General features: G+C 42.3%; 2 protein-coding genes across 2 annotated transcripts; both read left to right on the top strand.

Annotated features, from left to right (window-relative positions):
• The first annotated feature begins 34,226 nt into the window (after positions 1-34,226).
• On the top strand, positions 34,227-101,567 carry Pex7 (peroxisomal biogenesis factor 7). The gene is made up of 10 exons (XM_038340027.1): positions 34,227-34,460; positions 36,051-36,108; positions 37,519-37,669; positions 53,652-53,729; positions 54,118-54,226; positions 65,321-65,427; positions 66,731-66,844; positions 70,519-70,574; positions 86,008-86,107; positions 101,104-101,567. The coding sequence occupies exons 1-10, from the start codon at positions 34,346-34,348 to the stop codon at positions 101,170-101,172; spliced, it is 957 nt and encodes a 318-aa protein (XP_038195955.1). The 5' UTR covers positions 34,227-34,345; the 3' UTR covers positions 101,173-101,567.
• A 10,200-nt stretch (positions 101,568-111,767) lies between these two features.
• On the top strand, positions 111,768-113,998 carry Slc35d3 (solute carrier family 35 member D3). The gene is made up of 2 exons (XM_038338339.1): positions 111,768-112,206; positions 113,163-113,998. Exons 1-2 carry the CDS (start codon positions 111,768-111,770, stop codon positions 113,996-113,998), a joined length of 1,275 nt encoding a protein of 424 aa, XP_038194267.1.
• The last annotated feature ends 27,901 nt before the right edge of the window (positions 113,999-141,899 follow it).

Raw genomic sequence — 141,899 nt, 5'->3', positions numbered from 1 at the left:
GGAATCACACAGCTAAGCATGTGGTTCATGTTTATGCCCAAAGGAATCGGGCACAAGAGCCCAGCTAGGAATCCTCCTAGTAGAGTCTATCAGGGTACTATTTCCTCAGCAGTACGTGGTAGCAATTAGTGCATGTGAAGTGTTACCTACCAGAGAAGCTCAGAGACTGGGTAGCCAGGAGTTCACAAAGGACTCCAGACTCCACAAGGAAAGCAGGTGCCCAGCATGAACCATGCTCTTTGTACGATTTGGGCACAGCTATTTTTAGCAAGAGATAAAGGAAATGCTCAGAAACCCAGCGTTGAACACTGCCCTTTCTGAGAATAGCAGTCTCAAGTCTGCTATGTTCCCTCTTCCCCCAATGTTTCCAAGCTCTACACTGTGAAAGTGTGTAGCTTACTGGAGCAACTTACAATTTAATAACGCTGTTTGCTTTATAAAAATTGCATGAATAAAAGTAAAAGCAATAACTGGGTAATCAAAACTTCATGCTGGACAAAGATAAAGATAACAAAAATGCACACGTCAGTAGTATGGGAAAACTAATACAGCTCACAGTGACAGAAAGCGGGTCAGTAGTTCTCCAGAGAGGGCAGCTGGGCCCCAGAATGTGGACAATGGATGTGGAGACTGGGTAATTAATGTACAGAATTGTTGGATGACATCTTTGACATAGTTACATGGGCGTAGACATTTTTCCTATTCACCGGAAGACACAGTTAGTTGGGCACAATGATGTAGGTCTGTAACTCCAGCATTCAAGAAGAAGTAGTGGTGTAGAATCACAGGTTTGAGGCCAGTCCATGATACACAGTGAGTGCTGGGCAATGGCGAGAGCTTGTCTAAAAATTAACTAATTAAAGCTTGTATATTTCTTAGTATGGAAAGATTTTTTTAAAAAAAAATTGGAAAGGGAAGAAATAGGTAGAGAAGACATGAATAAAACATTTCTTATTTTTTGTAGACTTTGACTTTGGAATTACGATACTGTTATACACAGTTATAATAATATAATGATAAAGGTTAGAAGTGCAAACTCTAAAAATAAAAAATAGAGCAATATCACACTTCCTGCTCTTCCTGCAGGGGTTATTCTCCCCGGATACTGCCTCTCTCTCCCTGTCCCTTCCCAGCTTGCACCCAGAATCCTCCCCCCCTCCCCCTTCCTCATCCTCCCGTCTTTGGGGCCACAAAATCCCACAGCTCAGCCTGTTTGGGCTCTGGGGACCTGGAATTGAGTGCACCCAGGCCGGTGGGAGGTCCCCTCCTTCATTTGACTGCCCGGAGCAAGGTAGGCCTTTGTCTGAGAGCTGCTTGGCCTGCAAGGGGACCTGAAAATCTGCAGGAGGATCCATCGTTCTTTGGGGTGAGTGAGGAGTGAGTGCCCGAACCGCGGCAGCTGCCCGGTGAGGGACCACCGACTCTCCACAACTCCCCCTGCCACCAGCACACTTCCTGCTCTTCCTGCAGGGGTTATTCTCCCCGGATACTGCCTCTCTCTTCCTGTCCCTTCCCAGCTCGCACCCAGAATCCTCCCCCCCTCCCCCTGCCTCATCCTCCCGTCTTTGGGGCCACAAAATCCCACAGCTCAGCCTGTTTGGGCTCTGGGGACCTGGAATTGAGTGCACCCAGGCCGGTGGGAGGTCCCCTCCTTCATTTGACTGCCCGGAGCAAGGTAGGCCTTTGTCCGAGAGCTGCTTGGCCTGCAAGGGGACCTGAAAATCTGCAGGAGGATCCATCGTTCTTTGGGGTGAGTGAGGAGTGAGTGCCCGAACCGCGGCAGCTGCCCGGAGAGGGACCACCGACTCTCCACAACCCCCCCTGCCACCAGCACACTTCCTGCTCTTCCTGCAGGGGTTATTCTCCCCGGATACTGCCTCTCTCTCCCTGTCCCTTCCCAGCTTGCACCCAGAATCCTCCCCCCCTCCCCCTTCCTCATCCTCCCGTCTTTGGGGCCACAAAATCCCACAGCTCAGCCTGTTTGGGCTCTGGGGACCTGGAATTGAGTGCTCCCAGGCCGGTGGGAGGTCCCCTCCTTCATTTGGCTGCCCGGAGCAAGGTAGGCCTTTGTCTGAGAGCTGCTTGGCCTGCAAGGGGACCTCACAGTCTGCAGAAGGATCCATCATTCTTTGGGGAAGAGATGGGCAGGCGCCAATGCAGGAGCTCCTCCAACAACATGAAAGGCAACATGACATCACCACAAGCCAGACATCCCGAAACAACAAGAATTGAACACCCTACCCCAGAAGATATAGAAGAAACCGACATTAAACAATACTTTATAAAAATAATAGAGGACCTTAAACAGGAGGTAAAAAACTGCCATAAAGAAATGGAGATGACAAACAAAAAGGTAGACGAAATAAATAAATCTCTCAAAGATACCCAAGAAAAACAAGAAAAACAAGAAAAAGCAATCAAACAGGTAAGGGAAACAGTACAAGACCTGATAAATGAAATGGAGGTATTGAAGAAAACACAATCTGAGGGACGACTGGAAATGGAAACTCTGAGTAAACGAACAGAAACTTCAGAGACAAGTATTTCCAACCGAATACAAGAGATGGAAGAAAGAATCTCAGACTCTGAAGATACTATAGAAGAAATAAACTCACAGATTAAAGAACTAAACAAATCTAACAAATTCTTAACACAAAACATTCAGGAAATCTGGGACACCATGAAAAGACCAAACCTAAGAATAATTGGGGTAGAAGAAGGAGAAGAATTACAACTCAAAGGCCCAGAAAACATATTCAACAAAATTATAGAAGAAAACTTCCCCAACCTAAAGAAGGATGTTCCTATGAAGGTACAAGAAGCCTACAGAACACCAAATAGACTGGATCAAAAGAAAGCATCCCCACGCCATATAATAATCAAAACACAAAACATACAGAATAAAGAACAGATATTAAGAGCTGCAAAGGAAAAGGTCAAGTAACATATAAAGGGAAACCTATCAGAATTACACCTGATTTCTCAATGGAAACCATGAAAGCCAGAAGAGCTTGGATAGATGTGCTACAGACACTTAGGGAACATGGATGCAAGCCTAGACTATTATACCCAGCAAAGCTTGCATTCACCATTGATGGAGAAAACAAGATATTCCAGGACAAAAACAGATTTAAACAATACGCAGCCACAAATCCAGCCTTGCAGAAAGTAATAGAAGGAAAATCACAAACCAAGGAGTCCAACAACGCCGACAATAACTCAGGCATCTAGTGACCCTTCACCAGCACAACTAGAAGAAGGGAAACACACAAACTCTACTACTAAAAATGACTGAAGTTAACAACCACTGGTCATTAATATCACTTAATATCAATGGACTCAATTCACCTATAAAAAGGCACAGGCTAAGAGACTGGATACGAAAACAGAATCCAACATTTTGCTGTTTACAAGAAACACACCTCAACCACAAAGACAGGCACCTACTCAGAGTAAAGGGTTGGGAAAAGGTTTATCAAGCAAATGGCCCTAAGAAACAAGCGGGTGTGGCCATACTAATTTCCAACAAAGTTGACTTCAAACTAAAATCAATCAGAAGAGATGGAAAGGGACACTTTATACTCATAACAGGAAAAATCCTTCAGAATGAAGTCTCAATCCTGAATATCTATGCCCCTAATATAAAAGCTCCCACTTATGTAAAAGAAACACTTCTAGAACTCAAGGCAGCCATCAAACCACACACACTAATAGTTGGAGACTTCAACACTCCTCTCTCACCAATGGACAGGTCAATCAGACAGAAACCTAACAGAGAATTGAAAGACTTAATGGAGGTAATGAACCAAATGGACTTAACAGACATCTATAGAACATTCCACCCAAATAGGAAAGAATATACCTTCTTCTCTGCGGCTCATGGAACCTTTTCGAAAATTGACCATATACTTGGTAACAAAGCAAACTTCCACAGTTACAAAAAAATATTAGTAACCACCTGTGTCTTATCGGATCACCATGGATTAAAATTAGAATTCAACAACAATGCTACCCCCAGAAGGCCCACAAACTCATGGAAACTGAACAGTCAACTACTGACCCACACCTGGGTCAAGGAAGAAATAAAGAAAGAAATTAAAGTCTTTCTTGAATTTAATGAAAACAAAGACACAACATACTCAAACCTATGGGACACAATGAAAGCAGTGCTAAGAGGAAAGTTCATAGCACTAAGTGCCCACTTAAAGAAAACGGAGAAAGCACTCATTGGTGACTTAACAGCACACCTGAAAGCTCTGGAAAAAAAAGAAGCAGACTCACCTAGGAGAAGTAGAAGACTGGAAATAATCAAACTGAGGGCAGAAATCAACAAAATAGAAACACAGAAAACAATCCAAAGAATCAGTGAAACAAGAAGCTGGTTCTTGGAGAAAATCAACAAGATTGACAAACCCTTAGCCAATCTAATCAAACGGCAGAGGGAGAACACGCAAATTAACAAGATCAGAAATGAAAAGGGGGACATAACCACAGACACAGAGGAAATTCAGAAAATCATTAGATCTTACTACAAAAGCCTGTATGCCACAAAATTGGAAAATGTAAAAGAAATGGACAGTTTTTTAGATAAATACCATATACCAAAGTTAAACCAGGACCAGGTAAATGCTCTAAATCGTCCTGTTAGTCGCGAAGAATTAGAAACTGTTATCAGAAACCTCCCTACCAAAAAGAGCCCAGGACCAGATGGTTTCAATGCGGAATTCTACCAGAACTTCCAAGAAGACCTAATACCTATACTCCTTAAGGTATTTCATAATATAGAAACACAAGAGTCACTGCCAAATTCCTTCTATGAAGCTACAGTTACCCTGATACCTAAACCACACAAAGACTCAACCAAGAAAGAGAATTACAGGCCAATCTCACTCATGAACATGGACGCAAAAATTCTCAATAAAATACTGGCAAACCGAATCCAAGAACACATTAGAAAAATTATCCATTACGATCAAGTAGGCTTCATCCCAGAGATGCAGGGCTGGTTCAACATACGAAAATCTATTAATGTAATCCATCATATAAACAAACTGAAGGAAAAAAATCATATGGTCATCTCATTAGATGCTGAAAAAGCATTTGACAAAATTCAGCACCCTTTTATGATAAAGGTCTTGGAGAGATTAGGGATACAAGGGTCATTCCTAAATATAATAAAAGCTATTTACAGCAAACCGACAGCTAACATCAAATTAAACGGAGAGAAACTCAAGGCTATCCCACTAAATTCAGGAACACGACAAGGCTGTCCACTCTCTCCTTATCTCTTCAATATAGTGCTTGAAGTTCTAGCAATAGCAATAAGACAACATAAGGGAATCAAGGGGATCCAATTTGGAAAGGAAGAAGTTAAACTTTCATTATTTGCAGATGATATGATAGTATACATAAGCGACCCCAAAAACTCCACCAAAGAACTCCTACAGCTGATAAACTCCTTCAGTAAAGTGGCAGGATACAAGATCAACTCCAAAAAATCAGTCGCCCTCCTATACACAAAGGATAAGGAAGCAGAGAGGGAAATCAGAGAAGTATCACCTTTCACAATAGCCACAAATAGCATAAGATATCTGGGAGTATCGCTAACCAAGGAAGTGAAGGTTTTATATGACAAGAACTTTAAGTCTTTGAAGAAAGAAATTGAAGAGGATACCAGAAAATGGAAGGATCTCCCCTGCTCGTGGATTGGGAGGATCAACATAGTAAAAATGGCAATTCTACCAAAAGCAATCTATAGATTCAATGCAATCCCAATCAAGGTCCCATTAAAATTCTTCACAGAGATTGAGAAGACAATAATCAACTTTATATGGAAAAACAAGAAACCCAGGATAGCCAAAAAAATCTTATACAATAAAGGTACTTCTGGAGGCATTACCATCCCTGACTTCAAACTCTATTACAGAGCTACAGTATTGAAAACGGCTTGGTATTGGCATAAGAACAGAGAAGTTGACCAATGGAATCGTATAGAAGACCCGGATCTTAAACCACAAACCTATGAACACCTGATTTTTGATAAAGGAGCCAAAAGTACACAATGGAAAAAAGAGGGCATCTTCAACAAATGGTGCTGGCATAACTGGATGTCAACCTGTAGAAGAATGAAAGTAGATCCATATCTATCACCATGCACAAAACTCAAGTCCAAATGGATTAAAGACCTCAATATTAATTTGAACACATTGAGATTGATAGAGGAGAAAGTGGGAAGTACTCTACAACAAATGGGCACAGGGAACCGTTTCCTATGCATAACCCCAGCTGCACAGACTTTAAGGGCAACATTGAATAAATGGGACCTCCTGAAGTTGAGCAGCTTCTGTAAAGCAAAGGACATTGTCACTAAGACACAAAGGCAGCCTACTGACTGGGAAAAGATCTTCACCAACCCTGCAACTGACAAAGGTCTGATCTCTAAAATATATAAGGAACTCAAGAGACTAGACGGTAAAATGCCAATTAACCCAATTAAAAAATGGGGCGATGAACTGAACAGAGAATTCTCAACAGAGGAAGTTCGAATGGCCAAAAGACACTTAAGGTCATGCTCAACCTCCCTAGCTATCAGGGAAATGCAAATCAAAACAACTTTGAGATATCATCTCACACCTGTCAGATTGGCTAAAATCCAAAACACCAATAATAACCTTTGCTGGAGAGGTTGTGGGGTAAGGGGCACACTCATCCATTGCTGGTGGGAATGCAAACTTGTGCAACCACTTTGGAAAGCAGTGTGGCGGTTTCTCAGGAAATTCGGGATCAACCTACCCCAGGACCCAGCAATTCCACTATTGGGAATCTACCCAAGAGATGCCCAATCATACAACAAAAGCATATGCTCATCTATGTTCATAGCAGCATTATTTGTAATAGCCAGATCCTGGAGACAGCCTAGATGCCCTTCAGTGGAAGAATGGATGAAGAAACTGTGGAATATATACATGCTAGAATACTACTCAGCGGTAAAAAACAATGACATCTTGAATTTTGCAGGCAAATGGATGGAAATAGAAAACACTATTCTGAGTGAGGTAACCCAGACCCATAAAGATGAACATGGGATGTACTCACTCATATTCGGTTTCTAGCCATGATTATAGGACATCGAGCCTATAAGTTTGGGATCCTTGAGAAGATAATAAGAAGGTGAACTCCCAAAAAAGATATAGTAATCCTCCTGGATATTGGAAGTAGACACGATCGCCAGGCAAAATTGGGAACTTGAGGGTTGGGCAAGACTGGGCCAAGGGAAGATGGGGAGAGAAAAGTGTGAAGGGGAGAGCGGGGGGAGCTCGGAGGAATGGGGTGCTTGGGATATAGGAAGGGTGGATATGAGAGCAGTGAAGCATATATCTAAATTTAAGGAGCTACCTGAGGGTTGTCAAGAGACTTGACCCTAGAGGGGTTCCCAGGTTTCCAGGGAGACGCCCCCAGTTAGTTCCTTGGGCAGCTGAGGAGAGGGAGCCTGAAAAGGCCAGTTCCTATAGCCATACTGATGAATTTCTTGCATATCACCATAGAACCTCCACCTGACGATAGATGAAGAAAATGACAGAGCCCCACCTTGGAGCACCGGACTGAGCTCCCAAGGTCCTGATGAGGAGCAGAAGGAGAGAGAACATGAGAAAGAAAGTCAGGACCGTGAGGGAACCTCCAGCTGGCGACAGATGGGGAAGGTGACTGAGCCCCACATTGGAGCACTGGACTGAGCTCCCAAGGTCCCGATGAGGAGCAGAAGGAGCGAGAACATGAGGGAGAAAGTCAGGAACGAGAGGGGTGCGTTCACTCATGGAGACGGTGGGACAGAACTAATGGGAGATCACCAACTCCAGTTGGAATGGGACTGATGGATCATGCGACCAAACCCGTCTCTCTGAGTGTGGCCAACAGCGGGGGCTGACTGAGAAGCAAAGGACAATGGCTCTGGGCTCTGTTTCTTCTTCATGGACGGGCTCTGTGGGAGCCTTCTCAGCTTGGTCGATCACCTTCCTGGACCTGGGGGGAGTTGGGAGGACCTTGGTCTTAGCATAGAGTGGGGAACCCTGATGGCTCCTTGGCCTTGAGAGGGAGGGAGGGGAGGTATGGGTGGAGGGGAGGGGAGGGAAGGGGGAGAAGGAGGGGACAGAAAAGGGAGAAGGAGGGGAGGGAGGGGGGAGGAGGAGGGAAGGAGATGGAAATTTTTAAATATAAAAAAAAATAAACCATGAGGAAAAAAAAAATAGAGCAATATTAATTAACATAGGATGTGTTATTGACCACATTGATAGGTCAAACATGGGAGAATTTGAATAGAGGTAAGGACAATAAGTCCAACTAATTTAAACACACTGTGCACATTTAAATTTCTGAATTAGAGGCTGGAGAGATGGCTCAGAGATTAAGAGATCTGGCTGTTCTTCCAGAGGTCCTGAGTTCAATTCCCAGCAACTACATGGTGACTCCCAACCATCTACAATGAGTTCTGGTGCCCTCTTCTGGTCTGCAGGCATACATGCAGACAGAACACTGTATACATAATAAATAAATAAATCTAAAAAAATCTTGAATTAATAATGAAGCTACAAAAACTAATTAGTTAAACATGGATAAAGTGGGTGAACTGGCAAGAAGAAGGGATTAAATGAATTAAATGTTTATAGCACTTCCCATAATCCAGTGTGAACTGGACGCATGGGTGCTGTTATCATTTTGCTGACCTTCCCTGTCACCTGTGTACCCTGTCCCTTTAAGAGAAAAGCCCTGCCCACCCCAAATATCCCCCTCCCATTCCCTAAGACAAGCTGATCTCGCCCCTCTCTCCATCTTCAAGCTCTTTTTCTGTCCTTCCCTCTTCTGAAAAGGTAACTACTGCCTCTCTCTCTTCCCCCTTCTTCTCTCTTCCTTCTCTTTCCTCTTTCTCTGCCCCCCCCCCCCGGCTTCTCTCTCCTCCATAACCCCTAACTCTTATACCATCCCCAATACCCACTAAATAAACTCTATACCCCAGCTCTCTCCACATGGCATATCTGTCTGTCTCCCACCTGACACCATCTCCCGCCCGCCAGGGGACCTGCCAGGGTTGCCACAGAATACCCTTCAGGTGCACTCTTATAATGCCAGAACTCAGAAAGCTGACCCGGTAGAATCATGAGTTCAAGGCCTTCCAAGACTACTTAGTAAGATGCTGTCTCAAAAGGAAAAAGAAGAAACATGCATATCCCAGGTATTTCTGAGAGTACCCACATAAGTGAAAGAGGAAAAGTTCCTCTCTACAAAAGTAGCCTACCAATAAATAAAGAACAAATAATGGAATTAAAATATGAGCATGTGCTACATTTAATGAATACCAATAACTACCAATGTAGAAAAAGAGAGAAAACCAGATATTCTAAGTCTCTTGATAGAAGGTCATACCACTACTGGCCTATGAAATAATCTGACCTGGAATGAAATAAGAAAACAGCCGGGCGGCGGTGGCGCACACCTTTAATCCCAGCACCCGGGAGACAGAGGCAAGCGGATCTCTGTGAGTTCGAGGCCAGCCTGGTCTATAAGAGCTAGTTCCAGGACAGGCTCTAGAAACTACAGGAAAACCCTGTCTCGAAAAAACCAAAAAAAAAAAAAAAAAAAAAGAAAAAAAACATCTTGAACCTGAATGAACATGTATCTAAATCAAAATTATTTTAACAGAGGACAATGGACTGTGTGAGAGTAAGTATTCCAGCAACCAGCAAGATTCAACGTCAGCAAAAAGACACATGGCTTGCTTTATTCAGGCTGCTGTTCCAAATACTAGAGTTGGGTCATTACGAATTATAAAAATGTATTTATATGCACATACACTCTGCACACACACACATTAAAGTAAATAATTAATTAAAATTAAAAAATGCAAACAAGACTAGAAGTGAAGTAAAATTGTGTAGAGTATAAACGAAACAAGGTAGCAGGACATAGAGAAATCAATCTCAGACTGGCCAGGAAATGTCTTCTTGGGTGGCTTGCTTTCTTGGTCCTGGGAGGTTGTTGGGGGAGGAAAAACACATCAATAGTCTTACTCAACCCTGGCTTCTGCCTACAGCAATAGTGACTTGCCCGGCAAGATGTGTCTACTGGTACAATAATAATGGCATAACAGCTACGGAGCAACTAAGCACTCTGCTTGGATTTGAGTCTTACTCCATAGGCAAGAATTTCAATGCTGGTAACTGCAATCCCAGCCAACAGTCCATCACTGGGGTGCTCATAGGCCTGAGACTAGAAACAGTTATTGTTATTTTTTTTAAATGATCATGCTATCCACTTGCCTTCTAAATATTTCTGTGTATAACCATAGACAAGGGTTGGTTGAAGAAGCATCTTTCTGGAGGGGGCAGTAGCCAATGGGGAGATCCATAACTGGTCAACGGCTGGGAGTAAGAGAGACTCAGTGTTCAGTCCCAAGTGGGACATCTGTGTATAATCCTACCATCACCAGAAAGGATGTAAGAGCTGGAGGATGGGAAGGCATGCTGTGAAATTCAGTCTTCTGGATATAATCCAGGTATTGCTATCGTGAACTCACAGCAACATCAGTTACCTGCATGAGACAGGTACAAAATCAAGTCAGCTGAAATCCCAGCACAGATGGGTGGAGGACCTCCAGGCCCCACCCCTTACTGAGGAGCCATTGGCAATGGGTCCTTGCTGGGATGGGGAGTCACTTTGTTGAAGATGTGGCCACTAATAATAGATTTTCCACTTTGCAGTGGATAGCTCCTCACTCAGACACATGTGGGCATCACTGACTGGTCTTAGTGCGTTGTTAGAAACAAAAGCAAAATCACCAAGTTGAAAGAAGGGTATTTTGAGGCAGTTGGAGGGGGGCTGGGGTAGATATGATTTATAACATATTTCTTTGTATACATGTAAGACATTCTTAAAAATAAAGAAAAAGTTAAAGAAAAGATGGCCATGCCTTTATGTTTAAATTACTCCACTCTAAGAAACAAAAATAATCTGGAAAGATTTTTTTTTTAAAGAAAACATTTAACTAATAGAGAGTTTTATCATAAACATGCATGGGGAAACTGAATGCCTAGAACAGATTAACAAACAGATCCTAACTTTTACATTAAAGTTAATAATAAAACTAACCAGTATAATTTTAAAGAAAAGTGAAAAAGTGCAGACTTATTCTACCTGAAACCAGAACTCTGTGTGTGTGCATTTCAAAAACATATAAATATATACATGTATGCATATATACATAGAGAGAAAACATCTTTAAACAGATGTCAAAAATAGTAAGTTGCAAAAGGACAGTGTATATTTTAAAAACAGTATTATTTGGGTAGAAATCAACACTGCTAACACAAGAAAAATGGAGAAAAAAATCAGAATGGTTAGAAAATATATTTTCTTCCAGAAAGAAATAGGTTATTAACTTTTCTCCTTCTGGCGTGCTCTTATGTGGAGCGTTGTCACCTACCAGACATAGCTAATGTCTACTATGTTCTACATTCTTAACAACATAACTTAGCATTAACATTACTACATTTTCCTTTATTTTCTCACCTTGAGAATTTTACCTTCTCTCCAAGCCATGTGTGGTTTTCATAGATTTTTTTTAGCTCATGTAAGTAACCATAGGCCTTGCTCTCTATTTTTAAGTAGTAGTTTTAGTTATTCTTTGAAAATTTCATACCTGCATGTGATGTATCATGAGCACATCTACCCTACTCTCCACCTTCAAACATCGCCCTCCCAACTTCATGTCCTTTGTTTTTATAACCTACTAAATCGAATTAGTGCTTCCCATGTGGTCAGCAGTGCACTATCCGCTGGAGAATGGACATACTGCCAATAAAATAACAATCCTACTCCTAGTAGCTATCAACTGCCAAGAGCTCCCGAGCTGGGGGTGAGGCCTCAGAAGCTCTTCCCCTATCCATGCTGGATTTTTAAATGGTTTGATGTTATGCAGGTCTCATACATCTAACCATGGCTCCTGTGAATTCATGTGTGCTACAGCCAGTGTCAAGTCCAGAAGACAGCATCTCACTGCACACCTACCGATGCTTTGGGTCTTACTTTCTTTCCATACCCTCTTCCATGAATCCCCCTGCTCCGATCTTTGGGGAGGAGAGTTTGATGTGAATGACTCATCCTAAGACTGAACACTCATCACCATTTGTTCTCAGCACTTTCATTGGCTCAGACTCTCTGTATTAGGCACGGTTCTCTTTTTCAATGCCCAATGTCATAACACAGATAAAGGCACTTGCTACCAACCCTGATACCCTAAGTTCAGTCCCTGAAATCTACATGGTAAAAGAGAACCAATTCCCACAAGTTGCCCTCTGACCTGCACAGATAAGCCATGACACATGCCCTTTCTCCACAAAATAAATAATGATAAATAAATGTAACTTTAAAAATTCAGGTGGTGGTAGTATAGATCTTTAATCCCAACACTCAGGAGGCAGAGACAGGCCTATCTCTATGAGTTTGAGGCCAGCCTGGTCTACAGAGCCAGGACAGCCAGGGCTACAACAGAGAAACCCTGTCTCAAGAAACAAGACAAATAAATCAACAACAAATCCTTTTTTAAAAAAGAATGAAGAGCAAGTATGAGGGAGGGAGGGAGGGAGGGAGGGAGGGAGGGAGGGAGGGAGGGAGGGAGGGAGGGAGGGAGGGAGGAACAGAGGGAAGAAAGAAGGAAATACTGGGGTAAAAATCAAATCTCTCAGATTGCTAAATCACTCTTCTGCCAGTGACAGGGCAGCGTTGAGCAACAAGGTCAATCTGTGTCTTTGTAAAATCAGAGACCACACTATTAGAAGAGATTCAGAATTGTAACCCCCTCTTTCTTTGAAATTCCTTGCTTATTTTTCCTGCCTTTGAAGTCCCTATCTCCTCCCACACACAGTTAAATTTCCCTCTGTTTCTTTGAGCTTCACCTTCTAGTTGCATACCAATACATTCCCAGTCACCCTTTCGGAATGCCAAGGGTTTCCAGTGAGACAATCACGCGCCCCACCCACCAAAGTCGCCTGTGAAAGTGTGTGAGTCTTAGAGAATCACCACACGTGAGCCCTGTTGTCTCCAATTCAATAGACTTACACAACTTAGCAGGATTCACAGCATTCCTTGCTCTTCTTGGAAAGGTCTGGAAAGTTTACCTGTAAAACAAATGACCTTGCACTATAAAACCCAAGCTTTAACATTTATAAATATCTAAAATCGCTTGTCAACTCTCTGCCTGCTGCTTTGCTAGGATTCTTCTTTTCAGATACAGGCAGTTCTGTTATCCTTAATGTTCTGGGCTTATTCTGACTTCTAATTTTAAGATACCCAGGCTATTCAGAAATCGACTTCAGGAAATCTCCAGACAAGGTGTTTTCTACTCATTCAAGGTCAGGGCAAGGTGGGTGTGGTGGCACGTGCCTTGAATTCTAGCACTTGAGAGAGTGCTTAACTATGTAGTGCTTATCTACGTAGTGAGTTCCAGGACAGTCAAGGCTACGCAAAGAAACTCTGCCTCAAAACAAAACAAAACAAAACAAAACAAAACAAAACAAAACAAAACAAAACAAAACAAAAGAAAGAAAGAAAAAAAGAAAGGAAGGAAGGAAGGAAGGAAGGAAGGAAGGAAGGAAGGAAGGAAAGAAAAAGCAGAAACAAAAAGGACAAGATAACCTCAATGTAGTACAAAATTTTTATAAGGCACACACCTTGTTCATTCTAAGCCCTCTATTTCAGGAACATTCCTCTTCAAAGTGGAAAACAAAAAGACTTCCCTACCGCGCTGCAAAGGGATGACTTAACAACCAATGCTACATGGGCCACGCATGGACCGGGAACCACATACACTACATGAAGTCTTAGCCCAGGCTTGTTTAGTTATGGGCCCATAGTGTAGATGGCAGCCCCCAAGAGAAAAGTCAGAGGTGTGAGCAGAAGAGATTGATGGTCACTGAAAGTTCGTGGCTACTCCTTGTAGCTTGGAGGAAATTGCTGGCCCTAACAGCTTTGAGATGAATTCCCGTAGTATTATTCCCACCAACTTTTCCTCTAGCCTTTGTGACACTATCAACATTTCCTAAGTACACAAGTAGTAAATCACACAAGAGATACTATCTTAATATCCAGTCCTACTACCCAGCATGAACGGGATTGAGTGTCAGTGGAACAATTGAACAACAAAAGTCCTTCATGTTTATCCTGCAAATAACTTTTTAAAAGATTTACGTTTTATTTTCTAATCATGTGTACATGCCTGTCTGTGCCTGGGTATGTGACAGTATGTGCAGGTGCCTGTGGAGGCCAGAAGAGGGCATCAGAACCCATGGAGCTCAAGTTACAGGCAGTGGTGAGTTGCCCAATATGGGTGCTGGGCACCTACCTAGGTCCTCTACAAAAGAAGTAGAAGCTGAGCTATTATCTTGAATTCCCACCAATGAGTTTTGACAGTCTTATTAAACCATTATGTCTATTTGTAACCAAATCTAGTAATTATATTTTTGTCAGGAGCATGAATACGATTCTGCCTGCCCCGTCTCTGAGTGTTTGAGCATCTCAATCAATTGGAGTCAGTCCCTCCTACCTTGAGCCAGCCCATGCAGTACTACAGAAGGGCCCTGAAAATAATGTTGTTCCTGTAGTCCTGGTCATTCCCATGCTTCCTGGCAATGAGAAATTTTTTGATTTTTTTAAAAAAATTATTTATTTATTATGTAGTTCCATCTGTATGTATGCCTGCACATCAGAAGAGGGCACTAGATGTCTTACAGGTGCTTGTGAGCCACCGTGTGGTTGCTGGGATTTGAACTCAGCACCTCTGGAAGAGCAATCCGGGTTCTTAACCTCTGAGCCATCTCTCCATCTTGCAATTAAAGATTTTTGAGACAGAACTCTGGGATGTTTGTCTCATTGCCAGGCTTCTCATTTGTGCTCTGCACACTGCTGCTAGCATGGAAGGAAGGCTTTAAACATTCTTTAAGGGGCTAAGTCAGTGTCTCCTATTTCAATGAATAGTTATTCAGACTTTGCAAAGGGGATATTTTCATTACTTTCCGCCAGATGTCTATTGAATCCTCTAAATCCGCATTAATTTTCAGTTGGGTTCTTTGTCATTCATCAACCTCTGCTCAGCTTGTTTATTATTCCTTCACATGCTTTTTTAAGTTAGGATTGGCTTGACGGGAATATGATGTGCCTTCCCTTGAAAACAAGACACTTAACAATTGGTAATAGTAAACTCTTCATTTTCTGTTTATAACTTGTGGTCTTGACTCATTCTAAATTATAATCAAGAAAGTATAATGAGAAAAGCAAGCAGCCTTGTTGTTTAAGTGAAATGGCACGATGCTTTTTGATAATAATTATTTATTGAATTTTATTTAATTTCTGTGTAGACTTGACCAATATAATGCTATATGTTCATAATATAATTACTTTCTATTAATGTTAATAATAAATAAATGATAATTAAATTTAGAAAATATAAAATGGATGGATCAAAGAAAATGTTTTAAGTGAAATTTTAGTTTACATATATAATATAGTATGATGATATAACATAAGGAAGATAGTAAAATAGTGTTGACTATAGCTATAGAAAAGTATAAGCATTAGCAAAAAATCTGAAGAGAATAAAAGAATGGAATATGAGTCTAAAGAGAAGAAGAAAGGCTATTATTTTCTAAAAGTTAAATTCAGATACTTTTACAAACTGGTAAGTAAGTATTTCTAACTCTTTGGTGTGTAGATGCTCAGAGACGGAGCCAATGATCTCTACTTCCAGTATTTGCATAAACCCCATTACCCCCATGAAGAGTATGGGCTGGACTGACATAATATTGCTTATAGAGGATACAGCAAAGAATGGACAAGTATTCTAAGATGAGATTATAGAAACCGTCTTATGGCCTCTCTCTCTCTCTCTCTCTCTCTCTCTCTCTCTCTTCCTCACTCCCTCCCTCTCTCTCTCTCTCTTCCTCACTCCCTCCCTCTCTCTCTCTTTTCCTCCCTCTCCCTCTCTCTCCCTCCATCCTTTCCTCCCGTCCTCTGAGAAAAGCCATTTGCCATGTTGAACCACCATGTGGAAAGCCTTTTGTGGTGAGCAACCGAGGGATGTCTCTGGCCATTAGCCAGCAAGGAACTGAATCCAGCCAACATTGATGTGTGTGAGCTGAGATGATCTTATCAACCCTGCCTCACCCCTTGATGGCAGCCTTGTGATAGGATGAGCCTTAATCCACAGACACAGTAATATAATTAATGATTGTTTACAACTGTTAAGATTTGGGAAAATTTGTTATATGGCAAGAATTAACTAATATAATAATAGTATCCAGTAGCTATTACTTTTAGAATCCGCTGGGTACCTTTCAGAACAATACACAGGTTTTAAAATTTTTAAATGACATTACTTTTCAATAAACTTGAACTTATACCATTTTACAGCTATTGAAATTCCTGAGGAAATATTTTAAGGGGCAATGGTATGTATTGGAGTAATAATTTTCTTATTGTCAGTAGAGCAAAGAGGAAGCCTCATTTCTGAGTGATTGTGAAGAAGAGTAAGAGAGAATGGGACCTAGACGTTTCCCTTTTCTTTGTGAACTAAGGATAGTTTTCTAGGTTCGGCCAACCTAGAAAACACACAGCTAAAATAGCCTCTACCGACTGAGAACTCACAGTTAATGATACCTACCATGTATGCAACCCACACAGCCCTTCAAGGTGGGATTATCACGATGGAGCTGTAGCAGAGCCAGCCGATGTGACCCTGCCAAGGAGGTACAGAGTTGAGCCTGCAGAGGAGGTGTCTATCCCGCATCTCTCCAGTCACTTAGACAAGGCAGGGTCCATCATTACATATGACCAAGAGCTGAAAGTAGACCTGGAGATGCCAGATTCTCTCCATCACACAGACACTGGACCTAGGGTCAATCTCAGGTCTCCGACTTAAGCCTTTGTTCTCTTAATTGTTGCCTTTCCATAAAGCAAAGGGGGTATGTATATTCTGCTACATTTACATTATATCAGCTACCCAAAGTTTTAGTTTGGGTAGGTTTTTTTTTGTACCTATGAAAGAAATATATATATATATATATATATATTTCCTACACCAACAATCTTATTAAGGTCCTAATTTCTTACTGTGATAAAATGCACACTCTGTAAAATTTGCCATTTTAACCTCTTTTAAGTGTGCAGTTTTGTGACGCATACATTTGCATTGTTGTGCAACCACCACCAATCACTTCCACTACTTTTGTATCAAACAGAAACTTCATACCCGCCAAGCAATAGAACTGCCCGTTCCCTCCTTCTCCCAGTTTTTCCAGTTTCTGTGACCCTAGGTGCTTGATATAAGTGAACACACACAGCAATTTATTTAACTTAGTATGACGTCCTCAAAGTTCATCCGTATGAGAATATCCTTCACGTCTGACGAGTATCCCACTTTTACATACATTTCATCATCTGGCCACTTCCTGTCACAGTCTGCCCTAGCAATAACTTTATAACAGGGTAGTTTATGAACAGCAGTGTTACGTCTCATTCTTCGGGAGTCCATGGACAAGATCCAGCAGATCAGGCAGGGGGCAGAGGCTCACACTTAACAGGTAGAATCTTCTTACTGGATTCTCATATGATAGAATGAGGAAAGGCTCTCTTTCTCTCTTTCTCCCTCCCTCTCAATTCATGTATATTATGTTGGGAGCAGGGCACATGCCACAGAACACATGGAGATGGTAGTGAAGAGCTGCGGGCAGGCCTGCTTTTCGTCCTGCCCGGCTCTCGGCCACCGGCTAGCTTTACCCGAAAAAACAACACACCAATTGTATTCTTTTAAACACTGCCTGGCCCATTATTTTCAGCCTCTTATTCACTTCTTGACTAACCCATACCAAATAATGTATGTAACACCACAAGCGGTGTCTTACCAGGAAAGTTTCAGCACGTCTGGCCTGGCAGCTGGCTTCATCGCATCTCGCATCTCTCTGAGGAGAAGCATGGCGGTCTGACTAACTTAGGAGAGGCGTGGCATCTGACTGAGCCATCTACCTCACTTCCTTCTTCCTGTTCTGTCTACTCCACCCACCTAAGGGCTGGCCAAGACAGTTTCTTATTAATTAACCAATGAAATCATCAGATAGATAGAAGACACACCTACATCAGGAGATCACGGGACAATCTTGGCTCTCTCCTTTGACCTTTATATGAGCTCAGAGGATGGAATTCACGTCATGCTTGCATGCCAAGTTTCTCTCTCTCTCTCTCTCTCTCTCTCTCTCTCTCTCTCTCTCTCTCTCTCTCTCTCTCTCTCTCTCTCCTCTCTCTTCTCTCTCTCTCCATCTTACCCTCTTTCTTGTTTTCAAAGTCACTAATCTTACAATGGTCCTACCTCCTAGTATCCTCCATCATATTGGTGGCTAGATCCAGTATATAAATTTGGGGTATAACAAAATCATTCAGATCATATCATCTGCCAGTAGTCACTTCTACCTCTCTACTATTGTGATGAACTTGAAAGTCTCTGAGTTCCTACTTCCAATTGCGAATATACACACAAAAGTGGACTTTTAGGATTATTTGGTAATTCTACGTTTATTTTTTTTCTTTTAAAGACAGTGCCTCCCTGGGCATCCCAGGCTGGTCCCCAGCTTGTAATCCTTCTGCCTCAATCTCTAGGTGCTGAAATGACAGAAGAATCCTCCAATGTCCAAATCTATATTTAAATTTTTTGAAGAGATGCTATACCATATTTTACACTGGCTGTCCCATCTTCCTTTCCAAAATCTTCAAACAAGGAAGCACAATTGAGAAACAAGTGGTGGACAATATAAAAATGAGTACATTTAGCTCCTAATTATGGACTCTTAGATCTTGAAGGGCCACTAAAGGCCTTCATCAGTTTAAGTGTCCATTGTGCATTTGAAGATAATGCTTGATAGTTTAAGATGATGAGTGGAATCCCCTCTATCAAACATCCATTAAAGGTCTATTTCATACCCGAGGACAATGTTGTCAAGGGCTCAGAGGAAGAAGGACATCATACATTCTTTATTTTTCTGTGTTTTTTAACCCATAACTACCACATGTAGCTTTAAACCTAACAATCTGTCAATTTATTCAAGATCATGTAAACATGGCAGGAAACACAATGTATTTCTATTTTACTTCCAGTTAATCTTTATAGGAAGGATAAACCAGCCATATAAAACCAGGTGTCTTGGGAAATGTTTGCAAGTAGAATATTTATGAGAGCACCATAGTAGTTATAAAAACAGAACAACTTAAATATAATTGTATATCTTTTATGGAAATCTGACATGTAGCCATGCTCACCTACATGGTTAGTTAGTTGTTTTCCATGGTGTTGGCCAGTTTGGGAAGTTACTCTCTAAGGGGCAATGAATGTTTATACAAAAATGGCTTCTGTTTCAGGTCAACAATGCCAAGAACCCATAAATGGTAATGAGGATAGATAATAAATATATGGGCATATTCTAACCACAAAAGGAACTTTCTCTAAGTGAAGCTGAGATGTTTGGTTGGAGGCTAGGTTATAATGGATGGAGGAAGAATCTCTCTGATGGGCATAAGTACCTTGGTGCCTCCCCTCTTCATTATGGCTTCTAGTGAGAGTCCCAGTAAGGTAGGTGTGCAGGACAGACAGCAGGCCCACATGTTAGTCCTCTGGGCTCTGCACATCCTTACACACTAAGACAAATAATGCTGAAAAACCTTTTTGGATAGTTAGGGCTTGAGTCTGAGATCTCTCTTGTGGACTTGTGTACTGGAATACTTGGTCCCCTGCTAGGATTGCTATTTGGGCAGACCATGGAACCTTTGGCCCATGGGGTATAGTTAAGAAAATGGTCACGGGACGCTCACCTTTCAAAATTATATAGAATTCTGGTTCTGTCTGGCCCAAGCACTCTGCTTTGGGGTCAGGCTGCCCACAAAAGACCTCACACATTCCAGCCCCTCAGACCTTCTCTTCCTTGCCATGAGGGGCAGTGCTTTCTAAAGCCACGAGTTAGAGCAAACTTTCTGCTTCCTTGAGGTATTTGGTTGCTGGGGTAGGAATAAGTAACCCAACTGTCCTGTTCCCCAGGGCCCCACAGTCAGAAGTTACCCGGCCACCAGAAGCCACTTTTTCTAGAAACAAAAATAAATAAGGACATTTTAGACTGACCCACACTGCAGCATCGGGAATGTGTGATTTCTATTAGGTTTTAGAAATACTTAGCATAGTTTGTTTAAACTCTGTGTAAACTCCAAAACTCCTTAGCTGGAAATGATTGCTCTGGCCTGCTCTTTCTGTAGATGGAGTGGTGGGGCTGTGTCCCGCCACCCGGCTAGCTTTACACCCGAAATAATTACACGGAAACTGTATTCATTTAAACACTGTCTGGCCCATTAGTTTCAGCTTCTTACTGGCTAACTCTCACATTTTGATTAACCCATATTTGGTAATCTATATAGCACCACGAGGTGGTCGCTTACCAGGAGAGACCTTAACCTGCGTCCATCTCAGAGAGGAGAGACATGGCGACTGTCTATGGTGACTGCCTGAAGCATCTGCCTCACTGCCTTCTACCCAGCATTCTGTTCTGTTTACCCTGCCTACCTAATTTTCTGTCCTATTAAAGGGCCGAGGCAGTTTCTTTATTAACCAATGAAATTAACACATAGACACTCCTCCATCATCTTTCCATTTTACAAACGAAGAAACCAAAACCTAAAACTTTGCAAGCAAAGATAGGATTGAGAAGTGTGAAGCATATTGAGACTAAGCCTCTGTATCTTTTGTCCTGTAGCCCATTCCAACGCTGGCAACAGTCTTGATCAAAGTAATCTTAATCTTCACGATTATGTGTGAGCATTTGTATGCCTCTACAGATAGATAAATAGGCAGACAGATAGGTAGTAGATAGGTAGGTAGGTAGGTAGATAAGTAGATAGATAGATGATAGATAGACAGATAGATAGATGTACTATACAGGGAGATAGTTAAGATAATACTAGAAAATCATTTCACAGATCTGATTTTCAGATATTATTATAAGTGGAGTAAGGATTGTCAGTCCATCTGTCCTTCCTTCTTCCTTCCTTCCTTCCTTCCTTCCTTCCTTCCTTCCTTTCTTCCTTTATTATTTACTTTAGTCTTTTGATGCAAGGTTTCTCTGTGTGGTCCTGGCTGTCCAGGGACTTGCTTTGTAGACCAGGCTGGCCCCAAACTCAGAGACCTACTTGCCTCTGCCTCCTGAGCATCAGGAACAAAGGTGTGCACCACCACACATGGCTCCCTCATTTACTTATTCACTTACTTATTTGAAACAGGATATCATTATGTAGCTCAGGCTATCCTCTAACATACTACGTAGGCTAAGCTGGCTCCCAGATCCCAACGCCTAACATCCAGCCTGAGATTTCTAAGTGGTAAGATTACGAACATGCATAATAAGAGCGAGCCTCTGGTGATCCATTTATAAATACACAGGGAACATATTTCTAGTGATGGATTTCAAGGAGTCCTTTGCTTGTGCAGAAACCCTTAGCATCCCAGAACTCCTCTCAGGAGGTACGGATGGAGGAAAGGGTGTGAAGCAAGAGAAGGGGAGAGGCTGAAGCAAACATGAACTTCATTTCTTAATATTCTAGTTCAAGTCCAGCTGTCTAACATTTATGGTATGTTTACTAAATGGTGACTATCTCCAAGGTGTCAGAAACCCAAACAAATTAGAAACACAGAACTTTGCTTCAAGGTGCCTGATGTGGGAAGAGGCTTTTATTAGCTATATGTTTAACTGTTTATAATATACTTCAGGAAATCTCTCAGGGGAGATGGCCTATTTCACAATATATATTCATGTATCTCACAGCAAGGGGCAGGCAATATGTTGGAGCCCCAGCCCCACCCCACCCAACCCGACTACTTTATGGCCAGAATTAGCGTCAACAGTTTACCCCAGCTGGCCCAGCCTCTGTCCTTCCCAGGCGGGCCGCACTATTTTTAGCTTAGACTGGATAAATCTTCCCATACCACTCTTTGCCAATGTTCCAGCTGTTTGATGGCTGCTTACTTCAGTATTTTATTAACCCCTATATAGCAAATACAAAAAGTTCTAGCATTTTCCCAGCCCATTCTATAAAAGTACAGCAAAATCTGAGGGCATGGTAACAGGCTGTCTTTCCACAGCAGCACTGCCTGAATGCACAAACCAAACCTTTCACATATCAGTGTGTGGTAAAGCTAGCTACATTCAAGAAGAGTGTGTTCCATCCACCAACTACACGCAACAGAAATCCAAATATAATAAAGGCTCGGAAAATATGTGCATTTTCTTCTCATGAAAAACAGGTCAAGATTTGGTTAGTCCTGGCCTCCATTGATCTTCCCAGCTCTCCGAGGCTCTCGAATCCTTTTCTGTTCCTCTTTTCTCAGCCTTGTTGTATAGTTTACATACATCGTTACCTCATGGTTGGAAATGACAAGTGTGTCTAGTCATTGGGTGCACATTCTGGATGCTTCCTGTCTTCTCTCATAGGTATGACCTGATCGGAAGGAAGTGCTTATTTTTATATTGGTTCACAATTCCAGGGGATCATTTTCTTGTGGCGGGAAGATATAATAGCTGCCGGGGAAAGCATGGCAGTGGGAACAGGGGCCCAGCTGCGAACCTTGTGTCTGAACTAAGAAACAGGAAGTCGGGCTGGGCTACAAAACCTCAAGCCCTGACCTCGGTGATCTACTTACTCCAGCGGACCTCCTGAAGCTTCTACAACCTTCCCAAACAGCACCAACAGGTGGAGAAGAAGTGTTTAAACACATGGGCTCGTGGAGGACAGGTTACATTCCAGCAGCATCACCAGGTACTGGTTAGTGAGGCAGAAGAAAAAGATGAAAATTTTGGGGGACATGAGGAAGAAAATGAACCCATTCACTCTGGAATCTAATTAACCCCTCTGTCAGAAGCCAAGCAAGGATTCCAGCACAATGAACAACTTGGGGGCCTTTTTTCCTTCCTAGCCATAAATCCAGTTTTCTAGGAATCTCACCAGAAACCCCTTTCCGGGGAAAGGACATGTACTCAACTTCTTATGCAACTAGTGGCTTCTGGTTTTGCCTTATTCATGGAATCTCTGAACACCCTCCCACGATGTGTCAAAAATAAAGAGGAGTTTACCACTTAGTTTTCTTAGCAACGTCCTGAGACACAACCTGAGTCATTGAAGGCCAATGTTAGGATGATTGGTTACTCTATACTCACACTGGGTGCACTGGCTGGTTTTGTTTCGTGTCAACTTGACACAAGCCAGAGTCATCAGAGAGGAAGAAGCCTCCGCTGGGGAAATGACACCAGGAGATCCAGCTGTAAGGCATTTTCTCAACTGGTGATAAATGGGGGAGGGCTCAGCCCACAGTGGGTAGTGCCATCCCTGGGCTGGTGGTCCTGGATGCTGGGAGAGAGCTGACTGAGCAGTCCAGGGGAACCTAGCCAGAGCAGCACTCCTCCACGGCCTCAGCATCAGCCCCTACCTCCAGACTCCTGCTTAAATTTCTGTCCTGACTTCCTTCAGTGATGAATAGCACAGCGGAAGTGGAAGTCAAATAAACCCTTTCCTCCCCAGCTTGCTTTTTGGCCATGGTGTTTTGTTGCAGCAGGAGAAATCCTAGCTGAGATACTTGGGTAGTTAGTTAAATCCTAAGATAATTGGGTAGGTGGTCTTCTCATAGTCCCCCTTGGGAAGCACACACTCCTACTTGAATATGTCTTACATTTTCCTAAGTGCCCTATTCTCTTAACTCTTAACTTAGGCTTAATATACGTAAAAATGTTAGAATACTACTCAGTGGTAAAAAACAATGACATCTTGAATTTTGCATGCAAATGGATGGAAATAGAAAACACTATTCTGAGTGAGGTAACCCAGACCCAAAAAGATGAACATGGAATGTACTCACTCAATCAGTTTCTAGCCATAATTAAAGGACATCGAGCCTATAATTCAGGATCCTTGAGAAGATAATAAGAAGAACCTTCACCTGGCGATGGATGGAGAAAATGACAGAGCCCCACATTGGAGAACCGGACTGAGCTCCCAAGGTCCTGATGAGGAGCAGAAGGAGGGAGAACATGAGAAAGAAAGTCAGGACCGTGAGGGATGCATTCACCCATGGAGACGGGTGGGACAGAACTAACAGGAGATCACCAACTCCAGTTGGAATGGGACTGATGGAACATGTGACTAAACTGTGACAACTGGACTCTCTGAATGTGGCCGACGGTGGAGGCTGACTGAGAAGCCAAGGACAATGGCAATGGGCTTGGATTCTACGGCATGGACGGGCTCTGTGTGGGCCTTGTCAGCTTGGTTGCTCACCTTCCTGGACCTGAAGGGGGAGTTGGGAGGACCTTGGACTTAACATAGAGTAGGGAACCCTGATGGCTCTTTGGCCTGGAGAGGGAGGGAGTGGGGGTATGGGTGGAGGGGAGGGGAGGGAAGGGAAGTGGAGGAGGAGGGGAGAAGATGGAAATTTTTAATAAAAAAAATGAGAAAAAATATATTTCTTAAAACTACCAGTTGTGCTTCACTCACTGGCTAGTCCTGAAATTCTTTTCAGCACTGAAATTACAAACCTTGGACAGCCTGAGTGGATGTCCCTCAAAGTCTAGGCTAACTCTTCAGGCTGCTGAAGGTGGCAGCATGGCGCTGTGTCTCTGTCCCCTTGACAGGAGGGAGCATCAACTAGGGGCATCTCTGCATACTGAGCCAGCTCCTTAATGGCAGGCATCCCAGGAACCTCATCCAAACCCTGTCTTCTTACAAAAGGGAAGCTTGTTAGCTGGTCTGGGAACCAGAGGTGTAAACCCCGGGCACATGTATGAAACGATCAGTTTAGGGGATTCCATATTAGAATTGGGTGGTAGAGCGCATACTGCAGCCAGTAATCTTTGGTCCTGTGATGGCCTTTTCCGTGGACCCTCACAGGCCTTTCCACGTCAAGGAAGGTAAGAACAAATTTGTGGCAGTCTCTTCTGATACAGACACCAGTCCACTGCATATGGACCACAGTCTCATGCTGTCTCCTAACTTTATTTAGTGCCATGTAGGCCCTGTCTCTAAATACGGCCATATGGAGAAGCTGGAGCTTCAATGCATGAGTCTGATGTAGGGAAGGGGGCGGAGTCTCGTCCTAACAAGTAATGATGGTCACTGCCACAAGGCAGAAGAGAAGCTCTACGTGGGTGTGTGTGTGTGTGTGTGTAAATTTAATTTCTTGAAGAGCCCCATTTTTAACCTAAACTATTCGAGTCGGGCAGTTTAATTATAGTAAAACCAGATTAATTGCTCCATGCCTTCTCGTTTTAATTATGTCTCTTATTGCTTCTCACTTTCCTGTTTTTACACATCTGGCTAGTAGGGTTAGGTGTCTTTGGGGGGAAAGTTTTCCTTTCAAAAGGTATATGATCTTAGACTCATATGACTTAATACCCACCATTCAGTGTTTTTAAGGGGAAAAAAGCAACTACAAACAACTGTAGCTGCAGTAATAACAGCAGTAACAGTATCTTCTCTGGTGTTTTAAAAGATCTCTAAAGTTGTGTATGTCTGGAGAAGAGAGGAGAGAGAGAGAGAGAGAGAGAGAGAGAGAGAGAGAGAGAGAGAGAGAGAGAGAGAGAGACAGAGAGAGACAGACAGAGACAGAGAGACAGAGAGAGACAGAGGGAGAGAGAGAAAAAACAATGCCATGTACATGTGGGTACGAAGGCCAGAAGAGGGTATAGAGCCCCATAGAGTTGGAGTTTCAGGTTGTTATAAGTAGCCTAAAGTGGGTGCTGGAAATGGAACTTGGATCCTCTTGGATCTTAACACTGAGCCATCTTTCCAGCCTCTTCCTTTTTTTTTTTAAAGATAATTAACTTCTTCAATTGCTAAAACTTCAAGAGAAAGCGATCTCAACCTCACTGGGCACCTGACCTGGAGTAGCTGACCACTTCGTCCTGATGGTTAGAGGTAGAGGCCACTTTTCATATCTGCTTACTTCCAAAGCCTGTTCTTAGCAATATTATTTGGAGTAAAAACAGTCAAAAATCATTTCAAGTAAATTTGGAAACTTCTGTGTTGCTAAAAATATATATGATAAAAATATGTGTTGATATGGAATACTATCTAAGATATACTATAGGAGTTTTTATTGATATTTGCTTGTGGTATACAATTAAAAAGTAAAAGAATATAGGGATTAGTCAGTAAATCTTGTTCAATTTTGACTTTCAGTGTCTCCATTCTTTTTTTTCCAAGAAAGGGTTTCTCTGTGTAGCCATGGCTGTCCTGGAACTCACTTTGTAGACCAGGCTGGTTTTGAATTCAGAAATCTGACTGCCTCTGCCTTCCGAGAGCTGGGATTAAAGGTGTAGCCACTACTGCCTGGCATCCATTCTTCTTCCTGGAGAAACTGTGACATGTTTGCCTGTTTTCTTTTCAGAAATATTCTATGAATATACAAGAAGATCATGCACACACACTCACGAACACACACACACACACAACCTTTCTCCCTTGGAAAGCAATTTTTAAAAGAAGTTTAGACTAAGTCTTATGTAGCCTAGACTGGCCTCGAACTCCCTATATAGTGGATTAAATAGTCACCTAAATGGACTACAGTCAAGAGGAGGTTCTCTTCTATACATTTTATGTGTTAAAGAAATCTTAGCATAGACAGACAGCAGTGCCACACTCCTTTAATCTCAACACTCTGGAGACAGAGGCAGGCAGATATCTGTGAGTTCGAGGCTAGCCTGGTCTACAGAATGAGTTTAAGGATAGCCAGAGCTACACAGAGAAACCCTGTCTAAAGAAAAAAAAAGAAAAAAGAAAAGAAAAATAATTCTTAGCTTTAGGGTTGGTGGAGATTACAAATCTCTCTGCTTACCTCTACTAAGAGTTTTATCTGGTAGTCAAGCTGCTATTAAGTCAGATACAGAGGCTGATAGTAAAGCATTATCTAAAGGAATGAAAGTTAGCCAAAAAATGTCTTTGGCTCTTGACCTAGACTATTCCATCACTCTGCAAATGATGATGTTCTAGACAGCTAATGTCAGCCTGGAGGCTCTGCATGATTCATAAGACTTCTTCAGAAAACTTCATTGCACAAATTGCATTGTCTAAGAACAGATGACTAGAAGGAAAACGTCGCTACATGGTTGGTATTGACATAATTTTGTTCGTCAAATGTTTTCCATAGACTGGTTAAATCTTCAGGTTCAGAACAACATGGATATAGGAAACTAGATACATTTCCTTTTTTGAAAATTAAGACTCAAAATTAAAGGATCCGGAGTGAGAAAATTCACTTCTCATTGCTTACTTTCCAAATATTTATTAACTGTATGCATACATCATTTTCTTAAAATAAACTTCTGTACATCTTTGATACTTGGATGAATATCTCAAAAACAAATACTAAGATTTTAAAGAAAATGATTTTAGGTTTACATCATTTCTTTTAATTTTTGTGACAGTGTTTTGTAGTCCTTAAGGAGAGTAATTTTGATAATTATTGACTTCATTAATTAAGTTTGAGATTGGGGAGGTTTCCCAGTATCACTTCCCCAATAAGAGGAAACATTACCCAGTTATCATTCAAGCACAGAATAAAGCTTGGCTACCCTCTGGTGGGCTTAGTTTGAAGTAAATATACTTTTAGGATGGGGAATTTTCTTTTGAGCAGGCCTTAATGCTATAATAAAAATGCTTTTAAAAAGATCAAATCCACCATTCTTATTTTGTAAATAGGAAAATACAACTCCCAAATGGCAAAGGGTCTTCTGTCAAGATGCAAGTTCTGCTGTCATTCAGTAATGCTTTCTTCACTCTCAGGCAGTCTTAACATAACAGTTGTCCCTCAAACATTCCTATTCACCCAATTTGGTACAAAGAGGAGTTGCTCTATGACTTGAGAATAAAAGGAAAAAGAAGAAAAGCAATTGCAATTCTCTTAGACTTGTGATGAAAGCTTTTGCTGTTGTTGTTCTTTCAAATTTAGAAATTCAGTTTTAGAGTTGGTTGGAATTTCTGAAAGTATTCAGCCTTGATGGAGAAGCTAAAGAGGACGGAGTTTTCTTGTGGGAGAGGAAGGCAAGACTGTGCCTGCAGAGGTGGCGCCTTAAAAACAAACCGACAACAGAAACGCCGTGGGTGCAAAGAACAGAAAAAATCTTTCAGAAGAAATCCGTGGGCAAATCGTGTGAGGGAGGTGGAGAAAGGCGAGTTAATTTTGTTTTGAAGCTTCTTGAATAGTTTCCCTCTGGAAGGTAATAGAGAGGAACAGTTAATCTCAGGAGAAGTTGGTAAACAGTAGGTACTTGAATAATTCTCAAACTTTTCAGTTGACTTAACATTGCCATGGGAGTTTCTTCTTAATGCATCAGACTTTTTAAAAGACCCATCTTCATCTTAAATACCTGCAGACAGAGAAACTGCAGAAGAAAAGTGTAGGGAAGTTCCACATTTCCTTTTGCACAAGTTTACAAATGTTAATATTTTATTGCATTTGTTCTAACTTTCTCTTTGCTCTTGTATTGTCTACCTGTCATTTTGAATGTTTAAGATTAAGTTGCAAGACATATATGTGTTCATGTGTGTGTACATATGTATGCATGTATACACACATATATTTACTGAATCACGTGCCTACAAAAACAAACTCAATGAACACAGACAGGAAATTAACATAGATGTGAAACTACACCAAATTCAGTTGTCGCTTGTGCCTGTGATGGAAGAAGGGCACCTTCTTGGTTCAGGACCCAACTGAGAAGCTTGTCTGGCATGAGTTACACTATCTATGCAGAGGGTGTTAATCAAAAACAGTTCTTTACTTGTTGTGTGTCTGTTTTTAAAGATTTTATTTTTACTTATATACATGTGTATACATGTGTATCTGTGTGGGGGGTGTGGATGTGAGTCCTACCCACTAATTCCCAGAAGAGTGTGTCAGATCCCATGGATCCACAGTTACAGGTGGCTGTCAACTGCCCTATATGGGCACTGGGTACTGAACTAGGGTCCTCTGCAGTTGCAGTAAGTATCCTTAACCTCTAAGCCATCTCTCCAGCCCGTTCTTTTTGTTTTCGAATCAGGATATAACTTTTTAGACCAAGCTGGTCCTGAACTTGCTCTGTAGGCGAGGCAGGCCTCTTTTCCCACTCCGCGACATGCTGGTATTACATGTGTGTGCCACTGAGTCCAGCTAAACTCTTAAGTTTACACGTCATTATTTTTGAAAAGTACGGGCCGGTTACTTTGCTCTTTTACCTGTGAGTTCAGAGAGCCTTTTATGTAATCAGAATAACAGTTTCACTTGGGATTGAATTTGCCAGTGTCTGCAACCACGAGTGGCAGCAGTCTTCATGGTGACACCGATTCAGGATTGTGTAAGCCATCTTGTATCATCCTCAAAAGCAGCACATAGGGAATGCAAGTGAAGTCACACCACATGTGCTGGACCTGAGCGCAAAAGTCCTGGGTCAAACAGACATACAAACGCCTCTGTTGAGTGCAAGCTTCCACCATGACGCAAGCCTTACATGGCGTGTACTCATTGTCTAATGAATTTCTGGGCTGTGGGTACAGCTGGTTGTATGTTAGAGCGTGTGCCTTGCTTGAGAAGGTCTTGGCTGGTCCCCAGCACCAAACAAACAAACAAACCCTGTGTCTGATTTCGTCCCGAGAGTTTGAATGAGTATACCCCTGGAGTGTCCTAAGAATCTGCTTTATGAAAGTCACCCCCACAAGATTCTGAGGTAATAGAGAGTAAGGTTTTGGGGCTTGTCTCATTTGGAAGTGAGGGGTGGCATAGTTCCCAGCTGGTCAGCCTCTACGTATTTATTATCCTGATGTTATGGATTAAATAATTGATCAATATACTTTCACATACATTAACAGAGCTACAGGACAATTAGGATATTGTGTTTTCCTATAGGTTCATTATTATTTTTCCTTCATTCGATTAGGTGACCAGTGCCTATGTGGCCCCTACCTCCAGCTACTTGGAGGACTGGCATAGAAAATGGCCAGACCTTTGGTGAAGGCATGTGCTCACTGAACAAGAGTTCTGAGGTGTCCTTGGGGAGGGGCAGCTTAAGAGGTGACTCTGTGATGTCAGTAATGAAGAAGAGGTTGAGAGGAGGTAGCCCGCAGTAGGAGAAGTACCACAATGTAATTTATGGAGATCTCAGGTGTCTTCTTAATGGCCAGCATGACACTCAAGTGCACATTCACATGCCCACTCAGACTCAACTGGGGGAGCTGTCTGAAGACAAAACGCTTCACCATTTGCCAGGTTCTGTTTAATTACTGGCGAGTGAACAACATCCTGATCCTGTCTTTATGAGCTTTATAACCTAGGTCAGATGCTAACACGCCCCTTTTTGAATGCCAAAAGCCTTAAACAAGTTAAGATTGGATTTTCTAACAGGTAAGGGGGAGATGCTGCCTCCAGCATGACTTGGTCCCGGAAACCTGACTGGGGTAGTGAGGGAATGACACACAGAAAGAAAAGACACACAGACACATGTCCCAGAAAGCTGACAGCAACAGTCAGGATGTCAGCATGTTTATTATGTACAGCACAGGAGGAGTTAGCTGGTCTCTGTAGGAAGGGAGGACACGGCTTTCACAGGACAGCGGTCTCGGGCTGTAACTATCTGGGAGGCTGAAGCCGCAGTTGCTAGGTTTCACAAGCACTGCTCAATCATTTGTACACACTTGTACTTACACACACTGTCAAGGTTCACACGCAGACCAGAGGAAGTCTGTACCATCTGTCCCTCTTGGCCTCACTCTGGAAAGGATCTCGCAGTTCCCATGGGTATGAGGCATTGGTGTTCCTGACATGGCTGTGCCCATGTCAAACAGCACACGTTCACTCAGGACTTCATCTGCTCTCTCTACACATTCATGCTGAGTGACGTTTTGTTCTTTTGGCTTTTTGAGGGCCCACCACCAAGCTCCCAGATAAATCACACACAGAGTCTTATTCTTAGTTATGAAGGCCTAGCCTTAGCTTGGCTTGTTTCTTGCCAGCTTTTCTTAAATTATCCCAATGACCTTTAGCCTCTGGACTTTATCTTTCTCTATTTCTGTATACCTTACTCCTTTCTCCATGGCTTGCTGTGTAGCTGGGTGGCTGACTCATGGTTCTCTTCTCCTCTCCTCCTTCTCTTGCTTCTTATTCTCTCTCCTCCCAGATTTCTCCTTTTATTTATACTCTGCTTGTTGTCCTTGCTCCTGCCTTGCTATTGGCCATTCAGCTCTTTATTAGGACCATCAGGTGTTTTAGACAGGCAAAGAATCACAGCTTCACAGTTAATAAAATGCTGCATAAACAAAAGTAACACACCTGAAAATAACATTCCTCAACACACTCACTCCAGCCTTCCTTGGCTTCCCACAGGGATGTATATGTAAATTCCTCGGGGGAAAAATAAAGAAATGCTCCATTTCTTAAACATCTGAGCTCCTGGTAGCAAATCCCTATCTGCTATGATCATAATAATGCCACGGTTTTTGGTCTGCTCTGCTCTCAGTACTGCTGTGGAACCAGGAACTCACTAGCTGTTTACATAGCATTAAGAACCCTGGTGTGTCATTGTCTAATCTACTCATTAAGCATCTAAATCTACATAAGAAGATAGCATGCAAATCCTCTCATCTTGAGTTGTGGGGGGGCGTGGTTTCGACATATGACTTCTCTCTATAGCTTTTGCTGTCCTGGAACTCACTCTGTAGACCAGGCTGGTCTCAAATACTCAGAGCTTCACCCAACTCTGTCTCCCAAGTGCTTGGCTTAAAAGCATGCACCACCATGTCTGGCTTGTGCAGTATTCTTAAACCAAGCAATAAATGAGCTGACAGTATCCATCTTGTGGATCTCTTTAACCTTCTATAGCTTTTTCCACTGCCAAGGTTTTCATGTGGCAGTGTGTCCCCACCTTCTGTCTTTAGCCTTCTTCTCTTTTTATACCATTCGCTTCCTAAGGGAAAACAATCATTCCCATTGCTTAAATATTATCTACATGCATTGTCAGGGCTCCATTCTGCTGCATCAAGCACTACACACAATCTGCATTCAACATGCTAAACTGGAGTTCATTGTCCCAAACTTGCTCCTTTACCTGTAACATGAATTCTGAATGGTCTTAATAAATAAAACCCAGAGTAAGATATTAGGAGGTGAAAGCTGAAGGATCAGAGAAGCAGTATGGCCAACCACCGAAGAGACGGTTTACCTCTCCTGAATCCTCAGACTGAAGGGGCGATCCTGTCTCTACTAATTCCCAGACTACACCCTCTGACTTTTTCAGACTGCATCTGAGCTCCTGTCTTCTTCCGCATTATAATCCCCTCTCTGCCCAGCCGTGTCACTTCCCATCTCTACCTCCCTGGTGCTGAGACTAAAGGTGTGGGCCACCATTGCCTGACCCTGTTTCTCTTTGAGACTGGACCGAGCTAACATAGCCCAGGGTGGCCTTGAACTCAGATCCGTCTGCCTCTGTCTCCCGAGTCCTGGGATTAAAGGTGTGTGCCACCACTGTGTGGCCTCTCGTGTCTTAGCTGTGTACTCTGTCCTTCAGGCGAGCTTTATTTGTTAAAACACAAACAAAATATCACCACATGCTCCCATTTACATATTTCAACCAACAATTCCTGTGTTGATATAGGCACTAAGTAAGAAAGTCGGGAAAAATTTAAACTTTTCGTCTTTATTTGACCCGTAAGCTCACCCTCTACCATAGTTCTCAACAAAACACCACTACTTCATCATCTTTGCTTACCATCTATTGCTTGAATTATTGCTGAAGTATCTAAATGGCACTCCCATCACCAATCTCTAGTCTCCAGTTAGCGCTGCTAGTGAATGAAAACTCACTTAAAGACCCACACTTGAAAACCTGAATAGTGGTAGTTAAACTGCAGCCAAAGTCTCGTTCCTTGGGCACAGTGTACAAGACTTCACGTTTGAGTGCAGAACCAGCGGTTGACTGTCTTGTCTACATAAAGTACCCTTCACCACCATTACCCCCTCTCTCAATCTCTCTCTCTCTCTCTCTCTCTCTCTCTCTCTCTCTCTCTCTCTCTCTCTCTCTTTTTGGTTTTTCGAGACAGGGTTTCTCTGAAGCTTTGGAACTAGCTCTTGTAGATCAGGCTGTCCTTGAACACAGATCCACCTGCCTCTGCCTCCCAAGTGCTGGGATTAAAGGCGTGTGCCACCACCACCCAGTGAGCTTCTACCTCTTATGGATTTAGAACTCCTGAGTTTTCACCTTTCTCCTGATCCCACAATGGTTTCCAGCTTTTTCCTTAAAGGAAAACCCACTTCGCCACATGCATTCACCCCAGATGACCTCCTTCTTAAAGCTTTTCCTGCCCTCCTCCCCTTCCAAAACACTTGTATATATTTATCTTAATATCAACAGCATTTTGAGTGCAGTTAACAGCCTTCCTATCTTGCGATCTCCTGAGTTCAACCACGGACCCCAGCAGCGCTTTTTGAGTTTCATGAAAAGCCCAGCGCTGTGCTTGCTGTATGACTTGGTCTGTGCAGGTTGAGTGGTTTAATGGTAACAATAATCTCTTTCACTTGTCAGTGTTTGGTTTGGCAAATTACATATTCATCTTCCACTCTGTACATGCTTGGCAAATGTTTGAATGAACGAACTAATGAGTCCAAGTTTTCCTTAATTACCCAGAGATATGAGCACAGGGCAACCATATAACATCTATAGACACTTAATTGCATATGATAACAGTTCTTTCCCTTAGCTCCATTGTTGTCTGGCTTCAAATTACCTTGGGCAACACAGTACTCTATTTGTTATCTTTGGTCTCAGCTGCTTTCAGAGTTTGCTGTGGTTTTTATTTTGTAATCATCAGAAAAATAGCAGAATAGCCATGTTTTTGAAAGTTCAAGAAATTAATAAAAACACAAGTCGACCCGCCATAGAGGCTGCGATGGAACATGAACAGCTGTCGGAAGTGTCCCCTAACTCGAACCTTCTTCTCCCTTAGTTCTAGAACAAAGTTTAGAAGGCCACCTGATTTCAGCCAGAGCAAATAGGGGTGATTGCCCAAAAGAAAAATGGTCTCCATGGCGTCAGATTTCTTTTTACGTGGCCCAATCAAAATCTAGGATTCCGGGCGTCGGCGTCCTCACTTCCGCCCGGCCTTCCTGGACTCTTCAAGTTCTCCGAGTCTCCGCGGTGTGCTTTTTCCTCGCGACAGTTTCCGCAGCCTGGGCGGGGAGGCCGAGTGGCTGCGGGCGGGCAGGATGAGCGCGGTGCGGACGCTGCGGGTGCCTGGCCGTCACGGCTACGCCGCCGAGTTCTCCCCGTACCTGCCAGGCCGCCTGGCCTGCGCCGCCGCGCAGAACTACGGCATCGCGGGTGAGCCCGGGCCGCGCCGCCGCCGCCGCCGCCGCCTCGGGGGCGGGCGCGGGAACGCGCTTCTGAGCGCGCGCGGTGCCGCCCGCCACCGCCAGGGGGAGACCGAGGGCCGGGTTGCCCTCCTAGGTCCCCTTTCCCTGCCACAGTTGGCTTTTGAGTACCGGGGAAATCTACAGCTTGTCTTTCCTTCCTCAAGAAGGATGCATTTGTTAGCGCTTGGAAGGGGGAGGCAACAGAGTCACGAGTTCAAAGCCACCCTCAACTAGGGAGCCTGACGCTATCCTTAAAACAGACTAAGTACCTTTTGTTGTCTCATGGAAAATGGATAAATTTGCAGAGCTGTCTAGACGCCCAAGCCATATATTGAGGCATCTTTTAAGTCGTGCCCCATCTGTTGTTTACACAGTGTGTCAAGCCATTGCATAATCTTAGCAATCCGTAGTATTTGTTTTGTCTAGTGTAGAAAAAAAAATGATTTCTGAAAATCAGTGATAAATAACGAATTTTCTTATAGTTTTGATCATTAGCTCTTAGTGCTTGCATGGTCAGGTTTACCTTCCTTGGCCCCCAGTTAGGATGAGGACTTTAAGTCTTTTAGAAAGGTTACTTATAGGGAGTTGGTATATTTAGGAATTGGTTTTTAGACGGGTGTGTATGTGTGTGTCTGAGTGTTTTGCTTGTATATATGTCTGTGAACCACGGCCGTGCCTGGCGCCTGCTGAGGTCAGAAGAAGAGGTTCAAAGAGGGTGTTGGATCCCCTGGAACTGGAGTTTCTGGTGGTTGGTAATCAGGAAGTGGATGCTGGGACCAGAGACTGGGTCCTCTGCAGGCAGCTGTTGCTCCTAAGGGACGAGCTGTCTCTCCAGACCTAGAATTGGTATTTTGTGATCAGCCGTGTTTAAGTGGAAGAGCTTTAACACCTTGTAAATGAAAATATCATACTGATCACAAGAACTCAAAACATAATTCTCTTAAAGCTCTAGGAACATCTGGGTGTGCGTGTAAGCTTAATAATTAGCTATCCTTATATAGTTCAAGCGCAGATCCACTTTGGTCAGATGTTAGCAGAGAGGGAGGGGTGGCGGGGGAGAGAATGAGACTAGTCTCATAGCAAAAACTGATTAATTGCTGGTAGATAACTGAGGTTTAAACATTTGACCAAAGACTATATGGCATTTCCACAATACTTTGTTTTAAAACGCCATGCTAGATTGTTTCACGTGGATCAGCAAGGCAGAGTCACGGTCTTGGGGGGGCGGTCTATAAGTGTGAGGTTTCTCTTCTGTTAGTAGAGCTGTTAGCACTAACCCGAAAGGTTTGTGCGCCTAGCCGCTGGCTAGGTTTGAGTTGGCACTCGGGCATCTTTCCCCTATGCTGGTGTCTGGGTCCCAGTCAGGCCAGATGGTAGGCTGAATATTTAATGATTGAAGCACACGTGTGGCTTCCAATCCTTTACGTGGTCACAGTTATTTTAAGGGACATTTGTGGTGGTTAAAGCAGGTCCATACTGCTTAATACTTCATCTTGGTGTCCCCTGGAAAGTTCAGCAGCATGGCCTTATTTTCTTTTTTTCTTTTTTTCCTCTTTAGGCTGTGGAACCTTATTAGTATTGGATCAAACTGAATCTGGACTACAGATTTTTAGAAGGTACAGTGGCTGTCTTTCCTATTGTTACAATAAGACACCATGATCAGCTGGGAGGTGGTGGCACACGTCTTTAATCCCAGCACTTGGGAGGCACAGGCAGGCGGATCTTTGTGAGTTAGAGGCCAGCCTGGTCTACAAGAGCTAGTTCCAGGACAGGCTCCAAAGCTACAGAGAAACCCTGTCTTGAAAAACCAAAGAAAACCCCAAAACAAAATAACAACAACAACAACAAAAACCAAAAAACCCACCATGATCAAGACACCTTAAAAAATAAAGTGTTTAATTTGGGTTTGTGGTCTCAGAGAGTTAGAGTCCATGATGGCAGAGCAAGGGCATGGATCTAGGAACAGCCGAGAGCTCACATCTTGATCCTCAGGTAGGAGGCAGAGAGATGCATGCGGGGAATGGGGGCAGGTCTTTTGAATCTCAGAGCCCACCCCCAATGACACACTTCTTCCAACAAATACCACACCTCCTAAACCTTTCTAAACACGTCTGTCAACTCGGGGCTGAACATTCAAACATATGAGAGCTTTTGAGGGCCATTCTCCGTCAAACCACTATGGTGACTCTAATTATTAAGCTTACATAGACTCTCAACCACTGTGAAAACTTAATACAATTCCCTTTGGAGTATTTGGTACTAATAGGTTTTGATTTATAATGTAAGAGAAACGTTTGCATTGACATAATATAGAAATTATTTTTTCTACTTAGGTTTCTCGAGCTTGTTGGTGTCCATTTAGAAACTGCATGTTTTAAACAGTGAGCCCCTTAGTGCACCCCATGACACTACCCATCTTGGCTGCTTTACTGTAATCTAGCTTTATGTAAGCAAGAGCTAATGCCCAGCTTATGGATGACCCAGTGTTTCTCTTCTCTCTGTACCCATCTTCCGTGTTGATTGATGGACTCTTAGTACTCCATCAGGGTTAGTCAAAGGCAGAGGAAAGAGGTTTCGCTAGAAGCTGACTACCTGTTCGTAGCCCAGATGAAAGATCTATGCAGTCAGGCTCGTACCGCTCAGAGGAAAGATTTATGGGAGGATTTAAAATGGTTGGCCTCAGGATTTTGAAGTGCTTGCTGGTGCGTGCTGTGAATCACAGGCTACAGCAAGCCGCAGGTGTGACAGCCTGCCCTCGGTAGATGGCGTCATATTAGTGGCTGCAAACCTTTAGTTTAGCTTTCTAGTGATCTGCCTGCACTCCCTGACCCATTCTTCCTGCCTTTCTGAACCCGTTTCTGTGAAGGACCTGCTTGATTTCTCTCTCACACTTTTTAAGATCGTATGAGATCATGTGTGTTACAACATGTGAAAAAGTGAGGAGGAAAACTAACTATAAACTTAAAGATCGTTAATCTCTTTCTGGCCAGCAGTTCATGGATATATCTTTTTTACCTCTGGTACAGCTTTGACTGGAATGATGGATTGTTTGATGTCACCTGGAGTGAAAACAATGAGCACGTCCTTGTCACCTGTAGTGGTGATGGCTCCCTGCAGCTCTGGGATACTGCCAAAGCCACAGGGCCCCTGCAGGTCTACAAAGAACACACTCAGGAGGTAGGATGGGCATCTCTCTGGGATGGTTACTTTTCTGTCTTAGACTTTGGTTGAAAGCTCTTTGCGAATGAACATGGGGAAATGGTTTCAGGGGACAAGGTTAAGCTTTAATGTTTCTTGTTCATAGTAGTGTCACTTAGTGTTTTATTATTCAAACATAAAGTAGTTCTTGGCCTAACACAAGAAAAGAAAAGGTCAGGCTCCTCACTAGGCCATGCCAGTGCCTCCAGCAGTGTGCTGGGGCATTGTTTCCTCCACAGAGTGCCCTGACGTTCCTTATGCTCTGGGAACACGTCTGCCATGCAGAGCCTTAAGAGAGGGTGGGTGGGCTGTTCACAGGCTCTGTCACACTGCCCTTAGGCTTCGGAGAGACTCAGAATATATCCAAGTAGCAGCATCAAATACCAACTAGGAGGCTGAGTTTACTAAAGGAAATTTAAGATTCACTGTTTTTAATTTGTGTGTGTGTGCACACGTTAGTGTGTGTGTGTGTGTGTGTGTGTGTGTGTGTGTGTGTAAGTCATATGGGGCATAGGAACTAGTTTCGACTCTGGAAGAACCGAAATGCGTGCATAGGTTTTAGGGAATGCGATGAGCGTCATAAGCCACCTTTTGGGGGAGAGGTGATTTGGGGGGGCTCCTAGCTGTGGATTCATATGTTCCAGGGTAGGAGCGTGAGGATTAGAATTCCTAGAAACATAGATATAGAAAAATAAGAAGCAGAAACTTAGGATAGCACTGGAGGGCCATACAGTGAGTACTGAAAGTCGCCTGCGTTTAATTTCCATTTGCTCAAATACCCCGACCCCAAGAGGTAGGAGTAAGATAAAAAACAAAGCAAAACAAAACTGCACTGAGGTGACACAAGGAATGAAGAGATCAGTTGAAGGGTTACAGGCTACATTCTTAGTTAAACATTCTGTTGCCAGAACAAGACAAATAACACTCACACCCTAGACCAAAATCCTCTATAGGCAACCCACTCCCTGGGTGGGATCCATGGTTATCTCCCTAAGGGAGCAGGAGCCTAGCTGGACCCTTAGACTTTGGATTGAGTAGGAACAGATCTACTTCTTAATACCTGAAATACCAGGTCTGGATATTAGCCACACCTGTTGACAATAACCTTGAGAGAGCAGCAGTTCCAACTCTCTGACCTTTATCAAGGTAGGATAGACCCACACTTGTGGGCCCTGTCAGACGAGGACATTCTTTCTTGGCATTTTATATTTTACCTTAAATGTTTTAACCTCAAAGTAGCAATGGAGTCTTCAAAGATTTGCAAATGTGCTTTCAAGTTTTTACCTACGCTTATACTGTCTCATCATAGGCCTTCAACAAGTGTTTACTAATTGGATGGAAGAACATTAGTGCTTTGTATAAAACTTGACTTCTGTGAGCATCCTAGAGAATATTGTGTGCTTACAGCTATTTTTTAAAAAATCAGTATCTCTACAATTAGTTCTAAAAATCACAAACACTTTCTATTACTTTCTTGTGTTGGTATGGCTCCTTGAATGGTGTGGTGGCAAATTACGGTGTTTTTAGAACAATCGCTGGGTAATGGCAACTTTGGTAAAGGAGGAACTCGGGTTTCAGGGTGTTCAATGAAAGAATCCCTTCAGGCAGGCGGATCTCTGTGAGTTCAAAGCCAGCCTGGTCTACAGGACAGGCTCCAAAAGCTACAGAGAAACCCTGTCTCGAAAAACAAAGAAATGGCTGGTGGTGGTGGCGCACGCCTTTAATCCCAGTACTCGGGAGGCAGAGGCAGGCGGATCTCTGTGAGTTCGAGGCCAGCCTGGTCTACAAGAGCTAGTTCCAGGACAGGCTCCAAAGCTACAGAGAAATCCTGTCTCGAGAAAAAACAAAACCAAACAAAACAAAAACGAAAGAATCCCTTCAGAGCAGCAAGTCCAAAGTCCAGACACTTTGAAGTTCCATCATTTTGCTGACAGTTTTGCTGTTATGTCTTTGAGAGAGGGGCTCACAGGGTAACTAGAAAGGACCTTGAGCTGTGGTCTCCCTGCTTCTGTGTCCCAAGGGCTGGGATTACAGGTAAGAACTACCACACCTTGCTTATTTTGCTTGTTCTTATATGATTTGTATTACAAATAACTTAATATTTTTACTTTCTTTCTTTGAAACTATTCTTTCAGGATGCTTTTATAATTTTGTTGCTTCTTATTGATTATTTATGTAAATACTAGGCTGATCGGAGCAGCTCATGAGGTCCGATCTGGTTACAGGAAACAGTACTGCTCTAGTGCTTCCCTTTGTCTTCAATTGCTTTTCTTCTGTTCCAATGTGACAGTCTCGGGCCACTGCATGCACGCCGTGTGCATTTATTCATCTGTGATAGTCTCGGGCCACTGCATGCACGCTGTGTGCATTTATTCATCTGTAATAGTCTCGGGCCACTGCATGCACGCCGTGTGCATTTATTCATCTGTAATAGTCACGATCCACTGCATTCATGTCGTGTGCATTTATTAATCTGTAGTAGTCACTATCCACTGCATGCACGCCGTGTGCATTTATTCATCTGTAATAGTCACGGGCCACTGCATTCACACCGTGTGCATTTATTCATCTGTGATAGTCACAATCCACTGCATTCACGCCATGTGCATTTATTAATCTGTAATAGTCTCGGGCCACTGCATTCATGCCGATGTATAGTCATTTGTTTTTTAACATGTGTTAAATCTATTATAAAGAATGTATAGACCATTTTCATATAACCAGTGATCTCTATATATTCTCAAAGAATTTCTGTGTAGAATGTCCCCATTCTTTATGAATTTTTCTATTTTAGGAGCTAATGCATTTGTCTTTCAGATTGTCCTAGTAATGATCAGAAGAATGGCTTCTCTTGTGCTCAAAAATGCTTTTTTGTTTGTTTGTTTTTTTCAAGATGGGGTTTCTCTGTAGCTTTGGAACCTGTCCTGGAACTAGCTCTCATAGACTAGACTGTCCTTGAACTCACAGAGATCCTCCTGCCTCTGCCTCCCAAGTGCTGGGATTAAAGGCCTGCACTGCCACTGCCCTGCTCAAATCTGCTTTCTGTAGCAGCTAACGCTTGCTTCCCACACCATTCTCTGAAGAGGTGAACCTGAGCCAAACCCTCCTACCCTAGAGAGAAGCTTTGGAGATAGTCATCATGTCCCTTCGGTTGTCCCCTTTAGAACACTTGGCATTTCTTCATCTTGTCCTCAGCGGACTTGACCTCTGCCCTCTAGAGCTCACTTTTGACACTCCTCTCTGCTGTCCTGCATGGAATATGTTCTGAAATGTCACTGTTGGTCTGCCATAGTCCTGAGCCCTCAGTTCTTGTGAGGATAGCCATGCCGTGTCTCAGCGCTGGGTTATTCTGGGTTCACAGGAAAAGCTCCAGATCTTTGGTATTTGAACCGATGTTGAATCTCTTTAGTTTATTCTATGTTTATGAAACCGGGCTTTTGTTTTGTTTTGAGTTGAAGATGTACTTTGTTTTGTGCTATGTGTGTACTATTCTAGATTGTTTTCCTCTCATACAATTTTTAAATATTAAATTTTGTTTAGATATGTATTTTGTGGGGGCATGTGTCTTATATATTTGCATGTGTGTGTTCTAATATGGGGGCATGTGTGTTATATATGTGCACATGTGGGGTGGCATATGTGTTGTGTGTTTTTGTGTGTGTAGGCGACATGTAGTTTGTGTGTCTGAGTGTGTGTGGGGATGGCATATATGTTCTGTGTTTGTGTATGTGTAGGCCACATGTAATTTATGTGTCTGAGTGTGTGTGGGGGCGGCATGTATGTTGTGTGTTTGAGTGTGTGTGTGGGCGGCATGTATGTTGTGTGTTTGAGTGTGTATGGGGCAGCATGTATGTTGTGTGTTTGAGTGTGTATGGGGGCGGCATAAATATTGTGTGTTTGAGTGTGTATGGGGGCGGCATGTATGTTGTGTGTTTGTGTGTGGGGGCGGCATGTATGTTGTGTGTTTGAGTATGTATGGGGGCGGCATGTATGTTGTGTGTTTGAGTGTGTGTACAGAGGCCAGAGGGGGATACTGGTTCATTTTCTATCACTCTCCTTTTTATTTCTTTGAGACGGAGTTTCTCACTGAACTCAGAGCTAGCCTAGCAGCCAGGAGGCTCCAGTGATCTCTTTCCCCGCCCCCCATAATGCTAGGGTTACAGGTGTACAGCCACACCTCGCCTTTCATGGTGTCCTGGGGATTAGAACTCAGGTTCTCATGCTTGTATAGCAAGCACTGTTACTCTCTGAGCCATCTCTCTAGGTCCTTCATCTAGGTACTGCCTACAAAGGACCCACGGCATCACATCAGGTTGGTGGATATGATCTCATCACATGAGTTTGGGAGTAGTGAGGGAAGTAGAGATCCGAGTCCTTTTCCTATTCCGAGTACAAAGGAAACAAAATAGGTTCAGGTCAGAAACTAATGTCTATTTGTTGAATAAATTTGTAACTGAGTAAGTATCGACAGTTCCTTTTTTTTTTTTTTCACCAGTGTTCAGGAAACATACATTAGAAAGTAAAACAAGCAGTGGGTTGTCTCCTGTACAGCTAAGTTGTATGAGGATACCCACCATGGCTGTAGGTACCCTTGGTTTTGAGTAACCTGGATAAATTATTTATTTGTTCTAAGCCCTGCTCCCTTCATCTCTGAATCACAGTGGTGGTTTAGGTCAGGGTCCTATGGATGCTTCAACTCTAGCTAGCACTGATTAGATATGAGCTAGTAGTATGTGCTTTCATAGTGAGGTTAGGAAAATAAAACGCTGAATTTCTTTCTTTTCTTTATTTCTTTTTTCTCTTTTTTTCTTTTTTGAGACAGGGTTTTTCTGTGTAACAGCCCTAGCTTCCTGGAACTCATTTTGTAGACCAGGCTGACTTTAAACTCACAGAGATCCACCTGCCCCTGCCTCCTTAGTGCTGGGATTAAAGGTGTGCACCACCATGCCCGTTTCTAGGTACTTGATTTCTTAGATTTAATTTTAACTTTAAAAATTAGCTTACATGGTAATAGGCTTCCATATGGGGTTTTCATAATATTTCATCTCAATTTGCCACCCCCATTTCTCCACCAACCCCTTTCATCTCCACTATTCTTCTCCTCCATTTTTTTCTATTGTGCTCCTTCTAGGGGAAGAATATCTTGACTGTCGACTTTCAGATGAAGCAAAAAGGGAGAAATCCAAGATTTAGATGAGCTTTAGACCTTGAAGATTGAAGGTCTTGTTGGAGTCAAAGAAAAAAGAAAGCATCTTAACATCAAGGGCTGGCGGAGGAGATGGTTCTGTGGGTCAGGGTGCCGCCAAGCTTAGTATCCAGGCAGAAACCGATTGTTCTCTGTATTGTTTAATTGGTGTCTGCAGTGGCTGTCATATCTTTTATACCCCTAAAATAACTTTGCTGTAGTCAGTGCCAAATATAAAGGGGAGGAATAATAGGAAAGAATTCAAAGTTCAGCAAGCAGAATAAAGAAAAAAGAAGAGGGTGAACGGAGAATTTGATTTCTCTGCTTCATGACTTACAGCAGCACTGTGCTGTTGAAACCGAGATGAAGGTGGGTGCAGAAATACTCACCCCAGGTTCTCACTTTCAGTTTGCAGTACTTCTGAAAACACTGAAAACGTGTTCTCCTTCTAAATAGAGAGGCTTAACAGTTTGCTGGATCAGTCTCCCCCACTTCTCTCTCCCTCTCTCTTTCTTGACAGTTTGGCCCAGGCCAGCCTCCAGTTCCCATCCTTAGCCAAGGATGACCTTGAATTTCCCATCCTCTTGCTTCTTCCTGAATGCTAGGGTTGCAGTCTGTATGGCGCGGCCCCAGGTATGAGACATTGAAGATGGAGCTCATGTCCCAGGGCCTCATGCATGCTAGGCAGATGCTACATCCCTAGCTTTGGACAGGGTATCTCTGTGTAACGGCCCTGGCTATCCTGGAACTGTAGACCTGGTTGGCCTCAATTTACAGAGATCTGCCTGTCTCTGCCTCCCAAGTGCTGGGATTAAAGGTGTGCTCCACTATGGCCTGGCTAAAAGTGTAGTTTTCAAGTGCTTATAAAAACTGACCTTTGAGCTGAGTGTGCCACTGCTGGTGCTCTGTCTCAGAGAAGTTGCAGTTGTGTTATAGTAATGATGTGCCGCATAAATTAAGTCCTTAAATGTGAACTAATGAAGTCTACCCTTTGATAATGACAGAAGCTAAGATATCTATAATGATGGATACCAACAAAATATTAATACAGAACAATAATCAGCCATATATTTGACACTAGTGTGGTCCCTTTAGGCGTATTTTTATGCTTAAAACTGAACAAAAGATTTCTCCACAAAAGGGATTTTCTTCCCCTTTTCATTTGTTTAGATTTTTGGCGATGCTGGTGCTAAAGCTAGTTCCCTGTGAGTGTCAGGCAAGCGCTCACCTGCTGAGCTGTACTCCAGCTTCTTTCTTAAAGGATTGTATAAGTACAGGGAAAAATTAACATGATATGTATTTCTTTTGTAAATTTGGTCACAGTTGGCCATTTATTTCAGAGTAGATTTTAGTAGACTTTAGAATGGCAGTCTAAAACTCAGGAACTTTAGAAAAACTAGCTTCTAGTTATATAGGTGCTAATTAGTCTTCTTTGTTTGGATCTTCCTGCCAGTAGGAGCCAATGTCTGCCATTGGTAGAGGAACACCGTGCAGTATTTTAAAGTCTGTACTTGTACTCAGCACCAGACATGCCTATGTTGGTAGCACATGCTGTATGCATCAGGCATGTATGAGACGTGTATGCTGATCTCCAGTAGTCTGGGGTCTGGCAAGAGAACCAAGTCATTTGGTTTGACTGGAGCAAACAGTGTGTGGTGCATTGGTGGGAGAGGAAGTTGGGCAAGTAGGTACGGGTCATTTCCCCGTGGAGCCCAAGTACAGCATGGTCCTATCTAACAGCTACCATCGAAGAAGCAAATATGATTCCACTTAACCTGCTTCAGAAGCTAGCTGCTAGATAGGACTATACTACAATTCTGACATTTGAAATTTCCAAATTTAATATGAAAAAAAGTATGCAAAATATTTAACTGAGTTGTTCTCAAACATTAAGCATTGAAATGTTTTCATGCTCAGGTTACAGTGTGGGGGTGGGGCAAGGTGTCAGGGTTGTTTAAGGAGTCCCAGATGACTCCAGTGTGTAACATTGTTAGGAAATCACTGCCTTAACTTCATAGGCATTCAGTTCTGATAATCTCGATGTGTGTATGTGTGTGTGCTGTCTAATGCTTTGGAGAGTATAATAGTCTGAATGTTGATGTAAAGAACCTTTAAGGTTGTGCAGGTTAGTTTTCACTAGGAACTCAACACAACCCTGAGCCATCCTGGAAGAGAGTCTTAATGAGCAATTACCTAGATCAGGTTGGCCTGTTGAAGATTGTAGAGAACCCAGCCCCTGGTGGGCAGTGCTGTTCCCCAGGCAAGGGGTGCTGAATAATGTCAGCGAGGAGAGCAATGTGCAAGCATCATTCACTGGTTCTCTTTGCTCCCGACTGTGAATACGATGTGACCAGCTGTTTGAGTTCCTGCCTTGCCTGTCGTGAAATGATGGACTATACACTGGAATCGTAAGCCTAACAAGCCCTCTATATCCCCATGTTGCTTTGCGTCAGGATATTTTTTGCAGCAACAGAAATGAAACCAGAACAGTAGCTTTACCATGCATAGTTTTTATTATTCATATTCCATTTATACAAACTCAAAACTTTCTTTAAAAATTTAAAGATGAGAGAATGGTGGTTTTAGATAGATAGAAGCGGTAATAAAATTTGTTTGGGTAGAGAAGAATTTTCATACACAATCATTGCTACTGTATTTGTCGTCTTTCTCATGTACTCAGTATGGGTGTCAATGGGTGTCAGTACTAGGCCTGTCTCCAGAGCAAGAGCAAGAATCGTAGATAAGAATTAGAATGCCATTTCCTGTTTTAGAACCTATTAGGAGACATATGTGGGAGAATTATTTAGTTTTTAGATCTTTTTTGTTTTGACAGAGTCTTTGTTGACTGTGAAAGACACCATGACCACAGCAGCTCTTTTGAGACAAGGTTTCTCTGTGTAAGAGCTCTGGCTATCCTGAAACTCACTCTGTAGACTATGTTGACCTCAAATTTATAGAGGTCTGCTGATCTCTGCTGCCCTAGTGCTGGGATTAAAGGTGTGCCCACCAGGCCCTGCTCTATCATGGCAATTCTTACAAAGGAGACATTTATTTGGGGTGGCTCATTTACAGTTTAAGAGGGTCAGTCAGTTATCGTCTTGACAGGGAGCACAGCGGTGTGCATGCAGACACATTTTGACAGCCCTACATTTTGCAGGCCACAGGAAGTCAACTGAGATACTGGGCATAGGAAACCTCAGAACCAAGCCCCACAGTGACACACTTCCTCCAACAAGACCTATCCACTCCAACAAAGCCATATCTACTAATAGTGCCACTTCCTATAAGATTATGGGGACCAGTTACATTCAGACTATCACAATGATTGTGTAGTGTTGGCTGGTCTTGAAGTTGCTATGTAGCCAAGGATGGCTTTGAACTCAGGACCCTCCCACCTTAACCTGTCAAATGCTGTAATTATAGGAATATGTCACCAAGACTGACTTTATTTGGTCTTATTTTATAACTTTATGTGTGAAACTGGAAATTATTCTTAGTTTTGTTATAAGCTCATATAAAGTATCTCATGGAAGAATTATTTTAAAACATACAATACATTTTATGTAAGAGGAATATAGTGTAATAGATACAACTATGTAGTTTAAATTATTTATATTTTTTGTTATAAACATATGCTATATATTTATTTCAAAAGAAACAGCAGAAATGTAGTTCTAAAACTAACAACATCAGTTGCGTGTAAAGCAAGTGGAGGGAAGGGCACTGACGCAAAGATGGAAGTGAGGTTTCTCTATAACTCATAATTTTGACCTAGGACCAGTGGAACATTTTACAAAGTTAGAAAATGTTTTACAAAATTAGAAATCATAATTTAAAGCAGGACAATAAAAAGAGATGATCTAGGGCCTGGTAGCTGGCTCCATAATCAGGTATTAGAAATCAATATTTCAAATGACTTTAAAAATATAGTATTGTGTGTGATTGCTGTCTCTGATGTGTATGTCTCATGAATGGAAAGATAATAGAAATAAATTTTAAACTTCGTTCAGAAAAATCAGTGTTGTTGCTCCGAAGGTCTCATCTGTGTTCATAAGATGATGTTTAGCAGCGGTTATGCCATCGAAACCAAACACTTTCCTGTAGAGCTCGGGAATAAAGAAGATACATAGAATGTTCATCTTAAAATTGCGGGTGAACTAGCTGTATAAACGTGGTTTATTTTTTGTCTGTTAAGGATGTGTCTTCCTTGGGTCTGTAGAGAAGCATTCCCTCCTCTTCAGCAGTGAGCATCTTTAGTGCCTAGACAGCAGCTTCTAAGTAGTCTTCTAGCAAACAGTGGGCTTTGGAGAAGTCAGTGATTCTAGGATTGGATAGGAAATAGACACGGTGAATCTAAGACATCTTCTTGTGTCAGAAAGCAAGAAAGCTATGAGAAGACTTTGGGGCCATGCCAAAGGTTGCGAAGAGACAATTTGAAGGAACTCTCAGTGGCCAAAGATCACAGTCTGTGCATCGGAAGGAACAAATGAAAACACGGAATGCATACACACACATCCACACAATCATGTGTGTAATTTTTGCACATGAAATTGTGAAAATCAGAAGAAAGTCAACACTGGTAAAGATTAATTGGATTGCCAACTCCATTTTTCTGACCACTAATGAGGGATCATGGCAGGCCTGGCCGTCTCTGTAGGAATTCATTATGAAGAAAACAAGAAGTTGATTGGAAAATTCCTTACCGTAGAATCTTGTGAGACATACGCAGAAGGATTAATGGCAAATTGGCACTTCGTGGCCACTAATGAAGTAGCGACTCTGGGAAAGACTCATCTGCAGATGCTAAAACCATTAAACAAGATTGAAACAGCCTCTGTGCAGTCTAGGATCACGAAAAGCGGGCCAATCAGAAGTTAGAGCCTCCTGATTCAATAGAAGGCTAGAACAATTGAACTGAATCTGATTAAGCCTCCTGATCTGACTTCCAGTTTCAAGGAAATAGGAAGAGTGATGGAGTGCAGTGAGGAAATGGTCACAGCCAGCATGTGGAGCCTTGTGCAGAGTGAACAGCTTCATTCCTTCAGCAGACAGAGGCCGTGGAAGGTGGGAAGGGGCATGCCGTCCTAGCTTCCAGGCTCAGGAGACATTACTCTGACAGCCAGAGAATTACACATTTATACTGGATGCTGTTAGGGAACCACTGTTAATCTTGTTAGGGGTACATAGGACCTTATGGTAACGTTGAAAGAAAGCCCTTATCTGCTGAAGCACTTAGGAGTGAATTGATCCAATAGTAAACTATTCTAGCCAACAGTCAGTCGGTAGTGGAAGCAGTGGAACAAGATGAACAAAATGACGGACAGAATGTCGACAGCTGTGAAATACTATAGCTTCATACACGCTTTTAAATTTCCACGCTGAAAATGATTCAAAATTTGTCCTATAGCAAAATAAATATATAGCCCCTTTTAATCATTCAGTAATTAAAAGTCACTGTCCCTCCTTTGCGTTCATGCAAAAGTAAGTGAGAATCCTGGGCAGGTTTCTATTTGACTTTTTTAATTAAGTAGGCCAGCTTACAAAAGGGCAGTATGTTAGGGTAGATTAACCCGAGCTCTTTGGGAGTTGGTTTCAGTTATAAAATATATCCTTTCAAACAGGTTTTGATGAGGTACAGCTTTGGTAAAGTGACACAAAATATTGCCAGTGACTTTTTGTTTGTTTTTCTCTCTTCTATTTTTCCAATTAATTTTACTCAGTGCTAAGAGTAATTTCATAAGTTAGGCATTATAGTAAGTACCCTGCTTTTAAAACTTCAAGTCAGGTACTGCACCTCTTCTTCTTTATTTATATTTAATTCGACTGTCTGCTGTGCCCATTCTTCAAGAGGTAGTGGAGGGGGAAACAGAGAACAGAGAATTAACAGACGAACACACAGAGACCAAGATGTGCTTTCATTTGGGGTCATTGTGTATTCCAAGAGTGTCTCTTAGCACTGCTGAGTGTGAGACACCGTGCTTGGCCCAGCTGGGAAAATGAGCAAGTCTGCCATGACCTGGTGTTCTGAGGTTCTTGCTCCGTGAAGTGAGGCCGTGGCAAGGGCTGAGAGTGGGCACAGCACTGCCAGCGGGAAGTGGGCACAGCACTGCCAGCGGGAAGTGGGCACAGCACTGCCAGCGGGAAGGGGCAGGAAGAACATTCTCGAGTCTGAGGAGAATAGGAACGCAGAACTAGGCAGGAAAGGGAGGACAGCAGTGTGAGAGGCAAAGCAGAGGGAACCAGGAAGGCAAGGACAGGAGGAGGCCTGGACTAGGAACAGTTAGCACTCGGCCATTAGTGAAGATAAATGGAAAGGCATTACTGATTTCTTACGTTGTTAGGAAATATTTCACATATATAAAATATATGTAAGATGTAGAAATGGAACATCGAATACTTAAATATTTACCATGTAGTGTAAGAAATAAAGCATTACTTGTGCTCTGGAGTCCCTGATTGCCTCTTTATAATCGTACACTCTCCCTTTTGCCTTTCCTTTTCCCCAGAAAGAGCACTTTCTTCAGTTTTCTGTTTACACTTTCTTTGCTTACATATGTATGCGCTCCAAAGCCATGCATAGTTTTGCATGATTTTGACCTTTGGGCAGTACAAATCATCATGAATGAATCTTACAGAACCCTGAGTGAAACTGAAAAGCTGCAGAGGCCACACAATGTTGAAAGGCTTTGGCCAGGCCAGTGACATTAATCTGTACTTATAAATATGCTTTCACGCCGCCTGGATAAAGGCTACACTGCATAAAATCAGGCAGGAAAGGATGGGGAGGGTAGTCAGAGAGTTGCTGTACTCTTAAGTGGTAGCTCATGGTTGATGACAGTAATGTCGCGGGATTAGCAAATTTAGACATGACCAGTAAGATGTCCCCTCTTAATTCTTAGCTCTCTGTTCCTGAGGGAGGGCAGGCTTGTCTGTTGCTTCAAGTCTTTCCTGCTCTCTCTCCCCAAAGGCTACTATTTTATAATGCTCAAGTCTCTGCTGGGCAGGTCCTTTCCTGCTCATGGTATTGAGAAGGAACTGGCTGCCCTTATTAAGTCTTGGTAGTTTTTACCTTTCCTCGCAGGTTTTAGGAAATGACATAACTTTATGTTTATGCATTTATAGATGCCTGCTCTCACAAGCATGTAAGTGCCCCAGGGCTGCTCTTGTCTAGCGCCCAGCCGTCTCACCTTCATGCCAGTATTACTAGGTATTTAGTGTCTGTTGACGAGTTGAGGGAATTGACTTGAGGGTGATCCAGTGGAGCCCAGGTTTCTCTTTTCAGCGGTATCCCCGAGCATCTCTCATCAGCGGTATCCCCGAGCATCTCTCATCAGCGGTATCCCCAAGCATCTCTCATCAGCAGTATCCCCGAGCATCTCTCATCAGTGGTACCCCCGAGCATCTCTTAGCGGTATCCCCGAGCATCTCTCATCAGCGGTATCCCCGAGCATCTCTCATCAGTGGTACCCCCAAGCATCTTTCATCAGCGGTACCCCCAAGCATCTCTCAGTCTGTGAACTGTTTTTAGAACTCGAGGCAATTACCTATTTGTTCTAGACACCCTGAATGTGTAAAGTTTCATGTTACCCTTCTTCCTCCAGTCTTCTACTTCGTAAATATCCCTCACTCATAGTGGCCTGGAACCTTGGTAGTGTTCTTTAGTGTTAGTCCTAATTGCTGGGTACTGAATCTTCCTATTTAATATTTTTACTCTTTTTGAGTTAGGGTCTTACTATGCAGCCCAGGATGGCTTTAAACTTATGACGCCTCTGCCTCTACCTCTTGAGTCTGGTTTCAAATGCATGTGCTACCATGCCCAGCTCCTTTATGTCTTTGGCAGTGTCTCTGGTCACTGATTCACCTCTGCTTATTAAGCCTGCAAACATTTTAGCCAGCCCTGTGTTCTGCTGGAGCCTGCTTTTCTGAGTATTAAGCCAACTCTTCACCACAGTACTTGTCTTAGGGTTTCTGTTGCTGTGAAGAGACACCATGACCATGGCATCTCTTATAAAAGGACAACATTTAATTGGGATGGCTTACAGTTTCAGAGGTTTAGTTCATTATCATCATGGTGGGAGCATGGTTGCAGACATGGTGCTAGAGAAGGAGCTGCTGATATGTAGGCAACAGGAAGTAGACTGACTCACTGGGCATGGCTTGAGCATATATGAGACCTCAGAGCCCACCTCCACAGTGACACACTTCCTTGAACAATATCACACCTACTCCAGCAAGGCCACCCCCTCCCATTACCATGGCTCCCTTTGGGGTCCACTTTCTTTCAAACCATCATAGTACTCTTTTTGTACTTATGTCTGTTTTAAATTTAATTGAGTTTAATTTTTTGCATATACCGTGTGCATATATGTATGAGTTCATGTCAGAGTGAGTGCACGTGCACTTAGAGGCCAGGTGACAATCTCTGTGTCGCACAAGCACTGCCTACCTTACTTGCACGGACATTGGCAGTGGGAGGGGTGGACTAGGGTGAGAGTGAGGCACTCATGATATTCTGTTAATACAATTTGTTGTTTGAAAACAAAACAAAGCTAAGCAGTGGTGGTGCACGCCTTTAATCCCAGCACTAAGGAGACTGAGGCAGGCAGATCTCTTAAGGACGAGGTCAGTCTGATCTAGAGTGAGTTCTAGGACAGCTGGAGCTACACAGAGAAACCTGTTTGAAAAAAAAACAAGCAAACAAACCAATTTATTTGTTTTGTATTTGGTTTTATTACGTAGCCTCGACTGACCGTGAACTCACTATATCCACCACTTTGGCCTCCTCCTGCCTCCCAATTGCAGGGATTATAGATATGTGCCATCACACTGAGCATAATGCAACATTTTAAGAAATAAAAATGCAAAAAGTCCTTGATATACAAAACATAAAATTTTTACTTATTTAGTTTTTTTCCTGAAACTTTAATAATTTTCCCATACCAATTTTATTGAACTATAGTTAACAAATAAATATAATCTATATTTCATGCATACAGCAGTAAGTATACCTTACCTAAAAACTGAGTGTGCCCGAGTTATTATTCCCATAATAAAGTGAATTAACTTAATCATCACTTAACAGAGTGACCATTTTATGTGTGCATGGAGAGAACATTTAAGATAACTTCCTTAACATCTTTTAGGCATATGTTATTATTAACTATAGTTATTATGCTGTACCTTATTGCTAGAATGTATTGATTTACTGAAAGTTTACCTTTTGGCCAAAGTCACTTCTACCTCACCCTCTCCCTCCCTAGCCTCTAGCTACCACTATTGTGTTCGACGTACTTGGATTCCATGGCCGTCTTAGTCACTGTTCTGCTACTGTGGAGAGACACCATGACCGAGACAATTATTGTAAATGCAAGCTTTTAATTTGAGACATGCTTACAGTTTCAGAGGTTTAGTCCATTGCCATCATGGCAGGGAGCTGGCAGCATGCAGGAAGGCATTGGAGCAAAAGCAGAGAGCAATGTCTTAGTCTGTGGGCAGAGGGAAAGACTGGGCCTGGTGTGGACTTCAGAAACCTCAAAGCCCACTCCCAGGGACACACTGTTTCCAGCAAGGCCACATTCCTAATCCTTCTAATCCTGTCAAACAGTTCCACTCACTGGTAAATATGTGTTCAAATATATGAACCTGTGGGGGGCCATCGTTATTCAAACCACCACAGTGTCTTAAATAACAAGGCATCAAAATTTAGAATAAAGTCCAGGTCATATTACTGATGTTTCCCTGAAGCCTCTTCACAACAAAGCACAAACACTGATATTTCCAACACGTATGTAAGAGGTAGAGTTTTAAGAATCGAAACAGCCTGCTGACTGGTAATAACGACAAGCTCAGGTGTGTGTCTGGACTACTCTCCCAAAGGATAATTATTAGCAGTATGTCATCGGATGCAAGTTAGAGTAGGGATGGTGTATAATTTATTGTATAATGTGATAGAATGAAACCGTGAGTGTTCTGGTTCCTTGTTGAACTGGTGCACTGAGACAAAGGACTGTGTTGGAGCAGCACTGCTGGGTACCCAAAGCTGCCTGCCCGGAGCTCGGGAAGGTCCCCTGGTTCCTGTATGGGTTTGCTCTGCTGAAGACCAACTGAAATTTAATGCTTTTTGATGAATGCTGAGGAAGCAAGCTTTTAAAGATGACTTTCTCTCTTTCCTTCCTTTCTTTTCTCCTCTTTCCCTCCCTCCCTCTTCCCTCCTTCTCTCCCTCCTTCCCTCTCTCTCTCCCTCCTTCTTTTCTTCCTTCCTTATTATTATTATTTGTGTGTGTGTGTGTGTGTGTGTGTGTGTGTGTGTGTGGGCGCGCGAGCGTGTGTTTTGGAGACAGGGTTTCTTTGTGTAACAGCTCCGACTGCCCTGGAACTTGTTTTGTAGACTAGGCTGCTGGCCTGAAACTCGCAGAGGTCTACCTGCCTCTGCCTTTGAGTGCTGGGAATAAAAGTTTGCACTACCACTGCCTGACTTTAAGATAACTTTCCTATCTGTTTTGACATTTCTTTGTGGTGCTGTGAGTAATGATCAGTTGGTGGATTTAAAAGTGTGTATAACTTGTCTTGGTGACAGAGGTTTAGAAACTGCAGACTTCTGTTAAGGCAGTGGGCGAATGGACAGGATCACCTTTCTGTTGTTCAGACATCATGTAGAAATGGGTAGCACTTAAGGTTTAATACAGTGAGTTGCAGGTTGACAATGACATAAAGAGCTGAAATATAATATTTAACTTGATGATGTTTTACTTTCTAAACATTAAATTTTTTTTTTAGGTGTATAGTGTTGATTGGAGCCAAACCAGAGGTGAACAACTTGTGGTGTCTGGCTCATGGGATCATACTGTCAAAGTGGTATGTCAACATTACTGCATTTAAAAACAAATAGTTTCCTTCCAAGCTCCCATTGAAATATTTTATTTTCTAAAATAATTCTTTAGCTTTAAACGTGATCAATTACTTTTCTTTTCCAGAGGTTATATTTAAATGTTTGTCAAAATTTTAAAAATTTAGTCTTGGCTACAACCTAATAATTAGCTTAGTGGTGATTATTTTGGTCCCTTAAAGACAATCTTATTTTATGTAAAAATCAATCTTAAAAATCTTTGAAATATATGTATCTTATGTGTATATATAAATGTATATGTTATTTATGTCATACATATACAGTGATACATAGCATGTATAAAAGTATATTTGTATTTACCTTTGTTGACTAATTGATCTTCTCATTTATTTTCAGTGGGATCCAACTGTTCAGAATTCTCTATATACCTTTAGAGGTCATGAAAGTGTCATTTACAGCACAATCTGGTCTCCCCACATTCCTGGTTGTTTTGCTTCAACCTCAGGTAAATCTGAATTTCCCAGAAGCCATATGGGTTGACTACCTTTTTACCATTAGGTGGCGCTGTGTACTCTCTAAATTCAGAGAAAATGAAAGCGTAGTACCCATTTTGGATTCTTAGGATAGTTAGTTTTGTTTTTTTTTTTTTTTTTTTTTTTTTTAAATGCTGGAGGTTAAACCCAGAGTTTGGACTTGCTGAGCATATACTGAACTACATCCTTTCTTTTCTTTCTTTTTTTCTCTTCTTTCCTTCCTTCCTTCCTTCTTTCCTTCTCTTCTTTGTTTTTTTGTTTTGTTTTGTGTTTTGGGGTTTTTTTTTGTCATATTCTTGGCAAAAATTAACCTAGAGCTGAGTCCCAAGATTGTGTTTCAGTGAATACAGCCCTTTTACAATAAACATTAGGTTTTTTTTTTTTTTTTTGGTACAGACAGATTTGCGGTTTATGTCATAACAGGTTTAAAAATACATTTGAAAGAGGAGGTTTGCTTTTGTTGTTGTCTTGTTTTAGAACACTATTGAACCTGTGAGACAGAAATGGGCTTTTTAACAAGAAGGTTGAGTTTGGTCCAGAGATACATGTCTTCGTGAATAAAATTGTGTCCTTGGCTTATAGTTGGTTAACTAAAGCCGTTTCAGGTAACCAGAGCACCAGGGAAGACAGAAGAGAGACAGATGGAGGCACTACAGCCCTCAGAGCCAAATGACTCACAGGCAGGTTTTGTAAATACAGTTTTATTGGAGCATAGCCACATCAACTCATTTGCATATCAACTGTGGCTGCTTTCTTATAGTCCTAGCAAGTTCAGTAGTTGTTATAAAGACCTGGTAGCTCCCAGAGCCAATACATTTACTTCTGGCCTTTTATAGGAAATCTGCATTGGTCCCTGGAACCTTGGGGAGAGAGGATGCAGTAGCTGGAGAAGGAGGTCCTGATCTTCCAGTGTTGTCTCTGTATTTAACAATCCAGCCAGAGGCAGGCAGCCACTAGGTAGGCCTGGTGTCCCTTCCCTGTCAGTAAACTGCTATCAGTGTCCTGAGCTGCTGAACTATGTGACTTGGCTTTCATAGCAGTAAGATTCACAGAGATCCTTTGCTAGTTTCTTATACTTTAAATCTAAAAATTAAGAAATACCCATATTTTCTAAGTTCTTGAGTTGTTTGATTGAAGACAATTAAAAACCTGTAGGTAGTTTTATCCATTCAGATTATGTAATTTTTGAGATTCTAATAGTAGGAAATGGTAATACCGTTTCATTTGTTTGTTTTTTCAAGACAGGGTTCTGTATAACCCTGACTGTCTTGGAACTCTCTCTGTAGACCAGACTGGCTTAGAAGTCAGAGATTCACCTGCCTCTGCCTCCTGAGTGTGGGTTTAAAGGCATGCGCCATTACCACCCTACTGACATAATATCTATGTATGAAAGTATCATTAATTTAAGAAATGCTTGTTCCATGATAAAAATAACCAGTATTCATTTTTTTTTTAAATGAAGAGCAGTACACTCTGTCAGCTTATAGAATGAGTACTATTACCGCTAATATTTCCAAGTTTAAATCCTAACTTTCTTGAAAATCTGTGATTGGGATGAAATCTTTTCCAAAATATTAAGTCTTTCGGAGTGAGTCTAGTGATACATTTTTTCTAGTTCCATTTTTTTTGAAGATTTAGTATAATCTGAATTTTCTTTGGACCACCAGCTCACAAATAATGATACAGAGACTTATTAAATGAGAGCTCAGCCTTAGCTTAGGCTTGTCCCACTAGCTCTTATTACTTAAATTAAAACATATTTTTATTAATCTACATATGCCACGTGACTTTTACCTCTTTCCCGTTTTGTGTGTCTGGCTCATTCTGCTTCTCAATGGAATCTCCTGCCTCCTTTCTGCCCACAAGTCTTGTCTACCCCTCTGGCTTAGCTATTGGCCATTTACAGCAATATATCTTCACATAGTGTACAAATATCCCACAAAATTTATCCCTTTTTGTCTAAATGAAAAGGAGAGCTTTTAACTCTAACATAGTAAAACTATATATATATATGTATATATATATATATATATATATATGTAAAATGAAAACAATTACCAAGTAAGAAATACCCTCACAGTGTCCAGTCCATTAGTATTTGGCAAGTTCAAAGAAAATGCTCCATTATCTATCCTGTCTTGGTGAATTCAAAGTTTTGTACCTGATTGACTATCATAACTATGGAAAACTTTAACTTTCTAATCTTCAATCCCATTAGAGACCCCAGAAAGATATAACATTATCTGATTGAACAGGAAGTGCAAAGCAAGCAACCTCCAAAACTAAGAAACAACAGAGACATCTAGCTGCCTAGACAGTTACCCCAAGGTTCCTCTGCAACATTGGGGCATCCATCTTCAGCCTACAGGCCTAGAATGTCTTTTCCATGAAACAGTAACTTGAAGGACTATTCTACTTTGTCATGGCGAAGTTTTCCAGTCGCCTTTTGTGTGTGTATGTGTGTGTGTTCTCCTTGTTCAATTTGAATGGCATTCTGTCAGCAGTTGAGGCAAGGGCAGTTTATTTGCCCAGGGGTTAACTTTGTCACAAATGAGGGAAACTCATATGAAGATTGTTCTTCAATGTCAATTGTCCTTATTTATTTATTTATTTATTTATTTTAAGTAAATTGGTCCTGCCAGGAGCAGTTGTGTCTCACTGTCTTTAAAAGCCTTATGTTTTTTTTTTTTTTGTTTTTTTTTTTTTTTTTTTTTTGGTTTTTTCGAGACAGGGTTTCCCTGTAGTTACTAGAGCCTGTCCTGGAACTAGCTCTTGTAGACCAGGCTGGCCTCGAACTCAGAGATCCGCCTGCCTCTGCCTCCCGAGTGCTGGGATTAAAGGCGTGCGCCACCACCGCCCGGCTTAAAAGCCTTATGTTATTAAAACATTTTAAATGCCATATTATATAGGTCTTTGAAGTGTTTGAAGAACAACATCTATCTATTTAAAATATATCTCTGTTTGACCTTGAAAACCTACCTAACACGACTATAAGTTTGATTGTTATAGATGACTGACCACTAACCTGTATTTCTTTATTATCCTAGATATCTTTTAAGGACTAGAAATTTACATTACATTGTTAAATAAGGTGCATAGGTACAACACCTTAAACAAAAGTAGAAATATACTTAAGAGTGTGTATGTGTGTGTGTGTATACATATACATATATATATATATATACATTGTAACAAAATAACCTTAAATTTGTATCCATATGCAAAAATTCATGCCAATATAAAATATTTGAGATTAGTAGTTGTTTTTTAGTTCAAAAGTAAACTCAACAATCTACCATTTCATCCCATCATTTCTATATTAAATCCTCCTTTTTTCCTTCAGAAAGAGATTCCTGAATCTAATTCCTTTTTTCCCATCATGACCAATAACAGCTTGTAACCAACTCCCCCCACCCCAAACAATAACCTACTGAATGACCACTCCACCTCTTGGTAATATGGGCATTGTGCTGTCTAGACTGCTTCCTGTTGTCTGGGGGCAATGACATCTTTAGGGGACCCTGAGAAAATTGGGATAATGGTCAAGTCCTGGAAGAACTAGCTGTGTTATTTTTTGTCTAGTCTCTGTGTGATGGGAAAGTGAAGCGCTTATTGGCTGGAGTAGTCTGTGATGCTGAACCGTCTCTGGTTCTGAAGTTGGTCTAGATGTAGAATCTTGAGGAAACTGCAGCAGAGGCATTCTGAGAGGCTGACTCACCTGGGCTACTTGTCTTAATTGATGTCTGGTCCTTTTTTTCTGAAAACGCATAAGCTTTTAAAGGTAACATACATGTCTGCCTTAACACAAGTATGGAATATGCAGTGTACACAAGTCAGTTGAAGATGACTTTCTGTTTTCTGTATGAGCGGCTAAACTTTCTAAGTTTATTTGGACTTTAATAACCAAACTTCTATCCCTGCCATATGAAAGGATGACAAATAGTATGTAGTATAAGTTATAAGGATTTCATACCCAACAATCTCTTTTTTTCTTTTTTTTTTTCTTTTTTTTTTTCACAGGGTTTCATATAGGCCCAGCTGGACCCTGGACTACTGCTCCTTCTGCTTCCAATGCTAGGTTTTGTGTGGTGCTGAGGATCAAACCCAGGTTTCCTGTGTACCAGACAAGCACTATTTCAGTGGAGCAGTGGATCCAGCTCTTCAGTTTTCTCTTTTTTTCAGTTTTCATCTTTCTTTGGCACAGCTGCTCTTAAGGCTAGGCGTATAGACTAAGTGAATGGTAGCAATAGTAATGCACTTAATTTGAAATTAAAATGTGAAGCCATGTAAATACCTTGATTTCATCATCTTTAATGCTTTTAATTTAATGTAAATGTTATAGGTTTCATGCTTACTGTGAAACAAATCTGTAAGTTGACCACAGTTCATTTTAATGGTTAGGGATTTACCATTTTGTATTTTTACCATTGCTGAGAAGTCAGACCACAGAGGGAGTTAAACTCTTATAAGGATGTATGTTGAGTTGGAATTGGATAGTTCCCTCTAAAGAAGGACCACCCTTGGCCTTCAAATCTCTGGTTTCAAAGGGGCTGTTTCAAACACTGAACGTATTAGTGATATAGACTACACTTACCTCAAAATGAATTGAAGGGTTCCTCCCTTCCACTGAAGCTAGGAGTTCTAATTTCTAATGTTTAAAATATAAATTAAATTTAACAATCATAATTTTTTATATAAAAATGTTAAGTAAAAATTCTGAATTACTGGTAAGCTTTTAAAAATTCCTTTTACCTTACTATTATATTATAAAACTACCTTCATTCTCCCCCTTTCCATATGTGCATGCATGCTCTAGATTTAAACCCACTCTTCCACTGAGTTATACCTTTAGCCCAAAGGAAGTCACTTCCCCTTCCTTCTTGTCATGGTGTTGGGCATTGAACTGACACAGTGCATTTGTTTAAACATCCCTGTCCAGGTCTGTGGATTAGCCCTTTATCTGAGCGGAGTCACCTTTACCTCTTCCTTTTTCAGTGACCAATGTCCTTTGTGTATTCTGGTATATGTAATGCTGATTGTTGTGGGTAGACTAGTCAGTGTTTGATACTGAATAGAAAAAAAAGAAAGAAAAGTAATGTATAATTACAGCTAATCACACCTTGTAAATGAACAGTATATAAAAAGCATTTTTAATCCACAGACTGACCCTTTGACTATCTCTAGAATTACACTACTCTCATCTTTTATGTTAGAAATAGAAGTAGTGATCATACAGGACAAGATTTCTTTACTTAAAAGTTTTTTTTTATATTTTTTAAAGGGTCAAAGTAGCCAGTGACAGTGGCTCACACCTTTAGTCCCAGCACTTGGGAGGCAGAGGCAGGCAGATCTCTGAGTCTGAGACCAACCTGGTCTATAGAGTGAGTTCCAGAATGGCCAGGATTACACAGAGAGACCCTGTCTAGAAAGCCAAAAAGAAAAAAAAAAGGGAGTGTCCAAGCTGACTTAAGGCAGATGATAATGTATTTGCTGCCATGGGCACAATGTCTGGAATTAGATCTGGTTTTGTAGACACAGCTGGATGTAGGGTTCTTTATTCTGTTCTGTTGGCTTCAGCATCAGATGATGGCAAGACAGTAGCTTCAACCCCTGCTTTAATTCTGACTTCTACCCATGAGTAAAAGTGAGATTTCTCTTATACATTTAAGAAGGATTTATTTTCTGTCATGGGTTCCAATGGCTTTGTGTGGATATTCCTAAGTGAATTGCTGTCCCCGGGGAAAGGGGATGTGATGTTTTGACTCCTCCAGAGCCAGCCTTAGTTCTTGTAGTCGAGAGTGGAAATAGGTAGTGATGTCCAGAGTACATGTGAGGGGGTGGAGTGAGTCAGGCTGGGCGATAGTAGGGAGAGCTGTTATGGGAGCCAGCATTCGTTCAGACGACTGTCCACTTGAGGTGTAACATAAGTCAGTGGGATTTGATGGATTAAATTAAGCACTGGACTTATAAGCTATAAAATATGTTCCTTAAAACCTTTCCTGTGAAATCGATTCAGTAAAGCTATCCTAAAACTTATTTGAAAGTTGGTTTACCAAACATGTTTGCCATTTTGTGAAATATTCCTTCATGCTAGTTTTCAGTCAGTAGATTGCTAAATAAATTTGAGAAGACCTAAAATTATCCAAAGGATTGGTGGTATGGAAAGCAGGTATGGTAATAAAACTGATTGTATCTTAGCCAGAGGAGTCAGGCCAACCACTGAGCAGATTTTCTTTGCTCATCTCAAGTGTGTGTGTATGATTGTTGAGTCACGGAAGTTCACTATGTAGACCAGACTCACCTTCAGCTTGTGGTCTGCTCCCTCAGCCTCCTTAGCATTCGGACTATATAGGTGTGCCACCCCGCGACTACTTTTCTTTAGCCATTTCCTGCATCATCTGTGTGCTCTTTTATAACTAAATGCCTTTCGTGGCTGAACACTAAAATTATTGATTATTATTACACAAGAAATGTGAGTCTTATTTTTACTAGAATTTAAAATCATTTGTGGGTTCATTTTGATTTTTGAGACATTGTTAGCTAGTCCACTGAATACCCACTGCTGCTCAGCATTGGAGGGCTGGTGACGAAGAATGGAGCTCTCTTGCCCTCCTTGAGCCCATGTTAGTAAGAAAACAGCTAAGAAGGAAGAAGAAGAAGATGGTGGTGATGGTGGTGTTGATGATGCACCGGATGATAAGTGGTGTGATATTCTTTTGAAAGTAGCTAAGAACGTGGACTCTGGAGGCTGAGTGCTTGGCATCCAGTTCTGCTTCTTCACTTCAAGCATGGCTGTCTTTGGCCCTGCTCTTTAACCTGTATCTCTCCATTACTTCTAAGACAGTGGTGGCGATAGTAAATATATCAGGTCATTATCATAACTAAGCTAATGTGCATCAGGCTTAGACACTGTCTGGGTACAGGGGATGAGCCTGGGAATGAGACCTCATTTGATGGTATGAGTACGAACTCTCCTTCTGGAAATAGAGTGACTCCTGCGGTTTCCCTGAGGAAACAGTGTCTGAGCCCAGACCTCATCAGCAAGCGAGAGTGAGGGGACAAAGGTGTGGACGGTGTGGTGACAGGGTAGCCTGAAGAGCATCCAGCTCATCTGCCAACAGTGCTTAGAGTGGCTGCCTGTAGAAATTTGGATGTATGGTCAGGTAACAACGTACTAGCCTAGTGGTTCCAAACCCGCTGTCACTACAATCATCCGGGAAGCTTAAACAGCTGCAGAGTTCCGAGCCTTTTTAGTTCTGGGAATCAAAATGCCCTCGGGGAGGAGTGAGTTTGGGCTGGTTTTTTAGCTGAATCAAGCAATTAGCCTTATTTGGGAAGTGCTTCCTTGTCTTGGAATAGCTCTGTTGGAACTGCTGAATTAATGGTGTTATTTCTGTTGATGTAATGGGAACTGCCACACTGGTGTTCATAGACACACATCCATCTGCTTTCAGAACCTACGGAGTAGCTTCAGTGCTGGATCAGAGAGAACTGAGAATCCTTTATTTTCCTTTAGGTTTGTGAGTTGTATCACAGTTTTAAACAGTTTGCTTTGTCTTCTGGCTCATAATAAAGCCTTGCTAAAACAAAGCAAGATTTCTCATAAAGATCGTCTCAATCACAAAGCTTATGCTAATGATTCTTTTATTTTTCTTTTTTCTTCTGAGACAAGGTTTCTCTCTGAGGAACCCTGGCTGTCCAGCTGCCCTGGAACTCACTCTGTAGACCAGGCTAGCCTTGAACTCAGAGATCCACTTGCCTTTGTGTCCCGAGTACTGGCATTAAAGGCTTGAGCCACCCGACTTAAAATACTATTTTTTTAGTGGAAGGGCAAATGCTTACATCAGTGGTTCTCACACAGTACTCACACAGCATGTGCATACTATGCGTGCACAACACACACAGCATGCATACCACACACAGCACACATACCACACACATACACACACAGCATGCATGTAGCATACCTACCACATACAGCACGCACATAACACGCATACCACACACACAACACGCACACAGCACACATACCACATACACAGAGCATAATACCACACATGCACACAGCGTGCACACACGTAGCACACATACTACACACACATGCACACAGCACGCACGCAGCACACATACCACACATGCACACAGCACATACACAGCACACATACCACACACACAGCAGGGGTGGAAGGGCTTCGTTACTGTCAGAGTTGTGGAATATTTGGAAAAGTAGAAATTTGCTGTCATTAGCTGTTAATAGGGAGACTCAGGAGAGTGCCACATCTAGGCTTGTCTCCCTAGCAGCGCTCTCTCGGGACATTGTGTCTGTGTGGTTCTGGTAGCTACATCAACAGAATCCATGTTTATAAACTGGGGTCAATAGGAAAATATTTGTGCTATTTCTATAAAGAGGATTCATGTGAAGTAAACTTTCTTTTGAACCACGAAAACTAAATTATTGTTATTACAGACTCCATATAATTGCATAAGTCATAGCCAGGCCTGAGTGTGGGTTCCAGCTGGTTCTTAGATAAGCCTCGTTCTACTTTAAGAAAAAAGTCATATTACATCTGACAGGCATCTGGTGTTTCAATTAAATTCATTTATTTGGGGCCCAAATTGCTTTTTTGGTGCTCAGTTCCCTTCAGACCACACTTTGAGACTCTTTGCAGCCTCTCCCAAGCTCCCCATACTTCCTGCTGTATGGGCTTAGCCTTGGTACATAGCACTTCCTCTTCTGCTGGGTCCACTCTCAGTGCAGGCCTGCACCTTGTAAGACTGGTAATTCAGGTGGGTCTCTGGCAACACCGTAATGTCCTCATAAATGCCTAGATGACAGTAAATGGCCAACAGGCTGGAGATACCATTTTAAAAAGCCAGACAAATCAAAAACCATTATATGTCCTGGGGACTGGAAGAGTTGGGTATATCATTGTCCCATTTGGCTAGAAGGTCCCTTTCTTACCTGGAAACACTGATGAGGACAGAGTGCCAACTATATACAACTATCAAGAAAGTAGGACCATCACATTTACAAGACAGTCTCCTTAACTGCAGAATGGATGGCCTAAAAACCACAGCTTTTAACAGAAAGGCTACCTGAATACCGTGGTGCAGAGCCAGATACTGTGTCAGAGAAACAGAGGAGCCATTTACTCAGTCTTAAGTATGGGCGCTGTGTCACCTTATGTCTGCAATTTGAGTTTTCATAGCACATCTTTGTAAGCAGCGCTGGTACCACGAGAGAGAATTATACCTGAGGACCCTTACTTTCTGAAAGGCATTGGCCCTCCCCTCCCCTGCTGCCCCCAGGACAACCATATTTGCCTGCCTTCCCTCTCTGCCTGCCTCCCTCCTTCCTTTCTTTTTTCCTTCCTTCAAGACACGGTTTCTTTGTGTAGCTTTGGCTGTCCTGGAATTTGCTCTGTAGACCAGGCTGACTTCGAACTCACAGAGATCTGTCTGCTTATGCCTCCTGAGTGCTGGGATTAAAGGCATGTACATGACTGGCCATATTTGTCTTATAATGACAGATATTGCTCAGTGTACACTCTAATGTCTGCTTTCCCTGTGCTAAAGTCAGTCACTTCTTCACTCTACACTCTGTACTCATTGTAATGTTTTGGTGCTTGGAATCCATTCACACCTTCAGATAAGGGAATTACCCAGGGAACACAAGCCCATTGGACGCAGATGGTGTTTATTCATGCTAAAGTGACTTTATGGTTTCCAGCCTAGTGTTAGGAAGTTTGGAGAAGTCAGTTAGCATCACTTGGCATTTCATGGGATGCAGTAGAAGCCTCATGCTGCATCGGATGTTTTCCTTTGGGACTTGATTTTTCTAGAGGCAGAAAACTTAGGGAGGAATCCATTTATTCTCTCCATAGTGCTGTGTCTCTTTGCCGGCAAGTGATCGAACTAGATCTACCCCAGGTCTTTATGAAATGTGTTGAAAGCATAGCTCAGAATGGAAATGATGCTCAGACTGCTCACTTTATGTCTCTTACCTGGACTTGACCCTGTGTCCTGATGACTCCATAGCCCGATTTTCTCCATGTGGTGATAAGCTTGGTTACCAGCAGCTTCCAGATGCCATGCTTGGTAAATTCTGTTTTAAGAGAGGGGGCTTTGAAAAACTTGTAAAATAAAATTGCATGTTTACAGTCAGACCAAAGAGAGGACAGGGTCGGAGGGTGATTTTTCTCTCTCCTATAGTTTTTTTTTAAAAGCAAAACAACTAAACACTCACCTTTGGCTGCCAGCTGAGGTCTGCATCTTCTAGAGTCATGGGTAATTTCAAAGTCCCTTGGTGTGGAGGTCATGTGCTGTTCTTGGAAGAAAGGTATGGCTGCAGACCAGACACTGGGCATCCACGTCACTACTGTAGGCACTGAGGGCTAAAAGAGACCATAAGAGATTGTTTAATCCTGACTGTTTGGAATTCTGAAACAAATTCTACTGGCTGGTGGCTAAACTGGAGCTAGTGATTATTTTTAGGCCCATTGAAGATATTTGAAGCTCTCACATGTACCAGAACTCTTCCCATTCAGACTCATTCTTTCATCCCTGCCATTCTTAGATCCCAAAATATTGCTTACTTTCATCTATCAAAGTGATATGCATTTGAACAGTGCCAACCTTATTTTAATAATGCAAAGTGTAATAATTTTTTAGCTTATTTTCCCAAGGAGGAAATTTTTGCTCTAGCTGCTCCATTAAAATGTAGCATATCTAAAATCCTGAAGGAGCCAGAGGCATGGTGCAGTGGTACAGTGTATGCTTCTCATGCTTGCGGCCTTGAGCTCTTCTCTAGCAGCAACACAGATACTCCTAAGTTAACAGCTTCTCCATTGGTGTCTCATTGTGAGAGTCAGGCTCTCCTCTTTGATGTAAAAGCACTACCATGGTATTGCTCTAAACTGTAGTTCTTATGCCCTGTGATGGTCTGAAATATATCTAGGTGCAGTATCCTGGCAGTGGCATTTCTCACTTGACTTGTGGTGCGCTCGCCCTTGCTCTGAGCACCCAAGTGGGCTGTGAAGGTTGACCAGGTCTTCCCTTTCTATCAGGTGATCAGACTCTGAGAATCTGGGATGTGAAGATCGCAGGAGTCCGAATTGTGATTCCAGCACATCACACAGAGATCCTGAGCTGTGACTGGTGTAAATACAAGGAGGTACAGTAAGGCTCCACGCAGAGCACTCTTCTAAATGGTAACCTGTGCCTTATCTGTCTTGTTGATGTGGACTTCGGTGCTGTTTCTGGACCATTAAGTTAAATTCAGCCCCTGTCACTTGTAAATAAGTGCTTGGCGTGCATGAATTGGACTTAAGTGCTCCTAAAACCTCAAACTAAGGAATGGATATTCTCAAGAGTTCAACAGTGCAGCCTTTCTTGTTTGTTTTGGAAACTGCTTTACACATTATGTAATTTGTATTTGTGTGATTGCTCTTAACCTTGGCACTCCAGAGTTTGCATTCATTTGTTTTTCAGGTGTCTAGTCAGGCTACCAAACTATTTATAACTCAGTTTTCAATTTGACAGTTTATCAGTTTTTAGGATTTTGTTTTATCTTCCTTTTTAAGCCAAACAGTTTCTATGCTTCTGTAAGATGGTGGTACCAATGTGAAACTTTTTAAAGCTTCAGCTAAAATATCTGAGCATGAGAATTAAAAAGTAGGAATATAGGGATGGATATAAATATGTTAATATACCTATCTATATACCTCAAGGGGCTTATTGGCTGAGAACTAAAATTACCTATTTTGTTTTCTTTTCTCTAGGTTTAAATTAACTTAGGAAAGTTGAAAGAATGCCACACTGACAGAATTCTTTAAATAAAAAGAAAATATGCATATTCAATAGAAGTACTTAGGCTTAAAAAAACAAATAAAACAAACACTTTGCTTTTTAAAATAACTTTGTGTCATCTTGGCCCCCCACACACACTGTGTGTGTGTGTGTGTGTGTGTACTGAGGATTGGACTCAGAGATGCATTTATGCTTGTGAGACAAGTATTCTATCACTGAACTACGTTGCCAGCCTAGTGTCTTGCCTTGTAATGCCTGGTAAGACCTCAGAGCATGTTTTAAACCTCTTAAAGATAAAGACGGGCTAAGTTGTCACAATGTTTTAAAGCGTTGTACATCTATTGCTACTTGAGAAAGTAAGTTAAAAATCTACAATGCTGTTTGAGACTTTGCCTCTTTCTCTTGTGTGTGGTGTTCTGTCTTGTACTTGAAACATATTGGGTTTCTTCCCTCTCAAGTTGTATATTTTTGTTTCTGTTATGAAATGACTATTTTGGTTCCTTTCTTTGCTTGTTATACAACTTTAAAAAATAGATCATGGGTATATATTTAACTACAAAAGTGTGTTATTGTTTCTAGTGGGAAAGCCTTAGTACTGTTTAATTGTAAAGATGTCATAGTTTTGTTTCTCTTTATTTATTTATTTATTTTTTTGGAATTGTTTTCAGAACCTGGTGGTGACAGGAGCGGTTGATTGTAGTTTGAGAGGCTGGGACTTACGGAATGTACGACAACCTGTATTTGAACTTGTTGGTCACAAGTATGCTATTAGGAAGGTGAAAGTAAGTCTTTATTTTTTACACATAGAATAAAAACACAAGCATCAGTATAATCAATGAAGCCTGTATAAAAGTATTTAGGAAGCCGGGCGGTGGTGGCGCACGCCTTTAATCCCAGCACTCGGGAGGCAGAGGCAGGCGGATCTCTGTGAGTTCGAGACCAGCCTGGTCTACAAGAGCTAGTTCCAGGACAGGCTCCAAAGCTACAGAGAAACCTTGTCTCGAAAAACAAAAAACAACAACAACAACAACAAAAAAACAAAAACAAAAAAAAAGTATTTAGGGCTTGAAGTTGTGTAGCTCTGGGGATCAAGCCTGGGCATGGAACAGGCTAGGCAATGCTCTACTGCTACCTCCATGGTCTAGGCTAGGGAATGCTCTACTGCTACCTCCATGGTCTAGGCTAGGCAATGCTCTACTGCTACCTCCATGGTCTAGGCTAGGGAATGCTCTACTGCTACCTCCATGGTCTAGGCTAGGGAATGCTCTACTGCTACCTCCATGGTATAGGCTAGGGAATGCTCTACTGCTACCTCCATGGTCTAGGCTAGGGAATGCTCTACTGCTACCTCCATGGTCTAGGCTAGGGAATGTTCAACTCCTTCATCCATGGCACAGGCTAGGCAATGCTCTACTCCTACATCTACTTCCACGGCACAGGCAATGCTCTACTAGTGACCTATGTCTGTGGCTCTTGGTTTTCTGAGACAGGATCTCACTGTGTAGGCCAGGTGACTTCAAAATTATAATTCTCCTGCCTCAGCCTCCCAAGTGCTGGGATCGCTGATTCCTTCTTATATGTGCTTTTGTTAGCCAATTAATGATAATATTTAAAGCTAAAATTAGGTCATACATCTGAGTAAGCTGGGATGATATAAAGATATAGTACTTGATGTTAAATAAAAACCATTTTTCATCTTGTTATTAGTCAATTGATTATTTCTTTTAACATTTTTAGCTGTATATATTTTTAGGGTTTATATTTTTCATAATTGTCTATTTGTTGAGTGTGTGTGTTCAATGATTTGGAGAGATGGTAGTTTTTTTTTCTCTAGCATGATGATGTATATAAAAGCTATTAATGTGCAGGGTGTAGAAACTTTCTAGTCTGAACAGGAGAGAAGCTCACTTTTTGATGCTGCTTCCAGTAGGCTTGCCTCATTGTAAGGGAACTTAATTCAGTTCCTTAGCTTCCTGTCAGGGGATTCTGCTGTTACTGTAAAGACTCCTGATTAAGTGGTGGCTCCCGATTTTCAAGTTTTTACACCAAGAGCTAAAAAATATTTTACTGATCTTTCCAATATGGAAGTCATGCATTAGCCTTATTTTAAATGTTGCAAATCATCATTAAGTTAATGCTTTAAATTATATTAGCCTATGTAATTTTAAATATTATGTAGTACTTAGTAACATTTTACTCTCATTAATTTAATTTTTTAAAAATTTTTTTTAATTTAATTTTTTTTTAATCTAGTCTTTGAGAATCTCATACATGCATACAAAATATTTTGGTCATCTCTACTCTTCCTCTAGCTTTACCAAGACACCTGGCACATCCCCTTCTCAACTTTACGTAACCCTTCCCCCTTTCTTAATAACTTTCTTAATAACCCACTGGGATAACCCAGTTAGACCCGCCTCGTGCACATGGGTGTAGGACCGTCCCCTGGAGCCTGGGCATCCTTCCAGAGAGAACTGGCCCTCTGTTCCCCAGCAGCCATTATTTGATAGCAGCTCTCAGTTAGAAATGGGCCTCATGAGCCCCCTGCTGTTTGAGCTGCCCTGCTCTCTGTCCTGCTCTGGGCAGGTCTTAGTAGGCAGCACAGCTGCATGAGTCCATGAGTACAACAGCTCTCATGTTCAGAGGACACTGTCTGACAGCAGCCCTTCCCTCCTCCAGCTCCGGCTGTCTTCCCACCCCTTCTTCCTGTGTGCTCTGAACTTTGTAGGAGGGGCTAATGTAAGAGGGTCTCCTGTCTGGGACTCAGCAATCCATGGTTACATGTTCTCTAATCCATAGTCACGTGTTCCCTGCACTTGGGTTGTCAGTTTCCCTGACAACCAGCAGCTACTGCAGAAGTAAGAATAAGCTCTTTTATGTTTGTAATAATGATCTTATATGGACAGGTTTTATTAGTAGAAAAATACTTTTTTTTCTGTATTTCAGATTTTTCTGAGACCGAATTAAGGTAAATGTGGTAAAAGTACTTTGAAAACTGTAAAGTAGTATCTGGGTATAGTTAGGGGTTGGATTGTGATCCCCATTACCACACAAAGCTGGGCGTGGTGGCCCATGTCTGCAGTCTCAGCGCTTCAGGGAGGTGGAAGCAGAAGGATCAGGAGTTAAGATGATCTTTAACTTCTGAACAAACTAGAGGCTGGCCTAGGCTGCAGGAGACCCTCCTCCACCAAATGCAGTTATATATCTATGTATAGCTACTAAAATCAGATCAAGCCCATGATTAAGCTCTGTAGCAGAGTGCTTTCTCAGAATGCATGAGGCCCTTCAATCCCTAGGATTCCACACTAAATGTAAATAAGTGAAAGCCCACACACAGCAGTGTTAGTAAAACAGATACTCATCAAATACAATTTGCAATGACAGCCGGGCAGTGGTGGCGCACGTCTTTAATCCCAGCACTCGGGAGGCAGAGGCAGGCAGATCTCTGTGAGTTCAAGGCCAGCCTGGTTCCAGAGCTAGTTCCAGGACAGGCCCCAAAGCTACAGAGAAACCCTGTCTCAAAACCCCACCCCCCCAAACAAAACAAAACAAAAAAACCAAAACCAAAAAACCTCCAAAACCCAACAACACAAAAAAGAAACAAACAAACAAACAAAAAATGCAATGACAGTCAATAGGTTGTTTATCATTTATGTTGATGCTGCCGCCTGATAAACTGGTTACATCTCATGACAGAAGTTACTTAGGGAAAATAGGTGTAATTCAGTTTCATGGTGGCAAGGTAGTTGGCTTGGACTTGGTCTAGGATTATGGGAGCGTGCAGAGCAGCTTACTCATATTGCCTGGATTGGTGACAAGTGAACCCACTCATAGTCCCCACGTCTATGCTTGTAGCTCAAAATTCAACAGCGAGTCCCATGTCCAAAAGATTGTACAACCTCTCAAAACAGTGGCAACACACTTCAAATGAACGAGCTGTCAGGGATATTTCCTATTTAAACTGGGACACTGAGCTTAAAATTTACATTTTTATCCTTGGTATAATTTTTCATGAGCTATGATATATAAATAACATTAAATTATTTAAAAATTTATATTTAGCATTTAAGTGATTATTTTGCCGAGAGTACATGAATATCAAATGTATTAATATAATGGGCAAATTCTATAGTTATTGTCTGTCTATATACTGCCACACACTGCAGTCCCTTATATTTGTAGAGTTATGTTTAGGTAGCTCCTAAGAATTTATATTTATTTTTTTTTCCAAATAGCAACATTTAGGAGTACATGTTATAAATTATTTCTATAGAACTTGTGGGATTTTCTTTGGAGAATGGAAAAATTAAAATTTTGCTATAAATGAATACTTGAAAGGTCAAAATAAGTACACAAGGCCCGGGAAGGCCCGTTTTTAAGTGACAGAGCCTCAGCTGGTTTGGGGGCGACTCATGGAGCAGCCGCTGTGACTACACCTGACTTCTGTCTTCTGCAGTTTTCGCCATTTGATGCTTCGGTGCTGGCCTCTTGTTCCTACGACTTCACCGTAAGGTACTGAGATTTTTAAATACGTTTTGTGTGCAATATCAAGTAGCATTTGTATTTGGGTAACTTTTCTGAGGTGGTGGATTGCATTATTAACAATGTACTTTTCCTGCCTTTTCCTCTTAGCTAGTCACTCTGTAAGCCACATCCCCTTGTCCCGTGTGCTGTAAAGTCTGCTGGGTTTGTGTGAGGACACTAAGCGTTGAACTTAACCAGCCTTGTTGCCTTAACCCCCAGAGCTCCTCTCCTCTCCTTCTCAGCCGGTGTTTGATCTGGCAGGGTTCTTATGGCTGTCTTCATGCAGTGTGTCCCTCTGATGGAACAGATTAAATTGGTACCTTGAGAGAAAGTACATGCCTCTAACTTGTCTTTCTGGAAGGAGCCTGTGTAAGAATGCAGACAAACGGGCTGGAGAGATGGCTCAGCAGTTAGAGCAATGGCTACTTTTCTAGAGGATCCAGGTTCAATTCCCAGTACCCACATGGCAACTCACACCTGTCTATAGTTACAGTTCCAGGTCTTCTGATGCCCTCACAAGACATACATGCAGGAAAAATACCAATGGACATAAAATAAAAATAAGTTGCAAATATTGAAAAAAAAAGGAATGCAGACAAACTGGGGAATAGAATCACACTCTAGCCAGGATGAGGTGGAGAGTGTTGTTTTGTTGTTTGGTCTTGCCTCATGTACCCACTCTGTGAATTCCATGTGCAGCTAAGGATGACTTTGCACTCCTAATTCTTTTACCCCCACCTCCCTGATGCTGGGATTGAAGGCATGAGCCACCACATCCAGCCACATTAAAGTAGTAAGGCATGATTGCAGAGTTTTTAGTTTGTGGTGATAGTGGACTTTTTAGAAGAAAGCACCAATGGACAGGAGAAAAAACTTGTCTCTTGCTTGCCATCTACCCCAGTCAGGCTGGAACTGTGGAGCTATAGGTCACCTGGGAACTGAACTCAGGACCTCTGGTAAACTAGCCAGTGCTCTTAACCTCTGAGTCATCTCTCCAGTTCCCAAAACTTAATTTTTTAAGATACATATTTTGGCAAGAAAAATATGATAAGAATTTAATGCTGTTAATATCAAACTGTGTGTACTCATGTTATAAATGATGTCTCTCTTAACCTAGCATTATCAATGCTTCAATCCTTTTCAGTTACCAAACTGTATAGATGTTGTAATGGTTTGAATGAGAACAGCCACCATGGGCTAGTATGTTTGAATACTTGGTCCCTAGTTGGTGGCCTGCCTGCCTGCCTAATGCCGTGCTTCTGGCCAGGACGGTCGTGTCCTCCAACCCTCTGGAATTGTAAGCCCCCAATTCAGTGCTTTCTTTTATAAGTTGCCTTGGTCTTGGTATATTAGCACAGCAATAGATAAGTAACCAAGACAAATGTATACAGCCTTAAAAGTCACAGATATTTATATGTCTGTTATTATCTGTCAGGCATTGTAATGGACAGATTGAAGTAAATGGCTAAGGAAATATATATTTACTTAAAATTTTTAATTATTTTGTTTTTAACTTTTCTTGTTGATGTGATTGATGTGATGAAATACAAGACAAGATACAATCTCAGGGAAGAAAGATGAGTTCGTTTACAGTTAGAGGTAGCAGCAGGAAAGCGGGCAGCTGCTCACATTGTGTCTACCTACACTCAGGAAGCAGGGACAGGACAGGAAGTTCCTGGGGCTAAAAGACCTTAAGGCCTGCCCTTGCAGTCCTTGGTCCAGTGAGGTTCCACTTCAAGGCCCATCCCCAGCTGGGGTCCAAGTGTTCAGAAACATGAGTCTAAAGAGGACAGTTTACATTCAAATCCTGGCAGGAGATGATAAAATGGTAGGTTTGGAGAGGAGAAGCAGGCTTAAGCCCGTCAGTTTTGCTTGTATAGTAAGAGAGATGTAGTCACAAATACAGATAGAGAATAATCGAAGACATACTTGTAGAATCATTGGGGCTTGGTGTATACTTGGGTGTCCTCATAATGGAGGCAGGCCATTATAGTCTACTAGCCATGTAAACTTCAGCAGGTTACCAGATAGTACATCTCCAACATGGAGATGATAGGACATGCAACCTGAGATTGTTGTGATGACCCAGTGAGCTAACATACACAAATGCTGGCACACTAGGTGCTGCCTACTGTCCTGTTATTGTCAGCCTTAATGGCATAATTGGCGGTGACAGAAGACCGTCTGTCTCTTTGGACGTAAAGCCCATTTCAGCTCTCATCTTCAAAGGTGAAGTAGTCACTTTTACTTTAGAGCAAGGAAAGCCATCTACACTCAGCCCTTTGTTGCTCTCTTCCCCTTGTAGTTGGGAGAGAAGTAAAACCCGGGGTAGGAAGTTACAGAGAGCCAGTCCCGTCCCTCCACATCCCTTACTCTTCGGAGAAATTCTTGAACACTCTCTGTGTAGACATCTCTAATGCAGTGGCTATGTGGACCTTTGAGTAGTTGACTTGAGGTGAAAGGGCTGCCTCCTCCACTCGCTAGACACTGGTTAAAGGGAATGATGCCTCCTTTGTAGACATGTTTAGAGGATTTGATGAGGTAGTACCCAAAATGTTCTCGGCACATGAGTGTCTGAAAAATAGCAGATGTTCTAAATTAGATGCTAATAGTAATAAGGTTCCTATTTTAAAATGTAAGTACCTCAGGGAGACTTGAGGTGTTAATCATTCATGCTTTACCTAGCATTATATTAATAAGATAATTATATTGCTCAAAGCCACCGAGGAGCCATGTGAGTAGGAATTTTTATTGCACTGTGAAGGTGAGAGAAAAGTGAACCTAGCAGGATGGCTCTGTGGGAACCAGAACAGGGCTCACCATGCAGCAGTGAATAGGGGCAGCATTCTATTCAGATCCATAGCTAAGAGGCCACTTCTGTGTTTCATACTATTTATGTTTGTTCTCTAAATTGCTAGATATTATGTACATTTTTATTAAAGAATCTTTATGGAGACAGCATGATATAATAGAAAAAGAGTTTGCAATCCTAGAATTTTGTTATATCTTTCATATGTATATGTAAACTATATACATTCTATATACTTAATTATATACTTATACTTATACTTAGTTACTAATATTACATATTTAATGTTTATTTGGTATACTTAAGCTATATATTCAGTTATTTAATATATAACTTTAATTGAGTTATATTTAATCTCTTATGTGGTTCATATCCCTCAGCCTTTATTTATTCCATAATGTTTTTATGACATTTAAGTATTGTTAAATAGAAGCTGTACACATAGTATCCAGCATTAACCAGACAGCCAATTAATTTTAGTTTTCTTTTTTAAAATTTGTACTTATATAATACCATTTCACTATAAAAATATGTTCTAATATTTATGATTAGCAAAATCAATGATGCTCAAGGCACAATGCCTGAAATTTAGTTTTAAATGAGTTAACAAAAATATTATATATACACACATACCACATATATATATAGAGAGAGAGGAAGCTAAACAAATGTGGTAAATTTTTAATAGTTGGTGAACTAGAAGAAGTATATGGCATTCGTTATATCTGTCTTGGAATTTTTGGGTGGATTGGTAATTTTCAAAATAAAAACACTCAAGGAAAAGTAAAATATTTACTCATGCTAAATATGATACTAAAATGTTTCTTATGCCTTTTAATAGTATGACATGATATTTAATTTGGAGTAAGATAAGGATCGGTTATTTTACTGCATAGCAGGGAAATGATATTTAATTGTATTGTGCTAACTTAGAATCTGGACAAAAACGCATTACCTACCAAATCCCTTTAATTGTTGTCACGTTCACTCATGGGACCTGCCTGTCTACCGTCAGTCTCAGCTCTGGTGTGGTTGATGGGCTTTTGATCCTTGTGTTTATTAGCAGAGATTTCCGCAGGCAGATACTTCTCCTTTCCCCCATCCCCTAAAAAAAGGTCAGCCAAAGTCAACAGATAGTATAGCTGAATATGTACTCTGTCTCGCAGACCTTTCCTCTCAGCTCTGCCTAGCCCCTTACCCACAAAAAAGGTCAGTGAAAGCAAACAGAGAAATGTAGCTGAGCTGCAGCGTGTAGCTTCTGATGGCTGTCTAATTAAGATGGCTTCTAATTCCTCACATGGCTAATGGTATGATGTTAACTGTTAACCTTTGCAAGGTCTGTGATTGAATTAATAAAATGATCAAATATGTGTCTAAATGCTACACCTTCAAGATATGCTAAACATAAAGATCTCTGCCAGCTGGGCACACTTTTCTGTGTTCCAGCAGAGTTTGATACATTTCTCTGATATAAGTAGGCTATCTCAATATAGTTGTCTTTGGCTTTCTTCTTAAGAAGGATATCTGTTCCCATATTTGTTTAATTCTTGCAAGAATACTTCAGTGTTAAATGTATTTTGTGTTAACAGAGCATATTGTTTGATTCCAGGATAGGATTTGTGTAATTTATTGTTTGTCTCTAGTAATTGGAATATGCTAAATAAATGTTTACAAATGTAAGTGAATTTAAATTAGATGGAAATTGACGACAACTCTGGTTATTCTGATTATAAAAGCCCAGAAACATAATTTCACTTTAGTTATGTTTGAAGTAGTCATTAAGAAAATGGCACTTAATACACAGCATCCTGTGTGAATGGGAAAATGTTTTTAAGGACAAATGGGTTGTTTTTATTGTGTTTAAGTTAGGGCTGGTGTCCCCATCAATAAGGTACAGTGGCATGCAGATAGTTTCAGTTTGTTCTACAACTACAAAGTAACATGTCATATCCTCTACGTTGCTATTTACTTCCCATATGGCAGGTACAAATCCTGTGTCAATTATTGCCACTTGGAAAGTTCTTTTCATGAGGTGAACTGTAACTTGGTAAATTAAATGCTAAGTAAAACAATTAAAGTGATTTTCTATAAAACGAGAGAACAAACATTGGTAAAGAAGAACTTGTGAGTCTTCTGATTTTAAGTGCCCTGATTTTTAAGAACAGAACATTTTCAGAATCAACCCATGTGCCTGTCTAATCCATAGCCTAATGCAAACACATGAATAGACGGAACAGGAGCGAGGGATTAAGCCTTGCTTCAGTGCAGTGTGAGGCATTGCTTTGAACTCTGAATTGTGGTGATTAGTTCCAGTGGAAATTTTATGGATTTTGACAGCTAATTTGCATTATATTTTTAAGAGTTCTGTTGTGTAGTTTCATTAAGGCACTGAAATAAATTTGGTTGTGTATATTTTCTCTTAAGGATGTGTTACGTTGTCTCATTCTGTAGTGGGAAGTAAAAGACTATCTGAAAATGAAAAAGAAAAGGTGCAGTAAATTCTGAGTATATTATTTAGAAAGATAAAGTCAGAAGCAAGGATGAGAAGAATTGAGAGTGATTGCCTATGCAACGAGGATGGAAGGGCTGCACAGGAGACGGCTGCACCGTTAGGGACCTCATCTGTCTGTTACGGTTTTTAAGAGGTATGGCGGTAGCTGAGCAGAAAATCTTGGTCTTTCCTCCTGCTCACTGTTTGCACAAGAGTGAGCCTGTTTGCTCAGATCAGCTGGGTTCTACACGTCAGCTGGTCATAGTTTAATATGCCCTGAGAACTAAGGGGTAAATAGTTCACCCTTTAGGTCTATTCTGAAACCCTAGTCTAGAATATGGATTCCATTTAATGGAATGAACTATAAAGAGACTGTAAACACCAGTTGTTTATCTGTTTTCAACTTGCATTCAGCAGTTCTTGTCTTTCTATTATGTAGGCATGTGTGTACCTGCATGTGCACATGGGTGTCGACCAGAAACCCTTACAGTTAGTGGAAAGGGGGACAAGCGTGCAGAGGGAGGACCCAAGGTTACTTTACTCTGAATACAAGCTCCTGCTTTCAGCCTCTTTGGGGCTGATTTTCTTTCTTTTTGTCACACGTTCACGTCCTGTCTGCTTTTTCTGTTTCTCTCTCTGGCTCTGTCTATCTCCTCTGGCTCCTCTCTCATCTCTGTCTGTCTCCTCTGTCTCCTCCTCCATCTCTGTCTCTGCCTTCTCCAGCATCTCTGTCTGGCTCCTCTTCCATTTTCCTCCCCTATCTCTGTTTATCTCCTCTGTCTCCTTCTCCATCTCTGTATGGCTCCTCCTCCTGTTTCCTCCCTCATCTCTGTATGGCTCCTCCTGTTTCCTCCCCCATCTCTGTCTGGCTCCCCTGTCTCCTCCTTATCTCTGTGCCCAGTGTCTGCAGAGTAGAGAGCTAAGGTGAGAAAGGAGACTGACTATACGCTGTGCAGACAGCCTACACCTTATAGCCCTGGTGGATGAATTTATAACTATTTAGTTTCAGAATGAGGACATTGAGTATTTCATGTGGTAGAGCTAGGAAGCGGTCAGAACACTGCTGGACAGTGGCTATGAGTTTAATGAATTTAATGAGTTTACTATCTAGATGTGATGCTCTAAGAACACGTGCTCAACAGCATCATCTGCTTGTTATGCAGAATTCTCATTAGCCCTGGTCCCCATGTTCCCATAGTAGTTAACAGTCCACATGTACATAGGCAGTTCTTATGACATTATTGATCAAGATACTGATGTTGATACTATTTTGTAAGAAGTTTTTCCAACTTTATTCCTTTTTACTAGAATCTTTATTTAAAACTGAGTCACAAAAAAGGTTTCATGATTCTTTATTCTGATAAACAATGAACTCTATGGAAACTTTCTCTTTTACCTCCTCTTGCTGAGAGGTGGTGTTCTTGATATTTCATCCTGCATGCCTGTGGATCGCAGCCATGAGTACTCCCAGAGCCAGCCTTCCCTCAGCCTAATGGTTTTCTTTAATTTGTCAAGTACTCTAGGCTGCCTGCTGTGTGCTTTCTGGGCTTGGTGCTTACTGTGATGAACCGGTGCCTGCCTCTTGAAAATATTGATCTGATTAAAGTTTTAATTGAACTATTATAATTCATTCATTTTGATAGAAAAGCTAGGTCTAGAATTTTTATTGTTTCACCTTGAACGTTTGTAAACATGGTGTAGCTTCTGGATATTTGTGGCTTTTTAAAAGTCATTTTTGAAAACTGTTAAGTAGTTTTCCAAAATTAACCACTAATTTATTTTACATTACCAGGCAATTAGAGATTTTCAGTTTTAAACTTGATTTTTGTTACAGTATTAGTTCCAGAAACAAAACAAAACAAAAAGCTAAATAGCTTTCCATTTATGCAAATAAGTAAACATTAGATACTAATAAATGTTTTCGAGTGGGTGAATTTTTCCTCTTTGCAAACTATCTTGCTAGGCTACAATTTTTATTTCTAAGCTCCCCTAAGAGTGATAAGAAAATTAAAATAGTGGCCCATGACTTCACCCTGAGTCCTCGTGGTGGATTTTATGCGCCACTCAACAATCAACTTCTTTCACCACCACGGAGATTTCTAGTTTCCTGACATGCACTCCAAAAAAATGAAATTCGTTTGGTGGCAAAGGAGCTGACTGGTTGAGTCAATGTAAGTTAGGAAGAGACAGCACAGTAGATGGGAGGATGGAATCAGTGCTTACAGGGATACTACAAGAGGAAAGCCATTCCTGAACTCTGTGTCACGGGAGTTCACGTTTATGCTGGCTCATCATCCTTTAGGGTGTTGGTTTGAGTGTAAGTTGTCTGGCTAATGGAGTTCTGGCATGGGCTTTAGCTTATGGGATTTTCTATATAGTTTGAGAAGGTAGGAGGAAACTGAGTTGATGGGAGATACAAGCCTGTTTGAGCCTTTAGAATGTTAATCAAAACTATCCATAGAATCCTAGATGGTGCCTCTATATGATCTCCTGAACCCCTGGATTGTGTAGAGAAGGTCACGGACATGGTGCTAGTAGAATGTACACTTTGGGACTGCTGTTCATTGGGTATGGTGTTAAGGATCACAGGATTTTCCGTGACCTATTCCCCTTAGCTGTGAAATGGACTTTCATCAGTATGTACCTTGAGATATGGATAATGATCAAAAGCAGATGTATGTGTGCATGTGTGTGCATAGGTAGAGGCCAGAGGACAGCTTCATGTGTCTTTCCATAGAAACCACCAACTTTGTTTATTGAGACAAGGTCTGTCAGTGAAACCTGGGTCTCTGAATTAGGCTAGGTTGATTGCATTGAGCCCCTTGTCCATGTCCCCTTGGTGGCTGGATTATAAACACACATTACCATGCTTGGTTTAACATGGTTGCTGGGGATAGGACTCAGATTTTCATTACTGCATGACAAGCTCTTTACCAATAAGGTATCTCCCCAGACCCTCAAAAGCAAGTGTATAAAACAGCACAGAAGCACCATCCAGACTGTGCTAAATGAGCAGTCTTGCTGGAGATAGACTGAATAAAGTGAGAGACTCAGTCTTGGATCATCTTTATGATGATGATGATGATGATGATGATGATGATGATGATGAAGGAGGAGGAGTTAACATGCATTTCATAGTTTTCTAGTAATAATGTAGAGAAAAGAAGCCTTGTCTATAGTTTGCTAAAGTAATTTACTTGAAATAACACTGTTTCTTTACCTGTGGGTCTTTGTCCCTCTCCAGAGTTTTGCTGGAGTTGCAAGAGTTTGAATAAATTCTCACCAGTGGCAACTTCGGGATGGGGACTCTCTCAGTACCATCCTGGGACAGCAGCCTGGGTATCACTTGGGACTTGTTTCTTGCACAAATTCTTGGGCAATTCCAGACCTTTTGAATTTGTGTGTAATAAGTCCTCCAGGTGATTCTGGTGTGAGTTTTAAGTTTGGAAACCACTGGTTTAAAAATCAGTGATTCAGTTGTTGGGTGGTGCTTCTACCCAATATAAAGTCTGGGTTGTATCTTACACAAACCTGGAGGGATGCTACACGCCTACAGCTGGGACTCACTGATTTTTTTTTTGACATTTCTTCTCAGTTGATTTCGGTGTAGCCAATGTTAAGAACCACTGCACTATTGGCTTTTCTCTTCTGCCCAAAATTGCTGTTGGTCTAAGGGGAACTTTATCCTTTATGTATCTGTTGAAGTACATTTGTGAAGCATTGTTTTAAATGGTGGCTCCAAACTTAGTTCCCTAAGTGAGCGTTTCCTGGGTGGCACTAAGTTGGAATTTTTAGGAACAGATTAGAAGGATGTTTCTGTTTTTTGGATGACTGAAGTAATGAATCCATGGTCCATTATTTGGTGATGTATTTGTGAGGTTGGCTTTTGTTATCTATCATGTGCTCAATCTAGACATTGATCTTTCCATTCATTCATGAGTATTCTTGGGGAGGGAGGGCTGTCTGTGGAACATGCACTTTGGTTTTCATTGAACCCCAGGCCTTGTATATGCTAGTTTAGTGCTCTCATGAGCTGCGTACCCAGCCCATGTCAGACACTTTATGCATGCAAGAAATATAAAGAATAAGACTCTGTCCCTCCATTCAATGGGCTTAGAAGCTACCAGAACATGATATATTTGTAAATGAATACAAAGAACCCAGAAACATGGGAATCATTCTTAATTTCTTTGTTCCATAAATCATCTCATTTATTCTATTTAAATATATCTCAAATACATCGCCCCTTTTTTTCATCATTGCTGTCCCCAGATGTGCCCTTGATGCTCATTAGAATACTGATCTCCCTAAACTCACTCGTTTGCAATAAGTCCATTTTTTTTTATTCTGGCCAGAGACATCATTTTCCATTCTTCTTTCCTTCCTTCCTTCCTTCCTTCCTTCCTTCCTTCCTTCCTTCCTTCCTTCCTTCCTTCTTCTCTCCCTCCCTCCTTCCCTTCCTTCTACTTTTTCTTTTTTTCTTATTTTTGACAGGTTTTTTTCTACATAGCCCTGGCTGTCCTGGAATTCACTGTGTATGTTAGGGAAAGCTGCTTGTTCATTTCCGGCTGCCCAGACCATGAAATAATCGCTTAGAAACAATATTATTTGCAGTACTGTTTGGTCAATAGCTTAAGCATATTTCTAGCTTGCTCTTATATCCTAAACTAACACATCTCCATTAATCTATGTATTGCCATGTGGTTGTGGCTTACTGGGTAAAGTTCCATCTGGCAATTGTATCTGGTGGGGCTGCATGCTTCTCTCTGACTCCGCCCTCCTTTTCACAGCATTCAATTTAGTTTTCCCCACCTACCTCTGTTCTGCTAAGCCACTGACTGAAACATTTATTCATTAAGCAATAAAGGCAACACATAGAAAGATGGACTTCCTATAGCATGTGTAGGCCAGGCTAGCCTCAAACTCACAGAGATCTACCTACCTCTACCTCCTGAGTACTGGGATTACATCTGTGCACTTCCATGCCTGGCCCTAGAGACAACTTTTAATGGAAAGTCAACTATACTTTGTACAGATGTCACTGGTAAATAACTGTTTGAGTTATGGGAACCCTCTTTACTATCTTTATAATATTATATTTGTAAATTTAGACTTTCCCTAGGTGGGTGTGGTGGTATATGGTGGTAATCTTGGTTGCTAGGAAATATAGGCAAGAGGATCAGGAGTTCAGGGTCATCCTCATCTGCACAGTGAGTTCAGTGTCAACCTGGGCTACAAAAGGCATCCTGACCCTGTTAGCTTCTTAAGCCACACCTCCCCTTTCCCTGTTCTAGGCTTGGTTCTCTGTTCTTGCCCCTGTCGCCTACTGCCAGGCTCCTACTGACCCAGGCAGAAATGCTCTACTGCATTTTTGCTTTCTACCTGACTAGTCCTCAGCCTTCAGATCCAAGCTCACTGCACCTTACTCTGGCTGTCATTCTTACATTATACTGCATTGTCTTTGGGGAGGAAGGGGCACATGTCATTTTTGCTGCCATATGTGTTTTGCTAGCTTTTGACTTTATTTATTTACTTTATTTTCATTGCTAGAGGTTGGACCCGGACCTCACATCAATGCTAAGTGCATGTTCAACCTCTGAACTAACCTCCTAGTTCTTTGGCAATTAAAACTAAAATGGGGAGCTGTCTATTCCATCTGTCAGTCTATCCCATTGAGATGTGAGCTGCAGGAAGGCTGAGCCATATTCCTTTGGCTTATGGTGCTTAGCATCATAATATACATGTAGTAGGGCCTATAGATTGTTGATAAATTATTAAATGAATAGAAAAGATGTGTGGCATTTTGTGCTCATTGTTCTAGAGACTACTTAGCCATTGTCAACACAAATGGAGGTGATTCAGTAGTGCCATTTAAAATCGTGAAAATACAGCTATAACTAAAATATGGGCAACACACTGAAAATGGCCAAAGCTTGTCTGTGTCTTTTTTTTTTTAAAGTGGAAGCAGAGTCATAAAGAATTGGTAGCTAACTCACAGGATATAGTTGGTCAAGGGAAAGGGTGAGGTTTAAGAATACTTTGTTTTTTACTGATTTCATCTGTGACCTAAACTTAAGAAGTGTTATTATAGATATTTTAGATTACATTTCAGTGAAACAAAGTAGCTTCTGCTTAATTCTTGAAGTAATTTTGATGTTCTATTGAATAGTGCTTTATACTGCTTTGTTGAAGAACTGTGGCGTCAAGGCAAAAAGTAACTTGTAATATGATCTCCAATTTCAATGAAAAATGTTCTACAGTTCTGTCATATTTTAATCATTGGAGTCTTTGTCCAGTATTTACTCCCCATCAGAGAGCCTAAATAGTCAGTGATTTTATCAGCCTAGAGACAAAGGGGCACCAAGTGGTGTATATGCTACACCAAAACAAACATTTCGCTTGAAAACAGTGTGTCTTATCTGCCCAGCTAATGGCGTCTATGGGCTGGCTTCTACCAGAAAAGGGCAGGGCAGCCCCTGATCTGCTGTGGCGAAGCCTTGTGTCCAGGAGAAAGATGCAAGGGAAAAGCAGCTGCTCACATATTGCACAGTGAGGAAACCTGGAGGAACACACACTTGCCTCTCATAACTCACTCTTTTTGGTGGCGCTTGAGTGGAGGTAAGGGTAGCCATTCTGGAAGTGTGCTTACTGAAATACCCACTATGGCTGCTATTACAGGTATTGCTTTTCCTATTGCAGAGGATTGGGGGAAGTAATATGAGTATTTCTTCTGTTATTAAAAATGTCATTTGCAATTTGAAGATAAATTATAGTCTGCTGGCATATTGCCTCGTTTTTTCCCTCAGTTTATTTAGTTTGTGAAATTGACCACTTTTAACAATGTTTTATAATTTATTTATTTATTTTCTATTATTAAAAAATTTCCGCCTTCTCCTCTCTTTTTTCTTACCCCTCACTCTACTCCCCTCCCCCTCCCTCTCCAGTCCCAAGAGCAGTAAGGGTTCCCTGCCCTGTGGGAAGTCCAAGGTCCTCCCCTCTCCATCCAGGTCTAGGAAGGTGAGCATCAAACGAGGCTAGGCTCCCACAAAGCCAGTACATGCAGTAGGATCAAAACCCAGTGCCATTGCCCTTGGCTTCTCAGCTGCCCTCATTGTCTGCCACGTTCAGAGAGTCCGGTTTTATCCCATGCTTTTTCAGTCCCAGTCCAGCTGGCCTTGGTGAGCTCCCATTAGATCAGCCCCACTGTCTCAGTGGGTGGGTGCACCCCTTGCGGTCCTGACTTCCTTGCTCATGTTCTCCCTCCTTCTGCTCCTCATTTGGACCAATGTTTTTAAAATACATTTTAGTGTACAATTTTTTTAAATTGTAGTATTAAGTAGGTGTGCTTTAACTTTCCTGGCTCCTGTTTCCCTCGAGGTTAAGAAAATTGAAACTTCAGAAGTGGAGTTTGGCATAGTATACATGTCATATGATCCCAGCACATAGGAAGTGGGGACAGCATACACACCTATCATGTGATCCCAGCACATAGTGGGGATAGCATACACACCTGTCATATCATCCCAGCACATAGTGGGGATAGCATACACACCTGTCATCCTAGTGCATAGGAAGAAACAGGAGGATCAGGAGTTTAAGGCTAGCCCTAGATATATAGTCAACTCAAGGCTACCCTGGGCTACCTTGTGTCAGAAAACTGAAGAGAAACAAGAAGTAGAAGAGACTAGAAGCCATACTTCTCCATGTTTAGTAAATCCTTCACAGACTCATTTGATGCTGGATTACAATCTTCACTTAATTTTTACCCCAGTGTTTCTCATGTATGCTCTTGAGATTTTTTTTTTTTTTTTTTTTTTTTTTTTTTTTTTTTTTTTTTTTTTTTTTGGTGGTAGCCTGGTTGTTTTGGTGTTTTACTTAGGATTTTTAGTTGTTTTTAAGATTGTAGGAACTTTAACATGTTTTTTTTTTTGTTTGAGGGATTTTGTTTTTTAAATAAATTCACACAGATACATGATAGATAACTCTGCTTTTATGGTGGCTGTGATGAGGTTTAGGACTCAGAGGCCTCTAAGGCCTGTTTACTTGCATGCTGAACATATCTGGATCGCCTTTGTTGAAGTCTCTCAGCCCCTCACACTCGCAGTCATTTGGATGGCTCCACACATGTGCCCTTGGTAGACATTTCCTTTTTCATGAAGCCCACTCTCATTGTCATGCAGCGTTACCTCAAGTGGCTTTCAACAGCTATAACAAATTCTGTTATATTTATATATATTATATTCTGGGAACCTGTTGCTCTTTATTATCTTCGCAAACTTCTAATATAAAAAGCCAATTATTGCAGTAAAATAAAGGTGGTTCGACTTACCCAATCTACTGAAATAAACCTAAATGCGGAGATCAGAGAGCTGAGTACATAGATTATGTCAGTTGACCACTAAAGATCCTTTGAGTGATGCCATTGACAAATGGCAGCTGGTGACACATCTCTGTGGACTGAAGATGTCTTAATAACAGTTTCATTATAAACCATAGTCATATCTATAACTTCCCAACAGAGACTTTCTTACTGAGTGATTGATGAGCAATGTGCTTGTAGATGCAAATTTAGGGCCTGATGTTGTGTTCCTTTCCTGGTGACCACTAGGGAACTCAGCATCCCGAAGTTCCCCCCTTTCAAACACATGTGACTTCGAGGGATGTATTGTTTATTAGTCTCATTGAAGGTTCCAACTTACTTTTCTAACCTTAATTTTCCCTTAACTCATTTTTGTCATGCTAAATGCATATTTTAAAGACCATTATAAATGGTTGGAACATTGTGGATACAACCAAAATCATCTGATTATTGTCTCAAGTAATGCAAATCAATGTGTAACTTGTTTTTAGAAACAAGACTGTACAATTACAAGTTGACTTTTGCTTATATAAACATCATTAAGATTCAGAAAATTTGATCTTGGTGCAATTCACTGTCTAGGAACAAGTATGCAAAAACAAGAAAACTATCATTAGCATTTCTGTGGTCTGTGGCTTCTACCCTCAATTTATTTTTAAAAGGCACATTTTCAGAAGGAAAAATCTCTCCCTAAATATTCTGTAGCTCTCAGTAATCAGATAAATGAGCTATTTGTTCAGTATCTCTCTGGTATCCACACAGGAGATTATCCATAGCAAGAGTCCTTTTCAGAACTTAATAGGGCTAGCGCTGTGTTTATTAGGGAAATAATACCACCAGGTTAAACAAACCGTGACTATTGGTTCTGTATGTTTGCTCTCTTTCAGAGGGACCAGCCCAACCTTCAGCGTGTTCCATGTTGTACATCATTAGAAAAGCTGAATTAGGAGATGATTCCTAGGATTCTGAATGTGCTGTTTTTATAGCTTGTTTAGAATAAATAGAAAGCTGTTAGGCGGATAAAACTTTAGGAAGCTCAAGTACTATTTTATGTATTGAAAATAGAGCATAATTTTCTGAACAACAGAAATCAGAGCTGTATTATGGTAAATATTGTCATTCTCAGTTTACAAAGGAGAAGTAGAATATAAAATATTGGCTTGACTCTGGAAAAGACATTGATGGGGAATCTCTAAGACAGGCTATGCCTGAAAGAGAGTTTCAGCATTTACAGTGGTGTTCACAAGAGGACAGATTCATTTTACAGAAATTGAATTGCTGTTGAAATGTAAATTAAACCTAAGTGCTTTTCATGCTACTTGTTAAGAAATGAAATAGAATTTAAAAATCATGAAATGTTAAGAGTTCATCTGATCCAATATTTGTGTTTTCAGACGTGATTGCTTTTAGAAACACCTATGAAAGAAAGCAGTGTCTCTCATTCCGAACACCTTGGAGAGTTTAACAGCTTCTAAACAAAAACTTTTAAAGCTTCCTTTTTACAAGCTATCACAATGAGAACACAGTAATTTTAAACAAATACTTGGCAGGTGATAATTCTGTTTTGTTCTTTGATCTAATAGAATGGAATACATGCTTTCCTTATTAGATACTTTATGTAAATCAATAGTGGGGCCTGCACTTATGAATTAGTTGAGCCTGTTGTGATAAAAATCTTTCCTGTTCCATATATCTATTTGTTAATAGAAGTGTTTTAGACTCGCATTTTCTTTTTATCTCCTCTCTCTTTTTATTGTTACAGATTCTGGAATTTCTCAAAGTCTGATCCACTTCTGGAAACAGTGGAACATCATACAGAGTTTACTTGTGGTTTAGATTTCAGTCTCCAGAGTCCCACTGAGGTAATGGGTGCAATTTCATGGCTTTTCTATCTGCACAACAATTAACAGCTAGCTCTACACATGGAAAGTGTGGCCCTCACAGTGGCTCTACACATGGAAAGTGTGGCCCTCACAGTGGCTCTACACATGGAAAGTGTGGCCCTCACAGTGGCTCTACATATGGAAAGTGTGGCCCTCACAGTGGCTCTACACATGGAAAGTGTGGCCCTGAGGGTGGCTCCATGTGGAAAGTGTGGCCCTCAGGGAGCACTCACTCAATTAACCCGACCTTTGCACTTCCGTGAGTGCTAAGAGGGTGAGGAAGGGAGCGAGCAGGAAAGTGACCGCCACCCTGGGTGTTTGCCTCCTTTAGTTGTCACAGGCCATCTGTCTTGTCTGTCACTGATGATCTCCGATAATTAAAGGTGGGGAGGGAGAGTCTGATTTCTCTGACGGGAAAAGGAACCTTCCCTCAAAATGCCGTGTCTAAAGTGCTGTAGACTTTCTTTGGCCTGTTCCTGAAGCAGGAGGACAAGGGAAAGATGAAACGGGGTGCTGTGTCCCCAGAGCTTGGAGGGAGTCGGGGGCCTGTGGTGCTGGCTGCAGCACTAAGCTGCAGACAACTGGCAGATGGGTTCTCTGTGGACCCTCCCCAACCTCCACACCCCAGGCCCAACGGTAGGCTTCCGATGGAGAAGAAAGCAGAAATGAAGTTCTGTTTTACTTAATAAACTTTGTATTTTTCCTCTTCTGTCCCCTTGAGAGCTTGAGATATTTTTTCAGAGTTCATTAGAAATCCTATTGTTTTAGCGTGAGGAGTTGTAAGGTCAGGTCAGGACGCCATCTCATGCTGAGGAATGAGGGGCATCGAGCATAGGCTGAAAGGGTGTAGGCCACAAACTGTGATGGGTGGGGCTCGAGGCTGGTAGAAAAGTTTGGCTTTTGTACTGAATTTTAAAGTTAAAAAGAAAATCCCCCTTTTCACCACTGTACACCCAACTTGAAGTAAGTGCCTAGCCATATTTTATTTTAGGAACTTAATGATAGGATTCTAAGTTTAAAATAGTCCCGAGACACTTTCAGACATTTAAGTTACCACTAAAATAATTGTTTTAAACTGACTTAATAACCTATCAAAAAAGAAGGTGGAATGGAATTGTCTTTAGTGTAAATATAATACTCCTTTAATGACCCAGCTCCTTTTCTTTTTTTTTTTTTTTTTTTTTTTTTTTTTTGGTTTTTTCGAGACAGGGTTTCTCTGTGGCTTTGGAGCCTGTCCTGGAACTAGCTCTTGTAGACCAGGCTGGTCTCGAACTCACAGAGATCCACCTGCCTCTGCCTCCCGAGTGCTGGGATTAAAGGCGTGCGCCACCACCGCCCGGCCCCAGCTCCTTTTCTGAGAAACATTATTATTGATATTTTTAAAGACGGTAATTGTGCTGGGTGGTGATTGCGCATGCCTTTAATCCCAGCATTTGGGATGCAGAGGCAGGTGGATCTCTGTGAGCTCAAGGCCAGCCTGGTCTACAAAGCGAGTTCCAGGACAGTCAGGGCTTCACAGAGAAACCCTGTCTTGAAAAGACAGAAATAAAGGTAATTGCAGTTACTTGCTATTCTAATTTTGAAAAGGCCGTAATATACCATTGAAACGAAGCAATACCAAAGGATCAGATACAAATGTACATTGAATATCCATTGTTACCTAGTTTTATTTCCTGTTCTCTGTGAGACCCAGGCCAGGACCGTGGTGGCATCGGCAGCTCCTCTGTGTCCTTGTTGTGGTGGCTCCTCACATCTGCCTGGAAAGATCTCTCATAGACCAGGTTATTAAAAGCGACAGGAGGTTTATTAATCAACCACAACAATAAGATTTTATTGCAAAGCCATCTATTCTCTGTAACCTGGCAATTGACATGTGTCAATAACCTTTGATTAACCAAATTCCATTTATATTAAGGAAGTATCGTTCCTGTTGAGAGCAGCTAGGAGTGGAGAAGCAGGATCTTTAACTTGTAACCCACAGTTCAGATGTGCCGGACATGAGACCCTAGAAACAGAAGTGCCTGTTTCTCTCTCTCCCTCCCTCACCACCCCCCTCATTTTAACATTTCTCTTGCTGGTTAAACCACTCTACAGTTCATGGCTTAAAACAATTGTTCTGTTTGCTCACAGGTTTGAGTCAGCCATTTGGGCCCATCAGTTCTTGTGTTGGTCTCTCCTGGCCCTCATATGATTCCTGACAGCTGGCAGCTTAAGTAGAGCAGGGTGACCTGTGGTGACCTTATTCACTTCTGTCTGGCAGTGCCAGTTGCCATACGGGCAATGAGTCCTTTGGAGAAGCCCAGCTTCATTTAGCCATAGTGTGCTTCCAAGACAGTGCAAGGCATCTTGGGAGTAGCCTTGGCAGTCACAGACTGCTCTGTGCTCTCCAGCGGTGAGGGGCTGCAAAGAGTTTATAGTTATGGAAAGTTTGCCATGCCCACCATTGTCGAGAGTTTTGATGTCTCTTAATTACCCTTCTTGAATTTGTGTGGCCAAATTCACTGATTGCAAGTCAGTACAATTTTACCCTTTGTTCATATTTTATTCTCTTAGAAAGTGCCTCTCACCTCTTAGTGTCTTTCCAGAGCTACTCAGTGTCTTGTGATCTAGCAATGATGGCACCTCGCTGATTGTTCTTTCAGGATCGTGTGAGTCATATTTATAATCCTTGTTCTTTTTAGTGTCTCCATTCTTAAAGATCCAAAGGTGTTCTTACACCACCTTTCTTCTCGACAGAGTGTAAGATCTTTACTTTAAAGGCTTCAAGCCTGACAAATAAATGTCTAGGGGTGCCCTTTCAGGACGATTGCTGGAAAATACTCTGTCTTCACTTGTTAACTAGCTTAGTTACTGTCACTTAAGACAATTTTTCTTTGATTTTTTTTCTGTCTGATCATGATTCACACAGTCCTTGCATTTCCTCTTTCTTACCTTATCCTCATTATGTCTGAATGGGAGAGCCCCTTCTGTTGTTAGGTCTGGGACACTTGGCCTGTAATAAGCCCACTTACATAACTGAAATTCCCTTTCTCTATTAATTTATCTTTAGAACTCGGGCCTTTGTGCTCTGCAGCATCTCTGCTGATCTTTTGATTGCTCAGTGATGCTTTCACAGGGTGTAAGCCAGGTGCAGATTTAGGAATCTTTACACATTCCTTCCACAATTCTTTCTTTCATCAGGATTTTTTAAAAATTGTTTTTATTGAGCTATATATTTTTCTCCACTCCCCTCCCTTCCTTTCCCCTCCCCTTCTATCCTGTCCCATACTCCCAATTTACTTAGGAGATCTTGTCTTTTTCTACTTCCAATGTATATTAGATTCATGTATGTCTCTCTTAGGGTCCTCTTTATTGTCTAGGTTCTCTGGGGTTGTGAATTGTAGGCTGGTTTTCTTTATGTTTAAAAGCCACTTATGAGTGAGTACATATTATATTTGTCTTTCTGTGTCTGGGTTACCTCACTCAATATGATGTTTTCTAGATCCATCCATTTGCCCACAAATTTCAAGATGTCATTATTTGGACTTGAGTCTTGTGCATGGCAATAGATGTGGATCTATTTTCATTCTTCTACATGTTGATATCAAGTTATGCCAGCACTATTTGTTGAATATGCTTTCTTTTTTCATTTTATAATTTTTGCTTCGTTGTTGTTCGTAGGTGTGTGGATTGATATCTGAGTCTTTGATTCAGTTCCATTGGTTCTCCTGTATGATTTTATGCCAATACCAGGCTCTTTTCAGTACTGTAGCTCTGTAGTAGAGTTTAAAGTCAGGGATTGTGATGCCACAGAAGTTCCTTTATTGTACAGGATTGTTTTGGTATCTGGGGTTTTTTGTTTCCCATATGAATTGAGTATTGTTCTTTCAAGGTCTGGGAAGAATTTTGCTGGGCATTGCATTGAATTTGTAGGTTGCTTTTGGTAAGATTGCCATTTTTACTATGTTAATTCTGACTTACCCAAGAGCATGGGAGCTCTTTCCATTTTCTAGTGTCTTCTTCAATTTCTTTTTTTCAAAGATTTAAAATTTGTCATACATGTCTGCAATTTTTTTAGTTTCTTTATGTAGGCATTTAGTGCTATGAACTTTTCTCAACACTGCTTTCATTGTGTCCCATAAATTTTTGTATGTTGTGTGGTCATTTTCATTGAATTTTAGGAAGTCTTTAATTTCTTCCTTTACTTCTTCCTTGACCCATTTATGATTCAGGTTAGCATTGTTTAATATCTATGTGTCTGTGGGCTTTCTAAAATTAATGTTGCTGTTGAATTCTAATTCTACACCATGGTGATCCAATAAGATACATGGGGTTCTTCCATTTTTTTTGTATCTGTGGAGGTTTGCTTTGATACCTAGTATGTGGTCAGTTTTTGAAAAGGTTCCATGAGGTGCTAAGAAGAAAGTATATTCTTTTATGTTTGAATGGAATGTTCTATAGCTGTCTGTTAAGTCCATTTGAGTCATAACATGTTAGTTCCCTTATTTCTCTGTTAATTTTCTGTCTGACAGACCTGTCCAGTGTTGAGAGTGGGGTGTTGAGTCTCCCACTATTAGTGTGTGGGGTTTAATGTATGATTTAAGCCTTAGAAGTGTTTCTTTTACATATGAGGGTGCCCTTGTATTTGGAGCATAGATGTTCAGTATTGAGATTTCCTCTTGATGGATTTTTCCTGTGACTAATATGAAATGTCCTTCTTTGTCTCTTTTGATTGATTTTTGTTTGAAGTCTATTTTGTTAGCTATTAGGTTAGCTTGTTTCTTAGGTTCATTCGATTGGAAAATCTTTTCCCAACCCTATACTCTGAGGCAATGTCTGTCTTTGAGGTTGAGGTATGTTTCTTGTATGCAGCAGAAGGATGGATTCTGCTCTTGTATCCAATCTGTTAGCCTATGTCTTTTTATAGGTGAGTTGAGTCCTTTTATATTAAGGATATTAATGGCCAATAATTGCTTGTTCCTGTTATTTTAGTTTTCATTGTTGGTGATGATACTGTGTGTGTTTTCCCCTTCTTTGGGATTTGCTGCTGTGAGGTCATCTATTGTCTGTGATTTTGTGGATGAAGCCAACTTCCATGTCTAGTACTTTGTGTAGGGCTGGGTTTGTGGCTAGGTATGGTTAAATCTGATTCTGTAATGGAATATCTTGTTTTGTCTGTCTATGGTGACTGAAAGTTTTGCTGGGTATAGTAGTCTGGGCTGGCATCCATGACCTCTTCATGTCTGTATAACTCTTGACCAGGACCTTCTGGCTTTCAGTGCTTCCATTGAGAAGTCATGTGAAATTCTGATAGTTCTGCTAGGTCTGCCTTTATATGTTACTTGGCCTTTTTCCTTTGCAGCTCTTAATATTCTTTATGGTTAGTGTTTTGATTATTATGTGGTAAGGGAACTTTTTTTTTTTTTTGATCCAGTCTATTTGGTGTTCTGTAAGCTTCTTGTATCTTCATATAGATAACTTTCTTTAGGTTGGGAAAGTTTTCTTCTATGATTTTGTTGAATATATTTCCTGTGCTTTTGAGCTGGACTTCTTCTATACCTATTATTCTTAGGTTTGGTCTTTTCATGGTGTCTCATATTTCCTGGATATTTTGTGTTAAGCTTTTTTTTAGATTTAATGTTTCTTTGACTGATGAGTTTATTTTCCTCTATTGAATCTTCAGCGTTTGAGATTATCTCTTCCATTTCTTATATTCTGATGTTTATGCTCGCATTTGTGGTTCCTGATTGTTTTTTCATAATTTCCATTTCTATAATTTTCTCGGTTTATGTTTTCTTTATTGTCTTTATTTCCATTCTCAGGTCTTGAATAGCTTCTTTTATCTGTTTCATTGCTTTTTCTTGGTTTTCTTTAAGGCCTTTGTTGATTCCTTCCAATTTTTCATTTGTCTTTTCCTCCATTTCTTTGAGGGAATTTGTCATTTCCTCTTTAAGGGCCTCAGACATTCTTCTAAAGTTATTTTTTAGGTATTTTTGTTTCATCTATATTGGAGTGTTTAAGTCTTTCTCTTTTAGTTTTTGTTGGTGTAGTGTTGCTCTTTGTGGTGTTGTGTGTGTTCTTACCTTGTCTACCCATCTTTTCCTCTGGTGTAGTTGGGACTGTATCTCTGGTGATCAATCTTCCAGGTGCCCGTGGCTCTAAGGCTCAGATGTTTGATCCTCATGGTGCAGTTAGGGCCATAGTTAGTTCCAGTCACCCCAGAGGTCACTCAGTGTTCCCAAAGGTCACTCAGTGCTCCTGGGGTTTCTCTGCAATCTCTGGGGTCATTCTGACCTGCTCCCAAAGAGGTTGCTTGCTTGGGGCTGTTCCTGCTGAGGTCGCTGGCTCAGGAGTGTTCCCACAGATGTCCCTGGCTTGGGCCTGGCCCTTCAGAGGTCTCTGGCTTGGGCTTGATCCCTTGGTGGTTGCCCCCTTGTACCTGCTCCTTGGAGGTCGAAGCAGCTTCAGAGGCCAGCTCCTGCGGAAGTCCTTGCTTCAGGCCTGTTCTGGCGGAAGTCACTGGCTGAGTTTGCTGGCTTAGACCTGCCTCAACCGAGGTTGTTGGCTTGGGTCTGCTCCCTTATAGGTCACTGATTGAGGCCTGGTCCCACAGAGGTCTCAGGCTCAGGCCTGCTCCCTCAGCAGTGGCTCCCTTGCACCTGCTCCTGTGGAGGTTGTTGCCTGGGACCTGCTCTGGTAGAGGTCTGATGTGGGAGGGTCTTCTGTTTGAGTTGATTTCATTGGTTAATAAAGAAACTGCCTGGCCCATTTAATAGGCCAGCCCTTAGGTGGGTGGAGTAGACAGAACAGGAAGAAGGAAGTGAGGTAGATGCCTCAGACAATTGCCCTGCCTCTCCTCTCTGGGACAGATGCCTCAGACAGTCGCCATGAAGTCAGCCACCAGGTCAGATGTGCTGAATCTTTCCCGATAAGACACCACTCATGGTGTTACACAGATTATTAGATATGGGTTAGTCAAGATGTGAGTATGAGGCTGGAACTAATGGGCCAGGCAGTGTTTAAATTAATACAGTTTGTGTGTTGTTATTTCGGGGCATAAGCTAGCTGGTAGCTGGGAGCAGGATGAAAAGCAGGCCTGCCCGCTCGCCCCTCACTACAGAGGTCACTGGCTCAAGCCTGTTCTTGTGGAGGTTGATAGCTCAGGCCTGTTGCCACAGATGTCCCTGGCTTGGACCTGCTCCCACCGAGTTCCCTGGCTTGGCCCTGTCCCACAGAGATCTCTGTCTCTGGCCTGCTCCCTCAATGGCTGCTCCCTTGTCTCATCAGGATATTTTAACATGAACATTATTCATTTTAATAAAATTAACTATTTTCTCATGGTGAAATTAAGGCAATTACTGCTGAGAAATTGCCTCAGTCATATTGCTTGTAGGGCATCTTTTTGATTAATGATTGATGTAATAGGTCCCAGCCCACTGTGGGTGGTGCCATCTCTAGTCAGGTGGTTCTGGGTGATAGCAGCCCTGTACTGCTTTTTGCTGGTGTCCGTCCAGCTTCTCACACCTGTCACTCCTCTTGTGATGTCGGATTCTCTTGTTCTTTTCTAATAGTCTAGTTTTCATTAGCCTGCTTCTTCAGGCAGCTTCCAGTCTACCGCCTTTCCCAGTCTGTCTGTCTTCCATCAGTTGCAGACACCCTTCCCCATCTTTCCCATCTGTTATTTTCTGTTATTTAAAAGCTAGCAAGTAATCTTCTTGCTTTCTTATCCTTTTTTCAGGACAGTGTTTCTCTCTCTCTCTCTCTCTCTCTCTCTCTCTCTCTCTCTCTCTCTCTCTCTCTCTCTGTGTGTGTGTGTGTGTGTGTGTGTGTGTGTGTGTATGTGTGTGTGTCTGTGTGTGTCTGTGTGTATGTGTGTGTGTCTCTAGTTGTTCTGGAACTCACCTGTAGAGCAGGCTGATCTGGAACCCAGAGATCTGTCTGCTTCTGCCTCCCAAGTGCTGGAATTAAAGGCATGTGCCACCACTGGCCCTTATGTCTTTAAATGTATATCCAGTTTCTTCTTTACTTCCTTCCAGAAACAACTGTTCTCCAATAGTCCTATTTTTTTCTCTTAAATTATGACTTCTAAGTTATGATTTTCTCTCAAGGGATAGCTTCAGGTTGGGGCTATTATTTAATCCTGTGCTAGTTATTTGATTCATTTCTCCAATTACCTTCACTGTGTAATCTATGTGTCTTGCTTTTGCTCCAGAATTCCTGACCTGGTTGATGATTGAACATTGGAGCCTATCTAGAAACCCGAAAGTCATCTGAATTTGCTTGTTTCTTTGCATCCCCTAATTCAGCTTGGCATCACATCTATGATTTTACTTTACCAGTATCTCTAAAGCATGCAGGATACTAGAGCGTGAAAACCCTATCACTTGACTCAGAAGGACCAATGGGATCACTGCTAGCTTGTCTATGCTGTTGGGAGTGTGTTAGTTCTGTTGTACAGGCTAATGGTAGATTATAGGCCAGTCTTTTTTTGTAGACCCACAAGTTAAAGTTGTCATTATGTCATCTTTGCCTAGAAACCTTTAATGGAAATCTTTAGAGCAGAATCTGAACTTTTAATGTTTATCTCCTAGATGTGCTATAAACTGTGTTCCTTTCTAATTTTGGTTCTTACTTTCTTATGCAGCCCTGATGCAGACCAATGTATTTTATTATTTGTTATTCCTAAATAGACCCTCACTGTCCTCTACCTTTACCTGTAACAATGTATTTCTATCTTTCGCCATCGAGACTATTGCTGTTCTCTCCTCTATTTTCCCTTCTTTATTTTTTAATTTAGAAATAATTGTTTTAATTTTTAAAACATATTTTGAGTGTAAACTAAATGTTTTGATGTTAGAAGCGACATAACAACAATGTGAGGTACTAGATATTTGTGTGCAGTGTGAGTGAGTGAGTGAATCTAGAGATTCTTCAGAGCATATTAGTCAACTCTTTACTTTTGCATAAATCCTGTAATGATGAACATGGGGCTCATGAAGCTGAGCGTCTCGGCTTGCCCAGTCTTGTATGGAGATCCTGGAGGATCCCTGGAAAGCTGCTGGTCTTCTGTTTGTGTTGGAAGCCCTGAAAAGCCGATGTTCTGTCAGCTGCAGAGGGGTGCAGCGCAGCAGGATGGGCTTGTTAGCAGAGTGGGAAAAGCCGTCAAAAGCAACTTTCCCTTTTCTTGTCCTTTGACCGGCTGCCACGAGAAGGTGGTGTACACATTTAGGGTGGGTATCCTGCTTCAAAAGAGTCCTTCACAGGAGTGTTGAGTGGCTAACGTGTTAATTGATTCTAGACCCCATCAAATTGACAGCCAAGGTAACAGGCACTGAGCTGCCTTTTCAAAATGTGAAGTTGACCATTAGTGATTTTTTTTTCCAAAACCCTCTTTCTACATCTTTCTGTTAGTTCTCTTTATTCTTGCTAAGGAGGCCATATGTCATGCAGATAATTACAGTAGATTGAGCAAGTTTCCCAAGGGCAAAAGCAATTGCCCACAAAATTGAGAGAAAATATTATCGTGATAAATAGGAAATGGAAAAGTTGTCAGTAAAGTAAGTCTCTTGATGAATCCGTGGTGATTCTTTATTACATGAATGGCCACATCACCTTATCTGAGATGAATTGCTGAGTCAGTGGCATGTGTATTTTAATAATTAATAAACTCAAAGATATAAATTCACCTCCTAATGCTCATGTTTACAGTCTGCCATTTCCAGTGCAGTTTCATTCTCTACAAGCTGAATCCACAGCACTGTTAGGATTACATGTGTCCTCTGGCTTTAATTATTATTTTATTTATGTATTTTGTTATTTTATGTGTACGGATGTTTGTATATCTGTGTGCCACATGTGTGCGTGGTGCCCACCGAGACCAGCAGAGGGTGTCTGACACTTGAGACCACAGTTTCAGATGGTGGTGAGCTGCTCAGTGGTGCTGGTCTAACCCACCGAAGGAATAGCTCGTGCTATTAAGTGAGGAGCTATTGCTAGCCCTGCTCTCTGATATTTTGTTTGATCTACTAAAGATGAGTCTTTATCAGGAACTCTTTATTGAACACATTTGTTTCCTTATATCTTTGGGTCTGTGTAGCATGTTTCCTCATTAGCACACAAGAAGTGCTGAAATATTTATATCATTCATTGATCTTAAGCATTCTATCGCTAGTGATGTTGTAATGTATTTGCCATTGCCATATTTAGCTAGTATTGATGAACAATTAATTTCCATTCAGTTTTTCAGTAATGTTTCATTTGATGTTCTAAAGAAATTGACCATTCAGTACAATAGTGGATATTTCTTACTTCTATAGAAACATTTTTTTTAAATTAGAAATGCCTATTTTAATGCATAAAAGTGAAAATGAGATCATTACAGTGGAGCTTACATGGCATAGATCATAAATCCTTTAAATTATTTTCACTACCTTGGGAAGTTGCAGGTTTTGAAAAGAATGGAAATGGATTGATTCTCTTCAAATTTTACAGGAAGTACAAAAAAGTAGGATTTTCACAGATCACCATTTTACCTCCAATGTTGACATATCAATTCTGAGTTCTTCTGTATGTGGGGCTCAAGTTAAAAGAAATCCACAAGCGCTAAGGGGTGAGCTAAAGAATACATTTCCACTTGGGGTGCCTGGGTGGAGGCTGTGGAACCTGAGGCTCTTGCCCTTGAGCACCCACATATACTTACCCTGTAAGGAAAGTAAGTCAGGGGGAGACATGCCGTGCAGCCAGCCCCTGGCAAACCCTGAGTATATTCAGAAGAAGGGAGGAAAGGCCTCATGTCCAAAAGTTAAGATTTTCGTCAGAAAATTAGTTGCTGACTTGGAGCTGGAGGTTTTGGAGGTTTGGCTCTTCCTTCAGTCTTCTTTATCCCCTGACCAGACATTTCCCTTTTCCCACTGTCCCCTGCTCAGCAGGCACCTACATGTGCTTTCTGGCTCATCCTCCACGTTAAGAAGAGCTTAAATAGTTTACACCTATCCATGAATGCTGTTAGAAACTAGTCAGTCCTCCAGCATGTTTCCGTGTCTCTGGCTGACACAAAGCACACTGTGCAAGTCTCACGGTGTGCTCACCCTGTCTGAAGCTGGTGTTTCCTCAAGAGCAGATTTTGCTTTTTGTTAGTTTGAAGTTTGCTAACTCATTATATATTTTACTTGGCACTGTGGGCTAATATACAAATCACCACAGGCCAGTTAGAACCCAACAGAGTCCAATAGTATTATATAATAAACCTCAGATAAGATAAATAGCAACATTAACTTGTTATATCTTAAATTATTGTTAGTAACAATTGTTACTATAGCTTAAATAGTTGGTAGTGTTGCCCCATGTCTTTGAGTGCCAGTTCTGGATTTAGCTTATGCAGAATAGGAGGAAGACGCAGACCTGGGTTTTAGGAGTGCTTTGGGGAGGGCTGGGGGTGGTTCTAAAGACAACTCATGCTTCATCTTTTATTTTTTAAAGACAGAGCCTGGCTGTACTATTCCAGAACACCACCAGATTCACAATTCTGCCTCTGGGATTACAACTCTCTTCCTTATCAAACTTAGATTTTAAATGAAAATATTGCATATATTGTTTGCCGTTACATCAGTGACATCCACTGCTACCTTTTCATCGAAGAGGGAAGAACATTCTTCCCTAAGTATCTATTAAATAATTCTGACAAAATTGGTAGTTGTTGGGGAGGAGTTAAGTACTTTGACAGTTTGGTTTTGTTTTATGTGAAGCAGAGTCTTTCATAGCCTGAGAGTTGGACTTGAGCTCAGTAGGTAGCTGAGGATGACCTTGAACTCCTGATCTCCTGCATCCACATCCTGAGTGCAGAGAGGTATCATTAAAGATGTGAGCTAATCCCCAAATTTGAGTTTATTTTAGTCAACAACAAAAAGTTTCTACAAATAAAGTTCTCTCAAAAAGAACTATGTCTTACTTAAGTGCCAAAACCCCAGTTAAAGAAATTGTTGTCCGCTGTGCTCTGTGTCTAAGGTTTTCAGTCCCAGCTGCATATTAGCTATTTATTTCTGCAGAGGACTTTCCCGCACAGATGGAGAATGGTCTTCATTTACAGTTTTGAGGTCAGAAGTTAGAATCTTAAAATTATTGATCCCCGACTCCAGAATGTATACACAGCATGTTTCTCTTCCTAATGTATGAAATCTGTTAAGGTCTTGGGTTTGAAGACTCTAAGCTGTGTGTCAACCCCAAGTGATGCTGTTCCCAGGGCCCCACCTGAGAACAAGGCTAGGGTAATGGGAGCGGCTCTAAGGCCCCATCTGATGCAGACCTATGCAGGCCCTGTGCACACTGCCCCAGTCTCTGGGCGTTTATGTGCGTACCAGCGCTGCTGTCCAGAAGGCCTCAATTCCTTGGTCTCCTCCATCCCCTCTGACTCTGGTCTCCTCCATCCCCTCTGACTCTTGCACTCTCTCCTCTTCTGCTGTTCCTTGAGCCTTGAGGTGAAGGAATTTGATCCCTTTTAGGACTGAGTGTTCTTGAATCTCTCGCTCGGAATAATGTCTGGCTGTGGATTTCTGTATTTGTTCCCATCTCCTGCAGGAGGAAGCTTCTCTGATGATGGCTGAGCAAGGCACTGATCTATGAGTATAGCAGAATGCCATTAGGACTCATTTTTATTTCTATGTCCCTGTAGCAGAGTTTGGTTTCCCTAGGTCCTTGGCCTATCTAATCTCAGGTTCTTAGCTACCCAAGCATAGTAGGTATGGGGAGCCATCTTGTGGAGTGGGCCTTAAATCAGCATAAATCACATAGTTGGTTATTCCTACATGTTTTCTGCTGCTATTATTTTGTGCATATTTTGTAGGCAGGTCACTCTTATAGGGTGAAAGGTTTAGCTTTATCGTGTTTGATGTCGGAAGTATATTGTTGCTTTTATTGGTTAATGAATAAAGAAGTTGCTTTGGCCTGTAATAGGGCAGAGTAGAGCTAGGTGGGAAAACTAAACTGAATGCTGGGAGAAAGTAGGCAGAGTCAGTGAGAAGCCATGTAGCTGCCCACAGGAGACAGACGCTTCCACTGGAGCTGCCACCTGAGCCCGCTGAAACTTTGACGGTAGGCCACGATCTTGTGGTGATGCATAGATTACTGGAGATGGGATAGTTTAGGATATAGAGCTAGCTAGAAATAAGCTTAAGCTGTTAGCCAACAATATTTCAAATAATATAGTTTCTATGTGATTATTTCTGGTCTGGGCGGCTGGGAAATGAATGAGCAGCCTTCTTCCAACAGGTGTTTGTATTTCTCTTTTGGTAGCATGCAGAGTACCTTCCTGTACCAAAGATGCTAGAATGTAAAGCTGAAGGCTCTCTGTAGTCACCATCTTGACTTCTCCATGTTCAGTGAGTTGTGTAGGTGGTGTCATCAGTAATAAGGCCTTACTGTCAGTTTGTGGAGAGAACCAATAGCCTTGACTGTAGTCTAGGTTGTTTGGGGGTTCCATGAAAAGTCTTGGGATAAGAACTCATTTAGACTTTACCCATTCCTGATACTGGAATTTTGGTCATGAGAGATGTCTTGTCGAGGCTCTGTCTTCCCCATTATTTGGCAATTTCATTTAGATTATCTTCATGTATGTATGTATGTATGTAAGTATGTATGTATGTATGTATGTGTATATGTATGTATACATTATAGGAAGCTTCTACTATATTGTTTCCATACCACCCCTCAAATGGGTTTAGCTGTCCCTCCCTTCAATAATGGTTTTTACTTTAGAAATCTTTGTTTGTCTTTTTGTCGGCCTTTATTATGAGCAGTTTTAACATGCTGTTTAGGTTGGCCATAGATGGGTGCTGTGAAGTACTAAGATAACCAGCCCTTTATTGACTGCAGGCCTTGGGTTAGAGGGAAGAAGTGCTCAGCAGCCATCTGGTATTGATGATAACTCACGGGAAGCTCCCCAAGAGGCCACTGCAGTACCATCCATGGAGACTCGGGGGCTTGTGCTTCTCAGTAAATACTGGATTTTAAAACTTATATTTATTATAAATTTGTTTCAATTTGTAGAACTTAGTAAATGACAGAGGAATGCCATATTTATTTGCATTAATTTGAATGACTATATAATCCCTTATCATTAAAGTTTTTCTCTTTCTTATACTACTATTCAAGTATAGTCTTAAGAACATCTGTTAATTCAGTGGCCTTGACATTTTTTAATTATTATAAATCGTGAATAAGTAAGAAATTGAATTGAAGAGAAATGGATTGGGATTCAGAAACATAATTTATAGATGTTTTGTATTCAAAACCTCATTTTTTAAATCTTTTCTTTGTGATATAGTTGGTGATTGCCTGAGAGTCTCAACATTTGAAAACATGTACCTAGGAGTAAATTAATATTTGTGTCCTACAGTGTCAAATCTGACTTTAAGGTTAGGCAAGTAATGATCGACAATTTGCCCTTTTTGAGGAACTGTTTTTAGCAGGTTTTAAGTGCTGGCTTCAGCTCTGGGCCTTCAGTTGGAATGCCATGGCTCTGTGAAGGCTTCTAGAGTGTGTTCCAGACTAACCTCACTTGAGCCATTTTGCCACATCTGTCCACATCAGCTTATACCTTCCAGCATGTATTCGGATCTTTCTGGATAGATATTGTTCCATCATGCCTTATTGCTCTCTCCTGATGTCTGTGCTGTCAGAAAAACATTAAACTGTCTGTTGAGCAAATAGTCTCATTTCTCAGGCTAGGAGTACATCTTTGAACATTGTCTCAGGAGGCAAGGAATTATATAGCTCTCTAGTGAAGAAGGGGATGCACAGGCAGCTTCAATCATTTGGAAACAGTCCCCAAAACATAGCTTTAAAAGAGAACTAACTTTCAATCAGAAACAGATCCCTGTTATTTTGTTTAAAATAATGATTACTAGTAGTGACCTACATGCTAAGTGACTGGGGCTGGCATCTGCTGCCGGCTTTCAATCTGTGCACCTGTCTGTTTTTCTGACTTTGCTTGTGTTTTGTAGGTAGCTGACTGTTCCTGGGATGAAACCATAAAGATCTATAACCCTGTTTGTCTCACGGTTCCTGGCTAAGATATGCTGCCCTAGTCTGAAGTGGAATATTGACCGATGAACTATTTAACAAAGCACTAACTACCAAAAGGATATAAATCAGGCCATTATAGATTCTGAGATTTCAGAATTTTCAAACTTGCATTGAAATCAGTTTTAAGGCAACTGATAAAGACATTGTATTATATTGCAAGACATAAGCCATATTTTCTGTAATCCTAAAGAATAATTATTGTTATGACATATATTGTAATGTCTATTAAAATGTTATCTCTGTATTGTAAAATGGACAAAAATATGGGAGGTTAATAGATTACATGGACAGTAATATATTTCATTTTTATTTGTCATTTTGAATGTAAAATATAACCATTCTTATTGATAAAAATCAAAATAAACTGCATTTCTTGATTGTATATCATTTTGTGACAGCCTTTTAAAAATGTATTGTGTATGTGGATATATTCTTGTATTTAATGTAGATGTAGCTTATGTTTCTATGTGATCTCTAATGTAGGTTTACATTATTTGGCAGTTATTTACTGAGCATCCACCATGTGTCTGACATCTACTCAGAAGGCGTTCTCTCAGGATGGTGCTGTGCTGTAAACTGTAGAGTGCCTTGGGTTAGCAGATTATTTTAAATTTGTATTTAAATCCTTTTAGGTACTGTACCCATGACATTTCTTTCTCTTACCACTTCTTCACTATCAGAACTTTTAGCCAGGTGTGGCAGCACACACCTATAACCCCAGGCCTTGGAGAACTGAGGCAGGAGGATTGCAAGTCTCAGGCCAGCTTAAACTACCTAATGAAACCTTGTCCATCCCTTATCTCTCTCTCCCCCTTCCCCCGCCATGCCCTGGTCCTACTAAGTCTTCTAGTTAATGCGCATTAAAGTGGCTTTAAATTATGCTCTCAACCCTCCTGGCTACCCCCCCTTAATGAAGAAATTACAGATGTGGTTGGAAAAGCTTAGAGTGAAAGTCAGCAAAACAATGCATTTTGCATAACTCATGTTTTATATGTCAAATGTGCTTTATAGAAATGGCAGAAATGCTGATTCTTAAGCCTTCGAGAATATTAATTTTAATAATTATTTATTTTGAGTGTGAATGCATGTGTGCCGTATGAGTGTGACAGTCACATCCTGAGTGTGAATGCATGTGTGCACATGGGTGCCGTATGAGTGTGGCAGTCACATTCTGAATGTGAATGCATGTGTGCACATGGATGCTGTATGAGTGTGGAAGTCACAGCACAGCTTTCAGGAGTAGGTTCCTAGCTCTCACCACGTAGGTTTTGATGGAAGTCAGATTGTCAGACTGGGTGGCCAGCACCTGAACTCTCCAAGCTAGCTCATCAGCCCTTGAATTAGAAGATGAGAAGATCCCCCGTGCTCATGGATTGGTAGAGTCAATATTGTGAAGATGACCATCTTACCAAAAGCCGTTTACAGATTGAACTCAATCCCAGTCAAAATCCCTGTGACATTCTTCACAGAAATAGAAAAAAGAATACAATAAAAATCAAAAAACAAACCAAGTTTATCGGGTAGCCAAGGCAATCGTGAGCAAAACCAACAGTGCTGAAGGAATTATTATCCCAGATTCCAAGCTATATTGCAGAGTTATAGTAAATAAAAACCAGCATGGTACTGGTACAAAAACAGACACATAGCTTCATAGAACAAAATAGAACACCCAAACATGAGTGCCTATAATTGCAGCCAGCTGAGATTTAACAAATATTCCAAAAATACACACTGGAGGAAAGACAGGTCTTTAATAAAGGAAAACTGGGTATCCTAATTTTAAGAACAAACTATACTTGTAGAAGTCAGAACAAAAATGAATCCAAGTGTATATGCCATACAAATTTATGTTTTATCCCAGAAAACATAAGATGAAGACAGCTTAAGACACAAAATAAAACAGCATAAATTTAGAAGTAGAACATTAGACAAAGTGAAGCCAGAACAGGGTTGGGAAATGCAAACCACAGAGTTCTGTACGTTGCTACTGACTGGACCAAAGACTTGCTTTTCAGGTTTCCAACTTCATAAATGAGAAGCATATTCAGTCATGTAGCTCAGTGTCCATGATCTGAAGACCCAGACTGTCTTATCACCAGGCCTGGCATGTAGGAAACACTCAGAGTATATTTGTTTACATGAATGGATCATGTCATGGCAAGGACACCTGTTGTCTTGGATCCTGAATCAGAAATACTACTAGTTCCTTTTACAGTGGACGGTAGTGAGCAGGGCACTCAGCTCTTCCTTCAATTGTGACCTGGGAGTTGCATACAGCTGTTCCTTGTCCTTCCCCTCCACGGGAACTAATATCTCACTAGCATCTCACCAAGGTGTGTCTCAATAAAAATGGGTCCACAATGGTTATTCTGTGTTGGTAGAACCTGTAGTAAACCCTGATCATATTTATAATGTAATGAAATTATTTTCTTCTTTGAATATGAATGATTATTGTAAGAATATACCAGGCATCTTTTGAAACAAAAACCTTAAGATTTAAAAGCTAACATTAGCCAGGTGGTGGTGACTCACATCTTTAATCTGTGCACTTGGGAGGCAGAGGCGGGTGGATCTCTGAGTTTGAGGCCAGCCTGGTCTACAGAGTCGAATTCCAGGACAGCCAGGGCTACACAGCGAAACCCTGTCTCAACAACAACAACAATAATAATAAATAAAATGAAGGCTAACTTTTCCCCCTCTCCGCTGAACTACTAGCTTCTGATATATTCTAAGGGAGGGACAGTCATTTCTTCAGTACCCACTGAAGATTCAAACAGGCTTCAGCGGATGGTTCCAAATTCTTGATTAGACAAACTCAGTATAGGAAGGAGTGTAATAGGAAGGAAGAATAACAGAGGTGAGAGAGGAATTGGAGGGGGTTATAATAATCAGAATGCACAGTATTCATGTATGAAACTATCAAATAACAAAACCAAAAACTCTTTTTAAAAGTTTGCCAAGTGTGATGGTGCATGCCTATAATTCTAGCACCGGAAAGGGTGCAGCAAGAGGAGCTTGCTGCCTGGGCTATACAGTGTGTTTGAGGCACCAGGACTAAGTGAGACCCTGTTTCAAAAACAAAACAAAACACAAGAACAAAAAATTCCCTAGTGCCTCTTGAACCATTTCCCTCTGTTCAGGGATGTGAGTGATGTGGGATTCTCCTCTGTATGCTGTGAATACCACTGGTTAATAAAGAAACTGCCTTGGCCTGTTGATATGGTAGAACTTAGATAGGTGGGGAAAACTAAACTGAATGCTGGGAGAAAGGAGTCAGAGAGAAGCCATGTTGCCTTGCCGAAACAAATTCTGGAACTTTATCCAGTAAGCCACAGCTATGTGGCAATACACAGATTACTAGAGATGGGTTAAATTAAGATATAAGAGCCAATAAGAAGCTAGAGCTAATGGGGCCAAGCAGTGATTTAATTAATACAATTTCTGTGCGATTATTTTGGCATTAAGTGGCCAGGAACTAACTAGCGGCCTCCTTACAACATGTGAGGGCTGTTTATGCTCTGACTTTCTGGTACATAGCTGGGGTTCTTGGCATCTGTCTATGAGTAAGTACTTACCAGTTGGTTCTCAAGCTAGTATTGAAAGATGAAAAGGGGCTCAGCTGGATTCTGCTCTAAAAGTGAAGGGGCATGCCTTTTGAAACCTTGGTAGTTCATGAATTCAGAAGCTTTTGGATGAAAAGTCCTTTCTGGAAGAAATCAGCACAGATGTCCTGATCACGTGCTGTGAGCATCCATCCTACCTGCTGTCCAGACTACCCCTGCACCTGCTGTGAAGGACCACATGACCCATCTACCACCAGGGCAGTGTGTGACATGCTCCATGTATGCAGTCTTTTGTGTGTGTGTGTGTGTGTGTGTTGTTGTTGTTGTTGCTGCTGTTGTTGTTGTTTGAGACAGGGTCTCACTGTGTAGCTCTGGCTGTCCTGGAGTTCACTGTGTGACCAGACTAGTCTTGGACTCAGAGAGTCCTACTTGTCTCTGCCTCCCGAGTGCTAGGATTAAACGTATTCCTTCTTAATCTTAATTACTTACCTGCCCAGTGCCATGCTGCTTTCTAGATAAGGAAGCCAGGGTGTCTGGAGTCACAAGAGACAGCAAGTAATAAACTGAATTGAAATCTTGCGTAGCAGACTCCAAACCTTTGCCCCTGCCTTCCTAATAAGATGAGTTTTATTGCTAAGAATCGAGATGTGAACTCTGGTGACTAGATTGTCACCATTTTTGAGAGGACTAACAAAATTATATTTTTCAGCCTAAATGGCGAAGAAGTTGAGTGAGAGCTTGGAGTCCATCTTCCCTCTAGATCTCATTGCTTCTGTCTTTCACACATCTTCACTGAATCCCTTAGTATTTTGTCTTTTCTAGAGATGAACCCTTAGTGATATCTTACCAACAGATCTCTTCTTAGATGATGGAGGAGGGTCATCTGTCTACTCTCATTGGTTAATAAAGAAACTGCCTTGGCCCTTTGATAGGACAGAAAATTAGGTAGGCAGAGTAAACAGAACAGGATGCTGGGTAGAAGGGAGTGAGGCAGTCGCCATGACTCTCCTCTCCAAGACGGATGCAGGCTATGATTCTTCCCGGTAAGGGTGCTACACAGATTACTAAATATGGGTTAAAGCAAGATGTGAGAATTAACCAATAAGAGGCTGAAACTAATGGGCCAGGCAGTGTTTAAAACAATACAATTTGTGTGTTGTTATTTTGGGGCATAAGCTAGCCAGGCGGCCGAGAGCTGGGTGGCGGGAAACAACCCGCCATTCCAACTATACTTAGATGCACCAATCTCCTTAAAAGTGTTTTTGAAACTTTTGTACATATGAATGGAATACTGGTTTCCTCCTGCCTTCCTCTGCATGTTCTCCCATGAGCCTGTGAATCCATTTTCTTCCAGCCAAAATCATCTTGCCAACTACACCAGCAGCTTCCTCCTGTGTGTGTTTTCTCATTAGTTGCCAAGGAAGAGTCAAGTTAAACATTAGTTTAGGTCAGCTAAAGACCTACAGTCAAACTCCCCGGCCCTCTCCACACACACACACTGTCCTGTCCCTTTACCCCTCAACTCAAGCACTATCACCCCAGTCTCTCTGAACAGTTGTCACTAGTCTCTAAGTAGCTACTCTATTTCTAGTTCTGTCGCTCCATAGCCACCCTCCTCTGGGCTGCTGCCAAAGACTCATCTAAAATGTAGCCGAAGCATCTCAGTCTCAGTGTTAAACCTTTCTCTGTGCTTAGGATTGCCTACAAGAAACAGTTCAATTCCACTAACTGGACAGCTCCATCCCAGTGGCTGCCCATAGCAAGGCTCCTCCAGCAACACCCACATTTTCACAAAGCCCATGGAAATCATGCAAGTATTCAGGTCTATCTTTGCTCAAGCTAGTCCGTGTACCTTAGGAGTTATGCCTTTGGCTTGGCAAGTTCTTACTCATCGTTTTAAAAGTTACGTGACGTGACTAAAGAAAAAGATTGACAGCAAATTCTAAAATAGCAAACACACGGTTAGCATAGCTAATGGAGAGGGGGCATAAAGAAAGGATATACTTTAAAGGATGCATTAGCCCCTGTTAGCTAATAGTCAGAGTTTATTACTGTGTGTGTGTGTGTGTGTGTGTGTGTGTGAGAGAGAGAGAGAGGGAGAGAGAGAGAGAAAGAGAGAGAGAGAGAGACAGAGAGAATATGCATGTTCATGTTCGTGCAGGTGCACATGTATGTGCAGGCCACAGGACAACTTCCACCTTGGTATTTGATGGGGTCTCTCACTGGCACTGAACTCATGATAAGCCCAGGTTGGTTGACTGGGGAAGTCAGGACGTCACCTGGGTGAGTATCCACCTCCCCAATGCTATGATTACACGTGTGCACCACCACATCTGACTATATTTGTATGTGTTCTGGGAACCAAACTCAGTTCCCCATGATTGTGGTTCAGTAACTGAGCTATTACCCCAGCCCTGGTTTCCAGAACTTATAAAGAACGTTTAAAAATCACTAGACAAAGATGGGCGGTGGTGGCGCACGCCTTTAATCCCAGCACTCGGGAGGCAGAGGCAGGCGGATCTCTGTGAGTTCGAGACCAGCCTGGTCTACAAGAGCTAGTTCCAGGACAGGCTCCAAAGCTACAGAGAAACCCTGTCTCGAAAAAAAACAAAACAAAAAAAAATCACTAGACAAGGGCTGGGGAGATGGCCCAGCAGTTAATAACCCTTCTTTCTCTTCCAGAGAACCTATGTTCGGTTCTTAGCATCCACTTTGAGATAACTGCTTGGAACTCCAATCCCAGGAGATCTAATATCTTTTTCTAACCTCTCGGGCACCCAGACACACATGGCATTAACAAGCACAATTACACATAAGTAAAAATAGTGAATCTTTAAAAAAAAAATTGCTAGACAACAAAACACAAAAGTAGATAGAGGGTATCACTGGAGAGTTCACAGGAGTGGGAGGAATGTTGGATAGCCTTCAGAATGTTTGACTGTTCTTCGCTAATGATAAGGAGATACTAATGAAAGTGAGATCTCACTCACTTTTCTACATATTGCTTTGACAGGCATTTAACATATTGATAAAAATCCATTGCTGGTTAAACTGAGAGTGTTTAGCACACTGATTCTGATAAGCAATCTGTCAACAAGTCAATATTGTAAGTTCCCCTGTGACCCTGCTGTTCCACCTTCAGTATTCTCAGAATGTCCTGGAAGACGTATAAAGGTCCAGGCATATCACACCAGTGTTTCATAAAACCTGAATGCCTGTCTAGAGAGAAAGCTTTTCCCATAGGGCTGGTGATATGGCTCAGTGGTAACGCACTTGCCTGGTATGTGTGAGACTCTAAGTTCAGTTCCTAGTATAGGGAAGAAAGGGAAGAAGAGGAGGAGGAAGGGGGGAAAGGAAGAAGAGGGAAGAGAGAAGATTTAAGAGTTTCTTTGATAATGGCTCAGTCTGTAAGCTGCTCACCACTCAACCATGAGACTCTGAAATTGGACTCCGGTCGCCTTGTGGACTCCTCACAGGCTGTGTGAGCTGTTCATACAAGAGGGCACTCCCCAGAAGTGGTCAAGAGAAATCCAAGATAGAAGCCTCTGGAGTGACATACTCATTCCTGTCATGTTGTGTGGGTCACCAAGACCAGCTACAGCCCACTGGAGAATAGAACTCCGTTAAAAGTTGATTATGACAAAGTGCTTTTAAAAATGACAAACAGTATGTGCAAATGGATGGTCTCCCAATTTCCCAATTTTACTTTTTTTTCCCCCTTGAGACAGGGTTTCTCTGTAGCTTTGGAGCCTTTCTGGAGCTCACTCTGTAGACCAGGCAGGCCTCTAACTCTCAGTGATCCACCGCCTCTGCCTCCCGAGTGCTGGGATTAAAGGCGTGTGCCACCACCACCCAGCTCCCCGATTTTACTTTTTAAAGAAGGGTTTGTATATGATTACATGTATAAAAGACTGCAAGGCGGTCAACTGTGAGCCATGGAGGGTGGAGGGTGGAGGGTGGCGAGCACTGAGGGCACCGTTTTCTTGTTATTTATAGCTTGTTTCCTTTGTCTGAACTACAATGAATGAGCAGGAGCCACATTTATAATTAAAAATGGTAAAGTAAATTTCTTTACAACCATTTGTCTTTCTTTAGAAAGCCTTCTCTGCTCCCTGTCAAGCTGATATAATTGCCTTCCTGGGTCCCTGTCTCTTGCTGCAAGACTCCCCTGCTGCCTTATCTTCCTGGTGCTGCCCCTCCCCCACGTGTGACTCCCCAAGGACCAGCTGAGTGCTTGTCCTCCAGGCCTCCGCCTAACAGACTGCCCAGCACAGAATACTTGCCCACTACGTTTGTTGAATGAATGAACTAAAAGATTGATTTCATGCCACTAATATTTATTGAGTAGCTCTAAAGATAAAGAGCTTGTGTCTAGACCTTTGGTAACTTGATGCCAATTGGTCAAATGGCTTTGTGACCTCATGTTCAAATTCTGGTTGACCTGATCTTGCTAAATATACTATGGTGTTTACCTTTTTCTTGATTTTCTTTAGGAACTTCTCTAGAGACTAATTTTGTTGGAGATGGGGTTAGGACCTACTAGAAAACTATATATAATGCAGCTGGGAAAATCTGCTGCTTCATACCCTGTAGACCAGAATATTAAGCTAAATAGTCTTGACTAAATGAGGTGGGTAAGGTAGCTGAGTCAGCCCCCCAATCCTCCACCTAATGTTAGGCTCACAAATGGAAGCAATTATAATTGCTGGTAGAAATGAATCATTTCAAAACTAGGTCTGTACAACCACTTCTTTATAATATTCGCTTATAATAGGATGTCTTGCAGCATCAGCCCTGTGATTGGAGTGGTCCAGAGAAAAATCGCCTATTGAAAACCTTAAAAAAAAAAGTTCACGTTTAGTCTTAATCTCTGTTCTCTGCATATTTTGAATATACCTTTAACACATACACATAATTTGTATGGCTGCCTCAGCCTTCGTTATTTCCTAAACCCTTGAAAACCAGAGTCTCTTAAATAGCTAATAGTGTGTAACCACAGCTTACCGTAATAAGACCGAAGAGTTCCCCAGGGAACGGGAAGCGTTCAGTACAATGCATCTGGGACTTATCAAACATATTCCTGCAAAGTCAGCTCCGTGGGGCCCAGACTCTCCTGAGTGCACACCTGTCAGGGACAGGCAGGTGGCTGGCTGGCTGTACTAGACACTGGGCACTAGCTAGCCAGAGCCTGAGGACTGGCTGAGATGGTGGGCTTTCACCACAAAGCACCCACAGCACAAAAGCTGGCCCGGACAAGAAACTGCAGCGAACCTGGGATTCCTGCTCTAACGATTTTCCGCCACGATGAAATAATAATCAGTTTCTACATCTGTATTCTACTATCGGGTTCAGCATAGAAGTGTATAAAAAGAGAAATTAGATTTTGAGGAAATATGTATATCCCATGTGTCCAGGCAAGGAGGTGCGGTGTTTAAAGGTTATGAGTTTGAAATCCCGGTGGCTAAGAGAGGAGACCCCACTGACTGAAAAGGGCGCAATGTGAAGATTTCGAACTTCTCGCCACTCAGCCACAGCCTGGCCTTGGCTATACATTTCAAACAGCGGGAGAACTAGCATGGCGCTTAGAGAAGCCTAGCTAGCGGCTGTGTTCCTGCTGAGTTCGCTGTGGGTCAGAGCTTAACTTCCAGGCAACTGAATTCAGATCAAAGTCTCACTGGTTTGTGGTGAGGGTAGGGAGGGTCACAAAAAGAAAAGTAGATTTCATAGGGAGAAGAGAATACAGGCACCTTTCACAAGTACTGAGGGCCATTGGTGTACTTCCTGGCCAGGGAAAGCGACACCCACACCATCCTACTCCCCAAAGTTGCCCTGACTGTCTAGCAGGCTGCAGCCGGTTCCCTGGGATGCAAAAACCATTTCTACGGAAACTCTCGACAGGGTGGAGAGCCTGAGGTTCATAGCTGCCTCACCCACCTACTTTATCCCCTTTATCATGCCTCTGGCGCTACCCCTCCACTCCTGGGGCTGCTTCCCTTCCAAGCTCCTCCTCTACTAGTACTGTCTGCTTGTCGTCGTCCCCCATCCTCCCCACCCCAATCCCAGTTTCGGCTGTTTGGCCCATTTTGTCTCTTTGCCTAAATTAAATGTGTCCCTCCACTTCCATGATCCCCTGCCGAGATGCCATCCTTTATGAGAAAGCTCCCGCGGGGCCATGCACGATCCCAGGACCTTTGCTGGGAGGGGTGCAGACTCCAAGCTCTTCGCCTGGCACCAGAAAAAGTCAGCCTCCGGGCTACAAAGCTTTCCCGGCAGCGGGTTCTTTCAAGGCACTGGGATCTTAAGTGTCAGGGCCCCCCCTCCCGCCGCCCTTCAGCACCGACGTGTCTGTTTCCCGTGCATCGCTGGGAGAAACCGTGGGTGGAAAATCCGCTGCAACTCGCGGGCCACCGGGCTGGGGGCGCCGTCACTTGTTGCGACCAATGAACGGTGTTCAATGCTGGGGCGCTGTTGTTTCTAATACCGTCTTTAGCTGTGAAGGGGATTCCCCAGCCCGCACCCCACTGTTCTGCCACTGTGGGAGGGAAAGAGGAGCCGCACCCCGACAGCCGACCCAGGTGGGCGCTGGGAGCCCAAGGGGCGCAGATTCATCCAACCCCAGGGGCAGCCGGCCCAGTGGACCAGTCGCCAGCCCGCACTCCACAGAGAGCCCAGTCTGACCCGGGAACCGCGCGGGACACGTCTCATCGAGGCTCCTCACCTACTTCCAAGTCGCGGTCCTTAGGATTCCCGCCACTCCTCGTAGACCGGTCCCCCACCCTTGGCACTTTTCGGAGTCCCCCGCCCCCGCCTCCCGGGAGCTGCGGGGCAGTCGCACGCGGAGCCGCCGAGCTGCGAGGACGCCCGGCAGGAGCTGCCCTGGGCAACCTAGCCCGCACTCCCTGCCCTTCGCTTCGCCCAGCCGCCGACTCCGCGCCCCCGCGGCCCTCGCTCTGCGCTTCTCAGCTACCCTCCCGCCAGTCCGGAGCTCCACCACGGGCGAGTGCGGCGGGGCCGGCGCGATGCGGCAACTGTGCCGGGGCCGAGTGCTGGGCATCTCGGTAGCTATCGCGCACGGGGTCTTCTCCGGCTCGCTCAACATCCTGCTCAAGTTCCTCATCAGCCGCTACCAGTTCTCCTTCCTGACCCTGGTGCAGTGCCTGACCAGCTCCACCGCGGCGCTGAGCCTGGAGCTGCTGCGGCGCCTGGGGCTCATCGCCGTGCCCCCCTTCGGCCTGAGCCTGGCTCGCTCCTTCGCGGGGGTCGCGGTGCTCTCCACGCTGCAGTCCAGCCTCACTCTCTGGTCGCTGCGTGGCCTCAGCCTGCCCATGTACGTAGTCTTCAAGCGCTGCCTGCCCCTAGTCACCATGCTCATCGGCGTGCTGGTGCTCAAGAACGGCGCGCCCTCGCCAGGGGTGCTGGCAGCCGTGCTCATCACCACCTGCGGCGCCGCCCTGGCAGGTGAGCGGGACCCGCGCCAACCCCCGGTCCACCCTCCCCTCCCGGTAGAGATAGCGGGGACCACTAGGTGCAACGCCCCTCACAGACGGGGAGACTGAGGCAGAGCGAGACAGAGAGATTTGAGTGGTCCTTGGGCTCACAAAAGGGACTTTGCTTCTGAGACCCAGCGCAGCCTTCCTCAGTCTTCAGCCAGCCTCCTCCATCAGCCCTCCCCTCAGCCCCGGTGCCCCGGCTTCCGTCCCCCGCCCCTTTTCTCAGCGCGTCGCCCCCACCCGGGTCTTTCTGGTTCAGCCCTTTCCTCCGGGAGGGATGGAGAGTCAGTCGCCTGAGTCGAGAGCTGGAGTCCAGCCCCGGACTGAGCCGGAAGGAAGGGGGCCGGGAACTTCCTCGATCACAAGGGGTCGGGAGGCTTGAGAGATGGGAGTGAGGCCTGGGTCACCCAGGCTCGTTCGGAGTACCCGGGCACTAGACAGAAGGGACCTGCCTGGGGCTCAGGTGCGGGAGGAGCCAGGAGGAGCTGGGAGGATCCTGCGGGATCCAGCTGCGGGCCGCAGGGGAAACCCTCTTTCCAGGGCCCAACCCGCCCGGGGTGAGGCTACTAACTGGGGTTTCCTCTCCCTTCCGGTGCCCACGGGGCGGGGTGGAGGAACCACCCGCCCAGGTGACCTCCGTGCCGGTTTAGAGATGCCAAGGCGCACACCCCGAGAGCATCTTAGCTCTAGGTGACCTTCATCCTGGCTACAGGAAGACACTGGGCTTGACTGTCGCATTTTGACACAGTAATGGAGGCACGAAGGGCTTCTGTTGGGTACCGGGGAAATTCGTGGGCAGAAGTGGGACACTAAGCATGTTTTTCCAACGCGACATGCTTCCCGGAGTGGATGACCACCCGCACCAACCCTGTGTCTCCTCTCTTTTTCTTTCCCGCGCTGACTCGACCGTCTTGGTGTGCTCAGGAGCTGGTGACCTGACAGGCGACCCCGTTGGGTACGTAACGGGAGTGCTGGCGGTGTTGGTGCACGCCGCCTACCTGGTGCTGATCCAGAAGGCGAGCGCAGACACGGAGCACGGGCCTCTCACCGCACAGTATGTCATCGCGGTCTCCGCCACCCCTCTGCTGGTCATCTGCTCATTCGCCAGCACCGACTCCATCCACGCTTGGACCTTTCCAGGATGGAAGGACCCCGCCATGGTTTCCATCTTCGTGGCCTGTATCCTGATCGGCTGTGCCATGAACTTCACCACACTACACTGCACCTACATCAACTCCGCGGTGACCACCAGCTTCGTGGGCGTGGTGAAGAGCATTGCCACTATCACGGTGGGCATGGTGGCCTTCAGCGACGTGGAGCCCACCTCTCTGTTTATTGCTGGAGTCGTGGTGAACACCCTGGGCTCCATTATTTACTGCGTGGCCAAATTCGTGGAGACCAGAAGGCAGAGCAACTACGAGGATTTGGAATCACAGGCAGCAGCAGCAGTGGAGGAGCCGCTGTCAAGTGGGGACCTGCTACCTTTTGCTATGGAGGAGCTGCCCGCCGAGGGTGGAAATAGCGGTTCGGAGGGTGCAGAAAGGGCAGGTGGCTCCATACAGCAAGGTGGGCAAGAGGCAAGGGGCAGTCCCAAAGGGGTCTCACTGGTCCCTGGGAGCTCAAGCATAGAAGAGCATTCTGCTGAAGGGAGCAGGAAGTCCTTAAAGGACACTTACTTGGAAGTGTGGAGGTTAGTGAGGGGAACTAAGTATATGAAGAAGGATTATTTGATAGAAAATGAGGAGTTACCCAGTCCTTGAAAAAGACATGCATGTATGTACATATGTACATACGGTAATTTTATATGGTAGAAATAACGTTTAAGGAAGGGCCTCCAGTTTTATTCTGAGGAGCAGGGGAAGAGAAGACAGCAAAAGCTGAAAGGGGCCGGCAGGGATGGATTAGCACCTATTTATTATTTATTAATTACCTAGTGGGACTTTGCCTGGGTGCCACAGAAGGAAGAGACCTGTGCAGGTGCTTAACAGAATCAAAAAGGGATTTCAGCTTCAGACTCCTGGACATTTATTTTGTCTTTATAATCATAACCAAATATTTGCATGTACCAAGAGTCCCTCAGCCACCCCTTCCAAAGATGGCTTGTAGCAATGATGACATCACTTAATAAGTTCAAAGATCACATTCAGGGGCACATTTCTGATGACAGAACTATAGTTTTTATTGCCTGCGAGGCAAAGAGTATATTGTTGAAATGATATTTATTAATACACTGAATTGTTTACTCTTCGGGTCATCTGCAATATCGTGTTTACTCGAATTTTCCTTCCTTCATTTTTTAAATGAGTATTCTATTATTCTATTATATAGTAATAGGAAATGTTAACGCTATTTTGAAGACATGTGTTCTTAGCTTTGATTATGAAGTCTAAAGTTTGCTCTTTGTAATTATATATCTTAAAGGCTGTTTGGGTCCCTTGCTTTATAATATTTATTATTGAATGCTATAACCTTTTAAAAAGTCCATTTTCCCTCATGTAATACTCTTTCAAGCAAATGCAGTGGCTGGAATATAATTCAGTGTTGACTGTAGAACAGTCAGAAGGGAAACAGGCTGCCTTGGAGAGCAGCCCAAATCATATTGCACACCCCCAAACTCTGTTACAAAAAAAGCAATGGCTATATTCGCATTATGATATTTTTCTATCTTATATTTGTCAAAATAAAGTGTGAGCCTATCTGTAAAGAGGTGGATTGTTCGAGTTTGTTTCAAACACCTTTGTGTGCTGTTGGGCAGTGAAAGCTGCTTCCCACGTGGGGAATACGGGGGTTGTTGTGCAAGTTCCAACCCATTGGGAGCTTTCTTTCATTTTACTGTTCCCAAAGGTGACATTAACCTTCTGACTTTCCCAGTGTTGAGATTACCAGCATGCCATGCCTGGTCTACTATGCTGCTGTACCCTGAAATCAGGGCTTCCTGCATGCTTGGCAAACTCTCTACCAACTGAGCTAGCTACACTCTCAGCTGCCATTGGGAACTTCCTAAATTACTCCTGGCAGTTGGGTTTAAGATGATAAAACAAACAACAAAGAATTTCCAGTGAGGAAAACCATAAAGAAGTAAAATACCATCTCGTACTGAAGAAAGCAAGCCACTCATTTGAGATAGCAGTACAAATGGAAATCAACATAGAACAAATGGAGCAGCCACCAAAAGGGAATGCAAGAGAGGGCCCCTGACACTGAGGTTACTCTTGTTAGCCAGCATCTTCCTGGGAGGCTCAGATCATGGCATCTTATATTTTTCTGTCATTTACAAAAGAAAAAAGTCACAACAATCTAAAAAGCAGAAGCAGAAGTCATGTTTTGGCTCATTGGCAGGTCTCTGCAGTCTGGTGAGCAAACGGAATTGTGGCTCTGATTGCTCCTGCTTTCTGGCTTCTTCCAGGCAGGCAGCTGCCTTCAGGAGTGCCACCATAGTTCACAAGTTAGGAGTGGATAAATAAGAAAACCCAGAATGGCTTTTTAAAGAGTAAAATAAAAAGCACTAATTTTGGCATCAGCATGCCAGAGGCCAATGTCCTGCTACACCAATATAAAGCTGAGAATTAATTAAAAGCAATGAAGTTGAAGGAAGCCTGGGATTTCTTTTTATACCATCAGAGAATAATTGTTTTGTACTGAACAAAATTCCTCTTTGATCACAAGTGTGGGTTTACACATATTACAGAAAGATGAACTCTTTCTTGCCAACAAACTTGATGAAACATTCTTTTAGAGTTCCTTAGATAAATAGGAGAGATGGGGGTATCTAGGTATTCATGATTGTGGGGGTAGCTAGTCTGAAATCTGTGGCAAACTCAGGCATGGCTCCTGTGCAGAAGTCTCAATGCAGAACTCCTTCTGGAAATCTTAGTGTTTTTCCTAAGGCTCAAAACTAATGGGAAGAGGCCTATCCATGTTAATGGAAGGTATTTTTTTCTACTCAAAGTTTACTTGTTATTGCTCTTTTGGCTCTTTTGGGGGGCCCACCACCTAGCTCCCAAATAAATCACACATGGAGGTTTGTTCTTTCTTATGAATGCCTGGTCTTAGGTTGGTTTATTTCTAGAAAGTGTTTTTAAATTATCTCATCTACCTTTTGCCTCTGGGATTCTTCTTTTCTAACTTCATAATCTTGCTTTCACTCTTACTCTATGGCTGGCTGGTTGACTGGCCCCTTCTTTTCTCCTTTCCTTTTCTTACTCCTTGATCTTTGAGCTCTCTCTCCCAAAATTCCTCCTATTTATTCTCTCTGCCTGCCAGCTCCACTTATACTTTCTCCTGCCTTGCTATTGGCTGTTCAGCTCTTTATTAGACCAATCAGGTATTTTAGACAGGCAAAGTAACACAGCTTCACAGACTTGAACACATGTAACATAAAAGAATACAACATATTTTCTGGCTGGGAGAATTATTTTTTTTTTAAAATGTTAAGCAGGTGTGGCTAGGACTAACACTGCAGCTTTGCCTGCTGGCTCTGCCCTATCCAGCATGGTAGAGGTATGCTTACTGCCTCTGTGAACCATGCTCATTGCCCCAGCTCCAGGAATGCAGTGGGTCTAAGTCAGCATTAAGCAACTTGGAGCACTCTGCTCACAAACCTCATTTAAGTGCTCTGCCCTAAGAGCCAGAGCCATTCCTGCTGCCAGCACAAACCAGGAACCCGACTCTTAAAGGAGCCAAGCAGTTTTTGCTGCTAACGCTGTGTCAAGAAAAGTCTACCAGATACTATAGGTTGAAGTTGGATGCCAAAACATTACAGAAGAACTTTGGGGGACTCTCCAGGCAGAGAGATATCTCTGTTAATTCTAGAGTTTTGTAAGTTGCTTTCAACGCACTTCCTGTTTACTTAGGTAATATTATATCCTTCTGGGTTCCTTGATGGAGTTGAAGACAGATATAATTTTCCTTAGTTATGATAAAAGATAAATTAGATATGAAGCTTTATATTCACAAAGAAATATTATAACTAATTCTTGCTTGATACCTGTTATATTTATTTTGTTATGTTTAATTTTACTATGTTAAAGTTAAAATCTTCCTTTTTATTTAGATAGAAAAGGAGAGATGATTTAGGATTCCCCTCTGTATGCTGTGAATATCTTTTATTACCATTATTAATAAAGAAATTTTGGCTTATGGCAGGGCAGAATAGAGATAGGTGGGAAAACTAAACTGAATGCTGGGAGAGAAAAGGCTGAGTCAGGCATACATCATGTAGTTGTCCAAAGAGAAAGACTAGAACCTTACCAGTAGGTCACAGCCTCTTGGTGATACATAGGTTAATAGAAATGAGTTAATTTAAGGTGTAAGAGCTATATAGGAGTATGCCTAAGCTATTGGTTAAATAGTGTTGTAATGAAAAAGAGAAACAACGCAACACATTTTGCAGTGTTAAACAAATGTTCCATAACGTAAAAATATAACACATCTTTTGTTTTTGTTATTGATTTTTGAGACAGGGGTAACTTTGGGGCTTGTCCTGGAACTAGTTCTTGAAGACCAGGCTGGCCTCGAACTCAGAGATCCACCTGCCTCTGCCTCCCAAATGCTGAGATCAAAGGCATATACCACCACTGTCCAGCTAGCACATATTAAAATAATATTCTACAACACTTGCTAGTTATAAATGCTGATTACATATTTAAAATGTCCCCATATCAATACTTAGATGCTATTTAATCAGATGGTTTGACATCACAGTCTAGTCAGGTTGGAGGTGATTATGTTGATAAATAAAATTCAGAAAGTTCTGTCACTGTCACACTCTTTAGACAAAACTTGGGAGCCTCTACTTAAGGTCTCTCAAGAAAAGAGCAGAAAGAACACAAGAGAAGACAGGTACTGTAAGCAGAGGGAAGGAGACCAGAGATGGATAAAAGAAAGAAGTGCTAAAATTTGAAAGCAAAAACACCCAGCATGACAGCACTGAAGAATTCCTGGGAGAAAGTCCATCACAGGCTCACAAGTCAGCATTGGGACTCATTCCCTGGTGAGAAGCTGGCAGGTCAGACCTGACTCTCCAGATCCCTCCGCTATCTTTCACTCTCAAGACCATCAAAGAAACCTGCCTTACGCTGCCCTGGGACTTCACTGTAACTCTTCTCTGCAACACTCAGACTATCATTCTTGGTGCTGGCCTCCTCCCTCTGAATGCCATCTAGGAGTCAACTAATGCTTGTGGCATAAGTCAACTGGAAAGACTGGAAAAGGATTGGCAGAGCTGCACCGAGGAGAAGGTGGATGCATGGAACTGGAGAAAGGAGAACAGCTGACCAGCGATCTAGATTCCCATAAAAGCAGTCACCCCTTGTCTGTTTCTCTAGGTCATTGATAGCAATGTTCATAAAAAAAAAACAACAACAAAATAAAATACAACAGGTAAAATTCACAAATCCTGATCTAATTGACAGAAGGTTTTTTTTTCATATTTGGGGGATTATTTGATTACTTGGAGAAGAATAATTAATTAATCTGGAGGTTAATTATTTTTATTTTTTCTGAGAAAGATTTTTATATAGGCCAGGCTGAACTCAAGTACTTATGAGGCTGGCTGGCCTTAAACTTCTTACCTTCCTGTCTCCTCTTTTTAAATGCTAGGATTATAAGCACACACCAACATATCCAGTTCTCAGTTTGTTGTGGGACAATGTTTCTTTATCCTGTTGCTTGTATTATTTTCAATAAAATGCTGATTGGCCAGTAGCCATCCAGGAAGTATAGGCAGGGCGACCAGGCAAGAAGTAGAGACAGAGCAATGAGAATTCTGGGAAGAGGGAAGTGTTCATTCTGCAGTCGTGACCCAGATGCAGAGGAAGCAAGATGTGACTACTTCGCCGAATAAAGTACCGAGCCACGTGGCTATCATAGACAAGAATAATGGGCTAATATAAGTTATAAGAGTTAATAAGAAGTCTGAGCTAATGGGCCAATAAGTTTTATAATTAATGTAGACCTCTGTGTGTTTCTTTGGGACTTAACGACTATGGGAACCAGGCAGGAAAGAAAAACCTCAGTCAACATCAGTTTAGGAATTTTTTTTTAATGGAGCCATCTGTAAGTTCACTGACTCTTTCCTTAGCTGAGTTATGCCCACTGATGTAAAATTCTTCATTTTTTTCTTGCTATGTGTTTTTATTATCAACATCTAGCATTTCTTTTTGCTCCTTCCTTAGTTTTCCCCATCGCTCTGCTTCCAGAATCTGTCTGTTCTGGCATACTGTCTGCATTTTGCGTGAGAGACCTTAACGTAGTTATTTATAATTCCCTCTCAGATAATTCTAAAGCCTGAGTTGTACATATCCGAATCCAATGCAGATGCTTACTTTGTCTCTTTAGACATGCTTGTTTTCTTGCCATTTGGCAGTCCTGTTGCCATGATCTTCCCTGAGGAGATATGAGCAGATATTATTCATCTCAGATAGGGTACTAACCACAAACCTAGGGAATGACTCCACCCAAGTCTAGTTTAGTGACCTAATGAGTGTCTTACATGGAGCAGGAGTGAGGGGTTACAGGAGCATGAATGACTCAAAGACAGTTGCATCACCCAAAGGCCCACCTTGCTGAGTGATGACTCACAAACGCTGTATCACTAGAGCTCTCTGTTCATCTTACACGCTACACCTCTCAAGAGTCTCCTCTTCCCCAGCAATTATTTCTTACATGAGACTATTGACTCTCATGACTCTTACAATGTCCTTGTGAATTTTAGTTCCAGTGGCTCTTCACTACTTTTCTAGGAGGGGAGGCTTCAATTTGGAGGGAACAGATACATAACAATACTTAATGATTTTCTTATTATGGAAAGCCAGATGATCAAAAATGCTGGAGGATAGGAGTTGAAGCAGATAGGCATCTAAATGAGAGGTGTCATATTCACAGGGCTAGAAGTTGGGTTCTGTCCTGTTTGCAGCAACCATAGTGCTGGACTCCAAACCCTTCTGCTGTACTTTTTATCTCTGTTGTCTTCAGCTCCTTCTGCTGCAGTCCAGGCATTTTAATGGATTTCTGCTGGTGTGACTATAAGATGTGGGAATAAGAGATGTAGTCTACAATAGTGTGTAGGGACCACTTCAGGGAAAATGACATTTCCTTCTTGTCTTAGTTAGTTCTGACAACTTGGTGGAGGCTGAGAGGAGAAGCTAGATCAGATTGGTCTTTGGGCATATCTGTGAGGGATTGTCTTGATTATTAATTGTTGTAGGGATGGGTGACACCATTTCTTAAACAGGTAGTCCCAGGCTCTACAATGAAGCTATAAAACATGAACCAGCAACAAGCACTCCTCTATGGTTCTTACCTTTAGGTTCTTGCCTTTTACTTCCTGCCTTGAATTCCTTCAATGATGGGCTGTGTCTTGGAAGTGTTATGTGAAATAAACCCTTTCCCCTCCAAAGCTGCCTTTGGTGAGAGTGTTTTATCTCAATAATAGAAGAGAACATAAAACATTTTCCCATAAATATCTATAATTTCTTTGTGTAGAGATAGTTCAAATTCTTCTCATCTAGTTTTTATATAATATATAAGTTGTTGTGAGCCATGGCCACCCTAGACTGACGACTCATAGGGTCCTCTACTTAACTGTGTTGTGGTATATGATAAGTCCCCCACCCTTCTTTCTTGGTTCTAAGTCATCACTGTTCAACACTCTATTTCTATGAAGGCAACATTTTTCAGCTTGCTCATTTGAGTGAGAGCATGTGGTAACTGTCTTTCTATACTTGACTTATTTAATTTAACTTAGTATCCTCCAGTTCCATCCACAGTGCTGCAAGTAAAAGAATTTAATATTTTATTACTGAAGAGTATTATAATATATAAATGTGTCCTTTGTACCCATTCTCCACCCATCATCCATGGATGGATGCATGCATCTACCCATCCATCCATCCATGATCCATCTACCCATCTTCAATTCATCAATCCCTTCTTCATCCTTCTAAACCTTGGACGATTCCCTGTCTTGGATATGCATTCTTATGAAGTCCCAGTCTTAGCAAACTTATGGTCCTAGACTTTTTCTCTTTGCAAATGTTTCTTAACTTCTCCCCTCCTCATAGATGAGTCAGGAGAGCTAATGAGGCTCTATGTAGGAGGAATAAAGGCCCTGCCCATCTGCCAGGTGGGAGAGGCTCTGCTCCATCTTGGTACCCGGAGAGGAGGTGTTTGTTAGGGACATGCTCTGGACATGAGTCACAAGTCACTCTTCACCTGAAGGCTAGGGGACCTTTTGCAACCCTTTTCCAGCTGTGAAATTCTTAGATGTCAAACCGATGGATGGATGAGTGTACCCTAGGCTGTGGTCCCCAGTTAGTTATTCATTATAGTCATAGATAGCCAAGTTCATCCATAAATTATGAAAATCATCATTTAAGTATTTTTACAAATCAAAGCTCTAGCGGCTTCTGATTCAGGTAGATCTTAGCTGTAACTTTCTCCATCCACACGGCCTCCAGAGTTAGGGGTGACCGTTTGCTCCTTGTCTTCAGTTATCAAATGGGTCCAAGAGCAGTGACTGATTTTTAGTTTGTTCAACTTTTTTATTTTTCCTATGAGGCTGGGAATGAATGACTGTTTTTTTTTAAGAAAGTGTGTGTTTGTGTGTGTGTGTGTGTGTGTGTGTGTGTGTGTGTGTGTGTGTGTATAGAATTCTGCCTGTAAGTGACCAGAGACAGTTGAGGCACTCTGACAAGCCAAGTAGATGAAAAGGCTCCGTTGCTGTTGTAACTCAATACACCTGGCTAGCCAGCGTTTGGATCAATGGCTCCTTTAATACTCAAGTTAAAATAACTCTTTCGCCTTTTCACCTTCTATAACTTTGAAAAGGTCAGCCCTTCACTGGATTTCCCAGGATTCCTGGCACATCCTCCCTCTCCTGCTTCCATTGCTCAATGCTGCTGATGGCTTCCACGTTAATCATTTAAAAAAATCTTTAGAATACAATCGAAATACGTAGGTGCCCAAAATTGCTCATTTTAAGTGCTCGACGATTATGTATTAATATATTTATAAAACTGTACAATCATTGCCACAGTGCTGGTTGGTTTTTGTTGGCTTGACACAGGCTAGAGTCATCTGCAAAGAGGGACCCTCAACTGAGAAGTTGTCTCCATCAGATTGATTTGTACACAAGTCTCTGGGAGCATTTTGCTGATTAATGATTGACATGGGAAGGCCCAGCCCACTGTAGGTGGTACCACCCTTGGGCAGGTGTCCTGGGGTATATAAAGAACCAGGCTGAGAGAGCCATGGGGATTGAGGCAAGTGTTCCTCCATTGTCTCTGCTTCAATTCCTGCCTTGCGTTACTGCCCTGACTTCCCTCAGTGATGGATTATACACTGTAAGATGAGATAAACCCTTTCCTCCCCAAGTGGCTTTTACTCAATGTTCTATCACAGGGACAGAGAAACTACCTTAGACAACCACTGTCTGATTTTAGAATCTTTTATCACCCTAAGAAGCCATGCAGCCATTACAAGTTTCTCTTTTCTACCCAGTCCTCCCCAGCCCTGGGCAATTCTCACTTAATTGGATTTGCTTGCCTGTCTGGACCAATGAGTTCTTGCTCTTTAGAAATTACTCTTCCGATTGCTCTTCTCAACCTACTCCTGGACTCTTGCTTTACCAAAGATGCTGCTAATACAAAGCTGGCTTTGGGATATGCTTTACAATTTCCTGGATACTCAAAGCCTCTATGACAAGGGCGTTTCAGTGTATAAAGGCAAAGTTGACATCTAGGTTCAGTAGTCCCCTGCTCTATGAGTTTCCAGTCCCTCCTTGTGCCCTCCCTGTGGCTACACGGCTATTTCTTCTACTTCAGAAGGGAGACTTTCCTCAGGGTCACCCCCACTGTGGGATCAAGCTCCCATTTTCTCGATAGTTTTTCTTAAGAAGCGACCAGAAGGGTTAGAAAGTGTCCTTGAAAATGAAAGGGCTGGCTTCCATTATATAATTTCTAACCACTCTTTGGAATGTTGAAGACAGTTGCTATGGTTTGAAAAGGAAATGATGTCCAAAGCTAGTGTTCTGAGACACTGGATTCCACCTGGTGGTCCTAATTTGGAGATGGTAGACCCTAGAAGAAGAGACCAGGTGGGAGGAAGTAGATCGCCGAGGATAAGTTCTTGGAGGCATTGTCCCTGGCCCTCTTCTATGATGCTCTCTGATGTCTTTTGTGAACGATGTATGAACTACTTTCCTCGGACGCAGGCCTCAGCAGCCATGAAGTTCCACCCAAGTCAAGAGCACAAGCAACTATGGACCAAACAAATCTGAAACCAGGAGCCAACATAGACGTTTCCTCTCTTGAGGTAGGTCCTGTGACTACTCAGTCACAACCACGGCAAAGCTAACAATACAACAGTTCGTTAAAACATTACCCCACCACACCAAACTCAGACGGGAGAATATGGTGGGAAATTTACCACATGCAGAGTTGCTGGTCTGTGCATTTGCCCTCGCCCCTTCCCCAGTCTTTGCACAGGAAATTCTAAAGCTGTTTAGGTACTAGGTACGCTGTGTTTAAATCGACCAATGCCGGTTGGTGTCTCTTGGCCAATGATTGGATTAGGGAAAACACCTGTAACCAAGCCCTAGCAAATGAGATGAAGGAATGAGCATTTGGGAGAAGGGGCATAAAAAAGGTCATCCTTTTTAGTGCTAGGAAGACACTCCCTTGATTCTGTCTTTAGGGGCAGGTGGCAAAGGTGTAATGCCTGACAGTTTGCCACTCTGAGAGGACAATCAGAAGGATGAGCACTATATGGAGGGAAGCTTCCAGGAACATGGAGGAAGAGCCTGGCTTCCTGATGCCTTTGCTGACATGCTAAGTAATGGGGCAGGACTAACGACAGGAAAAATTGGTCACTCTGCCTGCTATGGTGACAATTGTGTGTGATGCACCCTTTCTCTGTGTTCACCCCCTTCGGCGAAAAGAAGAGAGAAAACTGGATTCCAATCATCTGATGCCAAATGTCAGGATAAAAATCTATTTATCTTGATGTTTTGGGTACGTAATATGATCAAACTTGGTGTCTTTTGTTTTCCTACTGGGCTATACATGTGTCTTTCCTACTCAATTTAAGACTGCTCAATAAGTAGGGAGTGCTGCTGATCTTGGGGCTAGCTTTCCATGCAGCTTTGCCCCAGTGTGCTATTGTGTGATTTAGTATAACACCACAGCTATAAATCTCTGCTCTGTGGAACCCCACCTTGGATTCGCAGTCATGGCTGGAATCCAATAGCCTGGCTATATGCAGAGTGCTTTCCCACTGATTGCCAGGCACTCCGGAGGACTTCCATCCTTCCTCATCAATAATTGCTACACCCAGGACCCTTACAGCAGTCTATAATAAGTAACCCCACCCAAACGACTAGTCCCTGTTCTTCCTCAAGGAATAACGATCACTTCTCTGATGAATTGGACAGGCACAAAGGAAAAGGTTTTACATTTTGCAATGCACCTAGTGGCCATCTTCCAAACTCTGCAATATGTTTCATAAACATTATTACCAAGTTGGTAAGCAGCCATTTCTGTAGGCACTTACTGTCATTGCAATGGTACAAAGGGAAATCCACTTTGCTCAATATTACCTAAGCCTTCCAGAGCACGGCTGCAATTGCAGGACGGCCTTGCCTTTCTCAGTTGATGAATGACTTTGTAAGTAAAGATCCTCTCCTTTAATTTCCTAACCATATGGAGAGATGATGGGAGAAAGGGAGCCAGGCCAGGCAGTAGACCTCAGAAAGGCAGTATTCCAGTCTTATTATCTGCACTCATGTGCCTAACATTGCTGGCCTAACCCTCAATGAGTATATTAGTTGGCTGACTGATAAAAAGAAACCCAAATTGTGAAAGGAAATATCAGCTTTAGTTTTCTCATTCAGTAGGAAACCATGGTGGATTGTTAACGCCCTTTGATGTGGTCTGAGAGATATAGGTCTTACTTGATGACAGTGCCGTTCTTAGACAAGTGGATGCTGCGAGTTGAATCTGATGCAGGACCAGGCTTTGTGGCATCTGCGTCAAAGGCAGTCGAGTACGGTGGCTTGGTGCAGAGACTGGACTTCTGCTCAGCCAAAAGTGGCCCTGCACAGCATCCTGATGCCCTAGGGCTCACTTCAGTTAGCTTTTCAACCTTCCTCCATTCAATTCAATAAACATCTTCATAAAGAAACTTTTCTTTTTGGAGTGGCTAGGATACTTGTCTAGAAAAATAATACAGAACATTCTTAATGATTCAGTCCGGGGAGGTAGAAATAGGTCAGACAAGAAACAAAGGGTGAAGCTGTCCTGGCCTTTTCTTTTCATCTTTGAGCAGTATTTGAAATAGCTCTTGGCAGCTGGAGGTTTTTCTGCAAAATATCTGTGCCAGGGTTTCTGTCTTTCCTCTGGGGATGGTGATCAATATTCCTAATAAAAAGGAAATGACTAGACCGGGTGTGTTATATCAGAAGCCTCCCTAATGTGGCCCCACTTGTCGCCATCCTGGAATCCCCGCCTAGCACACCCAAAATGGAGAAATATAAGCCTTAATGGACTAGTTAGCATCCACTAAGTTAGCGAGGAGTTATGTCAATGAAGGTACGTTAGGGCAATGTTAAGAAAAGAAAAAGGAGCTAGCAAGAAAGTGAACTGAAGGAATAAGGAAGGAGAGGCCAGAGAAGAGGATGGATAGGAACAAGGCAAGGGAATCTGTCTCCCTCTTCCCCCATCCCTGACCTAGGAACAGCATGACCAAAGCAACCCGGGGAGGAAAGGGTTAACTTGGCTTATCCTTCCACATTGCTGCTCAACACCAAAGGAAGTGAGGGCAGGGACTCAATTGCAGCAGGAACTGAGAGGCAAGAGCTAATGCAGAGGCCATGGAGGAGTGCTACTTACTATGTGTGCATCAAGGCTTTCTTAGCCTGCTTTCTTATACACCTCAGGACCACCAGCCCTGGGATGGCACCACCCACAATGGACTGGGACCTGCCCCATCAATCGTTGTAAGATAACGCTCTATAGGCTTGTGTACAGCCCTGTCTTATGGAGTTCTTTTCTTAACTGAGGTTTCCTCTTCTCAGATGATTTTAGCTTGTATCAAGTAGACATTAAACTAGCAGTCTCTCTCTCTCTCTCTCTCTCTCTCTCTCTCTCTCTCTCTCTCTCTCTCTCTCTCTCTCTCTCTCTCTCTCTCTCCCTTATCCTCCCCCTTCTCCCTTTTCTGTTGTTGTTGTTGTTATACTGAAGATTGGACCTGGGGACTCACACATGCTAGTCAAACACTCTACTACTGAGCTATATCTTCATTCCTTTTCTTATTTTTAAATATCGAGACAGGGCTCATTAAGTAGCCCAGGCTGCGCTTGTATTCACTGTATAGCCCAAACAAGATTTGAACTTACTATCTTCTGGCTTCAGTTTTCCCAGTTGTTGAGGTCTGTGACACCAGGCCTATGTAGGGGCACCTTTCTTTAATAACACCAAGAGAATGAGCCAGTAAGACCTTAATGATATCTGAGATAATTTTAGGAGTGCCAATGTCATGGAGTATTATCCCAATACCAATACAATTTATGTCATAACCTAGAGAACCTGTAACTAAAAAATGATGATAATGAAGAAGAAGATGCACTGACTTATTGTGGGATATTTGTACACTCTGTAAAGATGTGCTGTTGTGATTGGTGTAATAAGGAGCTGAATGGACATGGATGATAGCTAGGCAGGAGAGGATAGGTGGGATTTCTGGGGAGAGAGAGGAGGAAAATGAGCAATCTAGGCTTCCTGATGTCACCAGCAGACTTGGAGCAAGTAGGAAGTGTGTACTGAGGAAAGGTCAAAGTCATGTGGCAAAATGTAGATTAAAAAAAGCAGGTTAATTTGAGCTGTAAGAGCTAGTTGGGGATAAGCCTAAGCTAAGGCCAAGCTCTCATAATCAGTAGCAAGTCCCTGTGTCATTATTTGTGGGCTGGCAGTCCCAATGGAGAAAGAACAGCTCCAGTCACTCACTCAAATGGAAGGAACCTCACAAAGGCTGTGTAAGGTTAGAGGTGTTCTTTCAGCTTTCAATAGAAGCAGTTGGTCTGGGAGGAACTGAAGTTTAGTAGTCCCATTAGTCAGAGAAGAGGCTGCCTCTGGAAGCAGCCAACCACCTGCTGGCAAAGGTCCTAAACCTAAGTACCAAGTCTGAAGTTAGTATTAGGAGGGAGCAATGAGTTGGGTGGCAACCACAAGGAGCACATACCTTGTGGCAAAGTTTCCTGTTGCCTTGGGGTGCTTCATTTTCCTCCTTGAAAACCAAGATGTTCAGAGAGCTCCAGGAATAGATCCTTAAAATAAAACAAAATAATGAATATATTCTACCTACTCTTTATTTTATATTATTTTTTTCTTTTACTGTGGATTTAAACCAGGGTCTCATATACTCTGAATGGTCTGAGCCATATCCCCAGCACTCAGCTCCTCATCTGAAGTTAAACATGGGATAACTGACTGGCTTTGCAGAAACAGTTCCAGCATGGTTTAAGTAGGGTATTTTTACCATTTAAAGATGGTGGAAACCATCTTGCCAGCCTCCTCTGGCTTTTCTAGAAGAATTATTAAACACATGACATGGGGCCACATCCTGTGCTTTTATATATGATGTTTATATATGTTTCTGTCCCCATTAGACTGGGTAGCCATGGAGCAGGGCTGGGGTCAGTCTCCCGTGGCTTTTTTTAAAAATCTGGTTGACATGAAGTATGTGTTTATTCAGTGCATACATCTCATCTGGTACATCCAGCAAGTATTTCGACTTACCAGAATTGTTTTCTAAACTAACCTAAATTCCCCAAACACATTTATTATGAAAATGAACAACAACATACTGGCAACAAAGGGACCCTTGAAAATTGGCAACTTGCAGAAATCCACACTGAATTTTCTGCTTGGGGATTGTTGTGAAAATATCAGCCCCGAATTACAGCACAGACAACATCTAATTTCTTCTTCTCTTTTCATTAAAGCGGGTTATTATTCTCTTGTTGAAAGATGAGGCTCTCCTTAAACCTGCGTGAGAAATGCATTATATAAGCTGAGCAGTTAGAGATAGGCAAGTTTAGTTGTTTGGCTTCGTTTTCAGATTCAGTAATGAAAAAGGGTCCTCAGGGATATTTGCAAGGCGAGACAAACAGGAAGCGCTCAGCTGTGGAAGAGTAGCAAGGGCAACCCTCTAACCGTGGTCTCCACGCAGGTCCCTCTGTGCATCTCAGGGCATGTTCGAATTTCTGCTTGGGTGTGCTGTTAGTTCCTGGTGTTATTGACCTAACTTTGACCACTCTCCCAAAGCTGGACGTTCTCCCGTTCATTCTCCACACCTTTTCATTAACAAACATCCCTAAGCATGCTAGAGAGACTCCTGGTTGAACACCCTTAAGACACGGCATAGAAGTGGGACGGACTCCATTGGATAATTATTTAAATGAGGTGCTGCACGCTTGGTTGAGCAGACATCTTAATGAACAAAACAGATATGTGCATATTTTGCATCTGGAATACTCAGTAACACCAGTATTCAGGATCCATAGAGTCCTTTGTCTGAGAAGGTCAACGACTTCCCTACCTCACCCATTTACACGCTTCTTCAAGTAGCTTCCTCATTTCCCCCATTCATATGGCTCACACGAATTGCCCAAGGAGGGGTCTTCTACTCTGCTAAGAGAATAATTGTCACTGTAAGGTATTTTCTTGAGATGGTACAAACTGGTTGAAGCCGAGTACAAGAATATAATCTAAGGTCTTTCATGGGGAACACTTCTGTGCAATGATCCTGATAGTTGTCCTGGGGAAACAGGTCTTTGGAAAAGAGAGATGGAGAGTGGGTGTCACTGAAGAAACTAGGATTAGGATCCTGAGAGGACCAGTGTTGCTCATCCTGGTGTGGTCAGACAGCTGTTTTGTTTGTTCTCTGCGACAGCGGACTGACTTGTATAACATCTCTACAACCAATCACCTAATTAACACAAACCCATTAGCGCTCTGCTCTGGATGGCACCTTGGGCATCCCAGGCAATGTAACCTAAGGCTGTGTTCCTTAGGGGAAGGTGTTTCCATAGAGGGGACATTAATAAATTGTTAAGAGTTACACAGTTGTTTGAGAGAGTTATTTCCTAAGCAAGCTTATCTGCGCCTTATACAAATGAGCCAATCTAAGATAGAAATAGCTGGTTGGTAGTTGATATAGATTAGACAGGTGACGCGTTCAATTAGCAGGAGAAACACTGGCAGTCTGCTCTTTGGTTGTGGAAAAACCTCTCCAAAAGAGTCAGGTGAATGTCTGGCCTGCTATCCAAAGTAGCTGTGTTTTGGACTTACCTTGAGATCAATGCCAAAACCAGGTTTCATATGGCAAAGAGAAATACAGAGGGAAAGAAACAAACTTAAAGATGTTAAAACCAAGAGAAATAGGTTGGTAGAGGGCACTGAAGTTAATAGCACAAGCCCTCGGTCATAGGCTTTGGCTGAACATGGGAGCTGCTGTAACTACATATCTGCATCCTTACATGTGATGGTTTGTTCCAGTTATTAGATTATAGATGTTTATGATATGTATTGGCTATTGTTCCAAACCATGTTGCTGTTTTAAAGAGCTTTTAACTAATAATTTTTTTTTATTTTTTAAAGATGTTGTTCCTGCTTTCAAAAGAACTAATATCCTTAGAAAGGCAAGAAATCTAAGATAGTAAGACAGAATCCAAAGAAAATTATCGCAATCTTTTCAGATGGGAAGCAAAAGAAAAATAAATTCCCTGAGGTTATGTAAATGACTAGATTGATCAAAATAACTTGAAAATCATGTTAATGCCAGAGCTAAACAAAAAGAAACAAATGATCCAGGCAGTGGTGGCACATGCCATTAATCCCAGCACTTGGCAGGCAGAGGCAGGCAGATCTCTGAGTTGGAGCCCAGCCTGGGCTCTCTACAGACTGAGTTCCAGGACAGCCCTGGCTACACAAAGAAACCTTGTCTTGAAAAAGCAACGCCCCCCCCCCAACTCCTGGGGGGGAAAAAGAGAAAAGAAAGAAACAAACAAAGTACAAAGTGTGTTAATGTTGAGTGTGGTGGTACTTGTCTTTAATCTCAGCACTTGAGAGAAAAGGCAGGTAGATTTCTGTGAGTTCAAGACTCAACCTGGTCTACAGTGAGAGCCCCCAGCTTAAGAAAAATGAGGGTCAGAATATCTGACAAAAGCAAGTTTTAGGTTCGGGGCAGGGATTTATTTTGACTCATGGTTTGAGACAGTACAATCCACACAACAAGGAAAGCCCGGTGGTGTTCAGGGAGGCAGGACTGTGTAGCTGGAACCCTTTCCATATTTAAGAACTAGGAAGCAGAGAAGTTGGGTAAGAAGCAAACTGGCCTATAAGCCTCAAGTCCTTCCCTTATGGCCTGGTATCTGCCAGCCAGATCCCAGGTCCAAATGCCTCCACAATTCCCCCCAAACAGTGATCTATATTGACTATTATTTCAAGTCATGTTACTGTTTCAAGAGATTTTTTTTTAACTTCTCCCAAAACAGTGCTATTAACTGGGACCAAGCATTTAAACACACGAGGCTGTGGGGAATAATTCACATTCAAAGCATACCAGAAAGGAAAGCAGTCACTCCCGATAGTCTCTGTTAGGTTTTGGATAGAAACGATAAAATTGATGCTGGTAGTACAAAGGAGACCTTCTTCATGTGCCTCAAGGAGTGTCATTATTCTTTAGCCTCTCTTTATCCTATGATGCCTGATGTAACACGGACACGTGTCTATGTGGGAGGGGTACATGTGCATATGTGTACACATGAATGTAGAGGCCAGAAGACCACCTCAGACGTCATCCCTCGGGCTTCGTTCATGTTTTCTGTTTTTGTTTTTTGAAAGCTCCTCAAGCAGACTCGGCTATCTGGTTAGCAAGCCCCAGGAATCTGCCAGTCTCTGCCTTTCCAGTGCTTGGGATTGCAAACATGCATGACCTGCCTGGCTTTTTAATATGGGCTCTGGGGGCTAAACTTAGGTTCTCTAAACTTAGTGCAAGATAACCACTTTACTCATTGGGTCAACTTCCCAGCCTACCATTGACTTTGGGCCTGGGAATCCCATCTCTTTGCAGCTTATGACAGGGACTCTGTTCCATAATTGGTCTATTTCAGGAGGCTCATTTCTTTATCCCATCCTACCCATCAAGGTAGGAGATGTACAAGTCCCTCCCTCCCTCCCTCCCTCCCTCCTTCCTTCCTTCCTTCTTCCTTCCTTCCTTCCTTCCTTCCTTCCTTCCTTCCTTCCTTCCTTCCTGAAGATTTATCTATTTACTTGAGTACTCTGTCAGCATGCATGCCTTTAGGTCAGAAGAGGGCATCAGACCCCACTAGAGATGATTGCAAGCCACCATGCAGTTACTGGGAATTGAACTCAGAACCTATAGAAGAGCAGCCAGTGCTCTTAACTGCTGAGCCATCTCTCCAGCGTTAGCAGCCGCTTTCTTGCATCACTCTTGAGCTTAGCCCACCTGAGCTGTTTCAAGCCTTAACCTTCCAGGCTACAAACAACAGCCTCAGGATGGATGGAGTTTGAACCTGCATGTGGCGCTCTACACAGCAGTGTTAAGGATGTGTGCAAACCAGGAATCAAGGCTGGGAACCTGTGGCATTTAAGGACAGGACCAACTCACAGTCCATGGAGGTTGTGGTGGGGCAACCAATTTTATTTCCAACACAGAACTTTGCATTGCTGGAGGAAAGGAAAGGGAGAGGATACAGTGGAGAGAGGAAGGGGATTGACTCGAAGAATCTAAACAGGAATATTTCAGGTAACAAGCCGTAACTAGTTAAAAAATTCACAAGTCTCTGTTAAGCTGAATTTCAAACACGTTTCTTCTGTGATCTGCTAATGAGGACAGTTTGACATTCTCCCAGGTGAAATAATTTCAGTAGAAACCATGTGACATTATAATCAATTTAAGAAGCTCTCTACCTACTTCGAGTTTGTCAAAGTGTTTTACATGTAAAGCTATAATTAGCTAGCCCTTCTAAATTCACTCTGAGGTAGAGAGTTGAATTACCAAGTAAGCTTTATAACCATGAGAACAAAGAACAAATAATTCTCCAAAAGATTCAGTCACTTAGGTGCTGGTAACCTGGGCGTGTTCATCTCAAGACAACTTATCAGCAAAATACTCAGAAGTATTCACTATTGCATACTGCAGAGCAGAAGAAAGTTAAAAGGTAAATTATTTATTTACTTTTTGAGACAGGGTTTCATACAGCCTAGGCTGTCCTCAGACTCACTATGGAACCCAAACTTCTGAGACAGGGTCTTATATAGCCCAGGCTAGCCTCAGACTCACTATGGAACCCAAACTTCTGAGACAAGGTCTCATATAGCCCAGGCTGGCCTCAGACTCACTATGGAACCAAGACTTCTGAGACAAGGTCTCATATATCCCAGGCTAGCCTCAGACTCACTATGGAACCAAGACTTCTGAGACAAGGTCTCATATATCCCAGGCTAGCCTCAGACTCTCTATGAATCCAAGACTTCCATCATTATGCTTGTTTTATGCTGTGCTGGGCATTGAAACCTGAGGGCTTTTTATAAAAAAAATAACAACAACAAAACATCTTACTGTGTAGCCCAGGCTTTCCTACAACTCACTACGGAGCCCATGGTGTCCGTGAACTTTATGCCTTAGCATTCCAAGCTCTGAAATTACAAGTCACCATGCCATACTCAGGAAATATTTAAATTTAAGTGTTCTAAGAAGGCTGATATAAAGAAAACAATTTCTAAAACCCTTCATTGGATGCATTCTTCTGAAACAGCCAAGGAAAGGTGTTAAGTGTAAAGACTTCAACTTGCTGAGCCAGCCACTTACGGTGCTAAAATCAACCCACTTCCTCCTAGACTTAAATAGTGTCGAGAAAGAATAGGATTGTGTGCTCATGTGTATAGATGGGAGTTAAAGGGGCAAGAATTCAAATAGATGGACTTTTACGTGTTCTGACTGTCAGTGGTTGGTTTCTGCAGCTGGCCACTTGGGTCTTAACTGCAAATTGTACCAAACACATTTGAGTCTGAGGCCTCCCAGCCCAGTTATGACACTTCACTGATGGAGAAACAGATCTCTAAGGTGAAGTCTCCACACAAAGCCGCCCCTTCGCCTCAGGGTATCAGTACATTAGCTTCAGACAGATTTGGAAGAAATAGGCTTGTGTGTCTTAGTGGTAGAGCACATGTTCAGCATACGCAAGACCCTGGTTCTAGTCTCAGTACCTGCCACAAATTCCTAGAACCACATTCCAGCTGTGTAGCTATCAGCAGGAGGCTCTGGACTGACGAGAGAACATTTCTGACTCAGTTTCCATGACACTTGATTAGAGGCAGGTGCAAAAATGTCCATGTGGTAGGGTTTCTAGAGAACAAAGGGACAAACTCCGGTGACGCTCTGATGTATGGTGGCGTATGACTGGAGTACTGGTTCCCAGGCCACACACACTGCGAGGGTCGATTCCTAGACCACATGAACCAGGAGTGTCAACCCCTGGACCACACACACCAGGAGTGTCAACCCCTGGACCACACGCACCAGGAGTATCAACCCCTGGACCACATATACTAGTATTTACTATTTTACATGAGAATTAGATTCGACCCAGAGTTCCTACTGAACAGGAAGTAAAAGAACATTAAACATATGTGTATAGATACAGATAAATGTGCATATATTATGTAGTAATTTTCTTTTTCAATACTGGGGAATCAACCTTGTGAATGCTGGGTAAAACCTTTCTCTAGGCAAGAAATGGCATGGTACACTCAGAGCTTACTCCTCTCTCTCTCTCTCTCACACACACATGTCCACACTCTTTGATTTGCCTCCAGCACTGGGCTTCTCTAAACTAGAGTCTAATTCCCTGTGCTCTTCTGAATCCCCAGCTTCATTAGTCTCTGAGCTCTGGGCTCTGCCTGGGCCACTTTGTTCAGACTAGGATCCAGGGTCTACAGGGCTTTCAAGGCCTTCATTTTGCTCATCTGCCTGGTCTTTTTTTTAATTCTCTTTTCCAAAGCCCCTTACATACTGAGGGGTCCATGTCTCCTCACAGGTGACTTCCACACCCGCAGTAGCTCCCAAATGTATCTTTCTAATTGAATTATACTTTTCTGTATCAGTTGTCCAAGGGATATTTCTTTTTTTAAAACATATTTCTTTATTGATTCTTTGGAAATTTCATACCATGCGCCTCAGTCCCGCTCACCTTCCAGTCCCTCTATCCATATCCCCTCCTCCTCCCTGCAGTATTCCCCCAAAGGAATTAAAAACAACACACACACACACACACACACACACACACGCACGCACGCACGCACGCACGCACACACACACACACACATCTTGCTCCTTTGTCACCCCAGTGCCTCTTCTCTCATTCTAGTGATATTGGGTGCTCCGGTGTATCAAGCAGTGTACCCTTTTATCCAATCAGCTGCACCCATAAAATGTTCACTGTGTGGAGTCATTGGTGTGGTTCAAGGCCTCTGGCACACCATCATCACTGGACCCTCACCGAAACTCATCTCAGACCTCCTGCTGCTGCTCAAGACATGGAGATTCCCACAGTTACTGTTCCTCGGGACCTTCCCGCACTCTAGCTGGTCACATATGTGGTAGATGTTAGGGTGAGCCAGTTGAAGGCCCAGGATGTGGGGCTGGGTGGTAGCTGAGTTGACTGGTCTGGTACACTGGAATAGCACCCCTCAAGTGAGGTGTAGAGCCAGCTTTCCTAAGTCCATGCCATGGGGACCATCTCTCCCAAGGGTGGGGAGGCCAGCTCCCCCGTGGGGCAGGACCATCTCTACCAAGGGTGGGGAGGCCAGCTCCCCCATGGGGCAGGACCATCTCTACCAAGGGTGGGGTGGCCAGCTCCCCCATGGGGCAGGGTCAGCTCTTCCGTTGCAGTGTCCAAGGGGCAAGGTGAGCCATCCCAGGGGCAGTGAAGGGTCCGAGGGATAGTCCCACTGGTGAAAGGCATCCCATCCAAACTGTGCGCACTTGTGCCTCTTAGTCCCCTTCTTCCTCCTCTTTGACACTCTTGTTCTGAGCCCCAAATGGTACCATTGAGGCCAGTGCCCTGGCTTTTACTCACCGCCTCCATCCAGCTCACCAGCTCCTCTGGCCTCTCCCTTTCTTATAAATATCTCCCAAGTCTTATATGCTCTTTGGTTCTCATATATACAGGGGTTCCACTGTGCTTTTTATCCCAGCCAGCTAGCCCTGACTGGAGTCCCTTGGCAAGGAAGTCAATGTAGGCCATGCCCAGCAATGCCTCTGTTAACACAAACCCAGAACGATTCCCCTTTATTACACCGACAACGGTGTCCCACCCGTTACAGAATGAAATCCACACAGTCTCCGTGGAACTTTGTGATGGCCTCTCTTTTCCAAACCTCACTTTTCTATAGCATATTCTTACATCTGGGAAACACACAGCCGACACTGTCACCCATGGTTCCTTTCCCTGAACGACTTCTGTCCACTTTTTCAATGGACTGTGAGCTGTCGTCTCCTCTGGGAAGGCTTCTTCCACCCTGTGTATGCTGTCCCTGTCAGGGTAGAGGGGCCTGGCACAACGCTTTGCCCGTTAGTAGACTTCCTGCAGTATCTTTCCTTTTGTGTTTCTTCACCTGACAGTCTCACTAGAGGCACGGGGGTGTTCGTCTCAGGCCATGAACACTACGGCCACACAGACCAGTCGGTCCCTCCACACAATCATCTGACAGAGTTGAGCGGAGATGTGGTTAGAACCAGTCCTCGGGAAGCTTTGGCCCTGCTGTGGAGGAGTCAGGCGATGTGAGCCCTTGTGAACTGAACAGTTGATCAACTACGCCACATTCTAGAACTAGCTCGAAAGTAATTTAAATAAAAAAAACTGAGAAACTCGTTTCCCTCTCCCCCCCCCCCCCCCCCCCCCCCCCCGTCCTCCCACATCATCTTTTCCCTGCTACCTGGGAGACTAAAAACCATATAAGTTTCTGTTGCTTGCATGACCGTGTCAGGAGATCTGAAACATGTCAGGTTGAGAGCAGCCTCTCAAGTCTGCCACCCCCACAGCTGCACACTCCTCCCAGCCTGCTTTTTCCTAATTCGCCTCAAACTTCTTACAGATGCCTGGGAGCTTTCTCATCTTGGGAACAACTCATCCCCTTCGTCTTGTTCCAGCCCCCCCCCTCCTCCAATAAACCTTTGCGCATAGAACAAAGTTATCGATTTGAAAAATTATTAAGTACCTGGAAGAAAGGCATAGACTGAGATCTTAATATCACGCTGAAAGGAAAGAACAGACTATTTGAATCCTTCTTCGCAAATGCATCAAAGTGAAATATGGAATTTGAATCCCAACTGCAAAATAGAAAACAAAATCCCAATTGTAAAATAGAAAAAAAAGAGGGTCCATTAGCAGGAAATGGAAGCTAAACAGGGTTCCAACCATTCCACTGCAACAAAGACGCTTCTTCCTTTGAAGCAACCTAAGTAAATGCTGGTTGTAATGAGTTTGGCCCCATCTGTTTCCCTTCAGAAGCACTAACAGAAATCAGAGGATAAAAATTCAAAGGTGAATCATTAAGCGTAATCGCATCTTTGTTAATAACTTTCTTCATTGCTATTCGACATCAAAGTCCAGATCCACTTCATTTATAAGGAAAAGAGTATCTATTCCATAACTGTGTGAGGCTGGAAAATCATTGAGTTAAAAATGGCCCAGGGTGGGAGAGCATGCACCAGGGAAGGCGATTCTTGTGCCTTTTGGGGGAAGTCAGTCTCTGACTCACATGGCCTAGGTGAGAGAGCATCTCTTGCAGGTAACAGTTTAATCAGAGACTCCCTCCATCTTTAGTGCTTTACCAACAAAGCAAGAATGCAGGGGTAATTATTTGAGCAGCTTCCCTTTCACAGTTAATAAGCAAGGTCTATTTTACCCTCTAAAAATCTTTTAAAAAGCCAGTAAACACAGACATTACTTCCTCAGCTGTGACCAAATCAGCTATCTGCCACTGTTGCTACTGAGAAAACTAAAAAGAGGAGACATAAAACTGGAATTGCAAAGTCATAGTCAAGTCCCTTAGTGACACAGGCTTCCCAGTCAGTTCCCAGCCCTCCCTTATTTTCCTTCCTCTCTGGGAAGAGCCCCCCCCCCCAGCCTTAACTTTCCTCTGATCCCCTCTTACCCTACCTTGGCATTGATGTACACACTGCACCTATTTATGGGACTTCTGCTTTGTTGGGTTCATCTTAGATGGTTTTTGAGACTGAGGGGGTAATGGGGTTTATTCGCTATTATTGACTGAAGAGGACCTTTTCTTTGGAATATTCTATTTATCTGGAGTTTAAACATTATAATCTTGTACTGTGTTGCTCTGGACAAGCTCGTTTTCTGAAAGGGAGATTATTGATTGAGTCATTTATCGGAAGAAAGGCTGTGGGACAGTGGTTTGTACCCGGTCAATCATATTTTAATAAAATGCTGATTGGCCACTAGCCAGGCAGGAAGTAGAGGCGGAGCAATGAGAATTCTGGGAGAGGAAAGCTCAGTCTGGAGTTGTGACCCAGCCACTGAGAAAGCAAGATGTGACTGCCTAGCCGAAAAAGGTCCCAAGCCATGTGGCTAACAGAGACAAGAATTATGAGCTAATATAAGTTATAAGAGTTAATAAGAAACCTGAGCTAATAGGCCAATCAGTTTATATTTAATGTAGACCTCTTTGTGTTCATTTGTGACTAAACTATGGTAGGACCCGGTGGGACAGAAACCTCTGTCAACAGGGAAAAAACCCTACAGCCCTACACGTTAATGGAAAACATAGAGAGAAAGATTTCCAGGAACCTAGTAAGTTGTTTAATTCACGGGTATCAAAAAACTGAGAACTCAGGAGAGTCAACACAACACTGAAGGAAAAGAATGAAGTTGGAAGACTTCTTACTTTAAAATTTACTGTGGGCCTGGAGATGTAGCTCAGTTGGTAGATCACTTGCCTAGCTTGCATGAAGTCTGAGGATTTCAGCATGTTAAACTGGACAGGGTGGCATATGCCTACAAGGTACTCACGGGGGGCAATATAGGCAGAAGGATCAAAAATTCAAGATCATTCTTGGCTACATAGCAAAATCAAGGCTCTTCTAGGTTACACGAGACCCTGATTTGAATAAAATAAGCAAACAAACAAAACAAAAACACCTTACTGTGGTGATATTTTGTTTGTGCTTTAACAAATAAAGCTTGCCTGAAAATCGGAGTATAAAGCTAGCCACACTAGTTAGCCATAGAGGTCAGGCAGTGGTGGCACACACTAATCCCAGCCCCCAGGAGACAGAGGCACTCAGATCTCTGTGAGTTTAAGGCCACCCTAGGTTATACAATGTTGTCAGTCTAAAAGAGAAAGCCAAGCAGTGAAAACCACTTTTATGCCTTTAATCCAGGCATTAGGGAGGTGGAGACTGGAAATGATAGGCTGGATGGAGAGAGGAATATAAGACTGGAGGAGACAGGAATTCAGGATTCAGTCTGATGTTTCATAGAGACAGCACTCAGTCTGAGGACTTGTAGAGATAGGATACCCCATTCAGTCTGAGGATTTTGTAGAGCTAAGAACTAGGGGCTGGTTGCTCTGCTTCTCTCATCTTTCAGCTTTCACCCCTTAATATCTGACTCTAGGTTTTTATTGATTAAGAGCGATTAGAATTTATGTTACACATTATTATAAAGTTAAAGTAGTTAGGTAATTATTACTGGTAAAAGTAAACAGGAGGTCAATGGAGGACTGGGGTGTAGCTCAGTATATAGTGTGCTTGTCTAGTATGCATTGAGCTCTGAATTAGGTCCCTAGTGCTGCATAACGCTGAGTGTTGGTGGAACATGCTTGTCATTCCAGCGTTCAAGAGTTAGAAGCAGGAAGATCAGAAGGTCAAAATTATCAATGACTACATAATAAATTCAAGGCCAATCTTGACTATATGAAGCCATGTCTCAAAAACAGTCAAGCAAACCAAAGCTTTAATATAAAGCTATTGTAATCAAACAATGGGACTGGAAAAATGAGTTAATAAATACATCAGTGAGTTGGACTATCAAGTCCAGAAATGGACCAACAGAAACATAGTCCATTGATATTCAAAAAGGTGAAAAGGAAATACAACAGAGAAAATAGGCAACACCTCAACATCTGCTTGCAAAAAAAAAAGAGATGAATCTGATGTAAGTCCTTCCCACTTCACAAAGCACAAACAAAAGTGGATCACAGACCTACATCCGATACAAACCTATAAAAATGCTAGATGATACCACAGAAGAAAATCCAAAGGGTTTAGTGATGATGTTTCAGAAGAAGCATCAAATACACAATTCGTGAAAGAAGTAATAAATGAAACTTCACTAAAATTATTTTTCTTCTCTTTCCAAAGGACAACTTTAAGAATGAAAAAATAGGCCACTGACTTGAAGAAAATATTGACAAAAAATACCTCATATTCCCTAAAGGCTGATTATCCCAAATATGTAAAGGACTCTCAAGACTCAATGATAAAAACAAAACAAGACAAAACAAAAAAAAAACCCCAAAACTCAAAACCACTGGAAAAAAATGTAGCAAAAGTTTTAAGTGATACCTCTGTGGTGGTGCACACCTTTAATCCCAGCACTTGGAAGGCAGAAACAGGTGGATCTCTGTGAGTTCGAAACCAGCCTGGTCTACAAGAGCTAGTTCCAGGACAGGCTCCAAAGCTACAGAGAAACCCTGTCTCCAAACCCTCCTCCACCTCTCCAAAGAAAAGAAAAAAAGAAAAGAAAAAGAAAAAAACTTACAAAAGAAAAATAAACATATAAACATACAAAGAAATCTGTCACAGCAATAGAAAATTAATATATTGTCCAATGCAAGTCACCTGGGGAATGTAGCTAGCGCAACAGTGAGATGCTGCACCTATCAGAATGGCCCAATCTGGAGGACACATTGTCAGGATTTCAGCGCTGGTGAACACACAGAATAGCACTGTCACTTTGGAAGGCAGTTTGGTGGGTATTACAATATTAAACATACTCCTACCGTGCGTAGCAGCAGTCAATAGTCCTTAGTGGTTGTCTGTGGTGGATTGGGTGAGCTGTCCCCATAGTCCAAGCATTTTGATACTTGGTGTCCAGTTTGTGGCCGTGTTTAGGGTGGGGAGGCTCACGAGTCATGGCCTTGTTAGAGAAGGTATGCCACTGGGGGTGGGCTCTGAGGTTTCAAAAGCCACATATCATTCCAAGGTGACTCTTTCTGTTTCCTGTTTGTGGTTCAAGATGTAAGCGCTCAGCTGTTCCCGCTGCCCTGTCTCCCTACTGGTCATGGGCTCTTACTCTGGAACCAAATAAAGCCTTCCTTTGGAAAGGTTGCTTTGGTCGTGATGCTTTGTCACAGGAATAGAAAATTAACTAATATATTGTCCAATGAAGTTGAATATTAATGTCCGTATGGAAACCTGTACGTATAGTAGATCTATTTATAACTGCTCAAGCTTAAATGATGATGCCGATAAATTAGCTATGGAATTTCCAGATATAAGCCGTAAAAAGATATGGGAGAAATTGAAATACATGCTACTAATTGAAAAAAGTTCATCCCTACGATTTCTATTATATGATATTCTGGAAAAGGCAAAATTATGGAGACACATAAAAAGTAATTATTAGTGGCCAAAGGGTAGAAAATGAATACGTGGGAGCACAGGGGAGTTTTAGGGTAGTGAAATTGCTTTTTATTATGCTGTGTGATGGTTAGCGTTGATCGTCAACCTAACGGGATCCAGGATCACCTAGGGAACACTGGGCATACCTGTGAGAGACTGTCTACGTTTTGTGAAGATCATCAAGATTAGACTACTTTAGATAGAAAAATCCACTTTAGCTGTGGATGTCACCACTCCCCTGGCTGGGGATCCTAGGCTGAATGAAAATAGGACAGTGAGTTGAACACAAGCATTTGCCATCCTCTGCCACCTGGTCATGTTGGGGGAGGAGTAAACAAGGACCCCAAGTTTATCTTCAGGGTCCTAGTAGGTTTAGGTTTAAATAGAGGCCAAGAGATAAGCATAACGAGGCAGTCCTGGTCACGGTGTGGTCTCACCCAGCACTCACAATCTAGCTACAGACTCTCTTCCATAGTCTGAGAAGTGGTCAGCACCGTGAAACCTCTTCCTGGGGGACAGGCTCTTCTTGGTTGGTTAGCTTCATAGCCCAAGCCCCATTTTTTTCTTCCAGCATAAGACTCCTGAGGAAATTTTAATTCCTAGGGCACCACTGTGTCAGTAATCTTGTCGTCAAGGTGAGGGGCACAAGTGTCTGTCTTAAGAATGGCTTCCTTCCTTCCAGGACAGTTACAGGTTGAGCAAACACTTTGTATCTCATGACTCTGTAAAAACAGAGGCAAATACATTTGGTATTGTGATGCTAGAAAGAAAACAAGCAGCCAGGGATGGAATGGAGGGAGGGAATCAAACATGTCCTCTTAATGTTAAAGCTAGTGCAGAAAGGATGTGGCCTTGTGCTGCTGCTTCTTCTTGACATTCTCTTCTTCCTGGAGTGTTGACCTGAGCCATCTGCACCCAGTGCTTGGTGAG

The sequence above is a fragment of the Arvicola amphibius genome, chromosome 8, assembly GCF_903992535.2.
Source record: "Arvicola amphibius chromosome 8, mArvAmp1.2, whole genome shotgun sequence".
Lineage (NCBI taxonomy): Eukaryota > Metazoa > Chordata > Mammalia > Rodentia > Cricetidae > Arvicola > Arvicola amphibius.
The sequence above is the reverse complement of the archived record's forward strand: the minus strand, read 5'-3'. Positions and strand labels throughout refer to the sequence as shown.

Coding starts and splice junctions, on each gene's coding strand:
- Pex7 (XM_038340027.1), top strand. CDS start 34,346: ATGAGCGCGGTGCGGACGCTGCGGGTGCCTGGCCGTCACGGCTACGCC. Junction 66,845..70,518: donor ATGCTATTAGGAAGGTGAAA/GTAAGTCTTTAT, acceptor TGTCTTCTGCAG/TTTTCGCCATTTGATGCTTC. Junction 86,108..101,103: donor GTCTCCAGAGTCCCACTGAG/GTAATGGGTGCA, acceptor TGTGTTTTGTAG/GTAGCTGACTGTTCCTGGGA.
- Slc35d3 (XM_038338339.1), top strand. CDS start 111,768: ATGCGGCAACTGTGCCGGGGCCGAGTGCTGGGCATCTCGGTAGCTATC. Junction 112,207..113,162: donor CTGCGGCGCCGCCCTGGCAG/GTGAGCGGGACC, acceptor TGGTGTGCTCAG/GAGCTGGTGACCTGACAGGC.